Here is a 115,424-nt window from a genome sequence, read left to right on the forward strand (position 1 = left end):
AGAAATAAAAAACCTAAAATAAGCCTTTCTACCCTTCAAAAAAACAAAGACGAGGGTGGTTTAGAAGCCCCTAATTTCATGCATTATTACTTAGCAAACCAAATACTATATTTAACAGAATGGCTAAATCCAAAAGAATACTACAACACCTGGCTAGAAATAGAACAGTTAGACTGCAAACACATTAAACTCTCTGATCTCCCTTTTATCACTGCGACCCTCAAACATCACAACTGCTTTAAAAACCCACTAATTGCCTCCACACTGACTGCATGGTGGAAAGCCCTGGACATCACAAATGGCCAATTAAAAACTAGTATACTCTCTCCAATCTGGCACAACCCCGACTTTAAAAATAAAAAAACACCACTCTATCTGAAGACATGGGAAGAGAGTGGAATCACTCATCTCCAAGACCTTTTTGAAAATGACAAGATCAGGTCATATAACAATCTAACCCAAGCATTCGATATAAATAAAAGTAACTTTCTACAGTACTTACAAGTAACAGAGACAATAAAGAAAACCACTCCACTAGACTTAACTACGTTACAACCTCCAGAACTGGCTATATATATGAAAAAAATCTCAACAAAATCAAAAAAACTCTCAAAAATATACAGAGCGCTTTCGAACACTAACTGTAATTACTTACCAATCGCGAAGTGGGAGGCCGAACTCTCAATCACCCCGAGCACTGATTTCTGGGCAGAAATTTGTTGTAATACTTTTAAGATGACAAAAAACACAAACCTTCAGCTAATTCAATACAAGGTCCTCCACAGATCCCACATTACCCAACAGAAAATGCATAAAATGGGCTTCTCAGCAACAGACATCTGCTCTCAGTGCACCCAGAATACAGCGGATTCCTATTTACATGCCTTATGGCTTTGCTCCCCAGTTCAACACTTTTGGATTCTAATCACTGAAAAACTGTCCTCCATTTTGGACTACATAATTCCTTTATCTCCAAATCTTTGTTTGATTGGAGACCTGACAATGCTTCAACCTCCAGCAAACCAATCACAATCAATCCTTGCGGCACTAGCCATAGCAAAAAAAACAATATTACTAAATTGGAAAGACAAAAAATCCTTAAACATAAACCAATGGCAAAATCTCCTCACAGAATTTATTTCCATGGAAAAGATGTCTGCTCTCAGAAAACAAAAAAAAATAACGTGCTTTGAGGAGCGTTGGACTCCTTTTTTAATTGCATTAAATCTAAATTTTTAAAAGCCTGATGATCTAGCCTGCAAGCGACTGCCAGCACCACTCTTTACTAACGCACTAGCCCAACTGTAGGCCGGGGCCGCCTTGGGCCTCTGGGGTGGTCTTGGTCAGGATGGCTGGGGTGGGTTGCCGGGGTGCCTTGTTGCCTCAGCACGGGTGTGCATTCCTTCTGGGTGTTCACGGGGTCCCGGGGCTGTTTGATTTGGCGCCGTTGCCCCTTGCATGCGCATCTGGTTGGTCTCTGGGGCTGGGGCCCTGCGTGCTCCCCTGCCGCTCCTTCCCCTTGCTCCCTGTCCCCCCGTCTCGTCCTCCCCCCCTCCTCCTCCTTTGCTCTTGCGCCCGCCATCCTGTGGGGTTGGGTTTGGGGGGCTCCCGTTGGCCTGGGGCGCTGGTGGGGGGGCTGTGGCTCCCGCCTGGGGGGCGGGCGGTGCCGTGCCGGGTGGGTTGGCTGGGGGGTGGTCTCGTTGGGGGGCCTGGGGTGGTGGGGTCCTTGGCTCCGGTCCGGGGGGATCCGGGGTGGGGGTAGCTTTGGGGGTGGCTGCTGCCCGGGGTCGGCGATTGCCTCCTGGGTTGCTGGGTGGCGGGGTGTGGCTGTGGGTTGCTCCGTCGGCCCTTGCGGGTCCTTGGCTTGGCTCCCTGGGGCGCACCTTTTCTAGGGATGTCGCTTGCGCGACGGGCTAGGCGGGGCCCCCTCGGGGGCTTTTTGTACGACCGCAATGGCCGGGGTGTGGACGTTATGGCTAGGGGGTGGGGTGAGGGGTGCTATGGGGCCTCCCCGGGGGTCGTATTGGGCGGGTGTGCGGGGGCGCGGCGCGTGGTTCCTGGCCCGGTGGATCCGCGTTGGGATTGGCTGGTCTGCTGGCTGGGTGCACCGGGCGCCGTGGGCGCGATTCCGGGGCGGGGGTGCCCCGGGGGCGGATCCTTGGGCTACGTGTCCGGGGAGGTGCTCTCCGGCCATCTGCCCGGGGACCGGCCGCGGCTCGTGGCGGCGCTGCGCGGCCTTGGGCGGGGCGGGGCTGGTGGCCTTGGGCCCGCTGTTGTTTGGGGTGTGCTGGCGTCGGGGGGGTGTCTCGTGCCGGTGCGTGGGTCGTCGGGGATTGCCTCCGTGGGGGGGGGGGGCTCTATTGGCGCCGTTGGTGTGGGGGGGCGGTTCCGGGCTGGGGGTGCTTCGGTACTCTGGCTTGCCGGTCCGTGGCTGGCGGGGTGGCCCTGCTTGGCGGTGGATGGCGTCCTCTCTCGTCGGGGGGGCCGGGGCCGCCTCCCGGTGGAGAGTGTTGTATCGTGGCGCCGGGTGGGCCTGTGCTGGCCCTGGTGCGGGCATGGGCCTCCCCCCCGCTCGGCCGCTCCCCTTGGTGGCGGGGTGGCGTTGCTCCGGGCCGGCGGGCGGCGGGGGTCGCCCCCTGGGGCGCCGGGGGATGTTGTTGGTGCCTGGCTGTGCCCGGGGGTGGGGGGTGTCGCCGTGCTCCGCGGGGCCGGCGCGGTCTGGGGGGTGCCGTGGGGGGGGGTCTCCGGCTGTGCTGTTCCGGGGCCCGCAGTGCCACTTGCCCGTCTGCGCCATCTACCCTCTCGCGTGGCCCGCCACGCGGACGGGCCCGGCTCACACTGGACAGGCCTCCTACATGTTCACTTCACCCCACTCCCAGCTGGTCTGGCTCACTCACAAAATGCACCACACACCAATACCCAACCCTTGGGGGGCTGGATGGTGGGGCTGGGGGTGGAGGGGGCCGCCACCTGTGTTACTATGTAGTGGCGTGGGGGCGGCCCTCCCACCTCTAGTTGCCCTACTAATCCCTCCAATTTTAATCGCATCTCAACATGTCACCCCCCGGAGGGTGTATCATCTTTTACACCCTCCGGCCTATTACACCACATACACATAAATCCACAGAGGCTCGAGGGGGAGCACCGCTCCCCTCCATCCCCCTTCTTTTAATTACACCCCATACATTCACCAAACACACACATTCACACAGGGGATCGGGAAGTGCCTCTCCATTGGGGAATGGAGAGGCCCCATAACAGGGTGGTGGGTTGGTACACATATTTGGGCCTCTCCGGTGGGGGCCTGGCCCCTCTGTTGGTGGCTGGGCCACTGCATAGAGCAAAAGCACATCAAGATGGTGCGGTCGGGCGTGGCGGTGGGTCTCGGGGGGGCTTTGCCGGGGTCTCTCCTTGCGGGGTCTTTCCGGGCTGTGTCGGCCGGGTGGGGCGCGGGGGTGCCTCTCCCCCTTGGGTGTGGCTTGGTGCTTGCTTTGTCTCCTGGTGGCCTTGGGGGCGGGCCCCGCGGTGTGCGGGCCCGGGGCGGCCTGCCTCGCCGGTTTGGGGGGTGGGTGTGCTGGGGGGGTGCTGGTGTCCTCGCCGGGGTTGGGGCGGGGTTGCTTGGCGCCTCGGGGTGATGCTGTTTACTGGGGGGCGGCGCTAGCTGTTCCGGTGGTGGAGGTTGCTGTCGGCCGCCTGGTGGGTCTATCCTGCCGTTTGCGGACTGGTGGGTGGGTCCGGGGCATCTTTGGCTGGGGGCTGCTGTCCCGCACTTGATGTGTGCCGTTGGGGTGCCTCCGTCCCCGCGGTGGGGATCGCCGGTTGCTCGCGGGCCGGCGGGGGGCGCTGCTCCGTGGCTGGCGCTGTCCGGGGGGCGGCGGGCCCTGGGCTGCTGGCCGTGGGCTGTCCGGGGCTGTGCGGTCCTGCTGGGCCGTGGCCGGGTCCCGGGCGGGGGTGGGGGATGCGTCCCGGGGGGCTTGGCCCGGGGGCTTGCCCTTGGGGGGTCCTGGTCCCGGGGGGTGCTCCTGGGGCCCGGGGTGCTTGGCCTGCTGGCCGGGCCGGTCCTGGCGGGGGTCTTTCGGGGCGGGTGGCGCGTGCCGCGCCCTTGCGTACCTACTGGTGCGGCCCCTGCTTGGGCAGTGCCCCGTGAGGTAGGGTGTCGGGGGCCGGAATAGGGGGCCACATCCCGGCGGGGCGGTCTGGCTTGGCCCTTGGAGGGGGCCCTGGCTTTAAAAAAAAAAAAAGAATTGAAGCTCGTGGCGCGGGCGGCATCAGTGAAGGGTGATCTGGGGCGCCGTGGGGGGCTAGGTTGGGGTGCCTGGGGGCCGGCGGGGAGACTCCCAGCGGCCCCCTGGTGCCTTATGCGGCTTGGGGTGTGGTCGTCCTCCCTGGGCGGGCTGCTCCTGGTGCTGCATCCGTTCCGGGTCCTTCTGGCCTGGGGTCGGGCCCCTGCTGGCTCTGGGCTCGCCGGCGGGTGCCCACTGGCTGCCTGTTCGGCGCGGTTCTGGTCGTCTGCTGGGTGTGGGCTTCGGCTCCTCCGCTGGGGCCTCGGGCAGGGAGTTCTCTGGGCCCTCCCCTCGGGGGGTTAGGCGCGGGGGTGGGGTGGGGGGGTGGGGGGGTCGATGGGGTGGGGGGTCTGGGGGTTGGGGGTGGGATCGGTGGCGTGGTGCGCTGGGTCCTTGGCTCCTTGGGGCTTTCTCGGGTGTGTATGGGGGGGCGATGGCTGCCTCTCGGCTTGGGATCTTGGGGGCGTTCGGGGGACTGCTTGGCCGTGGGGTGGTCGCCGGGGGCCCTTAGGCTGCCTGCTCTTGCTGCTGGCCTGACTGCTTCTTCGGGCCCGGGGCGGCTCTTGGGTTTTGCAGTGGCGGTACTTGGAAATACATTTGTCATGGATGCACTGGCCTTGGGCTGTGGGATAACACTCATACTGGGCTCAACCTTAGACACGTTGTTCCCAAATACCTGTTTTATGGAATTTCCACTCACCTCTTCCTCTGTTCACAGCCACCACCATTATTCCTAAACCACACACTGGTCACCAAACTGGCTTGACAACACAACAATAAACACAATATACACAACCACAATTTCACATCGCATCACTTAAAACTATTCCTCACCCATTCCATATCCTATCTTGTATCCCTCTTCCCTGCTAACTTCCCCACCCCCCTCCAACCCCTCACCTTGGTGTAACACTGCCCTCTCTTTTTTACATCCTCCCTTTAATAAAGTATTTCTTACCCTTCCCTAGGGAGGGCTGGTGACGGTCACAATTATGCAATGAAATAAATAAATTTATTTAATTGCAATAATAAAATATGCATTGCTGTCAAAAGATTGCACTTCTTGTAGTGTTAACCTTCGAAAGCATGTGCAGACAAGGTAAAAAAAAAAAAAAAGTAAAAAAAAAAAAAAAAAAAAAAAAAAAAAAAAAAAAAAAAAAAAAAAAAAAAAAAAAAAAAAAAAAAAAACATTTACCTTAACAGTGGAGGAAAAAAAAAGTGGCACCTCCTTGAAGCAGGTTTATGTGAATAAAAAACATCATTAAGTGACCAACTTGACCTCTAAACCACGATCACAATATGTGTATGAGTTTATCTGTGAGTGTCTTGTGTGTAGACCCTTATCGTGACACGTCTCAGACTTCCTTCAGAGGTTGATAGAGCAGAGATTGAACTCAATACATGGATGAAAACAAAAGTTAGGAGAAAAAAAAGATAACCTCTCTACTTATTACTAATTACTACTGAAAGCTCATTTCAATAAATAAAAAAAATAAGAAAAAAAATGTCAATGCATACAAAAAATCCTTATAAACAATCAGTTTTTGGACTGCGCTGAGGCAGTGGCTGCCAGAGTTGGTGTCAATTATAATTGTAATTGTGTAATTGATAATTCATTACAATTATGACATAATTATAATTGTATCTCGTCAATCTTCATCTGTTGTAATAATTAAATTGTAATTGAGTGAGGATAATTTACTTTGTAATTGTAATTACCATGGAAATGCAATAAAAACTTTCAATTACCAATATTAGTTAGTAGTTAACCAATATTAAAATATGTTTCATATTAAATTTTCCCACTACCTGTCAATTAATTTTCACACTCATACTGTCACGGCTGGTATTCAGAGGCTCAAGTGCAGGACAACAAGACACGACAACCAATGATCCTTTGCAGTATTTAATTCAACTCAGATATGAACTCACAAACAGAACTGAGGAATAAAGCTGGCGGTTTGGGTGATGGAGAGATGGTGACAGAGGATCGGGAAACAGGCTGACTGAGGTAGTGGAGGATGATGGCTGAGCAGAGCCGTGTGAGGAAATCCAGTCCAGAGGAGAAGCAGAGGCAGATGGTGGAGTTGATCCTGGGAGATTTGAAGCAGTGGTTACTCTGGCAGAAGATCTTGCAGTTTCCAGGCAAGTGGGTGGAGAAACAAAACTGGAGACACAGAGAATGAGGTGAGAGGCTGGCAGCAGAAAGCGGCATGGCAGAACAGCAATCGTACTGACTCTATAGTTGTTAACAGTCTGACACCAGAAAACACACTGCCTGCAGCTTTTATGTGAGGACCAATGACTCCTGCTGCAGCTCACTCCCAGGTGTGTCTCATCCACTGATTAAGGATCTGCAGCAGCCAAGGTAAACGCCCACCTAAGGAGAAGGGAGGGGAAGGAAAAAAAAAGGAAGAGGGGGAAAAGTACTGCCACTACTTGGTGCTCCCTGTAGTGGCTGTGACAGTACCCCCCCTCCTAGATGCACCACCTGGTGCACAAGGCATCCGGTCCGGCCGACGGCGGTGGAAGTCTCTAACAAGAGTGTCATCTAGAATGGACCGTCGCGGTACCCAGCTGCGTTCTTCCGGACCATACCCCTCCCAGTCGACCAGATATTGGAGGCCACGTCCCCGCCGACGAACATCAATCAGACGTCGGACAGTGTACACCGGGGCCTCATCCACCATCCTTGGAGGAGGAGGGGGACGGACTGGGGGGGCCAAGGGACTCTCCCTCGTAGGCTTTATCTGTGACACGTGAAAAGTAGGGTGGATCCTCATAGAGGAGGGAAGATTAAGACGGACGGCACTGGGACCAACTAAACGTTCAATAGAAAAGGGTCCAACAAAACGGGGAGCCAACTTCCTAGATTCAACCTTTAACGGCAGGTCCTTAGCCCGAAGCCAAACTCTCTGACCTGGTACGTAGACTGGGGCAGGAGAGCGATGGCGATTGGCCTGTTGTGCCATTCTACCACCAGCCTTTAATAAAGAGGTTCTCGCTCTCTTCCAGGTCCTCTCACAGCGTCTCAGGAAGGATTGCAAAGAAGGGATGGCAATCTCCCCTTCCTGAGATGGGAACAAGGGTGGTTGGTAGCCCAGGGAACACTGAAAAGGAGAGAGGCCGGAAGAAGAATTAGTCAGGGAGTTATGCGCATATTCGACCCAGGGCAAGACGTTACTCCATGCAGTGGGGTTGTCAGAGGTCATGCATCGTAGATAGGTCTCAAGGGACTGATTAGCTCTCTCTGTCTGGCCATTAGACTGGGGATGGAATCCAGAGGAGAGACTGACCTTAACTCCCAACGCAGAACAGAATGACCGCCAAACCTCCGAAGTAAACTGGGGCCCACGATCCGAAACAATATCCACTGGAATGCCATGGAGTCTGAAGACATGCAGGATGAGGAGATCCGCTGTCTCCCTAGCAGAGGGAAGCTTGGGGATGGCAACAAAATGAGCAGCCTTTGAAAATCGATCAACAATTGTAAGAATGGTCGTGTTACCTTGGGACGGTGGTAGACCAGTAACAAAGTCAATGGCGATATGGGACCAGGGCCGATGAGGCACAGGCAGGGGCTGGAGCAACCCCGCCGTAGGTTTATTAGAGGTTTTATTAGCAGAACAAACAGAACAGGCGGCAACAAACTCACGGGTGTCTTTGTCCAAGGACGGCCACCAGAACTTCTTTTTCAACACCTCCAGAGTGCGTGCGGTACCAGGGTGACAAGTAAGCCGAGAGGAATGGGCCCAGACGAGAACCTGAGAACGAACAGAGTCAGGTACGTACAGTAGATTTGGTGGTCCGTTACCTGGATCAGGGTGAAGCTCCAGCACCTCTTGCACCCTTGACTCAATCTCCCATGTCCAGGATGCCACCACACAATACTTGGGGAGAATCGGCTCGGGTTCACCAGCAGATTCCCCTGCCGCAAACTGTCGGGACAGGGCATCCGGCTTGATATTTCTGGATCCAGGACGGTATGACAGAGTAAACTTAAACCTTCCAAAGAAGAGAGTCCAGCGGGCTTGACGGGCGTTGAGTCTCTTAGCGGAGCGAATGTACTCTAAATTTCTGTGGTCAGTCCAAACAATGAATGGTTGTTCTGCTCCTTCCAACCAGTGCCGCCATTCTTCAAGAGCCAGTTTCACTGCCAGCAATTCACGGTTAGCCACGTCATAATTTCTTTCCGCAGAGGAGAGGCGACGGGAGAAAAATGCACAGGGGTGTAGCTTTTGGTCCGCAGGGGACCGCTGGGACAGAACTGCTCCAACTCCCGTATCAGATGCATCCACCTCTACCACAAACTGCAAACTGGGGTCAGGTTGGGTCAGAATGGGGGCAGAGACAAAACGTTGCTTTAGATCCTGAAAAGCACGATCCGCCTCAGGGGTCCACGAGAATGGCCTATTGACAGATGTGAGAGAGGTTAATGGAACAGCAATCTTGCTATAATTTCTAATGAACCTGCGATAGAAATTAGCAAAACCTAAGAACCGCTGCAACTGCTTCCTATCCTCGGGTGTGGGCCAGTATTCGACAGCAGAAACCTTCTTCGGGTCCATCTTTACCTCCCCCGGGGCAATGATAAAACCGAGGAAAGAAACTGTGGAAGCGTGGAACTCACATTTTTCGGCTTTGACGAACAGACGATTCTTCAGGAGGCGTTCCAAAACCTGACGAACATGGTGAGTATGTTCCACCTCATTCCTGGAATAGATTAGAATGTCGTCAATATAAACAAAGACGAACCGATTAATCATATCTCGAAGAACATCGTTGATGAGATGTTGGAAAACGGCTGGGGCGTTGGTAAGGCCAAAGGGCATGACAAGATACTCAAAATGTCCTAAGGGGGTATTAAAAGCCGTCTTCCACTCATCTCCCTGACGGATGCGGATGAGGTGATAGGCATTCCGAAGATCCAACTTGGTGAAGATGGTGGCATCATGAAGTGCAGTAAAAGCAGAGTTGATCAGTGGCAGAGGGTGAGAGTTCTTAATGGTGATATCATTCATTCTGCGGAAGTCAATGCATGGACGGAGAGTCTTGTCCTTCTTGTCCACAAAGAAAAAACCAGCTGCAACGGGTGAAGATGATGGTCTGATGATCCCTGCGGCCAAGGAGTCTCGAATGTAGGACTCCATAGCCACTTGTTCTGGTCTGGTGAGATTATAAAGGCGACTGGAAGGAAGAGTGGCACCGGGAATGAGATCAATTGCGCAGTCGTATGGACGATGTGGGGGCAGGGACAAAGCATCTTCCTTACTGAATACAGGTGCCAGGTCATGATATTCTCGTGGAACTAACCTAAGGTCGATGAATGGGGCCGGGCTGGTTGGAGAGGGACTTGAAGGAGTCAAGGCGGAATGCAGACAGGTTTCATGACAGACAGGATCCCAGGAGAGAATCTCCTTCTTCTTCCAATCCAACCGGGGGTTATGACGCTGGAGCCAGGAGAAACCAAGGACCAAAGGAGGATTCGAGTGGTTCATGATGTAGAAGGAGGTGGTCTCACGGTGATTACCAGCTAGAATCAATGTTACAGGAACAGTCCTATGACAGACTTGAGAAAACAGTAACCCATTAAGGGCACATACCTTAAGAGGGGTCTTCAGTGGAACCAATGGAATCTTTAACTGCTGGGCTAACCGGCTGTCCAGAAAATTTTCCTCAGCTCCTGAATCAATGAGGGTCTGGATGGAGACTGAGCTAGATTGCCAGCAAAGAGAAGCAGAGACTTGCAGACGAGGAGGACTTCCTAAAGATGTGGCTTGGCTCACCTGTACCTCCCCTACTACTGGTGAGCCTGGTCCCTTCCCTGACTTCATTGGGCAGGCTGCAATGAAGTGTCCTGGTTTACCACAATACATGCACTTGTTGGTGTCCCGTCGATGTTGTCTCTCCTGAAGGGAAAGCAGGGTGCGGCCAAGCTGCATGGGTTCTGGTTCAGATAAAAGACGGGGCAGAGCTGGGGGGTCCTGACGTCCCCCAAGAACGGATCGGACCGATTCGGGTCGAGAACCCTTCTCTCTGCGGCGTTCTCTCATTCTGTTGTCTATCCGGATGGCAAGAGCGATGGTCTCATCCAGACTGCGGGTTTCGTCGCGTGTGGCTAACTCATCCTTAATGGAGTCCTGGAGCGCTGTATAGAATGCTCCCTGAAGGGCCTCACCATTCCAACCACTAGCTGCCGCCAAGGTGCGGAACTCCACAGAGAACTCTGACACGCTTTGGTTACCCTGGCGGATAGACAATAGACGGTGACCTGCATCCCTTCCCTGAACTGGGTGGTCAAAAACCTTCTTCATCTCCTCAACAAATGCCGAGTATGCGTTGCAGACAGGCTCCCGTCGGCTCCACACAGCCGTTCCCCATTCTCGTGCTGGACCAGAAAGCAGACTAATTAGGAATGCTACCCTAGCCCTTTCTGAGGAGTACGAGAGTGGTTGAAGGTCAAAAATGAGAGATACTTGCGTTAGAAAGGCCTGACATGAGCTACCATCGCCATTATAACGTTCCGGTAATGGAACGTGAGGTTCGCGTACTGGCTGGGGCAAGGCAGGGTCAAGGTTGGCCAAAGTACTTGCACCAGGACTAGAAACAGCTGCTGCTGCGGCAGGCGAGGCAATTGAAGTGGCTATTTGATTAGCTTTGCTGGTTAAAGAGGAAACTTGCCTCAGTAAGGCATTATTACTCTCCACTAGACTTTGTAGCAACGCGGCGTGTTGTTCCAGAGTAGAACCTTGATTAACAACGGCTTGTTGCAAAGAAATTTCACCTGGCGCTGCATTAATGCCGGTCTCATTGCCTGCTGAGCTCATGTTGGTCAGACTGTACTGTCACGGCTGGTATTCAGAGGCTCAAGTGCAGGACAACAAGACACGACAACCAATGATCCTTTGCAGTATTTAATTCAACTCAGATATGAACTCACAAACAGAACTGAGGAATAAAGCTGGCGGTTTGGGTGATGGAGAGATGGTGACAGAGGATCGGGAAACAGGCTGACTGAGGTAGTGGAGGATGATGGCTGAGCAGAGCCGTGTGAGGAAATCCAGTCCAGAGGAGAAGCAGAGGCAGATGGTGGAGTTGATCCTGGGAGATTTGAAGCAGTGGTTACTCTGGCAGAAGATCTTGCAGTTTCCAGGCAAGTGGGTGGAGAAACAAAACTGGAGACACAGAGAATGAGGTGAGAGGCTGGCAGCAGAAAGCGGCATGGCAGAACAGCAATCGTACTGACTCTATAGTTGTTAACAGTCTGACACCAGAAAACACACTGCCTGCAGCTTTTATGTGAGGACCAATGACTCCTGCTGCAGCTCACTCCCAGGTGTGTCTCATCCACTGATTAAGGATCTGCAGCAGCCAAGGTAAACGCCCACCTAAGGAGAAGGGAGGGGAAGGAAAAAAAAAGGAAGAGGGGGAAAAGTACTGCCACTACTTGGTGCTCCCTGTAGTGGCTGTGACACATACAGGTGGTAAGGGTTAGAAGAGTTAGGGGTTAAAGTTAGGATATACATTTTTTTTTTTTTTGTTGTTGAATAGGGACGATACAATTTTACAGAGTAATAATACTGTGAATGTAAATGATGTTTAGTACAAAGAGTTTATAGTTATCACCAAATTCCGACTCTTGACCCTAGTTGGGCTTTTACATAAGATATAATGAATGCACTAAAATTTAAATGTAAATATGCTAAAACGACTTAGTACGCTAAAAAAAACTGCATACAATCATCACAACGCTATATGGATAACAGTTGGTAAAATTGTAATTGGAAACATAATTGTAATTGACTTAAAGGGGAAAACATGTAATTGTAATTTATTTGTGATTGGAAAGAATATAGTAATCAAATTGAATTGTAATTGAACATAAATATTTGAATTGTAATTACTTCCGCGAAGCGCAGAGCGGAAGGTTATGTTTTACCCTGCGTTCATCTGTCTGTCTGTTTGTCTGTTAGTAAGATCATTTAAAATGTTTGAATGAAATTTTCAGGAAGTGTTGATAATGAGACAAGGAACAGATGATTACATTTTGGTGATGTTCTGGATTAATAGGAGCTCTGCCTGAACCTGAACCTTTAAGCGCGGTGGCTTATGGGTAATGTAGTAGTGGGAGGGAAGTGCATTGTGTGTATGTAACGCCGGGTACTCGTGCTGTACTTGGCGGAGGTCTGCGCTCTCCGAGTGCTCTAGTTGAAAAATGTAGTTGACCCCAACCCTGGTGGCTACTGAGGAAAACTATATTACAACCTAAACCCAAGCCATCTTTAAAAAAAAACATGACATGTCATGTAGATTCATCTTTTTTATCCTAATTGAGTTGCAAAACTACACGTCCTCTTTTCAAACCACCAGTATCCAAACCTTCATCCTTCCATGGTTGGACAGGGAGTGGACAGATAAGTGTGTGATAATAGTAAGCGCCTCCACTCCCATCTTTCTTATCAGCTGAAAGATGGAAAACTTCATCTAGTTGGATTAAAGACTGTCTCTGGGTTTATTCATCTGATTATTAATGTTCATCTGCTCCATGCTCTTGCTGCTGCTGCTTTACAGTAAACAGTAGCATCACAAGCATGACAAAGGACCTAAATGTGTGGGCTATAACAGGTTCTGATCACAGGACAGAAAGAGTTGTAGTTGTAATGGTATTTTATTGGCAGTGGCTATCCGTACTGTTGCCGAATCTATATACCGACATTCTATTCATACGCAGCACCCCTATTTGGCCAGTTTAGGTCACATGATAAGTCAGTTATTGGCCAGTTTAGGTTGCGTGACTAAGACTAAACCTAACCCTAACCCTAACCCTAAAAGTTGTAAAGATATTGGGTTATAACCAGCGACGTGCAGTCAGGGTAGGCAAGGCAGGCAGTGCCTACCCAAGGGTGAATTGATATTTTGATTATTTGTTTTAATTATAATATAATTATAAATTATTTATTTTTTCAATTTCCGATAGCCTACAGTACCTATAAGTTTGAAAGTGTCAGTATTTTGTGTTTTTCATAGCCAAAATGAATAAACATCGCTATTTGCTGGTACGGCAGAGACGCTGCACAGTCTCACTACGCTGTAAGGCAGGAGGAGGCCACGCCCCCTTCCAAAAGCACACTGCTGCTCTGCCTCTGTTCCCCATAGCGTGTTTTTATGTGTTTGCGCATGCGCAGTCAGTACCCCAACATTTGCATAGCACGGTTACGTCCAAAGGCAGCTTTCTACGCTGCCTTTGGACGTAATCGTGTTGTGCTAAATGCTATACGTACTTTCAGAGTGCTGTAGTGAGTTGATACAGCGTGCCCACTGCTACGTTCTCTAGCTAGTGGGCGGGATAACACTACAGTCAGGATGACAGCACTAGAGACGATAAAGAAACTTTATTTTGAGGAAAAACGACAGCTTTTAAAAGATGGGAAACCAACACCTGAGCTACCAGAGCTTCAGCAAAGGTAAGGTCAGAAAATTGTTCATATTTTCCACAGTGAATGGAAGGATTGGTTTTGTGGATGCGCCTCACTGAGGCTGTTCCGAGTTGTTGTTGTTGTTGTTGTTGTCATTTTCTCCGTGTTTCTGTGCTTCCAACACAAACAACAGATGCGCTGTCGTGTCATGAGATATATGTTGTTGGGAGAGTATGGAAGCTATATAAAATAATTGTTTATGTTTCTTTAATGGTGTTTATGATGTTGATTTTGTTCGATAGCTAAATGCTTGTTCATGTGTATCTTGTTGGGTTTTTTTTTCTTATTATGAATTTTATATTTTGATAAGCGCATTGAGATGACTTTGTTGTAAATTGTGCTATACAAATAAAGTTGAATTGTATTGAATAAACACTTGGCAGCAGAAACATATGAAATTGTCATTGGTGGTCTCGATTTGCAACGCCCTGCCTACCCAACCCTAGTGGTCACGGCAACCCTAAACCTAACCTTAAACCTAACCCTAAATCTAACCTTAACCCTAACCCTAAGACACTACGTACTTGTACTTCAGTAACCACACCAATAGACACTTTCTATTTTCTTAGTAATTCATTGGTTCAGCTTGTCTGTTGGATGCTTTTCTGTCTGTTCTGAAAGCAGTTGAATTAGAAAAAGAATTACATAGATCACGGCATTTACAGAATTGATTTTTCATACAACTCTTATGACCCCCAAGCTGCTGTCACTTTGCATAAAGAAAATCGCACCTTTGAATAAAAAACCTCAAAAATTTGAGCCATAATTTTGATCATTTTCTCTGGCGCCAATTACCGCCCACTGCTTTATCCTCCTGGAAAATATTATTACCCCATGTGTTTACATAGCTGCACTGTCTAATTGAAGAAATAATAGCAATAGCTCATCCTGACATCTTCAGCCTGAACACTAAAACCCATCCATCGGCCATGAAGGGGAAGAACTTGGACGTAAGAAAAAGGGAAAAGTTGGTTATGAAAATATCTATATTTTTGGTTTGTGTGCACCTACAGTAAGTGTAATGGACTTTTCAATGTTTGGGTCTGGAGCATACTGTTTTAAAAGGCTTACTGAGTAAAACACTGATTTGCGTGACAATAAAAAAATTGTGGATTGGTGGTTTTCAACTTAATAGTGGGTCATTGTGACAAGAAGATGACAGCATGAGTCTATGTACAGAACTATAAATCTGTTTTTTATTTATTCCATCATCGTGCCCGTGATCCCTGCTGGTCAAAATCTTATTGAAATTACACAGTGTCTCAGAAATCACACAAATTACAGGGTACTCAGTAATGCATCTAAAAACCAAAATAGTTTGGTTATGCGTTGACAAAAAAAAAAAGAGCAACATGAGAATGAAAGATTTCTGTTGAGTTGATCAGTTTTTCATCGCCTGTTTCTAGTCTTATATGTTGGCAATGTTTTACTATTTCATCATTTGGCTAAAGGAACTTTATATTTATGCAGTTATAGCTTACATCACTTGATCCAAGTGTTTTGAGTGAAATATCTGTGGTTTAAAATCAAACAGATCAGTTGTGGTATGTGTTAAGGTAGTGGGCTAAAAATAAAGTACAAGTACAAATTTTTCAGCAAAACCAAAAAGGAATATTCAGTAACAAAAATAAAAAAAAAAACAGAAAAGGAGTCAGCCAGAGACGAAAGTCCGGCAATTCAGAGGACTCAAAATACTCAAGATGAACCTGTTTAACATATGAAGAAACAAATCAATTGATGGTTGCTTGAATGATCTTAACACAACTGAATTTCACATTACCAAGGATTAAACCGAAGACTTAGAGTTAAAGATCCAGCTTCATACGCAGGCTAAATAGCAAGTAATCATTTCTTAATGCGGTTTTTGAAAGATTTATGTGTTTGTTTTTGAAGAGAATGTTGCTGTCTTGTGACCACGCCCACCTCCTACCTCTCCTCTCTGCCTTTGTATATTGATTACAAAAATCAAAGTCCAACCTCTTTTGATGTCAAGTAGAGTTATAAAATGTAATTATTCAAGAAGTCCCATTGAGACAACAATGTCTCATTTTAATAGAATAAAATAGAATAGAATATATTAGAATAGAATATAGTTTATTGCATTATGTACAAGTTAAAAATAACAGCTACAAAGGAATTTTTGTGCATGTCCCTAAGTCAGATTGAAAAAATTAACAACAAATCAGCCAAGACATTTTCAAGAGAGACCTGTTTTTGAAAAATACATGTATGTTATCAATGAGACATAATGTAAGTGTTGAGTTACTTTACTAATCTTTCATTTTGCTCTGTCAAGCACTGCCACGTCTTTGTCTGTAAGCCGACTCCTGCCTGTGGCCTCAATCATCTGCTCAAAGCTCTGCATTAATTATCTTCGCTAGCAAACGTCATGGTTGGTTACTTTAGTCCTAAAACGTGTCAAACGGAGCAGAATTAGTGCTGCTTCCATTTGTCTTGTTATGTATTTACTTGCTCTCAGTCTTTTAAATCTTTTTAAGTATTTTTTTGGAGCAAATGCAATGTATTTTTGGTCCTGTTTAATGAACATTTTATAAAATATCCATGTCTAAGGTCAGGTTGCATCCCTCATGCCATTAGAGTGGAAGATTGACTATAACACAGCAAGAAATAAAAGTTCCTATCCATTTTAATGTGTTTATAACAACCTAGTTTTGTGATCCTCAAACTAAATTATTGAGCACATCTTGTTCAGAGTTCACCGCCAATAGTGTTATCTCTAAAATCTCTTAAGATACAAACAACACAAAACAGGAGTGCAGAGAAAGTTACTCCAAGTCTGGCGTCACGTTGCTGATGTGTACCTCACATTGGTAGGAATGCATTAATACCATAGGGAAAAACCACAGCAACAATGATAATGTCAGATATTTACACTGTTGGGGACAACAACACAGTGGTGCTGTGAGAACAACCCGATACGACTTTGTGTTTAAGTGTTGCATTCTTGTTTATTAACTTGTGGTTCCTTCCCTGCTTCCTGGTTTTTTTCTGTTTAGGTTGTGGTGTCTGATAGGGTTACTCCACCAAACAGCAGCGCTCTGTTTTTCTCTTTTTCAATCATTCTTTGTATGTTCTGGTGGTGTCCCTTTTTGTGACCAACCCGAGAACTGGGAGTGGAGACGCTGACTTGGACTGATTTAACCCAAATATGTTAACAAACTGATGCCTACATTTCATGCACAAAAATGTTTATATCCTATGGAAGTCAACTCCTCCCACTCGGCCATCTCTACATATGTCATGTGTTTAAAACTTCTGGGCAATGGCTGCAATTAAAATATCAAAGACACCCAGACTGATTTTTGGTTAAAGAGATTACTCTTATGGTCTGCCCCAAATATGTCAGGGTTCGAAATCCAACTCTTCTCAAACCAGTAGGTGTTTCCTAACACAGATGAGGCTGACCGTAAATGGACATGGGCACGGTTACACGGTTATGATGTTTTTTTAGTTCGGAATTAAAGTGTTCTGAATTGTTTTCACTTTCATTTTGATTGTAGTTGATTGCGACAAATCGAGCATGCGCAGAACGACTGGAATGAAGTGTTTACAAGATAGAGGAATTATTTAATTCGGAATTAAAATTGAAATGAACCAGCCACCTAATTCAGGTTTATGTTTAATTCAGAATGACATTTGCATTCGGAATTAAGTGTTTACAACCTCAGTTTAAAGAGGAGTTGACTTGTATTCTGTATTAAAGGGGAATTAAGGCTCCCATGTAAACGTGGCCACATGAACTAAAAATCAGGGGGGAAAAGACAAAATAACAGTATTGAGTTCATTAGTGTGGCACAGCGTTAGAGGTGAGCGATATGATCCCGATACACTCTTGGTTGACCACAGCTGAGAGGCACAACTCTGAGGGAGGAAGTGGTTTTCAGGCCTACACACTGAGGTTAATGCCTTTAAGTCTCTACATATGTCTGTAATTGTGGTTGAACAGGGTGACAGCACAGTTGGCTCTGACTCTGAGCAAGCACTCAACAATGCTGCCTTGCTTTTACGCTCTTATTTGATATGACACTGGGAACTTTAACACACACGGGACAGGGAACTCAGGCTATAAAGTCATGACTGAGTTTAACATGTATATAACAACAACACCGTGTGCTATTATTTCCATGTTTAAAAAAAAAAAAAAAAAAAATCTGAAAAGGGGAGGATGAGGCTATTGTCTCTCTCCACCATAAATCTGTTAAAAATCAGATATCAACTGGGATAACCTTTTCAAGAGGATGTCAGTAAACATTGTGTTGGTGCCTCATGTACCATTGGAAACTATTGTTTGCTCGGAATTCTGCAGGTTTCTGTGTCATTGTGTGAATTTTAGGGGCTTTTCATCAGAAAATAGATTCTATTTTATTTAAAAATGTCGAACCCTGTCTTATACAAATTAATGAATTAATGAATCTGATTATTCTACCGGTGATGCACCCAGGACAAGGTTCCAAACACTCACACTCATTCCTATGGGCAATTCACAGACTATACAATAAATGGACACATGCTTTTGGATGGTGGGAGGAAACCAGAGTAACCAGAGAAAAACCCACACAAGCACAGGGAGAACATGCAATCTCCTCAATGTCTATCCAAGGGTTTGAAACCAAGACCTTTTTAGCAGTGAGGCAGACGTGCTAACCACTACAACCACCGTGCTTCTACAGTTTAGCATAAGATATATACATCGACAATAAGAGCTTGGGAACTCAGTAAGTGTAACTATTTGAGAAATCGTTCTTTTAATAGTTTTAAGATTTATTTTAAATGTCACAAAAAGGCTTAGTGTGAGCCATGGGATTTACAAAGAGTACAATATGTACTCAAAGGGAATAGGACCAGCAATAAAGCAAAACACTGTTACTGAGAAGGAAAAAGTCAAACACATGGCAGTCCTAATCACACAACCAAAAATATGTGTGTTTGTCTGTGTGTGTTTCACATTTTTGAAGCAGGGTGCCTAAAAAGCAAATAGGCTTGTTGGCGGCCCTTGGAAGAGATCTGTCGCTTTGAATTTCCTGGTCCGGCTGTCGAGGCTGTAGAGTTGGTTACCCAGCAGAAAGCCAAGGTGTCCATGCACCCAATGGAATGAGCCACCACTGCTGGTCTGGATAGTTCTGAAGAGCAGATGGGATCAATAAACAACATCCAACTGCAAATGGTTAAAGTACCTGACAAAATTTGGTTGTCTGGAATTCTCTTTTCAAGTACCGGTAAACAATATCTGACCCTTTTTTTAGGTATGCAAAAGTGGTGACTATGAAACGGGCTTGGGGAGTAACGGATTATAAGTAACAGCATTATGTAATCTGGATACTATTTTTTTTAACTGTAATCTGTTATAGTATAAAAAAAAATACTTGTTGGTGAGTGTAAACTTATTTTCACTCAAATAACTTTATTGTTACTGTTTTAAAAAAACTAGTGCAGTGCCCTTAGGCAAGGCAAGGCAAATTTATTTGTATTGCGCATTTCATACACAAGGCAACTCAATGTGCTTAACATGATAAAACATTCAATTGTTTAAAATCAATAAGAACATTTAAAATCATCAGTAAAATCATTTAAAATCCTCAACAAACATTACATCATCAACATGACCAAAAATCTCCCTCTCAATCATACGCAGTAGAGAAAAAAAGTGCCTTTAACTTTGATTTAAAAATGTTCACGTGATGCTGACTTCAGCTCTGCTGACAGTTTGTTCCACTTCTATGCAGCATAACAACTAAAAGCAGCATCACCATGTTTACTGTGAGCTCTGGGCTCCACTATCTGACCTGTGTCCATAGATTTGAGAGACCTGCTGGGTTCATACCGGACTACCATCTCACTGATGGATTCTGGACCAAACCCATTCACAGATTTATACACCAGCAGCAGAACTTTAAAGTCTATTCTGAGGCTGACTGGGAGCCAGTGTAAAGACTTTAAAACTGGAGTAATGTGTTCTGACCTCTTTGTTCTGATTAAGACCCGAGCTGCAGCGTTCTGAACCAGCTGTACCTGTTTGATGCTCTTTAGGGGGATTCCTGTTAGAAGACCATTACAATAGCTGGAGACTGGTCTATTAGGAAGTATGTCTTGAGATGGTAAAGTGGAAGGTTAAGTAGCTTTTTCATGGATGGTTTATATGGGAGCTTTAATCCTCTTTAACTCAGAATAAAAGTTAAATTCTCTTTAAACTGATCATGTAAACACTTTATTTCGTATGCAAATTTAAAATTAAAGTTTCTGCCAATCAATGCTGGCTGCTAATCAAAGCCAGCAAAGGCTCAATCCACGGTGATGATGTCAGCAGTTCTAAAATTTGATAAAAAGTCCGCTCCCCGGTGGACAATTTTATAAAATAATTATTCAACAGTATCATTGCAGTCCAAACAAATCCAACGTCGCACACCTTTGAACCAAGCAGCTGCCATGTTGAAAGTCTCAGCTCGGTTTGTCCCTGAATCGCAGAGATATTTGAGCCACACACACACACAGACAGACAGAGATTGTTTGCTTTATAGATAGATGTGATTGTACATTTTATGTTATTTGTATGAGTTTTGAAGAAGTAGAAGAAGAAGAAGAAGAAGAAGATATATACAGTACATATTCATCAGCCAATAATATATGATATATAGAATAGAGAAAGCATAGTAGCCCTGGTCACAAATCCACCCTTGGTTCAAAGGCAGGTGTTGGTGTTGGCTTGCAGTTTCCAAGCTAATCGTCATTTCACAGATTCTATTTTCTCGCATTCATATATTAATGCGAGAAAATCCAATCTTTTTAAAGGTGGCACAAGCCCTATCTCCACCTCTCTGTATTCAGTGAAACATAGAGAACACAGGAAAGAGCTGTTTTCTGATGAGAGTTTGTCTGCTGAGATGAAAAGATACAGTGATGTCACTGTGGAGTAGGCAGGGACCGTCTACAAAGTGCAACACCGGAAGGTCATTTCATTAATAAAACAGATAACTTCACTGTCCTATATTATGTTGCTGTGGAACTTTATGTGAAATGTTTAACAGGCGACGCTGATCTTACAATCACGACTATTCTAGGAATAAATGCTTTTGGGGAAACTTATCTAACTTTTTTTTAAAGATATTTCTTTTAAATGTAGTAGTAAAAAAAAGTATTAATTGCTACTGTAATTCATTAGCAATTACTCTAGTACCTTTAAAACAACCGACTGTCTTTCTCCATAAGTCCCCCACAAGCTGCTACAGCAGAGATATGAAGGAAAACAGCTTGTTGATCTTAATTATTAGGGTGCACATCCTCAGGCCAACATTTAGAGACACTGTTGGTATTGTTGATGCGTTCAAAGCACTTAGGCTTTGGCACGTTGTTGAATTAATGTCACATTTTTTCACGCATGATTTAGGAAGTTGGAGAAGGGAGGATATGGGTGTAAGCAGCAGCCTGGATCAACACCTGTTTGTAATTTTACAAGAGAGGGGAAAAAACATATTTAATCATATTAAATCTGTGCTTGGATGGCTGGTTGGCACTGGAGCAAGGCATTGTTTTGTTTTTTTCCTTTTTTGTTTTAGATGAATCTGATATTAAGCCTACATAAACACGTCTCTCCAGAACAGGCCCAAAAGTGGTGAGAGTTTTGACACCTACGTAGTCAGAGGACATAGTAAAGGCATAGCACCCTTTAGGTGTGGAATGTGGGAGTACTTAAGATTTTTCACAACTTCTGCGCTATCAAGGTTTTAACGTGCTATAATTTTGCGTGCAAGGATCTCGTAAAACACATGACGAGCGTTGGCTGTCCGTGCCACTGTTCTGTCGTTAAAGAGGATTACAAATTGGACGAAGGAGGGAGAATCACAAGTCCTAAAATAAAGGCTGTCTGTGTGAATCCCATAAAAATGTTCTTTATTGACACACACACACTAAAACTAACTGTCCTTTTTGATCCCACCGCTAAACCAGGATTTAATTGACAAAATTTAGCTTTAAGCTTGACCGGTTTAAAGATGTCGTGTAATTACATGACACTGCAGGGCTTTCTTTACTCATTTTGTGTAGAGACTGTTCCTTGTAAGGCCAGAGAACACATTGTTTTCTGGAAATCATGAAACATGGAGTTTGAACACTTGAAAATGTCATTGAAATTGATGAAAAAGTGCCATCCTCCAAATGAACACAACACAGTGCAATATCATATCTTACCTTTCCGGGCCGCTGCACTTATTCTAGGGTTAGAAGCGGAGGATATGCGCCTATAAGTGGATGGAAGAATACACGTAAGGCCAGATAATTTAACTGGGAACGCCCACATTTCAAGGCTGCTCCACCCGGAACACGTATCTGGGGTGAAGGCAATTCGTGATAGACTTAGTGGAGGGGGAGAAAAACACATAGAGCTGAGCGCCTTTTCCGACTTGCGTGCATGGGAGAATCGTTTCCTGCCTGCATGTATTTATCCCAATAATTTGCAGATTTAAAGATTCAAAATAACCAAACCAGACAAGAACTGGGATGTCGTCTCAAGAGATCATGTGCGCTAACTTTTCGACAAGTGAAAAGTGAAGAATTCAAAGCACAATATTGTTTTGTGTGTGCATGCTCGATAATAGACTTTTTTTTTTTACATTTCCTCAGCTGTTTCATGTTTAGATATTAGAGAGGGTGGAATAATGTTTCCTCCAAAAGAAACAAAAGACACAATATGAAAGACAACCTAATTCACTTTACATCTACGTTTTATTTTAAAGCTGATATAAAGATGATATAAGAGGGGGTCATTCATATACGTTAATGTATATAAGTCCCGCCTTCATCCATAGACCCCTATACAAATGCAAGAAGATAGCCAACGTATAAAGCTTCTACTAAAAAACAAAAGAAAAGTCTGGGTACAAAGCTTGTGGATAAACGTCTTCATGAACGCAACAGAATTTATCTCGGAGCTGCTTTTCAAAGGGGGAGGGACTTGCTGCTTTTAATAGCATTCCGAACGGACCAGGATTTGGCGACATTTCTCATGGACAGGTAATAAACACGTTTTAATCAAAAGTTATGGCATTCTAACTATAAATGTGTAGTTTTTGTAGTTGTGCGACTTTTTTATGTTTCACAATGCACTTGCACAAACGTAGAGGCGTAGCTTCTGGTAGATTGGCAGAGGCAGGGGAGGAAGTTGAGCTGTTGAGGGTGGGACAGATGTTCACTCAGAAACTCCAGATAGCAGCTTTAACCTAAAACATTAGAAAAAACATCTATCCATCCATCCATCCATCAATTTTTGGACTCACATGCTCATTTTTTCAGGGTTGCGAGGATCTGCTGGTGCCTATCTCCAGCTCTCAATGGGCTTTGGGCAGGGGTACACACTGGACAGGGTGCCAATCCATCACATGGCAACACTCACACTTTTAATTGCCCAATGAACAATTCAAAGACTCCAATCAACCATGTTTATCAGTCATGTTTTTGGATTGTGGGAGGAAGCTGGGTACCCGGAAGGGCCCACGCAGCACAGGGAGAGCATACAGGCTCCGCACAGTGGGGAGCCAGGTGTCCACCCCAGGGCTTGAACCCAGAATCTTCTTGCTGTGAGGTGGACGTGCTAACCAGTACGCCACCGTGTGCCCCTAGAAAACTATCAATGAGATTAAAATGACTGATTGGTGAGTAATGTTTACAGCGTATCATTTGTGTCCAAAAGTCTTGTGTTACAAACAACACTTGCCACTTTATCAGCCAACAGCAAACGCTCACACAAAGATCTCATCTCTACCTGGAAGCTGCTCCTCCACGTCCACGTGGTGAACGATGTGCAAAGCTTTCACGGTGGCTTCACTTTGTGTACATTTCTCTGGAGCTGGACCACAACCACAGGGCTTCTACCTGCTGCAGCTCAACTGATAAGGAAAACTGTGCAGAACAATGCCTACAATTGTGAGAGCGCTGAACGGGACGACCCAGGAGCTCAGCAGACATATACACATTTATTCCCGGAAAACTATTAAAAAAGATCCTATAAAATACTGCACTTGTTGTTTTTTTCTCTTTTTTAACATTAGGTGTATTAAAGTACAGCTTATTTGGAAAAAAAATAATTCCCCCTGCTCTGTTAGGCTAAATATTTTTGTCAAATATCACAGTATAGAGTAAGGGTGCAACGATTAGTCAATTAATCGTTTCAATAATCGATGACTAGTCGACTATTAAAATAGTCGTTAGTTGCAGCCCTAGTATAGAGCAGATATTCCCCTCTTTGAACAAGCCCTACCAGTGCCTATTGTCCTCCAAATAATTCTGACAATAATACATTTTTTATTGAACTAACAGGAAACAAGTGACATCATATTTCATAATAAATCAAAAAGTAAAGTAAACTATCACCTGCATAAAAAACAAATGAAAAAGTGCAGTAGTTAAAAATATGGGAAATAACAAAACATGGTTTGCAATCTGTGCCAAAAAGCTTAAGAAAACAAAAAAAAAGTCAGCTATTGAAAGTCTCTTTATTGAAGTATAAAGTGCATGCCATAAATCATTATTGTTGCACTTTATTTCAATGTTACTTTTTGTTCCCGGTCGCATCTCTAATGCAGTCTAATAATTGAATGCTCGAGTAAAGTCTTCTAATTATTACTTTATTTGTGTGTAGGTGTTTTGCTTAGTTTTAATGAATATTTGTAGTGAAAATAAAGCTGATATGAAGTGTGCCAGAGAAAAAAATAGCACTTTATTTATTAGGGGTGTTGAAATTAATTGTTTTTACAATGCACCGTGATGCTGCGTTTAGACTCTTTCAGTGTCAAACTAACAATGAAAGAAATGATAGTTTGATTTGAGGATAGAATAAATTGACATTAAAGGTGCAATCCCTCCCCGCTGCTCTCTGGCCCTGCCTCCAAACTTTCCAAAGTCCCTCCCTCAGAGGAGCTAACAAGCTAACGTTAATCCGACAACAACATCACAGTAATATAACATGCACTGTTAAAAGCATATTGCTGCAGCACTTCTCTCACTATATGTGCACACACCTCAGCAGCAGCAGCAGCAGCAATAACACAGTGTCACTTACAGCAGCCCACATGGAGGCTGCTGCGCGCACATGAACAACACATGCACCACAAAGTTCTAGTGTAACAATTACAAATCAAACATAATGTAAGTCAAGCAGCAGTAATTACCTTTCAAGCAGAAAAGTCACTAATTCCATCTTCTACTCCTCCAGACAATACACTGTTAAAAAGACGGCGCTACAGCCCCGGGAAAGGGGCGGGGCCTGTGAGCAACTGCTGTCAGACAGTCCATCAAACACAATCCTGGCTCTGATTGGTTCTTTTTGCTCGGTCGCAGTGCATTCTGGCAATCTGCCAAAGGCAGCAGGAGCAGCAGGGGGCGGGACTCAATGAGCCTGTTTTTTCACACAAACTACTAGTTTGATATATAGCTGTCTTAACATAACGACAGCTTTAGCAAATATGACAAAAAGTCACTTTTATAAGAGTTGCAGACTGCACCTTTAACACAGGGAGGCTCGACCTCTAAAGTATACTTATTTTGATTGACAATATAAAGTAAGGACATTTTTATGAGGATCAATAGTTGTTTGGAAATTAGTCATTGTTTTATTTGGTGTGTTTGGATTATATTTGATGATGCCAAATTTCAGATGTCAATCTAATGATAACCAGTGTGAGAAACCTACAGCAGGTTTCTGTGGTTAGGGTTTGAGGTACGAGTTCGATCTGTTTCAACACATCCTCGTGTCCAACAAGCCGTCTCTTCTGTCAAACCCTCCATTGTTCTCAGGGACCTCAAAGACTCTGATTCTCTGACTCAGGTCGTCTCATCGTGAGGAAGCTACGTACGTATGATGGAAGGAAGGAAAAAGATGAAAGGGTGACACATCACTCCAGAGAGCTCGTCTTTGCTCTGCCACGCACTCTGCTCCTGAATGATGGCCTACGACTTCAAACAGACCTTTACCAACCAGGGAGACGCACAGAAAAACAAAAGCAAACTGAAAAGAATGTTTGATCCTGACAAGAATCCAAATTTAAGCCAACAATAATTAGAAAAGATTTATCAAATTTGGGGGGTGGGGTCAGAGTATAGGTAAAAAGATTGTATTATCCCTGTGAAAAGTTGGCTGCCAATTCCCATATGAGAGTTTCATATGTGAGAATGTAAAGAAGAATGCTAACTGCTTTAGTTATAGCAATTTCCTGAAAAGATTTATGTAATTTACACGCCATTTCTTTTTAACATCTTCCACGTCCTTTTGTCATCACCTGTTGCTAAATGGTTGGAGAGAAAGAAATACGACGTGCCATGAGAAAACCAGGAACAAGTTGGCAAGAGAGAAAAGGTAAAAAAAAAGACAACAAATGTAATTTCCTGCAGGTTTTCTCATCGTGCTTCACATTTTTAAGATGCTGCGTTCTGAGTAATCTTAGTTAAACTGGTTCTGAGAAATAAATATATTTCCGCAACATTTTCTCTGCAGGTAAGTCTCTTTTCTCTGGAGGAAAACGGTTTCCAGTACAATTTAGTCCAAATCCAACATAAATAAAAGGATATGTTTAGTTTTGTTTGTCCTGATTCGGTTTTTCCCTTTTTTGAGAAAATGACTGCTTTGAATCATAGCAGAAAACTAATTTAAACAGGATTACCATCTTTGAGACAACCCTCCCTGCATCTACATCTACACAGCTTTTAGTTGCACCTAAACACTATTTCTTGTTATTTTGTCATGTTTGATGGGGTGAGAATCAACCCATCAGCTAGCAGGGAGGATCGCTTCTGATGAGGTCCTGCTTCCTAAGACTGGAGCGGACGAAAGAATCCCAAACACATGGTGGCTGACAGCTTCACAGCCCATGACGCTCATACCTGTTAACAGTGACCTAAAGTAACTTTGTCTGTCTTAGACCTAAACTTCACACCTTTATGGCATTTCTGTTAAACACACTTTACCAATAACATAAGCTACATATATTCTACTCTCAGTAGTGTTTTATAACTTATGTATTTTTAGATATTAGATTTATTGATGAACCTTGATATGTCCAAGGACTTGGTCCTGCAAAAACTATTCAGATCCCTCAATTTCCAGCAAACATTAAAAGGTAAAGTCAACAAAAATATATCAATAGAAAATACTTAATGAACAGGCACCGCGAGATGCATCCAGTGCAGGAGGTAAATATCAGGGTACTAAGAAATTGGATGAAGATGAATAACTTTCTTTTATGTTATCTGCCTTACTTGTAATTTCAAATATTTAGTATTTAATGTATGTTATTCTACTGCTGTAGCTTGTACAGTAACCTTGGCTATCACACTAAAAAATCTATTATTATTATTATTATTATTATTATTATTATTATTATTATTATTAAGCAAAATGTAATAGTTTACCATGGGAAATCCATGTGCAGACTAGTAATGCTAAATCAAAGCTCTCTGAACCACCAAAAAAAGAAGAAACAGTGATGAAATCGTTCAGGATTTCAAAGTGTTGAATGCAAATAAATATACTATATAATAAGCCTAATGACATTAGTAAAGCACAACAATAAGCAAGGTGATATGAACAGTATAGTAATTTTAGTGTGTTTTACAATTACGTTTTTATGTGCTGCTTAAAGTGTAGGCAGGTTTTTCATTTTAATCACACAATGACCATGAAACTGTTCAATTTTGATGGATTGGTGAATCATACTGTAAGTACAGTAATGAAGATTCTAGTGTTTATTAATTCTGCAGATCATGAGTCTTTGGCAGTACTAATAAACACAACATATAATGATTTTGTTATGTTTGTTGATTTTAACACCACAGTATTTGCTATTTATCACTTTGTCAACACACCTCGTGTGTATCATAAAGCTTCTGTCGGTCGGCCCATCACGAGAGCTTTGAATGAATAATACAGCTTCCTTTGCACAAGGCACAATAGAGAATTATTTAACAACGTGACACCATACACAACATATTTTTACTCCTTAATAATCTTTTTTGTGAAGAAAGACGAGATCTTACTTCATCACATCCAACGACTCTTTGTCCAATGACAATGTCTTCCATTAACCTCAATACATTTCTCTAATAATCCTTTGAACATTAATGCATGAACAAAAGTTTCAAAAAGTTCAAAAGAAAAGAAAAAAGGTGATTATTTAAAAAAAAAAGTTTTATTGGATTTACTGTATAATGCCTCGTTCATTGATTTTCTGTAGCTTTCCCAAGACCAATGATTTGTTTGAAATGTATTTGAATCCCATGAATTATCTTAAACCCAGGAGAAACTAGTTTATTGATCCCAATACAGAGAATGTCAAGCACATTTGCAACTCAAACTGAAATGTCCTAAATCCCTCTTAAACTCAGCAAGGGGGCCATACTACTGATTCCACGCATGCCTTCTCTCCAGGATACCTCCTTTTTATATCTCATGCCTCTCTCCTTCTTTCTGTTTTAGCTAATTTAATGATGTGTTGTTTTTTGCTTGCTTTCTCTAAGAGCATGTTTAAATGGCTGACATTGATGAATGCATGTAAAGGATATGCTGCAGGTAGGATATGGTTACCAGCTAAGCTGGGGAGGGAGAAAGGGATAAGAGGGAGGAATACAAGGAGGGATAGTTTATAGATGGGCCTGGGGGAGTGGTGGGGCTGTGCAGAGGGGCAGGATGTTTGTCTTCCAATGAGCCGTGACTCTGAGAGAAAGAAGAGCGGAGAGTAGGATGAGAGCGAACAGAAGGGTGAGAAGAGATGAGGGAGGGGGATTAACAGTGAGAGCCTCGGCATCATTGACAAGGCACGGGGAGGTCAAACGGTGGAAGTTTAATCACTGTTCATACACCTTACTGCTTAATCCATAATAATGCAAAAGCAAAACATATTGTATCAAATACTTAAAAATATATATCAAAAGACTGAAACGAATGTGAAGATAAATACATGTTCATCTTGAAGTTGCTGCTTCGTTGCTGTGTTCATGCACACAAAATAATATGGTTTTTATAACTCAATTAAGATTTAGGTCTGCTCTGCAGTTAGAATTATAATCATGTATTGCTTACATTGGGTCTCAGTTGGTGATGGTAAAAAACATTGGCCACATCTAACGCAGACCCAGCCCTGGTTCATAGCAGGTCAATCAATTCAATGGTCGTTTAATAGAAGGAACACTTTGGTATAAAACTAGTACCTTACTTTATAGCTAATCTTAGACACCACAGTAAAAGTGAGCTGGAATTACCACAGTGATTGACAAGAGAAACCATTTGACATGTTTCAGATTTGTTCAAACCATTCTGAAATTAATAGGACTTAAATCCAATTGTTTATGAATTAACACTATTTTTTACAGTGATTTATGATAAGGGCAGGGGCGTCTTCAGGTCTTTTGATGCCCGAGGCAAGAGTTGTGGCCATTTTGCATTCGTGTTGTGACCTTTTTGCATTTGTGTTCATTTCTTTAAATGCATTCACCTGACACTTCCCGGCCACCGGGTTTCCGCAACGGAAGTGTTTCCGACGGACCGGTATTACAGACGGACACGTTTCTGGCGGATGTTTTTAACCCACCAGAACAGTTAAGAACAAGAAGAAGACATCGAAACGCGTATGAAAGTAAGTGAAAGTTGATTGGGATACTCTTATATTTTTCATATTAGGCTATCATATCATAATACCCGTCCGTCTGTAATACCGGTCCGTCGGAAACACTTCCGTTGTGGCCGGTTTGCATTCGTGTTGTGACCTGTTTGCATTCGTGTTGTGACCTGTTTGCATTCGTGTTCGTTTCTGTAAATGCATTCACCTGACACTTCCCAGCCACCGTATATAGGGCCCCGAGCTGAAGGGGGCCCCGAGGGATGGCTGACATTAGTTAATTTCAATGACAAACTAATGTAACTGCTTTGAGACGCTGCAACAACAGCGCAGTAAAAATCTCCCGCACGGGGCCCTTTCCGAGTAGTCACTGGCTAGTTGCTAGTGGGGGCCCCGACAGACGGCAGATATCATCGACACAACTTGAAACCCCACGAACACATTACAATGACACATCGGGAACCTCCCCAATGGGGCCCCACTTCTACCCTGCATCAATGTGCTGTCCTTGTTGTCAAACACAAGGAAAAAATTAAGCGGACATGCGCCTCAGGGCGCATGAAAAGAAAAAAGAAAAACAACAAGAGGATGAAAAGAAAAAACATTATAGTGGTAAATGAGAATGTGTAAACTGTGTACTTATATAATAAAAAAGTTTGTCCCTGTTCGTCCCAGGCACTTCGTCCCAAACAAACTCCCAGTCATCCATCCAGCACCAGAAAAAAACAACTGCACATTTAAGTCAGCCATTTTCTTCAAAACACATTTATAAAGTGTGTATAAATGTATGTATTAATAATTCATATTTGACAGTGTGGTTAACAACACACTTCTGTGGTATGACAAACTTAGAGTACATATTTATTCTTACTTTATACCAATTTTAACAGCTTTATTTTAAGAAGTAGTCCAGCTTTGCTTACACAGCATGTCATAAGTCTTGTTGCCAATGGCTGTGAACATACTGTACATTCATAGCCACACAACAAGTTAGTCCTTTGCTGTCAATGATTTGCCAATTTAAAAATGTAAGAATTGAAAGATAATGTATCCATACATTTTCTGCTATAGTCTAAACAATGTTACATTGAATAAAATGCTAACATGAAGCATAAAAGTTGTTACTGCAAATGAATGTTCAATAATTATTATAGATATAACACCAAGATGTCACAGTTCTTACTTTCCACTTCAATTCCTTGTTTTTTTGTTGCTTTTTTGCTTGGTTGCATTTTTATCATTCTTAAAATTTTGCACAGTTCAGTTGTGTTTGTTTTTCTGGCATATATATATTGTGCGTAAAGTTTATATTCAGTTTAGATAGTTATGTTATTTATTATGTATTTTGAATGTTCATTATTTAATAAAGTATTTATTTACTGATTCGTCATAGTACATCTTGCCTAGGGCCCCCAGGGGGTCTAGAAACACCCCTGCTCTTGAGAGCAGTCAATACATACTGTATTCAGGAAAAAGGAACAAAATTAGTCAGACCTCTGCAGTTGGAATCCCGTAAAAGCTCTGACCAATCCCTGCCATCCAGTGTGAATGGGAAGAACCAATCAGAAGCCTTCATGTCTCTTCCTGCCCACGGGCCCCTCTGTCCTTCCTTTCTCCTGCATGCAAACTCATCGCGTGACACCGTTCCCGGAAACATCAAACACAAACGAGGCATCTGAAGGGCCTGAAAAGTGACCCAGAGGTTGCTGTCTTTCATTTGGACACCTCATTAAACATCAGATGCTGTAGAACAAAGGCTTGGGAAAAACGTGCAGCTTTATTTTTAAAAACTTTACGTCATGACTCACCTCAACACCTCAAATATACAGGCAAGGAACACTTTGTAAAAGTGGCATTTCTCATAGATGTGAGGTGCTTCTGCTACCCTCAGTCATTCTCCTGACTCAGCATCAACAAACCTCATCACTCTTCGCACCATGCTGGCCACCTTCCCACAAAGACGCTTGCTTGATATTGACCTCTACCAAGTGGAGAAGATGCTATCATTGCACCTGCTCAATATGGTACTATTAAAAATATCCAAAATCCAAAGTGCGCCCCCATCATTCATCTGCAGAGCTTATGTTTCACATTCCAGGAAACTGTTTGCTTTAGTGGAGACCGCAATCTGTGGGTCTGTTTGTGTTTGTTTGATATGTATTAAGGTAGTTTGTATGATCAGATGAACCAACAGGTGTGTGCAGATTTTATGAGAACCTGTCATAATGAAATGATGAAACCTGATGGATAATACTGAAGCTATTGTGCGAAGCATTGTGGGAATGGGAGACAATAGGAAAAGGTTTTCTGATGAAGTGCAGAATTTTCTGGAGCTGATTTCCTGATAAAAGAGACCCTGGAGACCCATAACAGACCGATAGGGGGATTTGATTCATGTTTTTATCACATTACATTTGCAAAGAGGGGCCGAGCTGAGATTATTTAGAGATAGATAGATAGATAGATAGATAGATAGATAGATAGATAGATAGATAGATAGATAGATAGATAGATAGATAGATAGATAGATAGATAGATTTATTGATACTAAGACTGGCACCTTTTTTCTTCTTCTTCTGTTTCTCTTGCTGATATAACAGCTAAAAATGTTGCGTAATATGACTTTAGATCTTACAGTGCGTAGTTTTTCAAGAGCACGCATGTCTGACTGCGTGCGTTCTGACGTACACATACAAACGCAGACATCTGCAATACTTAAAACTGTTTAGTATCAAATTTATGAGCTAATAATCCTGTTCAGGAGCATTTCCATCCAGCTGTAAATGAGGGGGTGAAAGACAAATAGATCAGTAATTTCATACACAGAGAGAAGGGAGTCGTTCAGCAGGGAGAAGCTGAAGCTTGACTCAAACTTATCATTCTCATCCTCACTGCTATTTTCAGGTCACTGTTTTTTTCTGTTCTCATGCACCTCTTTTCCCCTCACTCGTAAATCTCTGCAACCAAACCACCAGCACTGAAATCTCACTGACTGAAGAAATGAAGGACTACAACCAATAAACTCTGGCTGATCCCATTATTACCTTAAGGTTGGTTTCTCAATAAATTGCCAGATTAAATAATGAAATGTAATTATTTCTTCCGTGACTTCCTCATTGTTATCACTTTGGAATACAATGACTCTGTAGGCGTTTGATTTATTTAAAGTTATATGCTGTTTCATCTTCCTTTCCGCCCTCTTCTTTCCTTCCATGCATTCCTCCTCTCTTCCTCGCCCTCTCTTTCCCTTCCCTGTCATGTGTTTGATTAAACATTGTTAACATGTGGCCTAATTCAGCATAATTCACAGAGTGAAGTCATGTAAACAGCACAAGTGTTTTAATCGTCAAACTTATTTTATGACATATTAATGTTCTCCATGGTTATGTGTTTAAAATTTAAGCACTTGAATGGACTGGTATTTCCGAACTAAAATAAAAGACTACCCAGGGACGTTGCAGTATTTTACTTTACTTTTTTTTTTTTTTTTCAAAAGGAGCCAAATGATGCTGATTTGCCATTCATGTCCAAAAAAGACTCTTCACGGTATAAATATTTTCCCAGGCGTTGCAGCAAAGCGGTGAAGCAGCAGTGAGTGAAAATGACCATCAAGGCACAGATGGAGAAAATGTTTTCATCTCGAAGAACATAATCTACACAACAACAAAAACTGCAGGCATGAACCCAGCTTAAGCTGATTGACTTGATTCCAGCATAATGAATTAAATAGAAAAGACTTCAGGAGACACGTGAAGTTACACTAGGAGACAGCTGCGTGCAGATATTTGTTCAGCAGGTCATTCATGTTGATTGATAGATTGCAATGCCACAGAAAATTCTTGAGTGTAAGTCTGTTTAAATAAGTGTGGACAGAGGAGAGCATTTCAAAGGAGAGAAGCTGTAAAGGAAGAAACCAGTGAGTCATTTGACAGAGAATGCAAGAAGTTGTGTTTGGTTCAAACCCAATAGCTATAAATCGACTCATACTGGGAAAGCTGATTGTAACCCATAACTATGCTGTGAATGTAATTTCATTTATCACTGCATTGTTAATTTTCTGCCATAGGTTTTGTCATAAGTGTATCCGTCTGCTCTTTAAAACCACAAAAGCAGATTAAGACACTATGGGACAGATTCACTAATATCTGAAATAAAAGGTGGTAAACCAGTTGCTTCCCTAAATCCTTTGGTGATGCAGTTTCCTCACCTGCTGCGAGGAATTCACTAAGATTGCAGCAATGATTAGTGCACGTGCAGAAGTGGTGGAGACCGCCCTATTTAAATGTGCATTTTGTACGTGTTACGTGGAACATGGAGCGTGAAGGAGAGCTGAGTGTGCGGAAGCAAAATAATAAATTTGAAGCAGCAGAATAAGAAGTGTTAGTAGAGGAAGCATTCATCCCAAATATATTAACTCAAATTTAGACGGAAAAACAGTCAGCTTTGATAAATTACATTGCTTCCCCTGCATTAATTTATTTGCATTTCCCCCTCCCATTTTGTTGCTCCCCTTGTGAGCTCTGCCTACTATACATATTCAGTAGAGGGAAACCCGCTAAACGGATTGAGGGCGCATTGCGACGCGCAGCAGCCATGCACTCCTGATTCCCTGGGGTTTGTATGGCCTATTAGCGCATGAGACGTTTGCACACGTTTTAATACCCCTAAACCTTTAGTGAATCCACCCCTATAACTGTACTCAATAAAATACTGTAACATCACAGGCCCTGCATTGACAACATAAACAAAGCGCAGAGGGAAAGCAAGTCTGACACATGTGAATGTTTGAGTTTGCAATCAGACTTTCGACTCAAAAATAATCCAAAATTGTAAGTTACAACTTGTGGTGCTTTTCCACTGGCAAAAAAGCAGCCCTTGTCTGAAAATGTGACATAGGCACAAAGCAGACACTGATTGGGTCTGGGACTCATCACAACGTAGTCATCAACTCACGCACAGAGAGGAAGCATTTGGCCACCATAGACTTTTGTTGGCGATCTTGTGAGGATGGCAGCAAAAAAAGTGCACTCCGTGGAGTCTGGCAGTTTCGCGTATCATGTTGGTACTTAATGGAAAGGCTCAGAAAAAACAGTATCGGGCCCCGAGTGAGGGGCCGTGTAGAGCCAATACCGCCAATGGAAATGCGCCATTAATGTTTGTGGGAGATTGTTTGTAAGAGACTGGACAAGATTTCACTGCAGTGAAAGTATAAATGTGAACATACTGTATATAGTATACAGTAGGACCATCTCATTATAAAGAAACCTGTAGCAGTGCTATAGCATGATGTTGATGAAAGTCTGAATGATTGAGGTCACAGTTGTTCTCCCAACATTTGCCTGGACCCTTTGACCAGCTTTAGTCATTGTAAGCCCATCATTGAGAAGGTGGTTTACTTTAGTGGCTCTCATCTCATCAGGAACGATCATATGTCCTCTGTTTCTTCTGCCTTCTCCTCTGTTTTCCACCACACAGCCTCACTCCTCTCCCTCTTCTTCTCTCTGCCTAATATATTATTTTTTTGGTTAAGGAAGTGAGCTTGTAATCAGAGGGTCACCAGTTCGAATCTCACCTGGTCCATCACTGAGGGATGTTGAGCAAGTCCCTTAACCCTAACTGCTCCTCAGGGATGGGTTAAATGTAGAGATTGGAATTGCCCCCCAGGGACAAATACATTTTCTATTAAGTATTAATTTATTATAACCGTCCAATAAACTGTCCCTCTATTGTCAGACATTATAACATTGAAGTTTCCTTGTACACAGTTTTTTTGTTCCTTTTGTTTTTTGTTTGTTTTCATTTTCCTTTTCTGGGGATCACCGATCACAAATTTTTAAAAAGCCTGACCTGCCGATTCCGATTTTGGCTGATACCGATTTTTTTTATTAACTGACCGCATGCACCTCGAATGTTCCAATTGTATTTTGTTGTAAAACATTGAACAATATCCATGAAACAGTGCAAAGTTGTTGTTTTAACTGCACATGAGGTAGTTATCTCAAATATAAATGAAAAGGTTAGAACATTGCTGTCCAAAATACTTTCATTTTTCACATTTTAAAAACAAACTAAACTTGTGCAACAGGTTAAACTGTGGACCTGTTTGGAGCTCTTTGCCAAAGCAGTATTTTGGTTTTACAAACAAAGAAAACTAAAAGGTTTGAAGTAGATTAAAAAAAATAATCTACAGGACAAATTAACAAAGCATCTTAAGCACCAATAAAGTGTCCTGAGTGTTAGGTTTCCTTGTAGTGTAAAACAAAGAAGAAGAAAAAAAATACTAATTCAGCAGCTTTGTGGATGTTTACATTTAAAAATATCAATCTAAAAAATAACTTACAACAGCTTACAGGATAAAAGCTCCTAAAAGTCAAATGCAGCATGTGTCACATTTTCAAAAGTCAAGTAATGACAGAATTAACATGGCACAGGTTAGTTGTTCTCAGACTTATTGAAGTCACTTTTAGATTAGTAGATTAGCTTGATTGCTAGCTTCAAGCAACCCCATCAAGACTTGTTTTACAAGAATTACCAACTGCCGTCCTTTGCTCTCTTTTTGTGTGTATTACTGCTGAACTGCGGACATGCTAAGCTAACCGTGCTGCGGGTGTTGTTGTTGTTCAGCTGTGTAGCAGATACATGCGCAGGTCCGTGCGTGCGAACACGAACTAGTGGGCGGGGTCTATCAGTCTATCAGAAAAGATCGGTTTCACATGCAAGGATCGGCCGATCGACCCAAAATCAGGGAGATCGGCACCGCCGGCCGATTGATCGGTGCATCCTTAATGGAAATGTATAGAAAGATGCTAGACATATTATGTCAACATGTTCAACCATGTTGCACATAAAGACTGCGATGGACTAATTCCTATGGGAGTGGTGGCCTAGTGGTTAAGGACGCTGGGCTTGTAATCGGAGGGTTGCGGGTTCAAGCTGGGCCATCCCTTAACCCCGAAATGACTGCCCACTGCTCCCCATGGATGGGTTAAATGCAGAGGACAAATTAATGTAATAACATCACATGGCCAATTAAAGGCGAAAGCCCAGATTTTTAAATGTTGTGGGGGGGTGATGCGCACAAGTGACCCGATGATCAAACCTGACAGCTGTTCCCTGACCCACATTTCCACACTGATTCTCTCTCCGTGCTAACCAACACACCACACTATTGTTGTCTCTAGCACAAAAGTTTTACAAGATGGTTTAAAGTTATGTCATAGGCATAAGGCTGAGAAAGATAGATAGATAGATAGATAGATAGATAGATAGATAGATAGATAGATAGATAGATAGATAGATAGATAGATAGATAGATAGATAGCAGAGGTGAAAGTAACGTATTACTGCAATTGAGTTGCTTTTATGGGTACTTCTACTTTTTGAGTATATTTCTAAATCAGCGTTTTTACTTGTACTTAGAGCCACACCATGGACTTTTTGATCTAAAGAGTTGACCCATATGAGTTATTTGAAATGATTCCTCAGGCCAAAATACAGCGATTGACAGTATCAATGTTTCGAACAGGGCTTCCCTCTTGAAATACCGACTACGTAAGTATTTCTATTGATGGAAAATTCTGAAAATTCACTGTGATTCACATTGTGTAAAAAAAAATCACTGCACTGCTTTTTGCAGTGTCACCCACTGGTATAATTAGCCTACTGTTGCTTTTATGGGCCATTATCACTGACTGTAAACAGCCACTGTAGTCGGTTACCCCTCTCTGTTGGTCCTATGAAGGAGCAGACATGTTTTACAGGCCTCATGTGTTTCACATACGTCAAACATGTGCATTGTTGTGCCCACACATGTTTCTTCATGGTAAATACTTTGTGTGAATGCACTGTGTAACTAAACTATCCTACTGAGAAAGTGTGTTTTTCATTAACTTAGCCTCATGTCCTAATGATAGCTAGCCAAAAGAAAAAAAGTAACAAACATTTATCAAATATGCTTTTTTAATTATTCATGGAATTCCAAAGCTATGCTCAGCACTACTCTTTACAAAATGATTTATGCCTGAGTTGATCCACAGTCCCAGACCGTAGCTAAAAAGCACCGGCTTCAGAAATAGTGAATTTTTAAAAGTAACACTTGCCCTTGCTCAATGTGTTTAAAGGGTTTGTGGTCACATTATATCACTGGCTTGGAAACCACTTGGTTGCTCATGTGCCAAAAACTAAAATGGGAAGAAAAAAAAACGCTCATTTTTAAAATCCTTTGCGTCTCATTTAAGATCTGTTTTCTTTTTGCTGATTAATGGTCGTGCTTTGGTTTTCTTATTTATTTATTTCCATGCATGTATGAAAATTTTATCCATATTTACCCAGTTTAGTTGGTTTAAAAAGTTAATTTAAACAAATAAATAGAGATCTCATTAAAGTACATTTTAGATCGATAAATGTAAAACATTGCTCAACTCTGTTATAACTGTTCTTGAAATCTAAGCAAACGGAGGGCGGTACCAGCAAAAATATGGTTATTCTATTACATATTTTGCTGTGAGACTAGGTTCTTATTCCTCATCAGCCTCTTGGGGGAGGGGTGAAACAAGTAAAAATTCAAACAAATCCATCCATTAAGACATTGCAGTGTTTATGTAATTGAAAATATGATGTAAACCAGTGAAAAAGTACCACTTTTTCATATTTCTGAATCCAGGTACCCCTACTGTCCGACTATAGCATTTTTCTTAGAATACTTTGAAAAAACAACTATAGAGCATAATGATGGAATGAACGAGTGATAACACACATTTTAAAGAATGTTGTCTTGTAAAGAAGTTGAATGAAACAGTATTTAGTGGCCCCTGAATACATTTGTTTCTATAGTTTTTATTGTTTTTGGTCATCTCCTGCCTGGTTTAGGACCGAGACTGACCCTTGCATTTACAGTACATGTTCTAGTCAAGATAATATTATGTTGTTCATTTGTAACTAAAAATAAACATTATAAAACCAAATATTTTTAATGCTTTTATTTGTTATTTTTTCACTCTCTCTCTCTCAAGTATCCCCTGTAGTGCCATCACGTACCCCGAGGGGTACACATACCCCCATTTGAGAAAAAGTGATATAAATGATCAAAGATGCTCCAAAATAACCTCTACTATTTAATGCCAAAAGTTGTCTAATAACATATAATAAAGACAATGTATCTTTTTAACTTGTTTGTTTTTGAACAGGAGATTTGAACCGAAACGAAAAGATGAATTCGACGCACTTGGCTTTTGGCTTGCAGCTTATTACCAGCCAACATAACAAATAACACTGGGGATAAGTTAAATAACTGCCACAAATTCCACACAGAAAAACAAAAAGTGCTCAATGCCCAAGGCAACACCTCCTGTAATGATGTCTGCAACACATTGGTGAGACGGATCAAATAGAGTCACAAATTTTGTGGCTTGTTTTTTATTGGGTGATGGTGGTGGATGGTGAGTGCATGGTATCTGCAAGGGTCGACCGCTTAGTTGTTGATTGAAGGTTTTATTTATTCTCAGGTTTGTACTATGAACGTGTTCAATTCAGTACAAAGCAGGCGTGTTTGTTGGGCTGTAAACTAGACTTTTTAACAGTTGGCACATGTCAAAGTGAAGTTGAAAATGGGGCAAATCGGGGACATGATTCCACAGTAAACAGAGCACATATCAGAAACAACCTCATGTTTGGAACATCTGAAGCTTTTCTGTTGACTGTTAAAACCACAATGTCTCAACAGTTCCTGAAAGCAGAAACAGTAAGAAGCCAATGGTAATTCTGACCGAACAAATGCAGCCAACACTAAGCTTTCCTTTGGGAACCGACCCGCCATAATTTGATTTCCCACAATGATGAAAAGGTTGAAAATATTATGCATCATAAACAGACAAATACTATTTGCTCCACAGTTCACATGGGTTGTTCCACTTGAATGAGAAACTGAGGGGTAAATTATAGTTTCACACATGTTTTAATTCACGCTCTTTCCATTAGAGGCCCTTAGATTGAGAGGAAATTGTTCACTAGAAAAATAAAGTACAAGCCATCTGCCTTCTTTCAAGTTTCTATTGCAAGCAGTTTTGAAGTTTTACTGCGGGCGTTTCTTGACCATGTGTTTTGTAAAAACGCCAAATTGATTTGCAGAATCTGCATGTTGAACTGTATTTTCCATGATAATTAAAGTTTTCTGTCATTTTCTCACAAACTTGCTTTCCTCACGAACCAAAACCACCAGACGACAGAAGAAAAACTGGGTTTCATGGGCAAGAAGAAAGACTCCCCATGCACATTAATCAAATAACCCCAAGCTAGTCCTATACACACCATATACACACGTTCCACACACCCTAATATGCACACAGGCACCTCACAAGAAATAACCTAAACATCTTTCTTTCATTCACACACACACACACGCACTCAGAGAGAATACCTGTTCCCAGCCCCACCTGTTGCCGGGCAACAGCTGATGAGAAAAATGTGTGATGTTTTCTGATGATTAACCTTTCCTGGATAGCAGCAGCAGTGTTTGACCCCCCCCCCAGCATGCTTTTGTTGCCACTGCTTTATACAAAAAAATATAAACCTCGGGGCAACAGGAAAGAGAAGATCATTTGTTTCTTTGTATGTCATTGGATGATTCTCACCAAAATTCTTATAGTATTTAGTACGTTATGATTAAAGGATAATTGTGATATTTAATGATATATAAAATTAGACATTTAGCCAGCCCACATTATTTTAAAGTCCTTGTAGAGCAGCAGGAATAGAAAAACCCGGTCGAACGGCAGACACATGGCAGCCATTTTGCCAGAGGTGACAAGTAACAAAGTACAAATACTTTGTTACTGTACTTAAGTCGTTTTTTGGAATCTGTATTGTACTTGATTATTTTTTTATTTTTTTTTGGCGATGTTTTACTCCATAATTTTTTTCAACAAATATCTGTACTTTCTACCCATTTTGAAAACAGAGCTTGATACTTTTAAGACCTTCGAAGATGACGCCATGACATAAAAAGGCATGGTACATACAGCCTTGACGAAGAGACACAACAGTCAGATAATCTGAAACAATTTAAGGACAAAACGAGGAGTACATTTTTACACACATACAGATCTCAAGTCAACTCTTCATTGAACGAACTTTACGTTTGGAGAGTTGGAGGAACGTAAACAACGACTGGAAAAGAAAGAACGAGGAAATACGGAAGAAAAAGACTGTGAGGAGGAGTAACAACAGGAACAATGACTGCAGACGAGAACACATCACAAAAAAAAAAAAAAGGGGACAAAAAAAAAAAAAAAAAAAAAAGGGGAAAAAAGAGGAGGGATGTAAAATTATCTGTGTTCAAATTAGGGGACGGATCTGGATAAGCATAATGCTTTTTTCCGTCGCCCTTTCCGGCATGAAAAAGGATGTGATTTTGCTCTGAATGTCAAATGAATTTCTGTGAATACGACCATGTCGGAAATGAACTGAATAAATAAATAAAAAAAAAAAAAATAAAATAAAAATGGTCCCTTAGTTTAATGGTTAACATTTTCAACATTCTGTTGAAGGTTAACACTACAAGAAGTGCTATCTTTTAACAGCAATGCATATTTTGTTATTGCAATTAAATAAATTTATTTATTTCATTGCATAATTGTGACCATCACCAGCCCTCCCTAGGGAAGGGTAAGAAATACTTTATTAAAGGGAGGGTGTAAAAAAGAGAGGGCAGTGTTACACCAAGGTGAGGGGTTGGAGAGGGGTGGGGAAGTTAACAGGGAAGAGGGATACAAGATAGGAAATGGAATGGGTGGGGAGTAGTCGTTAGGTTTCAAGTGATGCGATGTGAAATTGTGGTTGTGTATATTGTGCTTATTGTTGAGTTATCAAGCCAGTTTGGTGACCAGTGTGCGGCTTAGGAATAATGGTGGTGGCTGTGAACAGAGGAAGAAGTGAGTGGAAATTCCATAAAACAGGTATTTGGGAACAACGTGTCTAAGGTTGAGCCCAGTATGAGTGTTATCCCACAGCCCAAGGCCAGTGCATCCATGACAAATGTATTTCCAAGAACCGCCACTGCAAAACCCACGAGCCGCCCCCGGGCCCGAAGAAGCAGCCAGGCCAGCAGCAAGAGCGGGCAATCTGGGGGCCCCCGGCGACCACCCCACGGCCAAGCAGCCCCCCGAACGCCCCCAAGATCCCAAGCCGAGAGGCAGCCATCGCCCCCCCCCATACACACCCGAGAAAGCCCCAAGGAGCCAAGGACCCAGCGCACCACGCCACCGATCCAACCCCCAACCCCCAGACCCCCCACCCCATCCCCCCCCCACACCCCCCCACACCCCCGCGCCCAACCCCCCGAGGGGAGGGCCCAGAGAGCTCCCCGCCCGAGACCCCAGCGGAGGAGCCGAAGCCCACGCCCAGCAGACGACCAGAGCCACGCCGAACGGGCAGCCGGCGGGCACCCGCCGCCGAGCCCAGAGCCAGCAGGGACCCGACCCCAGGCCAGAGGGACCCGGAATGGACGCAGCACCAGGAGCAGCCCGCCCAGGGAGGACGACCACACCCCAAGCCGCATAAGGCACCAGGGGGCCGCCGGGAGTCTCCCCGCCGGCCCCCAGGCACCCCAACCTAGCCCCCCATGGCGCCCCAAATCACCTATTGTTGATGCCGCCTGCGCCACGGGTTTCAGTTTTTTTTTTTTTTTTAAAGCCAGGGCCCCCTCCAAGGGCCAAGCCAGACCGCCTTGCCGGGATGTGACCCCCTATGCATCCCTAAAAAAACATTTTAACTCATGGTTTTTAATTGAGTATTTGCATTTTCTTTTTTTCTTTTTTTTTTTCTATGAAAAAAATATTTACAAATTGTATTTGTAATGAGTGCTAAATTCTCCAAGTGTTCATAAAGGGTAACAGATTCAATTTATTTCTATGTACCAGTTTTCTACAAGTTCTTAAAAATGTTAAACTCAAAGCTGCTCTGGGTTTTATTGATCAATAGAACTTTTTTTTCTTGACCCCATTTTATTTACACACTTTATTTATTACGAGTGATGCATTCTCCAGGTGTTCAAATGAAACTGAGTTCACTTGTTTCCATGTACCATTCTTAGTGCAGCAGATTAATTGCATATTTCGAGATGTGACAAAGTGGGGTATATATTATTATGCTGGGATTACTAGCACAACCTGGAGACTACTACCAAACACACATCTAATCCCCAATTATAAAGGTCACACAAATCCACCACACACCGTGGGCCTGCAAAGACCAGAGATTGTTAAAGGTTTTATTTATCCAAAAATGGATAAAATGCAGTGCTCTTTATAAATACTACTGACACAGGTACCAAGCTGGGGGGGGCAGAAAACAAAAAAATAAGATAACCAAAAAGAATGTTAGACATGACTCACGACACAACACCTCTCACGGTGAAGGAAACCACCACCTTGATACAAGGCTGCCACCAGTGGATTCCCTCAGCTGTGGTATAAATAAACATAAATATCAAAATAACAGGAAAAATGAGCAAGTTAACAAGTTTAAGTAAATGAAAAGAACAAAATTCCAAAGTAACACAACAATCCTCAAAGTATGTTAGTCAAACCAAGCAGGGTTAACTGTACACCAAACACACACACACTAATAACTTAGTTCGACAAATGGATGAAGCAGAAAACTTAAATACAAAATGTCATTAAAGCAGGCTTTAACTGAAACCATGCAGGGTTGAATAAACACTAACATGCAGGTACACACACACACAGACCCACACAAACAAAACACAGGTAAGGTTACGGTAAAGGCCGACTGCCAAAAGGTATAAAACGACGTTGGGTCAAGCCGATACAACTCCCTGGCTAGGGCACGATGTACACAACAAGGAGTGAAACAAAACAGCAGCACCAGTTTAGGAAACCGAGCTCGGCCGCGTTCCGTGACGTGCGTCGCTCGGTTGAGCTGTGGTTTGTGGAGGCGGACGCAGGATTGCTGCAATCTGGCCCATGACCACGTCAATGGAGAAGCTGGCGAGTTACCAAAGGAGCCCCAGATGCTCGTGAATCCTGAAGACAAACATGATATCTTGCTAGTACCCTCACAACATGATCAAGAGAGATTAGCTCCAATAAAATCTAGCCTAACCTTTACGGGGAGACAAGCTGCAAAGACGCTGCGCAGGACTGCAACAGAACTAATAAATGGCAGTAAGCAGACTGCACACCGCATTAAGCAGTGCTATCTGCCAACACTCACGCTTTCCTGTCTTCAAGGAGAACACAAATCGGTCCAACTGGAGCTCACACACACACAGATGTCTGGTCCTCCTGAGTCTGAATATATGCATCCCTCCCGGGCAGAGTTAGAACTGCGTCCACTCGAGGCAAAACACTCAATCGCGGTGCAAAAAATTGCGTATTTTGTAAAAAAAAAGGTGGCACCAGCGGACATGTTTTATTCCCCCCAGTCTGAATATGTGGTTTGATTTTGGCTGGAGGCCGAATACCGCCCGCAGGAGGCCGTAGAAGTTTGGTGTTTTCCTGCACTAGGGGTAACCTTGGTCGATGGGAGAAGGTACTATCAAAGTCGCTCCCTTTTTCTCATACTCTTCTAACCATTGAATAGCAAAGGCGGCCATCTTGAAAATGGTGACCATATTACATTTTTGAGTGGTCAACACCTTTTTCTAAAATAGTGGCCCTTAGAGAGTGTCTGTGCCAAATTTCATGCTTTTATACCAAAGTGAACCTTTTTTTTTTACTAATATGCTGCACTATCTACAAGTTCTTAAAATTAAAAGATATGGAATTTTTTTTACTTCTAAGTACATTTAGTAACATGTATTTTTTACTTTAATTGAAGTAAGGGAGTAACTTCAATACTTTGACTTTAACCAGACTCATTATTCAAGTATCTAAACTTTTACTTGAGTATTGAAGACTAGAACTTTTGGACTGTTGCAGTTAGCGCTGCCCGTGGCTTTTTCTCATCTAAATCGTCTCAGCGCGTTCTCCATCACATCCCATATGTAAAAACTGCAGCTGACTGCCAGCTGTGGCTGCTCCGATGCACAGCTTACAATAAAGTACCCTCTATAATGTTACGTGTTTCAGAACATAAAGTTTTATATGTTGGTATATGGATCACATTTAAAATGTAAACATAAAAAAAGAAACTTAATTGCATAAATATAAATAACCATTTAGAAATAAATAGCAGCACTACTTAGAAAGTAATGTTCTGTTATTTTGAGGTAATGTTTAAAGAAAAACATGTTTGTTATTGATTTATTTTGTGGTTGGACGCACCCTTAACGCATATTGTTGCTAAAAGATAGAAGCGTTAACATTACTGCAGCTAAAAAACATCACGTTTATTTGTTGTGTCCTACCTTTTGATTTAAATATAAAATTCTATTATTATTTCATTGAACTTTGGAAGAAAAATCGGTTTGTTTTACCTCAATTTGAATCTAAATGCACTGTTTAATTAAACCTGCGGTTGTGTTTATTTAAGCATTATCACTCATTAGGCCTTTATTGAATAATACCTACATAAAAGGTAAAGTGAAATTATTTAGTCATATTAAAGAAATACAAATAAAACTTCAAAACATGTGGCTTCTTTTATGTAATTAACTGTATATTCATTTTATAAAAATTGAAAGATCAGTCGATTAGAAAAGGAATTGTTTACTGCAGCCCTTCTCGGCCTATGCAAGCCACCCTTTTCTTTTGACCTTCTATATACAACACTTTGACCTGCTTTCACTCTGTGTGTACAGCTGACATCCCCAACTTAGTGTGATTATCCATCCTACCTCCACAATCCCTCTCTATGACATGATCCCTTTCAATCACCGCAGGACCAGCACACACACACACACACACACACACACACATATATTTAAGATATGGTTGCTCCACCTTCTGCAACACAACACACGCGTCTGACTTATCCTTGTTTATTTTCATCTAATCCTTGTTCCCTGTGTGTATAATAGAGTTTCAAGAATCAAAATTAATTTATTAGAACTTCCCGATCCTGTATTTATGCATGTGAGCGTTTACTCGTGCATGTCTATTTTCATAACATTGTACTCCCCTCTGATGCCCCGTGTCACAGTCTGACTCTCTGCATGCTTCATGCTGAGAGAATGCGTTGGATAGCTGCTGGGATATTCACAGCTTTCATAGATGCAATGGCACAAAAAGCACCTTATAATGCCACAGGGCGAGCCTTTTGTTTTCACAGACTTCAGAGAGCCAATGTCTTTCGATTGTTGTCCATGCTGAGCTTGGCTTGGTTTATAAGCTGACAGCAGCACTATGGATCAGCATTGTTCCTGTCATCTAGTAGTAGTTTTATGACTCATTGGCTCAAGGTTGAGATTTGGAATCAGATGTGTGGGCTTTGGAGAGGCCAATACTCTGTTTACTGTATTGATACATGGATTAATTGCATAATATTCATGCCAAGGTCAAGTTCAGTTTATTTGCACAATGCCCTATGGTTATTACCAAAAGGGACTGCATACCCGCTAACACACCTAAATTTAAATCTCTGTGTCTGTGTACCCATGTGTTCCTCTCAAAAAGATCCATTTCAAATCATGATTTTCTGTAATCATGAAAGGAACATCATTCAGCTTTAAAAATGTAAGAATAAAACAGTGGACTGTGTGTTCCTAAGCGTTCTAAGCACGAGTTAGTTTGGTTACAATCTAAAAGCAGTGAAACTGTGAGAAAGTTCAAAGCTGCAACCAATCATTTTTTTATCTGATAAAATCATAATGTATATATATATATATATATATATATAATTTTTTTTTGACCAGGCAAAGATGGACAATTTAATTCAATTCAAATTTATTTATATAGCACGGACTACTACAAAGTCATCTCAGTGCGCTTAAGAAAATATAAAATCCATAGTAACAGAAAGAACCCGACAAGATCCACATGAACAAGCATTTAGCGACAGTGAAGAAAAAACTTTTTTTTTTAAGGAATAAATCTCCAGCAGAACCAGGTTCAAAGGTGGCAGCCATCCGTTTCGACTGGTTGGGTTTATGAACAGAAGGGCAAACAGAACAGGATAGAAGGATAGTCCATCCAAGTGTCCCAGACTAGTTGAGCCGTGAACCATAGATCAGGAACTGCCATCTCCAACATCAAGACACCTGAAATAGAAAAGAGAGAGAAAGGCGAGGAGAAGGCACAGACTGCAGTAAAAACATGATACACTATTAGCAGGTCTGCCCGCATGGTTTCGGGCTTTGTTTTTAGTGGTTAGGTTAACGTCAAACGTCTTGCGGCGTCTGCCATGGTCTGAAATGATACCACTACAGATGAGACTTCATCTTGTACTGGGCGCAAGTAATGATCTCAGCGACCATTACAGATGAGACCTTGTCCACTTTAAGTTAACGCTATTATACGGTACATGCTTTAGCAAATAGGTAGGTTTTGAGTTTAGCGGTCACACATAATGGTCTGAGGTGTTGACCATTATATGTAATGGTCAGTGATTGTGACCATTACAAATGCGACCATGTTTCAGGTTATTGCTATTATATGACATACGCTTTAGCAAATAAGTAGGTTTTGAGTTTAGCTTTAAAGATGGAGAGAGTAGCAGCTTCCCGTACTAAGACTGGGAGCTGGTTCCAAAGGCGAGGAGCCTGGTAGCTGAAAGCTCTTCCTCCTGTTCTACTTCTAGACACTTTAGGAACTAGAAGCAAACTGAGAGAGAAGTGTTCTGCCTGGACGATAGGGCACTAACAGGTCTGTAAGATACACAGGAGCTTGATCATGTAGAGCTTTGTAGGCTAACAGGAGAATTTTAAGCTATATTCTAGATTTTACAGGAAGCCAATGACGGGAAGCCAATAAATATGTTCTCTCCTCTTAGTACCTGTTAATAATCTGGCTGCAGCATTCTGAATTAACTGGAGACAGTTTAATGAGTTTTTGAGACATCCTGAGAGTAGAGAGTTGCAAAAATCTAGTCTAGATGCAACACATGCATGGATGAGTTTTTCAGCATCACTCTGGACAAAGATATTCCTGATTTTAGAGAGATTTCAGAGGTGGAAGAATGCTGTCTTAAGTTTGTTTTACTGTGGTGCTGGGTGACAGAGTAATGCCACCCAGAGACACTATTTGCTCTGATAATTTATCTCTGAGGTGATTTGGACCAAATAAAATCACTTTGGTTTCATCCTGGTTAAGAAGGAGAACGTTACGGCTCATACAGGATGTGATGTCTTTAAGACAGGCCTGGAGTTTTAATAACTGATGAGTTTCATCTGATTTCATTGACAAATAAAGCTGTGTATCATCCGCATAGCAATGGAAATGTATATAATGTTCTATAATAATGATACCTAGTGGAAGCATATATAATGTAAAGAGTATTGGTCCCAAAACTGAACCTTGTGGAACTCCATGATTAACTCTGGCGTGCGCTGAGGAGAGATTATTATAATGAACAAAGTGGGTTCTGTCTGATAAGTAGGATTTAAACCAACCCAGAGCTTTTTCTCTGATCCGAAAAACGCTTTCCAGTCTCTGCAGCAACAAATGATGATCCACTATATCGAAGGCTGCACTGAGTAAGAGCACCAGAACTGAGACCAACCCTCTGTCTGAGGCTAAGAGGAGATCATTGGTTACTTTTACTAAGGCAGTCTCTGTGCTGTGATGGCCTCTAAAGCCAGACTGAAAGCTCTTATATAAATTGTTCCTATGTAGGTGATCACATAGTTGACCTGCAATGACTTTTTCAAGAATTTTGGAAACAAAAGGGAGATTGAATATTGGCCTATAATTGGACAAGTCACTTAGATCAAGGGCTGGTTTTTTAAGGAGAGGTTTGATTACAGCGGTTTTAAAGGCCTGTGGTACATAACCTGTTACTAGAGATGTGTTAATCCATTTCATCACATTATTGCTAATTAGTGGAAGAACACCTTTAAATAGTGGATTTGGGATTGGATCTAAAAGACAGGTTGTTGGTTTGGAAGCACTAACTATTGAGGTCATTTCAGATAAACCAATTGGAGTGAAACTATGTAAATAAACATGTTATTGTTATTCTAGTTTGTTCCTGATATTCTCCGTGATAGTTATGAGCTGCGGTTGTGTTCAAAGACCAACACAGTCATCCCCAAGTTTAGCGCTTAACTGCTATTCTCATTCATGCTTTGCCACGTGTTGTCTTCAGCAGCAGTAACTTGCATTTAAGCAAGTATTTTCCTGAAAGTAGCATTTTTGCTTTGACTCTTAATTATTCTTTTCAGAGTGATGCCACAACTCATTTTCATCCAGGATGAATAAAAATGTCGTTTGGTATACGGAAATCAACCATGAAAAAGTTAACTTAAATCTAAATAATATACATTTTTACATGTTTTTATGAAATGCCAATTAAATTAGAGCCAGTGCACAATGCAAAAATATTAGAGTTCATAAATACAATTGAGAAAGAGTGCATTTGTCAAGATATACATTTCAAGCTGCCCATTACTGGAATGCATTACCTGTAAATATTAGGGACACTCCAACATATAATTTATTTAAAACTCAGCTAAGAAAAGGGCTTTTGAGTGATCAGATCAACAATCATCATCCCTGTCATAAGTTCTCTTGCATTTTATTTTGCAATTTATTTTACATTTTTATTTCAAATATGTATTGAACTATTTATTGAAACTGAATCATACATTTTTTTTAGTAAGGTGAAAAATAAAGTTTTATGAATGTTTTTATGCTGTTTAAGAATGTGACATTTTTTGTTGTACTAATGTGAATAGATTTGTTTTTAGGCTGACTTTTAACCGCTGTCCAGCGAAAGCAGATGAAAAATAGCCATTAGGCTAACTGGTACATTTACTGTAATGTTTATGAATGTACATTGTCCCTGTCAAATAATCAAAAAAAAATAAAAAATAAAAGACATAATATCACAATATTGTCCCAATTCTAACCCCTTCTCTATTATGCAAGCAATAAAGTAGAAATAGGTCAAGTCAATTGGGAAGCAAAAAAAAAAAAGCAATAAAGAAAATAAATGCCATAAATGCCTTTGCATCTAGTTTTGCTGGGATCAAATAGACCAAACTCATATTTAAAAAAAAAAAAAAAGAAAGTCAGAGGAAAAAAACTGAGGTGTTTGGAGGGTTCATGCACCTGCCCCAGTTCATTTACAGGTGTCGACTGATTCTCTCAGTGAACGGCCACAGAGACTGACCAAGTGACCTTAACCTTCTGCATCTCCATGCCACATACACACCAACATGCACACACTGAACACTCCCGTGGTCCCAACCCTGTGGGGATGGTGGGGCTGGTTTAGTCTGGGACACAAAGACAAGCATTATTCTTCCCAACCACTTACAACTACGTGCTGACACTATAAGGAGAGGGAGAGCTTCTCTAAATCTAATGCATTTGATCATACAAGTCAACAGTGTTTAGCATCTTTTGTAAAACCACTGAAGCTGACTCAAAATATTCTTTATAAGAGGCGTTACATAGCATATTTTATATGTAAAAGCATTGCATACATGAAGTGAAGGCGTAATTAAATATTTCTGTCAAAGTTAGAATTCAGGAGGTTCCCTCAGAAGAGGTGAAAGAGTTTAACACCATGTATCAATCTGTGCTATGTCTCACTGTCCTGGTCATGAGTTAGTACAGGGCAAACAGGGAAGTATAAAGAAAAAGCTCACACTCTGTTTGCATTGCTTTCCTCAGCAGTGACTGATGGAAGACCAGAAGCCACAGGGAGGGAAAGCACTGGACTCAGCCACACAGTTCCCCTTTAAACATCAACACACACAAGTTAGACAGATGAGGCTTCAAAACTGCTGCTCAGCTCTGGTCTGCAGAGGCTGCATTTCACTAAGCTGGGAAATTAAATCAATTAACAGAACCCATCATCGGACTCTTGAAACTATTGTTTTCCATCAACAAAAGTGGGAAAAACTGGTTAAATGGATGACTTAAGTATCATTTTAGAAAGAAAAATCCTTCAACACTAAATTCAGAGACACTTGGTTTTACAGGAATCATTTAGTAACTAGTAAATCATATTTAATCTCAATTGAGAATTGAGTTTAGTGCATGAGCTCAAAATTGGGATAAAGCAGTGGAGCCCAAACTTGGCTGAATTGAGTGAAACCCTGTAAAAAAAAAATTGTCATATGAGCCCATTTCATATTTTTTTAAAAGTTGTTTATCTGCCATTTTAAATGCACATAAAACCTCACCTGTGAGCAATAATAACTTTGGCATTTCCCAACTATTTGTATCCAGTAAGCAAAAAAATATGACGTATTGAACAGGTCTATAAAATAATTGGTCAATTAACTGTAATTTCTTGAATTAAAAAGATAAATTGTAAAAAAATAAAAATAACACATGACCGGCATTTTGTTCACAAAAACAACCCCTTGGGATGACTGGGATTGAGGATACCTTTGATTGCTTGTTCAAGATGCTTTAGATGTTTCACAAATCCAAAAGTGGAACGAACTCCCTCTAGAGGTCAATATGTGAGATGCTGCTTATACCTGCTTCTGTCTGCTACATTAAATGATCCCTTCACATTAAGAAAAAGGAAAAATACCGAATCATAATGGACTATTTTTATAATGTGTTGAATTTAGTCTTGATTCGTGCATAAAATAGTTAATTTTTGACACATGGTACGTTTATCATTGTCGGAAATTGTCATATAATCCACTGTGAGAGGCATAAAATATTGGCCATGTGTTAAAAATCTACTTCTAAATTAATTAAATAAAAAAAAAAAAAATAAAAAAAAAAAAAACATTAAAATACTGTACTTTTTTCTTTCTTTCTTTCTTTAATAAAAAGGTAAGGGGGCATTTTAGTGTAACAATGAAATGAAGTTTAAATCCCTCAAAACAGATCAATAAATGTTCTATTTGTTGGAACTTTCTAAACATATATCTGCATTAAAGCCTCTCTGTGTGTCTCTGACGGAGGGCATGGCCTCTAAATAAACTTTGGAGGTCATGGGGAGAGAGAGGGAGAGTGAGAGGGAGAGGCTGGATCCATCGGGCCGGCCCAGGGGAGTGAATGCTCTTGCACGCAAAGCAGAAAAACGCTGCAGCTGCTGAGACTTGGATTGGCTTTAGTGTAGGTGCCGCGGGTGGATGTGTCTGTTTGGCTGTGTGAGACTTGCACAACATCCAACTGAGGAACTGGTTTTTTTGGTGATTATTATCGCTTTCACTCTCTGTGTGCTGATGCTGAGGTGGAGCAGGGAGTCTGAGCGCATCCACGCACCGGGACGCACGGCGCATCTCCGCAAACGCAAATCATTTTGGATAATCATTTTTGGAGTATGCCAATGGATTTAACTTCTCAAAACTCTCAAAATTCTGCTTAAAATTATTTTCTTCTTCTTTTATTTTTTTGTCATAAGATATTTTTTTCTTCTATTTCTTATGCGTAAAGGATAAGAGCCACGTTTTAAACTGTGCCATTTGGAGGTGATGCTCTTAATTACAGGAAGGATAACGACTCCCTGAGTCGGTCTGGCTTTCTTGGGACACATGTGGACCCTATCCAGGATGTTACAGTCTAAACGGCCCAGGCATCATTGGGCCAAACATATCATCACCCCATATCACCACACTGCTGGGTGTCCTGCTGCGTTTAGGAGTAACCATCAGTCCAGCCTCTGCCTCCGTTAGGTAGAAGAAAACGAAATCTTATCTATAAAAATACAAATAAAAAAGGGGGTAAAGTGTTTTGGTGACCACTGACATTTGGCTTTAGGAGTCAACACTCTGGGCTACTATGCAATTACAACTGATCTCCTTTGTTTTAATCATCTTGAACTGCATGGATTACACTGGTTGTCAGCAGCACAGCAGCTCCAGGCATCGGCAGCACAAACGTGAGTAACGGACCCGCACGGTGAAAGTGCGTAAACCATGTCACGATGTTTAGGTCATTTGAAACAGTTCTGTTGTTGTTTTTTATTTGTTTGATATTTTTTGTTTGTTTGTTTTTGTGGCATTGACATATAAGGAATGGCTTTACAAAAACAGTAATCCAATTAATTTACCAATGATGAATAAGGTAAATTAATTAGTATTTATTTTTATGAGAACTTAATTTGGAATTAAAACTGGTCACTTTTAATGATTTTTTGTTACATGATCTATTGAGTAAAAACAGCTTTACTTAAAAGGCAAATGAATGAAGAACGTGGAAAATATAATGGAATATTAAAAACTTTTTCCACGTTTACATTTTTACGCATGCCCTATTCATACTGTGCAGCATATTAAAGGCAATAACAGGGGCATGTCACATAACAATGACTTTCTCTTACTAGCATTTATGATTGTTGTGTTATTGCTGCTCCTTGAAAATCAACTGGACAGGTTGGTCGGTCCCACTTGATGCGTAAACGCGGCCACAGGCGCAGCACCGTGCGCTCGGTCTATTGGTTCCCGTCGCTCTCTAGCGGCCAGCAGCAGAGTTCAAAATATACTATATATATATTTATATATTTTTTATCTTCTGTTGACCAACATCCCATTTGTTTAGGTTTTGAATCTCAGATTAAACATTTGAAGATAGGGCTAAACCTAAAACCTTCACTAAATAACTAATGCATTTGTAGTCTGGTTTTATTTCATCACAGCTGATATCACCTTCAGCTCCAAGTTTATCTCTCATCTAATGGCCTGTGGCCAGTTTTTTTCCATGACACAATGAAATAAGTCTCAATAAAGTACTCTTTTCCTGTTCTTCCTACGCACACTTTATCACTGAGAGTCTCCAGATGTTCTCTGTGACTATAGTTTTGGTATAAAGGAGTTGAAATAGCTGGAATATTCCATGTATTATGTGCCAGTGTGGCTAAAAAAAAAAAGGTATGTGATCTACAATAATGCACCCCTAGACTGAGTTATACCGTTGTCTGCTTCTGTTTGTAGAGCTTTGACTGCTCTGCTCCTAACAGGGAAGACTTAAGGGATTTATTTCTGCCACATGAAATAAAATATATATATATATATTTCATTTAGATATGTCTGTGCACTGTAAAAAATAAAGACAATTTTGTGGTGTCTGGCTAAAAACCAATGATTTCCTGCAAGACACAGATTCTCCCTTTTAGTGTTCGTTTTCGTGTAAACAACATTAAAGAGACTCTCAACAAAGTGCGTGACAAATGAAAGCAGAAACTTGTGCTGCATTCTCACATTGACTCACGAAAGATCAAAAAGAGGGATATTTTCTGTTTGTTTGTAGGAAAACCAAAAGAAAATTATTTCAAAGGCAAATTTGACTTAGCTGTACTTCTTTGTAGTAGGAGAATAATGTATTTTATTCAGTCTTCACATTTCATAATTATATGTCGTGACTCATGCCATCTAATTGGAAGGGTTTTCATACAGAGTGTGGAGTTATCTTATACCTCCAGACTTGTAGCTATTAATTGGGGTCGTCCAATAAGCTAAACTTCCTCTGATGAAGCAGATATTCGAGACTTCCAAAGATTGCGTGGATGAAGGATTACGTTGGTCTGAAGGGGTGAATGAGTACAGACCGTAGAGGGGAAATGAAGAAAAAGTGTTGTGAAGTCAATGACCATTCGGTTAATGGGTCAAGTTTACCATGCAATGACAAAACCATTGCTTTTAGCTTCCTGCTTGTCATCATTGAATACGCCATTAGAGCTTACTGAACCAATACAAATGAATATATTGTAATGTTTGAACTTTCAGCTTCACAAGCAATGAAGACAGGTGGATTTTTACTCATGGAAGGAAAATCAAGTTAGTTGTTGATTGCAAGCCACAGAGGCATTTTTGATGTCTTTTTTTACATTTCACTTTTTTCGTTTCATTATCTTTTTCACCTTGCTTCAATCTTGTATTGTGTGAACATATGTTTTGTATACAAGAGCTTGTTTGGATGTGAAAAAAGATTCCACTGTCCAGCTGAGGATTTTGTGGTGGTTGCAACTGGAAGGGCAAAGCCAAATTCCTGCATCTTAAGGCTTCTGTGAATCACTGCAGCTTGGCAGGAACACATGTGCATTAAATGAACAGCAGTTGTAAAGATAGTTATGTTATTTCAAACAGTAAGTTTATGATCTATGACAAACTGGCACGCACCACCTCCTGAACTGAAAAAGATTAACCAATGAAAGTCAGCATCACAGAAAATCAGTCCAGTGGGTTTTCCCTGGGGCTGTTGTAAATTTACTCAAGGCTTCAGATTCAGCTTATTGCCATTTGCTTGTAACTATTTCAACCTTTTCAAAGAAACACTAATAAAGGAGCAGTGAAGTTGGTGTTTACTATCTTCTGACCTCTCTGATCACAACCTCGTACACCTGACTACATGGACAAGCTTGGCAATTATTATTTTTATTTTTTTTCGTTTGTACTCGCATTTTTCATTTTTTTTTTTTTTTTTTTCTAATAGATACAGAACTCGTCACAGAAAACTTCTTTACATTAACCAAAAACAAATTTCAAACCCTTTCCAAAATAAATAACAGCATTACTGGCACATTATTATAGTAAATCTGTAAATTAGGACATCACAATTTGGGAAGTGCACCACTTGATAAAAAGGCTTCATTTAATCATTCATCAATGGTTTCAGCTAGACATGATCAGCAAGAGCATACTGGAAAAGAAAAAAATCTAACTGTGGGATTTCTAATTGATAGATGAATGATGGATGGATGGATGGATGGATGGATGGATTGACAGACGGATGGATGGATGAATGAATGGATGGGTGGGTTGATGGATGGATGGCTGGATGTACAGACACGGATGGACAAACAGATGGATAGATGAATGGACGGGTGGATGGATGGATGAATAGATGGATGGATGGATGGATGGATGGATGAATGATTTGGTGACAAGACCAGTAACTCAACATTCAGTAACTTGGTCTTAAAATATTTACCACATTGTACTCATAACTTCTTCATGATGTAATTGTGTTTGATTGTATTTAATCATTAACACAAGTTACCTGTAATACAAAAATAATAATTTGCTGTGACCGTTGAGAGATGAAAAAAATGGACACCAAACCTAAAACATAGGTACAACGACACTGATATAAACAGTGATTATATCCTACCATCTAAATGGTCAAATCAAATGCAAGTTGCCTATTGTTTTTTGATTCTGTTGAAAAATAAGACACAATAGGATATTGCTTTAGAACATTATATTATCCAGCTTATGAGCATTATAACTAAAGCCAAAAAAACTCATACCAGATGTTACACATACAAAAACAACAAGTTGAGTCCTTTGTTAACACTTTTATTTGGCCTAAAAACCAGTGTATTTGAAGGCCTACATATATAGCAAGTGTTATAGATGAAGCACTGGGATCTGGGAAGCAAGACAATAAAATAAATTATTAAGGATTTTGATTAATAGGCATTAAAAATATGCTTGTCCAAAGTTTCCAACTTACCCAAAGTAAATAGACAACATTATTACAGCTAAAGCTTTGATATGGTTGGAGCAGGTTTCTTTTCTATCTTATTTGAAATCCATCATACTGCCTCTGTCAACAGAGATCTCTGGTGTGAGCTCAGGATGCCAGCAGGGTGGCTGTCTGACCTGCTCTGACTACAATGGATGTCTGTCCTGCAAACCCCGTTTCTTCATGCATTTGGAAAGGATTGGGATGAAGCAGATCGGGGTGTGCATGACTTCCTGCCCCCCTGGGTTTTACGGCACACGCTCCCCAGAAAGAAACACATGCACAAGTAAGTACTAATAAAGTAGATTCACATATATTAAAGCCCCACTGTATATTTTACGCACTGCAGGAAACACAATAACTGGATGAAACTGGGTCTGTTTCTCTCTGTCAGAGTGCAGGTCAGAATGTGACTCCTGCTTCAACAAGAACTTCTGCACACGCTGCCGGCCTGGATTTTACCTTCATCTGGGCAAGTGCCAGGAGACCTGCCCAGAGGGGCTGGTCCGCAGTGACACGCAGAGAGAGTGTGTTCCCAGTGAGTGCTCTGAGTTCAGGGGACAGAATAATAATGTCCACCAGTATAGTGCATGAACGCCCACTTATCTGACATTGAACAACTGGTGCATTCATTATTAACGTAATTGTTTTGTGTGTTAATAGAGTGCCCAGCGGATTGTGAGTCTTGCGTGAACAGTGAGACATGTACGCGGTGCTGGCCAGGCCTTTACCAGCTGAGTGGGAGGTGTTACCATGTATGTCCAGAGGACTACGAACCATGTGACAAACTGATGCAGTGCACTCTACAAGGTCAGTCCAGTTCGTGTGTGTGTGTGTGTGTGTGTGTGTGTGTGTGTGTGTGTGTGTGTGTGTGTGTCAGTCATAAAAGTAATAAGAATCCATTCAACTGGCAAAATGACAGAAAACAGGAGGGAAATCCCATCTTAAGCTTTCGGAAAAATTTTGTTTTTGAATGTTCGTTCTTTGTTTTGTTTTTTAGTACACTGTGAAGTGGGAGAGTGGAGCGAGTGGAGCCCCTGCTCTCGGTCCGGAAGGACATGTGGGTTTAAGCGAGGCCAGGAGACGCGAACAAGGCAGGTCCTGCAGTACCCATCGCCTTTTGGCAAACCCTGCCCTGAGATCTCTGAGGTCAAACAGTGTCTGGTCAAGAGAAGGAGATGTCCAGGTAAGGAAAGAATCTACGCTATACTAAGCAGCAAGAGTTTCAATGCAGCTCAATGTGAACCCTGTGTGCTGTATCCAAGTCATATTCAAGATCAATTGTCAGTACATCACAGAGTAAATATACATAGATGACTCAAATAAACCCAACAAGCCCACGTTTGTATACGGTAGATGAAAACAGAAGTGCACGGAGAAACCTATCGAATTTTCAGAAAGTACAAACATTGGTTGGCATCACTAGTCTCAGCTAAACTGAGCGACCTCAGTGGGAAACCCAAACGTTTAAAGCAAAGCAATTAAATGTGTTCATGCTATACATTGTTGAGTTGTAACCGGTGCCAGCCTGTCATGCGTTCAGCCAGCACTGTATTTGTGGCACATGGCTTGTTTTCAGCTCACTATGAATTCCAGACCGTGCTGCTTAAGCTTGTACAACCAGAGTTAGCCGTTCTTCCGCTGAGGACTATGACTGTTTACTCAGAGCACTCTTGTTGCGGTTAGAGTGAGGACAGTGAGCGGAACACACGTGCGATTTTGCAATGGGTAGGTCGTGTGTTTTCTCATGAGACCTCTTTGGACATAAAACCAACTTTCTTGCTGCCAGTAAACAAGCATTATACTGTCATTTGTAATGAAGTGAGAGTAAAATGCTTTCGGACCAACTTGTGTCTGTATAAAGTCTTTTGTAGAGCTACATTTACAAATGCCTTGGGGTGTGTTTGCACTGCATGGAGGTGGACGGTGGCTATGGTTGTTTTTTTTTCTGTACCTCAACTCTGTAGTGTTAAATGACAGTCAGCAGACAGCCTAAAAGGTAGAGATTCAGCCCCATGGGGCCTCACACTTCTAGAACAAACACTGTGTATCTGTGTTTGTGTGTGTAGCAGAAACAGCTAGCTTAAAACAACACACGGCAACCAGGATATCAATGCTAGTTTATCCCTACAGCTGCTTCTTTCTCTCTCTCTCTCACACACACATATACATATACACACACACGCAAAACAACATACATCCCCAAAATACCAGCTAGAGAAATACCATCTCCATTCAATGTTCATTTTGTAGACTAAAGATTTACGTCATAGTTTTTGTTGGCTAATTTTTTTTCAAGTGACAATTAATAATGAGAATGTATGAGCAATTAAAAAAAATACAAATACAATATTTATTGATATTTTCTTCTAACTATAAAAAACAAAACCATAATTTCGTCACATAGGACGAAATCCTATCAGAACTCAGTCATCATGTGGTCTTACACATTGATCACATCAAATCTGTCTGTGACTATTTATAAATATTAATATCATCCCATATCAGGTTGATTAATAGTTCATTAATCTTTTAAAAATGCTTAAGCTCTTGGCAATGGGCCTGTTTTTGTAAATTTTTGTGGGCTATACCTGTAACAGATTTAGTCGACTAAAATCTTAATGTCATTTAGTTAACTAAAACTAAACTATAGAGTATTTTCACGGCACGTCGTCAACGCGGAAGTCGCCATTTTGTCGATATGCAGCAGCAAAACAAACCGCACGCACACAAGCAAATTCCAAATTCGAGGGGAAATGGTGAATTATTGCGATGGATAAACCACAGAAAAGCTCCTCAAAATGCCTTACAGATGCAAAGGCAAACAGGGAAGGACTTAGTCCACAGGAAAGGGCATTTATTTGGAAAAGTTACGTTTTATCGCAGTAATTCACCGTTTCCTCTCAAATTCTTGGGATTTGCTTGTGTGTGCGGTATGTTTTAAATGGCGACTTCCAGGTTGATTACGTGGTTGATGACGCGATGACTGAAATAGTCCTGATGACTACATTTTGGGGCGCACAGTGGCTTAGTGGTGAGCACATCCGCCTCACAGCAAGAAGGCCCTGGGTTCAAGACACTGTTGTAGGTTGATTGGAGTCTTGAAATTGCCCTGCAATGGACTGGCGCCCTATCCAGGGTGTACGCCCCCCTAACGCCCATTGAGAGCTGGGGATAGACACCTGCAGACCCCCACGACTCTGAAAACAGGAACAAACGGGCCAGAAAATGGATCGATGGACTACATTTTGACTAAAACTAAGTTACATTTTAGCCAAAAGACAAACACGATTACACAAAGATTTGTTTTGGTGATAACTTTTGAAAATAGCCCAGGGTTTATGTGATGTGTTGCACTAACTGAGAAACATACCCTGGCCCACCCTGCTGTCATCCATTCCTTCATTCACGTTTCATCCGTATCTTTTAACTGATCCTGTGCTCCATACATGTACACATACTCCCTACTGTGCTAAAGAAAACATGGACTCCCATACAAGCTCCTTTTTTACACTTGCTAGCCAAGACTTGGAGTTAAATCATCAGCTCTGTTGATCTTACCAAGGCGAACCAACAAGGAAGGAATTACTGAAGCACAAACTCAGAGATGATTCCTGGTTCAGAGGACCTAGTTATCTGTTTTGGCGCATCCCCGACTTGTTGTTTATGTTCTGCACACGCTAGAGAGGCCAGTGGTCTGACCTCAAAGACCCCTGAGTAATTCTCCAAGAGCCCTACGACATTACTACAGTACATTCCTCCTCTGTTTTTTCTTCTCTTTTGGTCTTTTATCTTTGCCCTTCACTCCAATATGTTGTCTTTCCTGCCGAGTTTTCTCAATCTCCAGTGTCCACTTCACTTTCATCTCCAGGTACAGTTAGATCGTCAAATCCAAGCACCATACCTTTGTGGACAGGGCCTTGAACTTTCTTCCCCCATCCATACATCCTTTAAAACACAAATGATAAATACTTCCCTCTTTACACAGACATTCAACCTCCACTAACATTTCACCTACATTTTTGTCTGCTTTAAGTGTCTCATTTATTGGGTTTTTTTCACACTGTCTCCCTCCCATATAAAGCGTCTATGAGTTTTTTTAAAATAACTATATAAATTTGATGTATTACAAATATTACTATTAAAAAACTAATAAATAAATAAATAAAATATAAAAACATTAAAGTTGAATAAAAAACAGAATAGCATAGGGGGGAAAAAATGTATTGTATTGTGATTAATTTACAAATATACCTAAATACACATTAAAGCTGACATTATAATTATTACAATCTTTCTATTTCATTGATCAGTTTTATACTGTAGAAAAGAAAAGATAAATAGATATATGAGTCCCTTTCCGTGTTAACATTATAAAAACTAAGACATCTTTACATATTAAAAAAAAAATTACATTTAATCAAGTTTATAGTATAGAGTCTCATAGGAAGGTGATGAGTTGTCACACGCAAACCCGCAACCCCTCCCTCGATACACCCTGGCAGCCGTGCGGCAGGCATTCCACTTGTGGGACAAACCATAGCCTTTAATCCCAGCATGGCTCCCGCCAAAAGCTCCCCCGGACGACAAAACGCCTGCCACAGAGGATGTGCCACCATAGTACACACAGTGAACACAATACACACACACGCCCCTCTACTCTCATTGTTATTAAGTATATTTAATGTCTCCATCATCCACTGCTGCTGTTTCCCACATGCACGCTCTCGAACTCTACAGCCTTTATTGTGTCAATAAGTAAAGCCTTTTGTGAGACTCATGTTTGAAATATCAATAATTTAGATTTTTATCTAGAATAGTAATCACTTTGTTTTCCACTGATCTGCCAGAAAGTTGAAGATAGAATTAAATAAATAAATGGAAGATTTTTTTTGTTTAAATTGGTAATCGGACATTGATGAGCAAAAACTGGAACATACGACAAATGTTTGCCACTAATTATATTCTGCACAATACTGCAAAGCAAAAACTCTATACAAATGTTTTTTGGGGGTTTTTTTTATCACTATATTTCACAGCAAATGTTTGTTTTTTTTAGCACATCTACCCATCTACTTTCTATAATTATCAAATACCTGCCTATCCTATACACACGTTGGCTAAGGGCCCAAGACTGGGAACACCATTGCACATGTCACCAGTTTAAAGTCTAGAATCCACACACAGATGTAATCACAGGCAAATACACATTCACTTACAACCAATTACTCCTACCCCAGCTCATTAAATATTATTTGGAGCTTTGAGTTTACTTCAATAGATATGTTTGTTTTTACGTCTTTTATCCATCAGAAATCATCTTGTGGCGCCAGTGGCTTAGTCTCTAGGGACATGGGTTGGGAACCGGAGGGTCGCCGGTTCAAGTCCCAGTATGGTCCAAAAGAACAGAAGTTGTTCTGGTAGCTGGAGAGGTGCCAGGGCACTGCCGAGGTGCCCTTGAGCAAGGCACCGTCCCCATATACTGCGCCCTTCATTGTAAAGCAACTTTGAGTACCCAGAAAAGCGCGATATAAAATTGACATATAAAAATCTTTTGTCATTTGTCCGCAGATGGCTGTCTTTCAGGGTTCATAGGTCAATCTTTATTATTTACCCACTCAGGTAATATATGGTGGAATCATATCCAGTGTACCGCAATAATACCATCATAGATCACCAGAAAGACCTGTGAAGTTGAACAATACCGTACATAGTGAAAAGGAGCCAAATGTATGTCGCAGAGTTGTTTTTTTTTTAACTTTTTTTTGGCAAAAACCATTTTGTTTTACCTGGTTTCCTATTTGGCACGTTGCTAGAGTTGCTGCCTCCCAGTGCAGATGTGATGGGTTCAACTCCTGCTATTGACCTGCCAAATTCTCTGTGTTTATGTAGCCACTGAGTGTCTGATGTCATGTTGGACAGTCTCCAGCAGACCTATGCAACATGTACAGGATTAAGTGGGTTTAGGGGACAAGATTTTTCACCTGACAAAAACGTAAAACTAATGTTAAGTGCTAACACGGGCAGGGTGACTAAAGTATGACTATGTTTCTTGACATTTTGATCAGAAATTACAAAAAAAAAAAAAACCAACATAAACAAAACGTTCAATGAGTTGCCTTTTGCAGTAAGAGTAGGTAAAAAAAAACAGTCAGAAATCATCACTGGGTAGGAAGTTAGACTTGGGATGGTGATAAAATATGGCTGATAATAGTAATATTATTGAGCTCATTCATAAAATGATCTTGGTTGACCAAAGCATCTACAGATTTAGTCAAAAATGAATTCATTGTCAATTTAGTTTACTTAAAGTGGTCTTAAACTTAAAATAATTCTGATAACCTGAAACTTTTTTCAGAAGACAATAAGTAAATTTAAATCAAATTTTGTATTTAAAACTAAACTATTAAAGATTACAGATTAGTGGCATGTATCATGAAGAAAAAGCTGAGGTAAAACATTCATCAACAGAACCATCCCATGACTTTGACTCTATCAGGCCAGGAAGGAATGCAGTTTATTTTATTTTTTTTCCTCAGATTATAGTGTTATTTTCTATAAATGACAAAAAAAAAATCTGTAGAATCTGTTTAATTAACTCCAGTAATCATCTCAACACTGGCATGGATTAGGTTTCTCCTTTGGATTGACAAAGGCTCCGGAGCTACAGTATGACTAATCCTCTGAACTTGTAAATAGTTATGGTGTCAGGGCAGAGAAAACAATGAGAGCGAAGGGGACTTCCTGTGTTTATATAGGATGGGGGGCATACCTCGAACGAGTCAGTGCAACAGATTACTCCATTCATCCATCCATCCATCCATCCATGAAACTACTAGTGGAAAACTGTCTTTGGATTTCCTTTTTTCACTATCTACTCACTATTTATCTGTTAATCCACAGAAACACGGTGAGGTCAATTTAGCCGATATGCTGTTATTTGTTGATTTTTATGGTTTCTGGAGAAAGATAAAGCCTTTCAGTAATAGAAGAGCATGTGTTGGTCAGACATGAAGGTTCTGCCAGAAACTGGCCCTGATTAATGGACATATCGGGAGATGTTGAGCTCGGAGGGCAGGAGGTGAACATTAAGCATACAAGAGAGACAGAGATCTCGTTCTCCCGTGTGGTTTATCTCTCTTTCTCCCTGTCTCTGGAACTACTGCCGACTTCAGCAGTTTCACAATCCCTGACCAGACAGCCCACACCAAGCAGGCAGAGCTGCTCCGTTCCACTCACACATGAACAGCAAAAAGTACAACAACAGAAAAGGGCCTCCTCTGTGGGTCCTGTCTCCAACCTCTCTGAGGGTGGATCTTGTTTTTATCATCAATAACTGGGGGCTAAAGTGTAGATAAGTCTCTCCCGCATTCCAAAAACTCTACATTTTGTTCATGAGATTGCTTTGCAAGACCAGATAATTCTGCGGTTTATTTAAAGGCTTTCTATTTTAGACAAAGATTTGCTCACCCTGGGGGGGGCAACAGCTGATGGACTAACACAGAGGTGCTGTTTATGGGTAAAGCCTGACACCTATTGGTTCATATCACACACTGCAGTCAAAAGGGGGAAAAGAAAATCACCAAATATGGTCCACGTTGGACAGTTTCATACCAGGGTTGGGGTCAATTACAATTTTCAGTTACAGCTATGTTTTCATTTACCCATGTTCAATTACAATTACGTTTTCAATTACCCATGTTCAATTACAATTCAATCACGATTACAGTGACCAAAGTTTTTTTCCCAATTACAATTTTCTTTACAATTATTTTTTTAAATCCTCAGAAAGTCAATTACAAATATGTTCTCACTTACTAAAGTACAATTACAGTTTTTCACAGTTACTGAGCCTGAAATAAATAACCTAAAAAAAAGTTAACCTTCCTCTTGTGTTAGCTTTCTGTTAGCATCTCTTTGATAACAGGCCCCAAATCAGCTGTAAAATACACTTAAGCTTCCTAATCAGTGAAATATATGTTTTAATAATTTTGCTGTTGGTTCCTTAGCATTTTTTGTGTCCGTATACAACTCGATTTGAAAAAAATTATATATATATTATTGTAATCACTCTAAAGTTGTGTCTAAGCATTTTATTTTTAGATTTGGGGCAGCTATGACCTATTTGGCAACAGGGATCGCAGTTATCTGACAAACATGAGACATATTTATATTCCTACATAACATAACTAAACATTAGATTTTTTTTTTTCTCTAGTTTTTTGCAATATGTAAAAAATGTATCACTGTCAGCAGGTGTTAAAAGGATGGTTAGCTTATTAATCAAGAGTTACATAATGCTATTGAAAGGAATAAATGATTTCTTGAATAAGTATTGCTACAGAGAGGCATTAATACTGTATGTTCTACTGAGTTGTTGCTTCACTGTCACATTGTTGGCTATGCCTCAAAGCAGGCCTTACTGGTGCTTGTACCCATTAGCTAACCCTCTTCAAAGCTGTCCACAACATCAAATCTGTACCCCCACAGCAACAAATCACTGGAAAAAAGACACTTGAAATCCTGCAAACCACCACGACCTTCCATCTTGTTTTACTATCTGCTAACTTGTTTTCTTGTTAGCAGCTGTGCATAAAAAAGAGAGAAAAACATGACATTTAGCTCTGCAGCTTAGCCGAGCAAGGAACTTTAAGCCTTTTAGCCTATAATCATTCTTCTTACCACTTTAACCATACTTTATGCTATTTTGTGACTTATAAATGCTGTTTTCCAAGCCTAATGACCAATATTCCAAAGTTTTACATGTAAACATTCAGAGATACTAAAGCACAAGTTGATTAATTTAATGAAAATAATAAATCTTTATTATACAACCTGTGATATGTTAAGGATATAAACAGATGTACAAGCATCTATTGTACTTTTTCAAATGTTACCACAGCACATCACTTTAACATGCACCACAGCCCACTAGTGCAAGTTAAAACATCCCATATCTCCTGGACCAGTGTTTTTCAAAACCCTTTCTCTAACGTTTGAATCCAAGTACCCTTTGTCCGACAACCACATTTTGCTCAGAATTCTGTTAAAAAAGCAACTATAGAGCATAATGATGGAATAAATGAGTGTTAACACACTTTAAAGAATCTCATTTTGTAAATTAGTGAAATAAAACAGTATTTTGTGCCTCCTGAATAGATTTATTTCTATAGTTTTTATCATTTCCAGTCATTTCCCTCCTGATGTGGAGCTTATACTGACTCCTGTATTTTCAGTTTATCTTCTAATCAAGATCATTTCTATCATTGTGTGTTTTTTGTATCATTTTGTAGTTTGTTTTTTTTATTATTCAGTATATTTTTCTTTTATTTTGTGTGTTTTTGTTGTCATTTTTATGTGTTGTTGGTATTATTTAAATTATTCTCTCTCAGCGTGTGTGTTTTTTGGTGTCGTTTGGTTGTTTCTCTGTTATTTTTGTGTATTTTTGTAGTGATCTTGTGTATTTTTCTGTCATTTAATGCTGGTAATATTAAGCATTTTTCTCTCTTGGTGTCATTTTGTGTATTTAGTTGTTGTTTGTCTGTTTTTTTTTTTTTTATTATTCAGTATATTTTTTCTCTTATTTTGTGTGTTTTTGTTGTCAATTTGTGAGTTGCTGGTAACAGTGTGATTATCATGGACCACACCGAGCCACTATTCAATAAATCTTCATTACTAACATTAGCAGAAACTGCTGCTTTTCAAACAAGTAAAATAGCATTTAAGGCACAGCAAAAACTTCTCCCTAAAAATGTTCTGAAATTGTTTATTGAAAAAGCTGAGACTTAATTAACTTTCGGTCACTACATGCACGGAAAACAAAAAACGGCTTTTGTTGAAATAAAAAAAAAATGTCAGAATTTAAAGCAATTTAAACATAAATACGTAAAGTTTATGTTCTCGGGGCACAAGTGTTAAAAATATAAAATTGTAAATAGATGTGTATTCATTGTGTATGTGTAGACAAATTAATGTATAATGGATCACATTAATTGTATAATTAAATAGATATATCAATGAATTATATATGTGTGTATATATATATATGTATATTTATAGTGTAAATAAGTGTATATTATAAGATTATATGTATAGTACTAGATATTACAAGGGGGTATCATATATAAATATATATTTCCTCCTACTCGTTTTCAAACATGTATAGGCTTCATAAGCAGGATTTCAGTACCATATGTTCTCTCGTTGCCTTGTTTGATTTATTTCCCTTTTTTTTATTACTATTATTATTTTATTTTTTTCCTCATTGTGAGATACTCTGCTGTTGTGTAAATCAAATCAAAATCATTTTTAACTAAAAATAAACATGATAAAACCCCATATTTTTAAGGCTTTCATTTGTTAATCTTCCACTCTCTCTCAAGTACCCCCTGGCCTGTAGATGCATTGCGTACCCCCATTTGAGAAACACTGTCCTTGACTAGACAAGTTTTGCAAGTGGCGCTCTCTTGTTTCAACCATGTCTCACACATTGATTTCCTCATTTAATTGTGTCCACCGAGAGATAAAAGTAATAAGGCTTCGCTAAAGTTGCTTGTATAGCATCATCGAGACGTTTTTGTTTCTCACCACACCCAGGACATGCATCACTATAAATATATTTATTAATAAATTATAGATGAATAACAAATCCAACCTCTGTTAATTATACTGAATTGTAGAAGTTTGTCTAAGTTTTTTCGTTTTCTTTTCAGGTGGGCGACGACAGAATGGGCGAAGGAATCGCAACAACCGTAAAGATAAAGAGAACCAGGAGGCGAGAAGGGAGAGAAAGAGGGATCGAGAGCGAGAAAGGGACGCAGGTGAACGTGAGGAATCTGATAACAGGAACAAAACAGAGCACAGACATCGCAGAGGCCATGACAGTGAGCCACTATCTCATGAAGACAGCCTTGTGGTGCAGTAGGCTCTCATTGGACGGTTCCCCTTCTTCAACTTCCCATCCTTCCTCATAAAACTCCACCTGTTGCCCCCTACAACCCCGGCAGGGGTGCTGCTGCTACCTGTATGATTGGAAAATCCTGTTTATGCACAAGCGGGACGGGCACCTTTAGCGACAAGGCTGACGAATTACTGAGTTTTTCTCCCCCATCGTCTCAGTTTGTCGACACCCGCCACTGATAAAGGCTGATGGAAAAAAAGCTTGTGGACACTGCTCACAACAGGCTGCTGTTGGGACTGAAGAACTGTGAGAACAGAAAGAACTGCCTGTGTGGAGGACAGTTAAACAAAACGCCGAAAGATAAAGGTGTCATGTACTTGTTAATATGGTTATTTAATAGGGCTCTGGTACAACATTGTGCATCTTGGTTTTGAAAGTAGATTTTGCAGCCTTATTTAGAACAGTTGTTTATTATTGTGGATCCTGTTCTGTAGATCTTTTGTTGGTGCAGATTTGGAAAAGTTAGAGACTAAAGCCAAATAATGAGATGTCCATCTTTTGATAGATTCATGATTTTTTTTTTTTTAACCATACAGATGTAATAATCCTGCATCTTGAGCTTAAGGTCAAAAACCCATCTGATGTTCTTTTTGTCTTGGACAATACAGTCCTTATCTTGTCTACATATGTTAAAAGAATCTAACCCAACCCAGGTTTTGTTTCCTTGTACATTTTCTATCAATAAAGCTACCAAACAAAAACAAAAAAAACAAAAAGCACCTGTATTTCAAATAAAGATATTATTGGTTTGTACTTGTGTCTGTATTTGAACTTTGGGTCACCCACATGTAACTGTCCTCATTGTGTTATGTTCAAAGCTGCTTTATATGTATACAAACTTTTTTTTGGTACCAAATATGATGTTATACAGGATCTAGACAACCAGTTGTAGCTAATTGTTAAAGGTTTTCAAAATGTATTAGGAGTTTGGTAAATAAATGCATATGAGACAGTGCTAAGTTTAATTTATTCTGGTTTTAATATCTAAGGTTTCATTTATTCAGACAACTTTTTTTTTTTTTTTCAGGAAATTAGATCACCTCACATGTTTCGACTGCCAACAGCCAGTCTTCCTCAGAGGCATCTAGTGATTGCGTTGATGTATTCCTACATTTTCTCTCATAAGGAAACATCAAAGCAATCACTAGATGCTTCTGAGGAAGACTGGCAGTCAAAACATGTCAGGAGATCTAATTTCCTGAGAAAAAGAAGAAAAAAAATTTATATAACTGGAATTATTCTGGTTTTACTGATAAATAATTATGATAAAAGTCAAGCTTGAGCAAGCGTCAGTTAATAGAGCAAGATCATTTTCTGTTTAACATTTCTATAAAGAGGGTACTTTGAAAATTGATACCTTACTTGAACTTTACAAGATAGGAATTTGTTTCTAAAAATGGACTCATCGTCGCATCCAAGCTTTCAAATACAGATTAACTATTTGTTTCAGATTATGTTGTTTTTTTTGTCCAACTGGTAGATTTAAGATCATCCTAATCACACGAAACACCTTCTCAGACAGAGATGAATAACTTTAAAGCTCAACTGTTTATTGGTGGAGAGAACTTTGTGTTGCTCATTCATCAGTAACATCTACTGCATTCACATCAACAGGTATAATAACAGTATTTCCTCCCAAATGATTTAGCAGTGAAATCCTCAATAATTCAGACTGTACATTAAAATATATCATTTGCTAAATTGTGTACAGTATGTACACAAATCAATGTGTGTGATAAAGCCATGTTTGTCAAGATAAAGGAGAATTTTTTAAAGAAGGATTTCTGACAAAAAACAAAACTGAAAGAGGAAACGTTGACAGGTCTTAAAATGTCCCCGGATGCTTTCTGATATCAGACGGATCACATTATTGACGGTTTGCTTTTGACTAACTGAAAGTCCCCGGCTCACTTCATATTAGCCACAAAATCCTCGCCCTTCTTGATGGAACCCTTCAGCTCGCCAATAGCATCAGCCACCAGCTTCTCCTCAAAGGCAGACAACTTGCCCAGCCCGAGGTTCTTCTCAATGCCGTTCTTGCCCAGGAGGAGGGGTGTAGAGAAGTACTTGCACTCCGTCTCCTCAGACCTGACAAAGGCGCACTCCACTACCCCCTCCTTTCCATTCATGGCATCCAAAACAGAGAAGGTGAAGCGAGCACCTGCATACGCCATGGAGAGAGTGGCAGATCCAGCTCCAGCCTTGGCCTTCACCACCTCAGTGCCAGCTTCCTGGATCCTGCCAGTCAAGGCAGACAACTGGTCAGCAGGGAACTCCACTTTGGGTGTGCACTGGGAAATGAGAGGGATGATGGTCTTCCCAGCGTGACCTCCAATCACAGGGACATTGACACGGGCTGGGTCTAAGCCCTTGAGCTCTGCCACAAACGTGTTTGCTCTGACAATGTCCAAGGTCGTGACACCAAACACTTTGTTGGGATTGTAGACTCCATGCTTCTTCATGACCTCTGATGTGATGGGAATAGTGGAGTTGACAGGGTTGGCGATAATACAGATCAAGGCTTCGGGGCAGTTGCGTGCGCAGGCATCGGCCAGTGTGGCGACAATAGTGGCGTTGGTGTTAAACAGGTCGTCACGGGTCATACCTGGTTTCCTGGGAACACCGGCGGGGATCACGACCACCTCGCAGCCCTGCAGGGCAGCGTCCAGCTGATCGGGGCCCATATAGCCAGTTACATGGGCCCTGGTTTCGATGTGGCTGAGGTCGGCGGCCACCCCGGGGGTGTGTGCGATGTCGTACAGGGACAGTTGGCTCACCAGGGGGCTGTTCTTCAGGAGCAGAGACAGCGGCTGGCCTATGCCGCCCGACGCTCCGAGCACCGCCACCCTGGCGTTGTTCTGCGTAGAGGTGGACAGGCTGCGGGCGAGGTTGACGGTGGGTCTCACGGCACGGGAAAACATCTTCCTGGCTTTGTTTCTTTGTCGTTGACTCAGTAGAAATGTGTTAAAAAAGCACCTCAGGCCGCGTCTACACCGTGACACCAACGTCCTCTAGCCACCAGCGAACAGGAAGACTCAGCCACGAGCATGCGCATAAAGACAGAGGACGTAGAGTTTTACGTACACTGACGTCAGCACGCACAGTTTACGTCGTGGTCTTTCGCAGCTTCTTATATCTGAGGAAAACAAAGCCAGTTTGAGCCTGAAGTTCAGCTCCGCGACACGGCCTGTAAATGAAAACTGTGTCCCGCAGAGAGGCTTTCTGTGATATCTGTCGGTAAGTGGGAGCTTCGTGTGTCTGTTTGTATCACTCGTGTGAAAATAAGCGAGCGCCATTAAATGAACTCCGTCTATTTGCTGGAGTCAGAGCTATCAAGCGTTAGCAGCTCACAACAGGTTTCATTGTTTGTGTCGCTTCTGCTAAACCATAAATGCCACTGTCAACGCTCTATTCCGGTTAGCATTGGAGTTTTTTTTTTTAATCTATACGACTACCTTACATCTGACATTTGTGTATTCATCGCCAGGTTAGTCATTGTTGTTTTTAGACTTCGTGAGGTTAGCTGTTGATTTTACTTAGTGTTAGCTGCGTTTGTTAGCATTGTCATGGAGACATTTGGCTTCAGTCAACACAAACATGTTACAGACGGTTTACTGACAAAGCCCTGTGATGTTAAGAGACTTTTAACACAGAAAGCCATTGTTTTAGTCATTTTACTCAAAATCACTGTCTTTACTCTCATATCACTCACCATGACATATTTTAAAAATGTAATCATACACCAGTTTGATGCCCTAACAGCTTCAAATCTAATGAAAGAGGTTATTATTTATTACTACAGTATGAGATCAAAATGTCTAAGCATACTTGAATCTAAACAAATGTAAAATCAGTAGTATGATATTGAATTTGAAAATGAATGCCTGGTTTGATTCCTCCATATCAAACTCCTCTATATCTATATTGGTTTGTTACCTGGGGCACAAATTAAGGAGCAGAAATACTTTATCTCCAAACTGTTCCTTTAATGCACGTGTGTCAAACTCGAGGCCAGAGGGCCAAATCTTGCCCTTTAGAGCATCTAATTTGGCCCGAGAAACCGTGCATCATTGTGTGATTTACAAAATTCATTTCATTTATTTGTTGTTGTTTTTTCGAGCAGGGACGAAAAAACAAAACAAAACCAAAAAAAACAACTTTGTGTTCAAGGAAACTCCAACAGAGAACAACAATCGCAGATGTTCAAAATAATAAGATCCATTTACACTTATAATTGCAATAATATGTTTGCTCAAAAGGGAGTGGGAAGAAGAGAGACCTATTTAATCCCACCCCCATTTCTTAATCATACAGTTTTCATCATATTGCTTCTGTCTGTTTGAACTTGTAGAAATACACAAAGTGCTGAACAGAATAGAAAAAAAAAAACTGACTAATAATCAGTAACTTAAGATATACAAGAATACAATGCAAAATACTAACAATGGTAATAAATTTCATTCATTTCTATTCGCATTAAAAGGCAACACTAGACATAGATATAAGCAGCCTATTAGTTGCTTTAAGCCCCGCCCCATCCTCACTGTACTGTGACCAGATCATACGTTTATCAAATGACTTGATCCTCTGAATGCTTTGGCATTGCTTTTGTTGTGAATCCAGGATAATCTATATTTTCACCCCACATACAGACACAGACACTTTTCCTGGTGCTTCCAGTTGTAGATATCTGAACCTCCAAATACACATGGATACACATTTTCTAAAAAAAAAAAAAAAAATATTACAGGGGCGGGGGGATTTTGGCCCCCGTAGTCTAAAGAATGGGGGTATTTTAAAAATGATTGAGGGCCATCATGGCAATTTATTTAAATTTTTTTTAATATTAGCTCATTCACCCAGGATTACCACTGAATATGTTACTAAATTGACAATATTACAAAACAAGCAGTATTTACTGACTTGCTTCAGGAATATCACTGAATTACTCATTCAAGTTTACAATATAAAGCCAAGAGTGGACTGGTCATCTGGCACGCTTGGCACCATCGGTGGGGTAGGGGGGCAAGTTATATCACATGATGGCAGTCATTTGTTAACCTCAAACTGTTTAAAAAAACAGAATTTTTTTTAAAAAAAAATCCTGCAAATGTCCTCTTAACGTTCTGAAAAATGTCCCTAAATTGAATACAAATTTGTCACAAAATCAAGAATGTATTAGTGAGGTCACTTAATGCTTGGATATTGTCGTTCTCTCATAGACTTTATATGTAATTTATACCTGGAAGTGCAAACTAGGGCACAATAATGTTGAAATTGCTCTTTTTTTCCCCTGCCTAAAGTCTGTGGTCTGTGTTTGGCCCCTGAACTAAAACAAGTTTGACACCCTTGCTTTAATGTGAGGTACATTAAAAATCTTGCTAACCGACTATTTTCCTTGTTAATTTCCCTCTTGACTAGTTTAGAGTTCACAAGGTTTTTCTAAAACAATTTAACAAAAGCACAAAATATTCAATAACGGCAAAAACGTTGTCTTTAGATATATTGTGTGCATTTAATAACTATCTGAAAACATCCTTTACATATCAAGTTTTTAGTTTAAATAGACATTTTACTGGGAGATGTTCACACTGTGAGACAAATGAGCTGATCACCTCCATGAGCACGAGAGTCAACATGTGACATTTCAAATCAATAATTCAGCGGTATTAGTGCTAAGCTCTCAATAACAACATTTTCAGGCCTGATGTTTAGCACCAACAGAGAGATGTAGGATGAAATAGAAGTTATTATCTACCATCTACAACATATATACACTCACAGTAGATTTAAAAACACATCCAATGCATTCAACATTAATGTCTCTCCCTCTGTCACACCTTTTCACATCTGCACACATGCACCTCGCAGCGACAAGAGCATTTTTAGAATTGATTTGTTTTTAACTTGGAAAATGTATCAATTTCTATTGATTTTAGAAGTGAAAATCTGTTTTTGTGTCGTATGAAAAAGTCCTCGTCAGATCTAAGTTACCTTCTGTCACCAGCTGGAAACACATTTTATTTACACACTTAGCCAAAATGTAAGGAAAACATTAATACATGGGTTATATTAGCTGATTTTGTTAATTAGAAGTTCATTTCATGATTTTTTTTTTTTTTTTTTTTTTACGTGAAGTCCATGTGGACACCTAAATCTTTTATTAAGTCCATTTTACAAATATTTAGCTAAAATGACAGGAAGGCACTAATAAATGGATTAAACACTTGTTTGTGGCAGACACTGATGAATTGAATAAATATTGATATTCTTTAATAGTTTGTGAACTTTCCCACTTGTTTCCACCTTTAATCCTCCCTGGAGGACAAGTTACATTGATTTGAGTTTAATACAGTTGTTTAGTACTGATGAAATGTTACAAAAATACTAACAGCATTTGTTTTATTTATTTTCTCAACACAGGGTGCTCGTTAATGGGATTTGACTTTATTTTGAAATATTTTGTAAAGTAGCCAAATGGTATTCGGTGCTAATTAAATAAAATCATGTTCATTAATCCGAGAGCTGAAAAAAACCACTTCTTGAGATGTTTTTTTTAATTTTTTTTATTTCCCTCTTTGTAGTTGAAGGACTGAAGGTCCAACAGCTCTCCTGATGATACAACAGCATTAAAACAACATCAAGTAAGTAGCCTTCGTTACCTGGAAAGAAACACGTCATTACATAAATTCTATTTAATCTTTAAAGTGTAACTAAACCCTGTTGATTGATCCTAGTCCAACTTTTAACATTTTCATAAAATTATTTAAACTTAGTTGTTTTAGTTGTAAAATGTCAGTGACTGCTCTCTATGGGTTGTAACCCAGCTATTACAATAGATTGTTGCTATTGGCTGAGAACAAGATCATGTGACATTTTGGGGACCATCTTGCATCACAAACAAGCACTGTTAGCTCCACCCCTTTTATAAGAACTAGCACCTGTGGGCTCTACAATCAGTGGTCAGTAAGTTGGATTGAGAGACGAGCGAATAGAGAGGTATATTGAGTAATGAGTAGCTAGTTAACACAGCAGATTGTTCATTGGAGATTTTATAGTATAGACTGGGCGTGTCTTAACTGCCTCAGGAGCCCCGCCCATTATCAAGGCATTTTTTGAATTTCCCTCCTTTGTGGCAGGTCTTGAGAAAGCAAGGGTTTAGTAAAGCTACCCTTTAAACTTCTAGTTAGTTAGGAACATTCATTTCTGAGTTGAAGTCAAAATGACTGACGTGTAGAATGTGAAATACCAAGTCTTTACAGTTGTTCTTGTTCCTCTGCAGGACTCTTCAAGGATGGCTAGTTGCGGAGAGGTCGACCACTCTCTTAACTCCATTCCATCCAGTAAGAAAGGTGGCAGCAGTGGCGGTGGCAGTGAGAACAGCGCAGAGTCCCCGTGCTCAGGCTCCAGCAACACATCCCCTGCCCTCTCTGTGCCAGAGTGTGCCATCTGTCTGCAGAGCTGCGTGCACCCGGTCCAGTTACCGTGCCACCACGTCTTCTGCTTCCTGTGTGTGAAGGGCGCGTCATGGCAGAGCAAACGCTGCGCCTTGTGCCGACAGGAAGTGCCGGAGGACTTCCTGGAAAGGCCTACTCTTCTTTCCCCTGAGGAGCTGAAAGCATCAGCTGGCGGTCGGAGCGGAGCAGCCAATGACCACGCGTGGTACTACGAGGGGCGTAACGGGTGGTGGCAGTACGACGAGAGAACCAGCCGCGAGCTGGAGGACGCTTTTTCCAAGGGAAAAAAAACGGCCGAGATGCTGATCGCTGGCTTTCTGTACGTAGCGGATCTGGAGAACATGGTGCAGTATCGGCGTAACGAGCACGGTCGTAGACGAAAGATGAAAAGAGACGTTTTGAATATTCCCAAGAAGGGGGTGGCAGGACTGCGTTTGGACAGTGAAGTTGGTACTGGTGCCTTAGGGGCAACCAATCGAGAGAACTCTGCGGATGGGGCTGATTCTACAGTTGCAGGTGTTCAGCAGCAGGTTACAGCCATCTCTGCTCCTCAGACTACTGCTGCCTGGCCTCCCGCTTCCCTAGGACGTCAGTCTGGACTCAGCACCAGTCCCTCTTTGGAGGAGGATCTTTCCCAGTTACAGATCAGCCCCAGGCCCACGGCTTCTGACGAGCGTACCGAGGATGGAGAAGGAGAGGAAGATGAAGACGATGAGGCTTCACCTTCCAGGTCCTCTGATCCACACACCTCTGTGGACGAGTCCGGCTCTGGAGACTGGAGCGATGATGAGGAAGAGGAGGAAGAGGGTGACGGAGAGCTTCTTGAGCCCTGGGAGGAAAGATCCCTCAGACAGAGACTGAGCCCAGGGGACAGGACCCCCCCTCATGTAATGTCAGCTTCTCCTTCCACCTCCAGTAGCAGCGGAAGGTCCAGAATGCCCGATGGCCAGTGTGCAGTGACTGAAGTGTGACACATCATGAAAACATCAAAATGCTTTGTCACGATGGCTTTGTAATTTATTTCAAAAGAGAAGCTGTTCACCCGGTTCTACATGAGTGGATTTGGGATGAAATGAGGCAGCAAACACGACTGCTTTTCTCCACCTTTGATGCCTCATTGGTTCCCAATATTCTGGATGTGTATATATATATATATACTGTATATATATATATATATATATATCTACTCAGTTGGCAGAGGAAGAAGTAGCATAATGACAACTGTTTCAGTGCTTACATGGAGACAGTCTACTTCCAGCTGTCCCATAGATAGTTTTGTGAGCCAAAACATTTTCTTTTCAACACATCATGTGGGCAACATGTAACTGACATCATTATCAGCTATTATCACGCTGCTCACTATGGTTTTTCTGTATAAAGACAGAAAAGTGATAATAAGTTGTAAACTACCTTCTGTTGTTTGAATTTTTAATGGTAAACCTAAAGCGCCTCTGGTGCAGGATCAGATACACAGTGAAGAAACTGAGCCTTTACACTTCCTGTTCTACTTACATTGGATCCAGAGGCCGTTTCTTTATTAAGTAAAAACACATTTTCATCTCAAACTTGATTTCCTACTCATTTAACTGATTCAAACTTTTGTTTTCAAATGTAACTTTCTTCTTTCGAGTGTAGATGAAGGTAAAGTAACAGCTCTCACACTTTGAGGGTATTTGATGCTTTGCTAACTAACAGCTGGTGACTACAGCAGATTTGTGTTTCCTTAGCTTCTGCTGTTTAAAAAAATTAAATCAATAGAAATGTATGCGCCACTAAAAGTACAAATCAGAATCGTTTTAAATTTTTCCAATTTAAAATAAATGGCTTTCGAATGTGAATCTTTGTTGGGTTTTTTGAAATTATTATTTTAAATGTTGTCATGCGTCAATAGCCTTGTTATTGTTCCCAACTCAAGTATTCTCAATTGGTGTTTCTCCAAACTTTTGTGACTTGTGCGTTTTATGAAAAGACGGCCATTACAAACACTTCTGCATTAGGGGACAGCATCCAGGCGGTCGGAGGGGTTTTAAGATCATTCTGCGTTATTTTACTGAGAACAGTATGCGAGTCAGAGGACATGCAGTTACTACTGGCCATCCTACAGAAATTTCAACTTGTCTTTTTTTTTTTTTACTGTCCTTGTATGATTAGTTAAATATCAGATTATCATTCTAAAATATAAAATTTGTGTAACCATGTTTGCCTCGCAATGTTTTTTAAAAAATCTGGTTTATGTAATTTAAGAATAAACAGTCATTTTTTTTCATCCTTAAAGTTTGTGCATGTTTTTTGTTAGAATTCTGTCCTTTTAACTTGTGTGTGACAAAGTAAAAGTCACTGTTTGGATTTAAAATTTCAATTGGGTGATTTTAGGTAAGTGCATTCCATGCTTTAGATTAATGAACATCAAAGCCTTGATATTGTTAAGGTGTCATTTATTTAGACAAACGTTATCAACTTTGATCTCCTGACAACTGTCAGTCTTCGTCAGAGGCATTTGCTAATCGCTTTGATGTTTCCTTGACTTCCACATAATTTCAGTAAGATTATTTTTATCTTTTTAAATAATATGTTAAGGTTTCAATAATTTAGACAACCGTTCCTCAGGAAATCCACTTTGATCTCCTGACAACTGCCAGTCTTCATCAGAGGCGTTTGCTAATCACTTTGATGTTTGCTCGACTTCCGCGTAATAATTTTTTTATCTTTTTAAATAATATGTTAAGGTTTCATTTATTCAGATAACTCTTCAAAAAGAATCTTGCTGGAATTATTGCGCGGAAGTCAAGTTAACATCAAAGCGATCAACAGACGCCTCTGACAAAGACTGGCAGTTGACAGTCAAAACATGTCAGGAGATCAAAGTAGATTTCCTGTGGAACAGTTGTCTGAATAAATGAAACCTGAACATATTCAAAAAAGAATCTTGGTGGAATTATCAAAGCTTTATACAGGTTTCTAAAGCAAACGTATCCAAGAAATGATGCAAAGTTTAGTGTAAAAATGTTCATTGTAATTATTCTGTCTGACATGGCTCTAAGTTTTCATACAGAGTGGAGATCTATTGGGCAATTTTCTACATTTCAGGCACATGTATTTTAGTCACAGCACGACAAACCCCAGAGAGAAACTAATGCTTTGATATAATCTGTGACATAATAAGCCCTGAGGGATCAGCTCTACTAATCTAAAATACAAGAATAAGAAGCAAGACTCACTATTTGGTTTCATCTTCTAACACGTCTTTACTGTTAAGCTTCAATCGATGTGAAAAGTTTGTTATTGCACATGGAACACGTGCAAAATTAGTCTGTATAAAAGCTGAGATATTCACTGACATTAATGAATGTTTCCATGTGCCACCACCAACATGCTTACATACTTATAACCTGGTTTGGGAATCACAGCTGTAATCAGGATTGGGGTCAATTATAATAGTAATTAGTAATTACTTACAATTATGAGGTAATCATAATTGAAAAAATCTGTTCAGAGTTCAGATAATTGACTAATTGTAATTGTTAAGAACATTTAAAAAACACTGTCTTTTACAATGTAATCAAATGCAAAACTGGGGAACCATGTTACATTTCTATGGCTTACACATAGGCATACGTAGTTAACAATTATTAAAATATGTTTCATATTAAATTTACTTGTCAGTTCTCCTCAGGATCATTTTACCATTTAAAAAAAAAAATATAAATCTATGGCTATACTGACAGAAAAAAGGCTCAGACGCCCACACCAAAAATATTAATACCAATATTTCTCATTGATTAGGAAGGTAACCAAGAGATGAGAAATAAATGGGATGATCGATAATATTTTTTGGTGTATTTAATATTAACTTTAATATTCGAGAACATAATTGTAATTGACTTATAATTGTAATTGGAAAAAATGATGTTCAAAGTAATCATAATTGAATTGTAATTGAACGTGGATAATTAAAGACATAATTGTAATTGAAAAATGTAATTTACCCCAACCCTGACTGAAATTAATGAATGTTTCCACGTGCCACCACCAACATGCTTATATACTCATAACCCAGTCACAGATGTAATGTACTAATATGTTTTAATAAACTCAAAAGTCATTTACAGTATGAAACATTACTTGTGTTTGGACTTGTTGGCCAGAGCCTGTAGGTTAGCTGGGGCCCCCCAAACCCTTCCAAACACCTCCTTCTCAGTCCTCAGAGCTTCACAAAGCTGCAGTTCTCTCCCAGACAACACCACTCTCTTCACAGCCTGGATCACAGCTGCAGCTCCCTTAGTGTAGCGACTGAGCCACTCCTCAGCCTGCTGCAGGACACCGTCTGCACCTTCTGATTCCTCATTCCCCTTCAAGACTGTATCTGTAAGTCCAATGTGCAGCCCATGGTCAGGGTCCACATTCACGGCCCCCCCGAGCAGCTTTAGTGCCTCACTGCTTCCAACAATGCTGACGAGTCGAGCAGCACCGCCCCAGCCTGGGACCAGACCCATGTATTTATGGACAAATTGGATCCTGCTGCCTGGGGCCATTAACCTGGGAGACATATATGAAGGTGTCTGAGATTAAAAGTCTTTTTCTCTATTCTAAATATGGTACCAAAGGAAAATGAATGACCTGAAATCACAGGCAGTGGTGAGCTCGGCCCCTCCTCCCAATGCACTCCCCTCCACCAAAGCAACAGAGATAAGAGGCAGCCTGCACTGAGGAAGCTACTCCGTTAGCATCATTAGCCTATTGTGCAACACGTGTTCCCTTTGTCGTAATCAGCAGCATTTACCTGAGCAGCCTTGTGAGGGTGTTCTGCATGAACATGCACATTTGCATCCCATCCTACACAGCAGGTAGGGATACACACACACATGAAATATTGTAGATAAATAGACAGATAATAGGAAATGACTTCTAAAACATGTCTTAACTCTTTTACCTGTGGGTTGGATATCGCCCGGACTGCATTGAGGTCTGACCCAGAGCAGAATGTTCCAGCAGCCCCCCGAACAATCAGGCCTTTGCCTTCAGTCCAACTCTCAAGCTGGGTCACCCTCTCCTCCAGACTCACCATCATACTCCCTGTTAGAATTAACACAATACACTGAGCTACAAAGATTCTCTCACGTCTTTGGATCCAGTGTCAAACTCATTTTAGTTCAGGGACCAAATACAGACCAGTTTGATCTCAAGTGGGCCACAGATTTTAGAAAACAAGCCATTTCAACATTATTGTGCCCTGGTTTGCACTTGCATGTATGAACGATATGTAAAGCACCGGCAGTAACCAAGCAATAAATGACAGATATTAGTCCCTGAAAGATCTTTACTGTACATGTCCTTGATTTTGTGACTATTTTTTAATTTAATTTTATCGTCGTCCTGTCCACTAACCCCAACCAGTCAAAGCAGATGTTCTCCACCTCTGAACCTGGTTCTGCTGGAGATTTCTTCCTGTTAAAAGGGAGTTGTCTCTTCCCAGTGTCACTAAATGCTTATTCATGTGGATTTTGTTGGGTTTTTTCTTTCTTATTATGAATTTTATATTTTGATAAGTGCATTGAGATGACTTTGTTATCATTTGCGCTATACCAGAAGTCTGCAACCTGCGGCTCTGGAGCCTCATGTGGCTCTTTCACTCTTTTGCAATGGCTCCCTATCGCTTTGAAAAAAAACTATTGAAATAAAGGGTTTAACAGAAGCTATTAATGATTAATGACAAAATCAAGATTTACAATTTAACCTAAAATAAATCACATTGTGCAATCACTCAGCACCTTCCTACTTCACCTCCTGCAACATCTACAGACCATCAACTTTCCTGCACCTGTGGCTAACCTTAACTTTTAAATCCCTGGTAAAATAATTAAACCAATAAAAACACTATTCTGGAAGAAAATAGATATTTTATTTGTGTGGGGACAGATTCATTTAACCGCCAAATTTTTCAGCTCCGGGAGGACTTTAATCCAGGTGAGATGAGGTTAAATGGTTCCTTTGAGAATAAAGGTTGCAGACCCCTGCGCTTTACAAATAAAGCTGAATTTAAGTGAATTAAATTTCAGAATAAAGAGGCGTTTTATTTATTTAAATTCTTCCAACAATGTAAGATTAAAATGGACTTAAGTATGGTAAAACTATGAACCTCCGTCATTTTGTGGATTAATTTACATTACATTGAATTTGATACTTTAAAGCAGTGTTTCTCAAATGGGGGTACACATTGGCACTACAGGGGGTACTTGAGAGAAATAAATTGCAAAATTAACAAACAAAAGCATTCAAAATATGGGGTTTTATAATGTATATTTTTAGTTAAAATGATAATCATAATATTGATGAAGAAACTGATCTTTTGATTAGAAGATGAACTGAAAATACAGGGTCAGTCTTGACCTGTATTGATAAATGATAAAAACTATAGAAATGAATCTATTCAGGAGGCATGATCCTGTTTGTTATACTGCAGTACAAACACAAATTAGTGGACAGGATTAGTGCACAAAGTGACAAGATGCGCCAGCTTATACAACATTTTATTTGAACTAGATTTTTAGTTCAGAAAGTAAAAGTGTGAATTAGAATACAGTTGTTTAATATTTTGTGTGGTGTTTTAATTTGAAAAAGAATCATATTTAAAAAGATATATTTTTTATTGTTATTATTGATTACTGGACATTTCAGGCGGACCCATTTGATTTCTAGGCGGGCCCCACATGGGGTCACAACACCAAAGTTGAAAAACTTTGCACTAAACACTGTTCCTTTCTACTTATTTACAATGGGATTCTTTAAAATGTGTGTTATCACTCCTTCATTATGCTCTATAGTTGTTTTTTCATTGTATTCTGAGCAAAATGTTGCAGTCGGACAAATAAGGAAAAGAAATAAAAGAAAGGGCGTACGTGGGCCAAAATAAATGAGAAACCCTGTTCTGAAGGGCTGGATTTGGCCCCTGGGCCTTGAGTTTGACACATAATGTAGAGCATATATAGTGTAATCCGTCACCACTAAAAAAAAAATCAATTTAATCGATGATCAAATTTGTAAATAAAAACGATTTTCAAGTTTAATTGATTATTTTTTAATTATTATTATTTTTATTTTCTTTCTTACCACAGTTTTTTTGGACTTTTTCGCGTTCCATCCTTGGGAGTTACCATAGCATGATGCAGAGTTGGCGCCAGGCAGCATTAACTCGGGGGGCATTAAGAAAACTGCGGAGGGCACAAAAACACTCCGTTCCGAGAAGCATCTAAATTATTATTATTGTTATTTTGATTTGGTTATAAAACGGAGTAACCAAAAAACGAAGGGTACACGGATTCCTAATGCTATATAAACACAGCCACAAAAACAAAGTTAGCTCACTAACATACCTTTTTTTCAAAAAAAAAAAAAAAATAAATAAATAAATTTAAAAAATGAAGTGGTCGCTACAGCATCAGCAGACTCTGCTCCTCCCGACCACAGACGTAGGTTTAAAATCCACTTTTTACGGCGTTGTTCTGTGAGCTTTTTACATTTCTCACCCTTGTGAACCACAATCCTCGGTACTCTATAAAATCTCTTTTCCTTTTCTCGGTTAGAACGCTTGGAGCAGCCATAAACTACACAAAATATGGGCATTTTGATGATTTCAGATGGCAGATTCTCAAGTTTCCTGCTCTCCATCTGAATTTAGCGCTCGAGCTTTGTCGCGATGCAGCAATGTGAGTGACGTCACGTGACTCAACAGAGCAGGCCATAGACATATACACATTACAACAGCTCTAGGGTACGTTCAATAGCACAAACGTTAAACGATTACACCACAGTATATTATATCTATGGAGCAGACTCCCATCCGCTGTCAGTGAATGGACACATTCAGCTGATAGCCAATCAGATATCTTTGATTAATAAAAAGCTCACCTGTAGCGGCCGGGAAAAGTGTGTGTATGTGTGTGGGGTGGGGGGGGGGGACTGCCCGCGAAGAGACTCATTTACTTTTTTATTTTGGGATTGTTTTATGCATTTTAACTCTTGAGGACAATCACAGCAATAAAGTTGCACTTTTGACAATATATCTGATGTCTGCAGTCATTTTTAAGTGCATTTTGGCAAAATCGCCCAGCCCTACTCACCACTAAAAGCATTCATACGAGCAGGATTGTTGATGGTCAGAGTGGCGATGCCAGAGTCCTGTTTCTGCAGCTCGATGGATCCGCCGGGGAAGGCCTGCAGCTTCTCTCTGATCTCCTCCTCATTGAAGCCGTGGGTGTTGGAGTAGACCCAGCTACTGCTCCGTCTCTGTAGCAGCCTTAGAGGATCACCATTAACACAGGACAGCGGGACACAATACTGTGGTTCAAAGCTCAATGCACACAGTGGAAGATCACGTACAATAATAAACTGTATAAACCACTGCCATAGAAAGTTACATATCATTTCAATCCAACGTTTGACTGCTAAGTTACATATCACGCAGATCCTTGGACGCTGAGACGTTAATCCTAAGAAGACAAGGAACATTTAGTGTGGATGATTTTCATGTGGTTTGGTATTTTCTTACCGAAACAATGCCCCACACTGGCTGTTTCTCCTCCAGAGTTGTTCCATAAAGGCACAGCGGGCCATCCGGCTGCTGCATCCCCAAAATAAATAGATATTCAATTATTTATCATGCACAGGGTTGTTCATTCAAGGAGCACAGTGGTACATACAATTGATAAGAGAACAAATAAATACATAAAGTTTTCATGTTTTTTATACATTTTCAAGAAAACTCAGTAGTCAACTGATGTGGTTTACTATTACAAACATTAGAGATTATTTACTAGAAAAGCAAGTATATATTAGTATTAATAAACCCCCAGTCTTCTTTCCAAAACCACGCCCACTTTACATAAAAACTGTAGCTGATTTTAAAAAAAAACAAATGTATTTAATATCTTGTTCAAATTAATGGAGAACAGCTTTTCTCTATCTTTTAAATTACTGTACTATTATTTGTTTGTTTTTTTGGCATACATGTACATGAACTCTATTACTAACATTTCTGCTGGAAATGTGTTTTTTTTTTTTTTTTAGGAGAAAAGTTAGCTATTATACCGGGACACAACACGTGTCGTTTTATAAATTGAGCAATAACCAGGTGTCGTAATATGTTTCGTATCTTATAAACATTACAAAATACTGATTAAACAAAACCTCTAAGAACCAACCTTGGTCGGTGGTTGTCGTCTGGTGTCACATTAATATATGTCCCACAAGCAACAGCTGTTAGAAAACGGAAGTACGTCATTAGACCGTGTTTTATTCCTATCCACTAGGTGGCGGAAGAACACAGTTAAATTATAGCAGATTTTATTCTTCTATGAAATCAAACAATAGCAATTGGAAACGCATTGTGGTCGACGTTGTTTTAATATTTAGATTTTTTCTTGTTTCCAGATGACAGTTTATGTTCCAACTTCATTCACTGAGTGGCTGTACTTAGTTATTGGGTGTTTGAGACCCTGGAGGCCATAGATATCTATGATAATAAAGACTTTCATTATATGATATCTATGCTGGTGGATCCTCTGAGCGTCTTCATTTACTGGATTTCACAGAAATTAAACAGCTACACATTCAACAATTGTGTGAATCTCACACACAATGTTGCTCCGTTGTCACTCATGCAGTCACAACACTAAAGTCCAAGTAAAGTGTCAGAATACGAAGAAGAAGAAGAAGAATATTTACCGTAACAATAAAATAAATTACAATTAAACAATTTAGAAAGTGTCTATTCGTACAGTTGCCGTACGGACAACCCACGATGCTATTCGTACGTAGCGTCTTCGGGATAGGGTTAAGCTTAGGTTTAGGGTTAGAGTTAGGTTTAGGGTTAGGTTTACGGTAAGGTTTAGTCTTAGTCACGTGACCTAAACTGGCCAATGAGGGGTGCTGCGTGCAGATAGAATGTCAGCATATTGATACAGCAACCCTAAGGATAGCCACTGCCTATAATCTGTAGAGGGTTTTCACCGACGTCACGTTCTGGAAAGTAACCCGGATGCATGGCCATATTGGAGGCACTCGCAGGAAAACACTGCGATGGATAAATGTCCGAAACCATAGAAAAGCTCGTCATAATGTGTTATAGATGCAAAGACATACACGGAAGGACTAAGTTACGGTTTATTGGTGGTGCAGATCCATATGAGTTGGCTCCCTCTTCTTGGATCAATGGCGACCCAGAGAGTCTTCCGTGTATTGTGTATCCTGATATGGTCAACTACCTGGTTTTAACCCTAACCCAGTCTGGGTCATCCTTTAGATAAAGGTCAGACCTTTTACCTGGTATACAATGAGAAATACAGCACATTTTAGCTCTACATTTTATGAACTGTGTTGACAGCAGTGCAAACATTAAACAAGGATAAACCCCACGGACACTGTGGGAGACCAAAGCCCACCCCACACCACTCGGATCTATTTAAAGGTGAGGGAGGAATTCTAAAAAGTTGGTGACGTTTCTCGTCCTGACCCGGTATTCAAGTCTTGCAGTAGACTTTCGCTGTGTCAACTGTGTTCTCCCGAGTCCATGATCTTAGGATTTGTAACTAAGGCTGCATGATTTTAGCTCAAAACAAAATCCCAAATTTCCATTTTTTCCCCCCCCTTTAAAAAAATTACATGATTTAATTAATATAATTACAAAGTATCTTTATTTTAAGTGAAAACGTTAAAACAAATCTCAGTATTGGGAATAAAGTGCAACTGCAAAGCTTCAACAAAGAATGTTAAATCCTCTGTGGGGGTGATAAAATAACCTGCCCAACCAATTGTGATTACACATGATTAAATGGGAAAATCAATTTTCCCATTTTGACTTTTTTAAAAATCCCCCTGAATAAATAATCCAATATTGATTAATCATGCAGCTTTAGTTGTAACCTACATAGTGGATTATTCTGTTGAACGCCACATCTGGAAGAGGCTCCACAATAAACACGAAGCCTCAGAATGACTGCAGCTCATAGCAAGCATGTCTGGAACCTTCCTCTGCTTCTTTGAACAAATGGATACATATAGTAGAAATTGTTCTATACAAGAATGTTGCATTTGTTTATGTGTTCTGTGTGTTTTTCTATAGCAGTGGGTTTATGGACCCTATAAGTGATGAATGAGCTCATCGATCAATATGCAGCTGTCTGTGCCACCACAGGAAGTCAGATGATCCAGTCCAATCACCAGTATGGCTTAACACACACATGCGCTAATTTCCGGACTCCCAGTTAGTGTCTATTTCAGAGCAAAGAAAGTGGGTGGTTGGCAGGTGCCAGAGGTTTTAATGAAGCCAGGAGACACTTGAGATTAAATGAATGTTTTAGCAGAGGCAGCATAAAGGATGTGGTCAAGTTCTACTGAGGCCACGAAGAGACCCAACACAGCTCAAACATAAGGATGTGGATGAAGTCTGCTTTCCAAGAACTTAGCAGCGGATAATTAGACGTTAGATGCATTAAAGGTCCTCTATTAAAGGTGGTGCTGAAATGACATGTTTCCTGTTCATATAACACATTATCTAGATATAGTTTCAACAGCTTCTACTAAAAGCTTTTTTCTGAAGAGAAGCTGGCATTGGACACTGGGCGGGGGCACACCTTGGACAGGGTGCCAGTCCATACAAACAATACACTGTAAAACTTTTTACTGTAAAAATGACAGTATTATACTGGCAGCAGTGGTCCAGTATCATACTGTAATATTCTACAGTATCTTACTGCATTTATAATTACAGTATTATACTGGCAGTGGTGATCCGGTAAAATACTGTAATATTATACAGTAATTTGACGTACTTATAATTTGCTTCGATGCAGCCGCTCTCCTTATTTTTTCCTGCACTTTTTGGTCCAGCTGCAAGTTCCCATGATGCAACGCTGTTTACAGTAAACTGCTGTAAATTAAAGTTAAGTGTGGAGGTGCTGTAATTCATTGTTTTTGTTCCCAAGGTGCTATGTGTTTACAGTAATATATTGTATTACAAGAATACAATATATTACTGTTCAAATTTTAATACAATTTTACATACAGCAAAGGGTTACAGTGTAGGTGACACAGCAACTAAAGGAAGTGTGTTAACCAGCGTTGATTTTAACAGCAAATTTTGAATTAGTTTTAGCATTAGTCTTTTCACTAAATTGAGCCATCAGGACAATTTATGTTATGGTCTTGTTTTAACTAAAATACATTAAGATTGGGTGAAAAACCAAACATGTTTTTAAATTATATAATGAGTGCTGGTGAGTAGAGTACATGCCAGCTCTGGGAATCCACTTTGCCCAAAACCTTCTGTAGCCAACGCAGTCTAGCTGTTACCGGTAGCTATGGCATCAGGAGAGAATAACTATATTTATATTTATACTAGCATCAGGGTAAGATTTCTGGCTCCACAACATTATCACACCTGTTATTTCAGTCAGCCTATGGTGCCATGTTGCAGTGTGCAGGGTCAGGTGTCCATCCCTACGGTCTGTGAATGTCTCACATTGTAGACACATGCAAGTAGATGAGCTTATTAATGCATGTGAAGGTGCCACGTTCATCATCAGGTGACACTATAAAGCTGTAAACAGTTGGGATAATGAAACTGATACGTTAACTAACATTAGGGCTAGGGTTAACTAACACAAATTCTTCATTTTTTGTGTCACTTGCAACAAAAATATGCTTCAGATGGGAAAAAAAAACTCACACTAGGAATCAAACCCTTGACCATTAGACTAACTTGAGTTATATAAAATGATGTGCTACAGCTAATAATAACAGGTTGTAGACTAGGGCTGGGGGGAATGGTAAGGGTTCAGGGTTAGGGAGTTAGAGAAGATACCTATTTAAATACATCTGTTTAAAATTCAGTTCAAGCAGCACAAAAATAATTATTTCCCAGCAACACGAAAAATAGAAGGAAATCATATGAGACAAATTCTTTGAGTGTTCATGGCCAGGTTGTTGCTTGCTGATAAACTGCTCTCAGAGGATTCAAAATGCATAGAATCACTGGTTGCTGCGGCTGAACCACTTTAGGGGTCTCGTCTCAATCACATGCGTCAGGATGATGCACCTTTCCTGCTGTCATTTTCCATTCATTTCTCTGTAAATTGAGCCACCAATCCCTCTGCAGGTGAAGGTGCTTATTTTGGCATAACATTGTAAAATGCACACCTGTGTCGCAAAGTAGCTGTAAAATTCATTACTGACACAATATCATTTTTCCATAGAATTTATATAGTTATGGTAGTTGGTTGCTAACAGTTTTAGAAACACTTTAATTTAAAAATGTGATATTAGTTTTAAAAACATATTTTCCCAATAAACTCAGGGTCTCGTGAGGACCACTCTTTGAGAAAAGCAGTTCTGGAACAATAGAGTCCTTAAGACTTTGAGCCATTCCCAAACCTCCCTATCAAGTTCTGGGATTTTTATTTCATTATTTTATTTCCATCATGAAAATAGTGAATATGAACAGAAGAGGAACTTATCAGTTCAATCTATGACTTGCGCACAAAATACTAATTTGTGGCCACAAGATATTCACATAGGATAAAGCAACACGCGTAAATAAAGTCCACATACATTTACTGTATGTATTTTGTCTTCTGTAAAAAAAAACAAAAAAAAGAGAGAAGAGGATCAGCATCCTTACATGTTATCATATTTATTAAAGAAAAAACACCCAAAGCATCATCTCTCTTCATCCATTGTTCTGACATAAAAAATGAATGACTCGTTTGTGTAGTGTTCTGATTTTCAACCATTTCTAAGTAGTAAAAGTAGAAAACTGTAATTTCATGTATTGATTATGAGCGTCATAACATATCTACAAAAAAAGCAAAAATAATAATCACATTTCAGCAGGAGTTCGACAGGAGAATGAATGACACTACAAACAATGATTGCATCTAATTTTCAATACAGGATGATTCATACGAAACCAACCTTTGGTGAAAAGATATATTAAAAAACAACATTGCATTACTTTTGTTGAACTTAAGCATGAAGCAAATTAATTTTTGTTATTACAGGTCAGAGTGGAACTGATGTTTAAGGCAGAAACTGACTGAACCAATCAGGCGCCTCTGTGACTCGGTTCAATGTTATGCTGTACTTTGTAATAGTATAAAAATATGCAAAACAAAGTTAGAAACAGGATCACTCTGAATCACAGACTGATTAGAACTACAAATAAAAGGCGCAGTGACAGGTCAGCTGTTACTAAGTTGGCAGGCTAAGCATTAGTCAAAGCTAGAATCCAGACCTGAGTATAAGTTAGCCTTTCAGAGAGTTGGCATATGAATAAATGATGTCAATTTATTTGCTTTTGGAATAAGACACCTGTCCTCTGACACATGTTTGATGCTGGCCTGGCAGTTTATTTGAAGCGTTCTGCTGAATAACTGATGCTGCATCCCAACCTTTACATGCCTTCTTGGTCTGTTAGCTCCCACTTGATACAACATACATTCAAACAGCGAGTGAACAAACGCTGAGTAAAGCACTTTTGAGTCGCTAATGGTGGAGATTTGGAGAACCAGTCTTGATTTGGTGAATATATATAAAATAAAAATAAAAACAAACATAAAGACAGTAGCGGCTCACAGTTCTGAGGTTTTCTGAAGGCTTCGGTTGGTTTTAACACAGTAAGAGGGAAATCACATGATGACTGTTTCTATGTAGGTAAAGGAGGAAGTACGTTTCTGGTGGAGGAAGGACGGATGCACAACAGGGGTGCTCGAGGGGGAGGATGAGGCTGAAGAGGAGGAAGTGGGGGAGCGGCTGGCCCACCGAGACGGCAGACGCCGATTGGCTGGACAGGCCGGTCTGGAAAAGTTCTTCTGAACAGAGGAAGAAGAATTCTTCTCATTTTCCTGTCGAGAAACAATGGCATTAACATTTAGGACAATGACACCATTCTGTCTACAATCAGTTAAACACAAACAGGTACTTTACATTTTGTCACGTGTCCCATCTGTTGTCATCTTCATCCTAGGAAGAATAATAGGCATAATTCAACGCTAACCCCAAAACAGCACCTTCCTCTGGGAGCTCACACTACTAACATATCAGATTAATTATTTAAATCAACAACCTTGGAATTAACTGGAGTTATAAGACCACACATCTGGTAAACTACTGGTAAACTATTACAGAGCTTTTAATAAGCAATACAATTGTATTGTTTCAATGGATACATTCATTGTATAAGACAGTAAAGAAGAATTATCCTTATTTTGATACTAAAGTGACTGATAATGTTCTACCTTTACATGTAATTTAAAGCTGCAAGTGACATTCATTTTTCATCAGATAAAGACAGTCTAGACCACATAGATCATCAAAAGGTCAACATTGCCACTCAAAAGTTTGATCTCCAATGTAAACATTTAGATATTATTGGCATTCTCTGAAAGGTTTTGCACATGAGGGATGCAGAATGCCTCAGACCTTCAATTTGGGCCTGATTTGGATTTTTCCTTGTAAGCCTCAAAATTAACATTGACAATTGTTTTGCCACAACTTGTGAAAACTCCAGAAATGTGTTGGGAAATCACTTTAGCAGAGTTTTCGGGAGCAAACACAAGAAGTCACTGTAAGAGTCTAGTAAAAAAAAAAAAACACTTCCATCTACCGGAGTCCATATCCCACAATGCAACGTACAAAACTTTTCCAATAATGTCAACAGACGGAGTGTTTACAGTGGAGATCATGACAAACTTTTATGCAGCATTTTCCACCTTTTACGTCTTTTTCTACAACAAATGATCTTCGATTTATTGATCTATGAGGCCTAAATCTTTATCTGCTCCCTGATTATTTTTAAGAACATTCGAACATTAAATGGTTAAACAAAAGACAAGAGAAGAGTAGAAAAGTGCTGGTAATGTGGTGGGAATGAAACACCAGTGAACTGGCCTATTGTCAATACTGTAATTGATTATCATATTGTCAATACTGTACTTGATTATCAGCTAATGGAAAATACTCATACTCAATACATCTCTTAGGTACATGAAGGAACAGGCTGGTAAATATCAAACCAGGTGTTAATGACAGACATCCCATACTGCTACATCCCATAATAACTTCTTTTGTCACTGCCCTTACACAAGGGGATGGCCTAGATGCTTAGATTATCACTGAGGCTTTGGCCTGTTTCTGTCTCTTCGGCACATACCAGAAATAAACAACATTCCCACCAGCGCTGTCCTTAGTCAAGGGCAATTGCTTTGTGTATCAGAATAGAACCAAATATGCAAGTTCACTGTTGTCTAATGACTTGCCCAGCTTTCAATAAAGCACTTAGATTAAATGATTTTCACGTCAAACAGTTTAAAAGCTTTCATGATGCAAACACCTTAACTTTCAAATTAAAACCACACAGACGCAGGACGTTCATATGAATATATACGTTTAAATATGTGTCCGTGTCACTCACCTGCACTATAAGCTGTATCTCTTTTACTCCCAGGCCACTGCCACCACTGAGCTGTGCATGTGTGATGTGTGCCTCTGAGACACGTGAGGTCTGTGTGTGTCTCAGTGTTGGAGCTGAAGACAACGGGTCCATGTTCAGCCTGTTCATCTCTGTTACACTTTCCTCCAGTCTGAGGCTGACGTTAGGGCTTGAAGTCATCTCGTTAACTTGATTCTGGGTTTTTTGAGCGCGAGCAGCACTTTCGTAATTCTTTAAAATCTTTTCAACTGCTCCATAGTTAGACCTGGATCCCTCTGGCCGTGGATATGCAGCAAGCGTGAGCGGCTTCCAGGGATGGTCGTTCATCATTCGAGGCCCAGGTCTGGAAGAGTCAGGCTGGTGGTGCACAGGAATGTTCACATGCTTTGCTTGTGAAACTGCTCTTTGTTTGTTCTCTGCAGACACTTGCTGTAGTGACACTGTGGATCTGGCTAGCTGAGGCTTTTCTCTGTGGGAATTCTCTTTTGTGGAGATGGAATTATCCACAGGTAGACCTGGCTTGGGGATTATTGATAAGACAGAGTCAGAAAAAAGACTCTCTGGGGCTGCGCTCAGTTGGTTTTTCTTCGGACTAATTTCTGTTTGAACTAGGTGCTTGATCTCGCACTGCTGTGTAAGAATTTGAGAAGATTCACAGAAGTCCGTCTGTGGCTGTTCATAAAACATGGCAGATGGGGCTTCTTGTTTTCTTTTGATCTCTTGAACCTCAATAGCACAACTCGTTTCTCTTGGCTGGACTTCAGGACTCTGTACAGTAGAATCTAACAGGGAAAGAAGTAGCGCCACCTCGGGATTGACGTTAGTGATGGCATCAGTGCAATGCGTCTGAAATTTCATCTCCTTTGGATGTAAATGTTCCTGTGAAGCTGAATGAACTGATTGGCATAGAACAGAAAAAGTATCTGTGGGAGTAACATGGTCCTGTTCTCCTAACCCCCGGCCCATCTCAGCCTGAAACAAAGTCCTGTTGAACTCTGCTGTTTTTCGTTCCAGCGTCAGGTTTCTCCTGGAGCCCTGGAGGTCAGAGATGACAGGAGCTGTTTCTAGTGAGGACAAGAGTAGGTCTACAGGCAACTCTCTGACAAATGAAGGCATTTGTAGCTCGGGGCTTTTTGAAGCTGAATGCAGATCTTTTCCAGCACTCCTAATATTGACCTCTGAGAAGCTTTTCTGAACAGTCCCATAGGACGCTAGCTTGCTGCCCGTGAGCTTACTTGCATCACAGGACCAGCGGTTGTGGCAGCAGCCTGTGCTACAGTTGGAGTTTGCAGGAACAGAGCATGAGGCTAGCTCACCATCAATTAAAACTTTCCCTTCATTTTCTTGGAGCATAGCTTCAAACTTCTTGACAATTGATGGGCTGTTACACTTTTTGTCCACTAGAACACAAGGGTTGTGGCATTTCCTCGTTGTCGACACTGGAGTATCTGGGATGTAAAGTTCAGTTTCCAATTGAAGAGGAGCGCTCAGATTCCAGGAGGAAGAGCGGGGAGGAAGAGGCGGGGCTGCAGTATCCATTTCAGGTGGTACTCCAGGGCTCATCTGCATGCTTCTGTAGCTACTTGGATCAGCAGAGTCTGTTACCCAGGACTCTCCTGCTCCGCTCTTTGACTGCAACGTGTTATTTAGAGACAAAGTGATCCAGTTTTCCTTCTCCAAAGCACGAAAGTCATTGTAGATCTGGTTGAGATCGCACTGAGCTGCAGCCACATCCTCACTGGTTTTATCATGTCCAAAGCCAATTTCATTTGTCTCTAGTAAATACAAGGACTCAGGTCTAACCCTGAAAGGAGGGAAAGGTAAACACACTGTAATATCATAAAACTAATATACAAACATTTTGGGCTGGTTTTTGAACTGCATGACAACAAAGTGTGTTTGTAACTCTTAGCTTGTACAGATTGATTTACCTCTTGTCTCCACTCTTCTTTCGAATCTCATCCTGGTAGCTGCAAAGCTCCTCACTTACACGTGCTATCTCCCTCAGGGCCTGGGACACAAAAAATGCCAGACGGAGAGGGATTTGTAAATAGATTTAAAAATCACACAAGCTTTAAAATGATGATGATGAGGAAGAGAAGAAATCCAAACAAAATCACTGCTGATTAAAGAGAATGAAAAACGCCACTCACAGCATTGAGAGCAGTGGTGTGTTTCTTCTTATCACTGTTGTAACTCAACCCGGCACAAACAGAACTTTCTTGAGAATTAAGTTGGATATTTTCTACACTTTTTCTAGGAGCAAGTTTCTGTGGTAAACTACATCCAAACGTTTCCTGCTGAAAAGCATCGAGCTCTGATGTATCCACCACGTCCTTACAGACAGCGAACGAGTCTTTTTGCCGAGGGAGCTGTGCTTGGAATTGTTCACGCTGGGCTAATCCAGCACCAAACGTAATGTCACAGACATCGTCAGCCTGGACGCAGGTGGAGAGGTGGTTACCTCTGTCACTACACCCACCATCAGCGCTGATCTGACGTAAAGGTAGGTGTGTGTTTGCTTCTGATAGACTGCTGCAGCTGAGTGGCTCAGACTGGGACAGGTCACTGATCAAACTGGAGCCTGTACTGGTGGAGCGTATGCTGAGCCTGTGATCAACGTCTTCCTCCTCCTGCCTCTCGCTGTCCAATCTGTGTTTTCCATGCTTCTTTTTCACTTCACAGTACAGCTAAACATGGGAAAGATGGGATCGACTTCAGAAAGGTTGAACACACATACACAGAGAAATAAATCCAGCTTTTCCTCAGGAGTGATACATTTAGCCTATCCTATTCCTACTCATTTTGGATCGACTCTTCATTTGTCCCGTTTACAAACTAATGTCATAGAAAGTTGTTAATATTTTAGGATTATTAACTTTTAAATTATTCATTCATATAAAATTGGATGAACTCTGGCTAAAAGCTATAGAAACCTCTATACCAGTGGTTCTCAAACTTTTTTGGCTTACGTACTAGGGATGTGTATTGCCTGGCATCTGGTGATCCTATTCGTATCCTGATACATACCGGTATTAAAGTATAAGTCGATTATTGCGATTTTTTTTTTAATGTATGACTTAAGAAACAACTAATCTGTAATGTTGTACACCTTCATGAGAACATTATGTATGAAACATATTTTATTGGCATATTTTACACTCAAAACATTGCCATGTGCCAACAACTTAAAATAAAGTAACATGCAATCTGTCTGTGGCTTTTAAACCAACTTTGACTTAACTTAACTGAGATATATGCCTAGAACAACAAATAAATGCAGAAAGTTAGTACTTTCTTTTAAATAAATAAATAAAGGTAAAAATAAATAAATAATAAAAATTAAAAAATCGATATGGATGCATGTTGAATCGATCCGAGAATCGCGCGACGTATTATAACAATATATTGCCGAATCGATTTTTTTTCAACACCCCTATAGTAAATACCCCCTTTCACTTATTTCTGAATCCAAGTATCCCATTTGTCCGACTACTATATTTTGCTAACACACATTTTAAAGAATCTAAATTTGGTAAATAAGTGGAACAAAAGAGTATTTAGTACCTCCTGAATAGACATATTCCTATAGTTTTTATCATTTCCAGTCATCTCCCGCCTGGTGTGAGACCATGACTGACCCTTGTATTTTCAGTTTATGTTCTAATCAAGATCATTTTTATCATCATTATTATGATTATCATTTTAAACTAGAAATAGACATTATAAAACCAAAGAGTTTCAATGCTTTTCTTTGCTAATTTTTCACTTTCTCTGTCTTTCAAGTATCCCCTGTTGTGGCATCGCGTACCCCCATTTGAGAAGCACTGCTCTATACAGTTACAACTTCATGTTAACTGAACTACTTTCCCAACAATCCCCAACTGAATGACTGCAAGATGTTTTCCTCGACCATTTTCTCATCTTATACGATCCATTTAAAGGCCATAGGTTTACTGCACCTAATACACATGTGCAGCTTTCCCCAAAAAAAACAATCATTCTAGATGTACGAGTTGTTAACGTTTTAGTGCCTAATTGCTGCTTGGTTAGGTGTTCCTTCACCCACATCTGGATTACTCATTTTATGTTAAATGCACCACACTTTTACAAAAACAATACATTCAACTTGGAGCAGCAACTGATTTTGCATAAGGTTAATAAATTATTTAATCAATGAATGACTAGATCGTTTATTTGTGATAGAAGTTAGATCTGTAGAGTAGATCTGTTCATCACAAATGTAACGTGTTGTTCAATAGGAGACTACTTCTACTGGTTTCTGTTTAAAAGGGTTGTATAATGCATAGCAGTTTTTCAGTAAAATCCAATAGGTCAGAGATGATCCCAATTTACAGGCTCTGATTCTGGGTAGAAACTAAGCTCTTGCATTTCTCCTTTGGCTCTATCCTTTCCTTCTACTCTGCAGTTAAACTCAACAGGAATGTTGTTTGACAGTTTTGATGTTGCACAGAATGTGTGGGAGGGAATCGTTTCAATCTGTTAGCTGTTCAATGAATTCAGTGTTATGTATTTGTCAGGAAGTTGCTAATAGTTCCCCTGTCTGGTGTTTTTCTCTCTGAAATGGTCACATGCTCCTTCTCTCCATTTACAGTCTCTCTTACTCCTGCTTTCATTCTGCTCCTAACTGTGACACACCAAACCTTAAAATCTGCAAAAACGATCAAAATACAGAACTAAGATGATTTTTCCATCAAATGTAAATCATGTGTTGAAAATGAACATGTGCTATAAGCAATACATTTAATATTGATAATGCATCCACAAAATAAATTATGTTATCATTTGCCTCTCAGTTATGAGGAATGTCTAATTAAAGCTCTGTGTGCCTATTACCTTCCAAGACAAAACTGCCTGAGAAGAATGGAAAAAAATAAAATGGAAAAGCATGACTCATATTCATTGGCACAGACATATAACTACTCACCTCTTCTATTTTGCATTGCATATCTCTAAGCTGGCCCTCCCACTCTCTTCTCTCCACATCAAACCTCTCCAGAAGTTCAGCCTTCTCCCGTAACCAGTCCCTCTCATTGAGCTCCAGGCGACAGCGCAGGTCCATGGCTGCAGACTGAGTTTCTACCAGGATTCTCCTCTGTTCTTCTCTCTCCCTGCGCAGCGATGAGGCCTCCTGGCGCTGTTCTCGAGGACTTTGGGATGCTATGGATCCAGGGCCTGTTGCTGCTTGGACGCCTCTGCTCACCTGGCTGGTAGTGTCTCTAGCCTCCAACTACGAGAACCAAACAAGGAGTGCAGAGCATGCATTAAAACAGACAATGTCAGTCAGAACGTGGAGGAAAAAGTAATTGTCAAATATAGAACACAGAAAAAGAAAGAGTATCTAGATATGCATGGCAGGATGTCAGATGTGGAATTAGGAGAAGTAAAGGAGTGGCAGGAAGATAGCAAGAAAATAATGCACCTTTGGGGATAAGTGTGAGTGGGTTCATCAGAGGGAGGAGAAAGAACGGACAAAAGATGGAAGCACTGAAGATATCCTGTATGAACAGTCTGGCTTTATAAGTTCAGGGTTCAGGTTTCTTTTCAATGGTACCTCATTAACACAGGATACAGAGCAGGATATGCTAGATTCAGGCACAGCATGTCAGCAGATGTAGAGTCAAATGATACTCTAGTGATCTACTTTTCAATCACAGATCTGTAGAAAAATTAAACTTTCACCACAAAAACCTCACAAATACTGCTGCATATTTCAGCTTTGATCCCGAAACATTCTAAAGACTTAAAGAGATTGCCTTTTTCCTGTTACAATTATTAAACATTTTAATATAGAAGGAATTGAGCTGTGCTTTACTCGTGTTTAACAACTTTTAACACTTGACTACATGTAAAAATGCCAGACACAAATTACAGCAATAATGGTACTTGGAAATTCCCAATTTTCCAATGTTGCCTTGCACATCTAGGAGTTCCAAGAATAGAGACATGTTTTTCTCACACATCTGCACATTCTGCGGCAAATGTGCAATTTGTATCTGCCAGTAAAGACCAAAAATGTTGGGGTTAGTTCTGGAAACAAATCATGACCCCGCCTATGTGTGCGTAATCTAGTATTTGTTGCTGTCCTGCAAGCTAACCCATTTGCTGCATGTAAATAAACATTCTGATGTAAACAAAAACTTAAAATGCTTTATCAAGACGCTTCGAGACAAAATAAAAATCCAACTAACATTTCATATTGATAGAAAACTGAAAACTAAAGTGTATTCTATGGATAATGAAGAAACTAAGCATTTGCAACAACTTTCTTACAAAGCATCAAGTTACGCTTGTTGACATACTGACACAAAATACAAATACAGACCCCGAGTACAATTTAATCCTCTAACTGCTCTTGACCACCGTCTGTGTGTATATATAAAGGGTATATAAAGGTAACTGTGTCACCAGGGTGACCCACTATAAATAGTGGACACACAGCCTTGCACAATGTCACATTCCGAAGGAGCTGGGGAGCCGAGTTAAAGGGAAAAGGGGGAGGTGGCTGCTATGGCCGAGTGAGATGTCTCCTAGCTGCCAGCAACATTCATAAATCAATGCCTGGAAATATATACGACCAAAGACTCCTGAGTTCTGGCATGGACTTAAGATGCTGTCTTGGTGTTGACCATTAAAATACCTGCCAAACAAACCTGCAACCTATAAACAGTCTACGGACATGCATTACTTTCTGTTGGTAAGTGTGTTATACAAATTGCTAGAACAGCCCTCTTCATTAGTTGCCTCCGAATCCAACATACAACAAACAGAACCAGCTTAATATGTTTTTCAACTTTGAAATCTACTCCAATTGACAAGAAGCAATAATTGAATTGAAAAGAGCCGCTTTGTGGTTAGTCCTGGTTAGCATTGCTGACCCCCACTGCACAGATTGTTAGTTTTAGTCCTGCTAGTGGGCCCACAACATGTTTACCACTGTTAGTGGCCGAGTGATTTTTTCGGGACAATTTTGTGACACACGACAATGCTGGGACATTACACAAAATACGGTGTAAAATTTCAGCCTAGAATTACATATTTAATTAACTTACTTGACATTTATTTGGTTTTGTGCTCTTAGTGGTCAGTAAAACAGCTCGCACGCAGCTTAGCTATTGACTGAAAGGCCTTTAAACATTAATTCCCTGGTGCACTGGCTACTGTTACAATATTCTACTATTTATGCATTAATGCATGATTTAAGCCATTCTTAATATGATCAGCAGTGACATTAATCTGCCTGCACATCTCAAAAAAATTTCCAAACTGGTTTTTACACTGTTCATGAAAAAATGGCTTTCAAATTGAAAATGTTCAGATTTACTTTTGAAATGAAAGGAAGGTATTCTTAGTTTACTCGGCTGACAGCCATCCATCTTCAACAGCTGTCTATCCTGTTCAGGGTTGCCGAGCACAGAACCTTTCCCTGCTGAGTTAGGCTTGAAGGCAGCGTTCCCTGAATAAAAAACTCCAGTTCATCTCAGGATCACCCAATGGAGGAAAACGTGCAAATAAACACATTACCTTCTTTTCGAAGAGAACTGCCAACTATTTATACAACCAAATTTTCTATCCTGAATTTGCATACATTTTTTATCCTGAATTTGCATAAATGTTTTACCATCTAGTCGAAATGCAAGTCTAAGATACCTTGAAGGCGTTATCTTGCTGGTTACATGAGATAATTTCAACGTCTAATTTTTTTAAGAATTCAAATTTTTTAATAAGCATTATTTTTTTAACTAGAATGTAATAATCATGAAACCTTGGGAAGTTTGGCAGCAGTGTCTTAACATATAGGCTAAAATTACATTAGTAAACATTATTTGTGTTAAATAGTGACAAATATGTTGCCCTACAATGGACTGGCACCCTGTCCAGGGTGTACCCCCACTTAACGCCCAATAAGAGCTAGCACTTTTGCACTGGGGATTGCATATGTTGTTTACTTATCCAAAGAGTTCTGACCTGCATGCGGGACAGAAAATGGATGGATGGATAGTGACAAGTAGGTTTAACATTGTGCTTGGTGTAAGTCTAACTGTGAACGGATATGGCATCGAGACAAGGTAATTTTCGCAATAGAGCAAACTCTGCGCAGCATGGCTTCACTCCAAACTACATTTCCCCTGATCAGTCTGTACAATCTGTGCAGAAAACTGTAAATCTGCCTTTGTGCGTTTGTGTCCTGCACTTTGTGAGTATTCACACAGATAAACTTTGAACATGCTGCAAGCACCAAAAAAACCACAGATGACCCAAATATTAATGTCAAAAAAGAACCATCAGATGTTTGTGTGATGGTCTGACATCCTGCATGTTATCAATTTCCTGTTTGTTTTAAGAACAGAGCAGAACAGTAAATAATTAAAGACTCCTATTGTGTGAAGAGAATCTATAATCCCAACGATGCTGTGTGTGTATGTGTGCGCGCGCGCATGTATGTGTGTGTTTTTGTAGGTTTCTGAGCCTGCCAAAACCATGCTGCTGTTTTAAATTTTTCTCGCCTTACATATGTCAGTTGTGGTTTTGCCCAGTGCAGATTGTTATGGCCCCACTTTGTTGATTTTCCACCACCACCCAATGGAGATTGTGAACTTTGTCTCTGGAACAAATGGAGAACTGTGTGCGAGAACTTGGTTTTACCTTTGTGATCTGATTCACACGAGGCTCAATGGGAAGGATAAAGAGACACTGATATCACAGAGAACCTAAGGGACCAAGCCTTGCACAGCATGAATATAAATCCATAACAGAACATTTTCCTCTTCATCTACAAAGACTGAGCCAATTCTAACTGATTCAGACTTGAACTGTGAAAGCTCCAAAATAAATCTGATATGAGCAGAAAAGAAATGCTAAATCCCTAAATTCACACTGCTTTGAAGAATGACTGTGTGTGATTGTTCTTGGTGATCACATTGCCTGACACAGCATGGCGCTGGTATGCAAACTTTTTTTGGTACATATTTTCTTACAATTTTACCCACTCGTGGGTAGCTTTTTTAGAAACAAGCCAATATTATGTTTGTCTTTAGGTAGACAGTAAAAGTCAAGCTGGGTTTCCAGGGTCAAGCTGAGAACAGGGTTTGTTTCATTAGAACAAATATTTTGTCTGAGCTGAGGCTTGACCTGGATAGATGCCCTGGACTACACTAAAAATATCACACATGCACAGACAGGAAGGATAAACATAATATACAAGAAACGCAAAAACACAAACATTTGCCAACCTTTGAATAGAAGATCACTGGCTGGGCCTAAGGCTTTTCTGTTTTGCACACCTTGGGACTGACTCAAACCGATGCATGACAAATGCACATATAGACAGACATACGATCCCTCACCTACCTGTGCAATCCTGCATTTGAGCTCAGCTTTCTCCAGCTCCCAGGCACATCTGTCTCTTGTATTCTGCAGCTGGAGCTCACTCCTCTTCTCCTCCTCTCTCTTCACCTCAGCCTGCACCTCCTCCAAAACTATTTTCAAGTCAAGCAGAATCCTCCTGTTTTCCCCTCCCTGCACAGAAACATTTAGAGCAGCGTTAAACTCCTTGATGTTTTCTTTTTCATCAATGCGCCAAAAGAAGTTGGTGTTTCAAATTCTAACATGGAAGTCAACGGTTTAGCCTCAACCTGTACAAAACGGTGTGAACTTTGTTCATTAAAACTTCTATTTGTGTTTTTTGTCAACTAATTTTTTTCAAGTGACTAACAAGATTATGAGTAAAATGTGAACAAAAACCTGTTTTGGAAGGTATTCAATACATTTTTTATTTTGTGTGGAAGGCGGGACAAGCCGGTAAGTGATCCAATAGGAAGCTGATTGTGTCAAATCTGTCTGTGTATTAACAAGCATTAATACCATCAAATATCTGGTTGATAAATCGGAATCGAACATTTACAAAATGCAAAAACATGTGCTTTATATTTTAGTCAACTATATCTATAATAGATTTAGTCAACTAAAATCTTAAAAAGAAACTGAACTCCTGGATTTTTAACGATGTGCCACTGATTATGGGTGGGGCTCCTGGAGGGGTTAAGACACGCCCAGTCTAAACTGTAAAATCTCCAAAAAAAACCATCTATGCTTTGCTCACTACCAACTCAATACTCACTACACCTCTCTGTTTCCAATTCTCTCAATCCAACCTACTAGTCACAGATTGCAGAGTCGACAGGTGCTGGTTTTTATAGGAGGGGCAGAGCCAACAGTGACGTAAGAAGCCACCAAAACGTCACAAACCACCATTCTCGACCAATAGCCAAAATTCCTTTCTAAAGCCGGTTTCGGCCAATAAAGAGCTGTCGCTCTTACATTTTTACAACAAAATATGCCAAATTTAAATACTTCAACTAAAATGTCAAGAGTTGAACAAGACGCAAACAACACTACTTCATATACAAATATATTTGTTTTCAGCAGGGGGGAAAAAGTGTTTTTGCTGTTTAGTAACTCTTTTATGCCATTTAGTTAACTCAAAATAGACTATAACTGTCTGAAATAGTCGTGATGACTACATTTTGACTAAAACTAAGTTGCAATTAGTCAAAAAAAAAAAAAAAAAAGACTGACAAACACTAAATAAAAATTTGCTGTTAAAATTAACAGTAGCACTTTGCCAATGAAACAAACAATGTGTATTATTAATAATATAGTTCCCATTTACTTGTATGTCTGCCACTTCTCTCAGCAGAGACTCCTTTTCCCGCAGCCAGTCCTCTTTGTCCTGCACGTGTCGCTTTTTTAAATCCTCAAACTTCTTCTTCAGCCTCGTGTGTTGCGTTTGTTGCTCAGGACCCGCTCCCATGTGTCCCCGCAGGACCTCCAGACTAGGGACCCCCGCGCCACCTTCTCCACCTCCAGCGGCGTGTGAAGGACTGAACTGGGGCTCGTATGTGTGGCTGAAGACGGTGGGTGGAGAGGAGATCCTCCTGAGAGGACTGCGGCTCTTGCCCCTGCCTCTGTCCGCCCTCTCCATCCTGTGGCACGGCACAAACTCCCATCCCTGGGACTGGACGTATCCTCCACCGGCACCGCCCCCACCGTTCACCAGCGCGCTCCACATTACTGTCAGTGTCACTAAAGTCAAAACACCTACTCTAAATCTAAAAGAAACCAATGCAAACTGTTAAAATACTCCATTCCCTGGCAGCCTGGTTGACGTTTGGCATGGGGGAAAGTTACCCAAATCCGACCAAATCTCCTGTCGGCCCCACAGCAGCGCTTGGATCCTGAATCCAGACGTTTCCTTTGACCTCCCTCATGTTTACCATTGTGGTTCCAGAGTCCCCATCGGTTCCTGCCCTGCTGTCCTCGTCCTCCTCTTGGTTTTTCAAAGGTCCCCTCGTTGTTTTTGTCCTCTCCTTCTGCTCCACAGGACAATCCACCGCGGGCAAAGTCAGAGAGCCAGTAAATCAGAGGTTCCTAAAATATCGTGCACTTCACTCGGGTGTATTTTTACCTCCTGTAACCATGAGTTTTACTTCCCTGAAGCCGGAGAACCGAACGGAGCCGCAAAGGAAACAAACACAGGTTCACGTAATCACCTCCTCGCGCCACACCTTTCCCCGTTACCATGACAACAAATTAGTGGCGTCAAGTCAACTTTTTTTTAAAAGTATATTTCTAAATCAGTAATTTTACTTGTACTATCTGTTTCAAGTAATTTGTTACATTTCCACACACAACCATTACTGAGTAAATCATTATTTTATGTTTTAAAATGTCTAACGAACATTGTGAAACAAGAAAAAAAATTATTTACCTGACAACAATCAAATGCGTCACATCATAGCCGACCAATCAGATTAAACGTAATGCACGGCGCCAAAACAGCATTAAATGGAGTTTATTTTCACATTTTTAGAGTTAATAAATGTTGCTTTAATTAGACTCAGACCCTGAAATGTTTTTTTTTATTTTGGAATTGAATTAATTGGTGTTATTTTATGCAAAAAAAAAAAAAAATTGTTCATTTTGACAAACTTTTTCTTTTATGCTTAATAAATTAAGTTCCAATTGTGCAACATTTCATCTCTTCTTTTTAAATTTATACTGAGATGTTTTTTGGACTAGAGTATTCTATGTACGAATAAATTTCAATGAAGTAACAGTACTTCTACTTGAGTAGAATATACCAGTACTCTTTACATCTTTCTTTAGACCATTATACACATACCTATAATGTCACATTTTTGTAGTTTCACAATGTTCACTGATCATTTAAAAATAAAAATAAAAACTCAGTTACGGTTGGGTGTAGAAATTTAATTAATTTCTTAACTTCTTTTAAAACATATTAAGTACAAGTAAAATTACACATTTAGAAATATACTCAAAAAAAGTACAAATACCAATAACATTACAGTAATGTGAGTACATGTAATCACTTTCACCTCTGCTAAAATGTCTTTTTAATAAACATTTGAATCAAAGAAATCACTGCAAGGCGCCTCACCACCCACAGCCAAACTTACCAATGTCACTCTTTCATTCTTCCTCTGAATTCTCAGCATGACTGAGTATAACAGTCACAAGGAAACTGATTTCAGTCATTACAGCTATAAAGAGGCAGCCAACTACTGGTGCTCCACAAAGACCTCTTTGTAATAATGTGAGCTGAATGTAATGCTTTTACTGCCTCACTTTCAGATAAAGAAAAAAAATAACTGTGGGGCCATGTGACTATTTATGTGATTTTCAGTTTTTCATTATTATGTTTTTGCAGAGACAAAAAAAAATTGGGTTTTCCCTGACTGAAATAACCCCATTCAAACTGTGGGAAAAAAACATTAAGCTGATGGTAGTTGACTGATTTCCCATTGTTTTGTGACCAATATTTGGCTTTATAAACTTATTATTACTGTTGCCACTACTTCCTGAAAATGGGTGCAAATTCCTGTGTGACAAATAGCCACAAATACTGCAGAAAAACAGGCTCCGTTAGGGGGAAATTAAGTTTAAACTCTTTTAATTGCTGCTGTGTAATCTTTCATAGTTGCAGCCCCAGATATTATACACTGTAACTGATGAGTGGCTTTGTTTCCTTGAAAAACCAAACATAGAAAATTGCATTTATTTTGGAAAGAACTATGTTATCATTATTGTTATAATTGTATTTATTATTTCACTTCCGTTTCACACAAAAAAGGCCTGAGTTGAACTCTCAGGCTTCATGGAACCACTCTGAAGTTTGCAAGTTCTCCATGCACTTGGATGGATTTTCTCCTGGTACTCTGTCTTTCCCCCACAAACCAAAAGATGTATTTTTGGTTTACTACATTTGCTGAAATTGGGATTTTTATTATTATTATTATTATTATTATTGTATTTGGCATTTGAAAATTGCCAAATACATTGTTATCGTAAGAGTTCTCATCATTTGTCTTCCGCAAATCCTTTGTCCTGGAACTCCGCCTGAGCTATTAATGCAACACTAATGACACATGTCATCTCATAGAGGCAATGTCCAGGATTTGCAGTCAACCGTTTTTGGAGCCAAAGTGTCAAGGTCAGCGTCAAGGTCGCGTCAAGTGTCAAAAACCAACTTTTTCCATATCTCTGCGACTATTTATCGTACAAATTCGATGCTTACATTTACGAAAAGCTCATCTCAAGTGGAGTATTTTCTTTTGTTGAACCGAAGCTGTACGACCTACCAGTAAAAAGATTGGTAGGGGTCAAAGTTCATGACGTCAAAAGAAAAACAACAAAAATATTTTCTTCCCTATAACTTGGCCACAAATCGAGATGCAGTGCTCAGACTGGTACCATTGAACAACATTTCCTTTCAATGTGTGACCTTGACCTTCACTCAAGGTCAGTCTTCTGTTTTTTATTACTTTCAATTCAAATAGTAAAAAGAACAACTTGTCAACAAATCCCGATACAGGTTGTCATTTTTGCCAATTTTTTCAATCGTGAAATACATATTCGCCTTACAAATACAGGTCTTGCCTAGTTATTGTTATTATTATTGTTATTGTTATTATTGTTATATTGTTATTATTATTATATTGTTATTATTATTATATTTTTATTATTATTATATTGCAGTTTTTGTTGTTAATTGATTAGAAGGCATGTAGATAGTGTCTACAACACATACACAATCTATATTATTAAAAGTATTGTGATCTTGCTATTAAAGGAGGAGCCAACTATGCATTAAGCACTAAGGGTACAAAATAAGAGCTCATTAAAGTGAATGCGCACATTGAAACAATCTACTCATTACTTTTGGCAACATGTACGTAACCCCTGTCATCAACCTCACCGCACATCACAAACTGTTATTGTGATCCAAGATGATGCAATACATGTCCTCAAAAACCTGCCTGGAAAAAAGCTGATATGATACCCAGACTGGAATGCCGTGGCTTAGTTTGGAGGGAAAAAAAGAAAAGAAAAGAAAGAGTGACAGCCTACAGCTGCAAAGACAGAAAGCTGAACAGGAATAATAGCCCCATTTTCTAAGGTCTCTAGACATCTCCCTCCACAGCTGGCCCTAATACGTAGCAAAAAAAAATAACCCAGTGATTGAATAAAAATGACAATAAGTAAACACCTTCCACCTTTCTCACAGTGATTATGTCTATTTAATGAACCCATCTACCATTTGCACAGTTTAGGATTTTGAAACTCAGCTAAGGACATTTTTACAAAGAATATGAAATGCCAAGGTCTCATTTTCCATGGGCCATCTGGAGGATTTGTTACATATTATGCAGAGGAACAAGAATGTCTCAGAAAAGTCACCAAAAAACTTGTGGATGAACTGTTTTCTCACATGCCAAAGCATTATCCCTGTTGTGAGTGTGCGAATGTGTTGGATGCGAGTAAAAAGACTGTTTAAACTGATTACCGGTAGTAAAAGTTGTATATATGATGGAGACTATACTGCTAATCACTGACTTTGCACTTATTCTGGAGCTTTTCCCAGCATACTTAGCGGGGGTACACGCAAGAAAGGATGCCAGACGAACACTGGGCTAACACAAAGAGACGGACAACCACAGATGCACACAAGCACTGCAGGGAAAATGGAATGTGGTGAAAACCCGACACAATCTCAGGACAAACGGCTACAAAACAAAGCAAGATAAGACCAGGTAACGCCCAATGATCCTGCAGTTGCAGCAATGTTATCCATCATACCCCTAAGCCACGGATATCTGATCAGCACAAAGAAAAGGCAATAACTTCTACTAAATAAACAGAATGAAAGTATACACCTAGAAGTCAATAAAATAAAAAATAAACTGTAAATAATTGCTAAATTATTAGAATGGCCCGTTAATTAAAATGTGGACTTACCTAGCCGACCTCTGCTGCTCCAAAGCGTTTGACCTCCAGTAAGCGTTGAAAGCAGCAGATCAGATGAGTTCCTTGAGTTAAACCTTGTAAATGATAATGCCTTGCATCTCGAGAAACCTTACGTAATATGTTCAGCATAACAGAATGAAGAAAAAAAAGGACAAAAAAAAAGAATGAATTTGTTATAAAGAAACAATAATATCGTACATGAATTTGTGGCGAATGTATGCTTTACAGAACAAAAAAGAGGGTGAAAAGAAATACCAATTTAAAAATGGTGGCATAGGACAATGAGGAAAACAGAACAAGAATGAGAATCAGCAAAATAATGGGCTGAAACATCTTGATTGGAGGACACGAAAGACAGAGGAAAAAGACAAGAGGAAGATTAACAGGAGTCCCTGTGAGACAGAATAACTGTGTTTGTTGTCTCTTCTTACAGACAACGGCTCCTCCGCCTGTTTGTCCTCCTGCTTGGGGACATCCAGACGATCTATGAAGCTCTGCAGCTCTTTCCTGAAGGCTTTCATCTGCGCGTTGATGCGATAGAGCAGCTCATGCTCTCTGATCCTGTGGAGCAGAAGCACACATGAAGCTAACGTCTTAGGACAGGGATAGGCAACTCTATCACAGCGGGGGCCACAAAAATGTGTTTGTATCTGATCTGAGGGCCACGTTATCAACATTCATGTCAGCATTAGGAATAATGATAGCATGAGGGAAAAAGGGGTTTTGTCTTTTTTGGTTGTGTCCTAGGGCAAGACAGCTACATTGCCTAGTATGAATGTAGTATATGAGTGAGTGTCGGTGGTGGTCGGAGGGGCCGATGGCACACTATGGCAGCCTCGCCTCCATCAGTCTGCCCCAGGGCAGCTGTGGCTACAACAGTAGCTTACCACCAGTGTGGAGTGAAAGAATAATCCCTTGATTCTGTAAAGCGACATTGAGTGTCCAAAAAGCACTATATAAAAGTGATGTATTATTATTATTATTATTATTATTATGAGTTTTTGTAATTTTTTGTGTTCTTGTTGTAATTTTGTGTATTTTTCTGTCATTTTCTGCATTTTAGCTGTCAATTTGTGCGTTTTTGCGGTCGCTTTCTGAATTTTTGTTGTTGTTTCCTGTATTTTCCAATCATTTTGTGTAATTTTGTTCACAGTTTGTGTGTCTTTGGAGCTATTCTGTAATTTGTTGATGTTTTTGTAGTCATTTTGTTTTGTTTAAGTGGTTGCTGTGTCTGTCTTTGTTGTCCTTTTCTGTTTTATGAGTCATTTTGTGTTTTTGTCCACTTTGTGCATTTTGCTGTTGATTCGTGTGTTTTCAGAGTTATTTTGTGTATTATATTGGGCTTTATATTCCTTCCAACTTCTTGAATTACATGTTTTGTGGATTTGCTTTGGGAGCTGCAAAAAATTAGACTGAGGGCCACATGTTGCACCCGGGGTCGCCATTTTGCCCATGTCTATCTTAGACACTGAGATAAAAGCCAACACTAAAGTGATCACACATTCCTGTTCCAGATTTAATGCCTTCATTACCTGCCACCTTCCTCATCGTCATCCAACCTTGCAAATAACTCCCCGTTGGTGACATACACCCGGGCCTCTGCGATGATAGTGCTGGTGTCAGCGATAAGCCTGTCGATGGTCCGGCCCAGCCTTTCCGCCTCTATGCGGATGTCTATCATGTGTTGCCGGTCCTTCAGGCTTCTGGATAAAAAACGGCTGTCTACTGGTGAGTAAAGGGTGCGCGTCGGGGTGAGGCAGCGGATGTTCCTTACTTCATCAGGGTCACTCTCTCCTCCAACTGGACCCTCACGCTTGCGATGCGGAGGGAGAAGGCGAGGTGAGGAAGCAGAGGCTGAGGGCATGTCATCATCCCGCCCTGCATCACTCTCAGCATCACTGTCTCTGGGGCTGCCTCTGATGCCCAGATGAGAAGCCAAGTCGTAGCGCTGCATGTTGGAGAGCAACACGCGGTTCTCATACTGGAGCTGCATTACTTTGCCGCTCAGTTCATTGATCTGTAGACGTGCTGCTTTCAGCTCCTCCTGTATGGCCTCCAGCTTCGCAGGGTCAGATCCTCCTTAGGTCGCAGGAAAACACAAGAGGTGGAAAATAATTTACAAATAAGATTTTAACACCTCCTTATTTCATTTTTTTCAGAATCTAACATGCTGACTCTCTCTACCCTCCATTGTTGTTTTTCTACTTCTGGTAGACTAGATACAGCAGACTAGTTGATACCCAATCTGATCAGCAAAGGGAGTGTGTGTGGACCATAAACCGTACTGTGTAAGGCAAACTTTGTATCCCTATATATATATGGAAAGTCTTATTTATTTTATTGTGTATTCTTACATGTTTGAGATAACATGTTAAAAAAATAAATATGGCACTTTTTCCATAACTGAAGTTGAATTATTTTTTTATTTTTCCAAGATTATGTTGTATTTGGAATACTTCCAGGAAATTAAAGTATTATTTAATATCAGAAAACGAAATTAAAGTGTTGGACAATGTTGGTATATATAAAATATTGGCAAAAAGCTAATATTCAACATTCGTAATATATATAAGCCAAAGTATTTAAAAAAAAAAAAAAAAAGAAGCTAAGAACTCACTGACAATCTTCATTTTGACTACAACATGTTTCCTGGAAGTATAAGACTAGTATCATTTTACAGAAAATGGCTTATGGCATTACCTTTTCTATTCCTCAACTTTAATTTGGGTTTTACATCACTTGGTAAAAAGAGAGTAGAATTAAGCAAATTTCGCCCATGCAAAGCTCATGTATGAAGAAGTTAAGGATGGGATATTTTTGTCTGGGTTAGTTGTTATTCAGCCAAAGTCAAGAGCCTTAAGTCAAGTTGAGTATTTTTTTTTCTTCTTAGAAATAGTTGAATTTTAATCAAGTCATGACACACCATTCTATCACATCTGTTTGAATCTAATACGTTCTCTGCTTAGCAAACGTCTTAAATCACAATGATCTCTTCATGATGGACTAAAAATAATTAAAGCACAAACAAACCTCCATGTCTTGATCCCGGTTCATGGGAGCCAGCTTTGTATTTCAGTTTATTGAGCTCACTTGTGACCTAAAATAAAACAGTGTTATTCCTTTTCATGTATAGTATTAAACTTTAATATATATAAACTATAACACTTACACAGTACTGTCAGTGTATAAAAGGAAAGATGTTATATTTTACCACAGAAGTTTGCATCATGCTTGTGTAGCAGGATAATCAATCTGAATCCGATTATATCTGCAGTTATGGATTTTTATCAAAAAATCTTTTTTTTACATTCCTTTTCTGATCAAACTGCCTGCATCAGCACCGCCACCTACCTTTTTATTTTCTTCTTCTACGTCAGCTAGATTCCTGCGGAGAAGTTCTGCCTCATCCTCCACCAGCTGAAGCTGCTGCCTGAGCTCAGACAGAGCCTCTCCCTGCTCTCTGCTCACATGGCCTCCACTAGAACCATCCGCGCCTGCTGCTGTCAGACTACACAAAAACAGAAGGAAATGAATCAAATATGAACAAGTTTCTAAAATCTCACGCTTGATTGTTTTATCCCTCAACAAAAAAAACACGTATTTGGTACCTGTCCTCCCTCATGTCATCCATCTCAGCCTTCAGTCCCCTGTTCTCCACTTCCAGCTCCACAATCTTCCTCCCAAGGATGTTAGCCTCCTCCTCCACGAGGCGTAGTCGGAGCTTCAGCTCAGATTCACGGGTGGTAGGAGGACCGCCAGCCTCACCTTTAGGCAATGGACTGTCTACGTCACCGTAGAAGGATCGGTATTTCTGCAGCTCGTGGTCAAGTCGATCCTTCTCTTTATCTATTTTTGCCATCTTCTTCCTCATCAAGATGGCTTCCTCTTTGATAAAGGCCAGTTGGCACTTTAAATCTTCATTTTGTTCCTAAGAAGATGAATAATAAGATTGAGCCTTGATTTTATTGTATCCTTTAGTGTGAAATTAGAAGGCTCAGCTTTTTTTTGTATTGGTAAATACTGCAATAGTACAGTGTTGGTGTTTTTCCATCTTATGGTGCTTCACTGATTGGTATATTATATTTTTATGAATATAAAAGGGATTCGTCAATAATCATATTACCTAAAGTCATACCATAATGTTTTAATAATAGCCTCCATGAATTGCTGACTCACCTCGATTGGCGTCTGTGGAGTCCTTCGTTCTGCCTTTTGGATGTCCTTGCTTCCTTTTCTCTTCAGTGAGAGCTGCAGGAAAACAATGATAACATCGTCATCAGCTACCCTTCAGTTAGTGAAATCTTCCAGAGCTCAGTCCCTTAGCCAAAAAACTGTTTATCGGTAATCAAAATCAGATTAAGCTGCTTTTTGTCTAGACTAGACCACAGCAGACGTTACACTCCTTTGAGATGAGTCCCTCCAGCTTTACGTTTGGTTTAAAAGGCTATTAAATTATGTTTGGTTTGGTCTTTATATCAATATTTATTATGCTGTCCAAGCATAGTGCAGATTGGTTGTGATAGGTGTATAATATCACACTTTTCTCTGTATTGTGTGACTGACTGCATTACATAAACATCTGTTAGGCCTATACAGTATCTGTATCTTATGCTGCATCTTGGCAATGCAACTCTTAAAGGGCCCATGTTACGCATAGCATCATAAAGTGCTGTTTGGGCTTCATAAACATGCACAAAGTGTTTTTTCATTGATTCCCTCAATCGTTAGTTAGAGGGTGATTTGTTCCTTTCTTACTGCAGGATGAGCCCAAACACCTCACTCCAATTTGATGACGCGTTCCCACTTTGATGACAAATTTGACGCGGCACTGAGTTGGAGAAGCCACGCCTCCAGGAAGCTATCTGGTTGACATGTAAACAGACACGCCCACAAAGGTGAGCATTTCAGCGTCCTTCGCCCAGTGCTATGTACAGTATGTATTTTCTACAGTCTATGTATGTACCGGCGAACGCCCCGCCCCCACGCTCTGTCTCGTGTTTATAAATATAGACACGCCCGCTCATGAATATGCATAAGTGGGCCGCAAATCAGCTTTTTTGTGTAGAGTTGCTCGGAAAATAACTTTTCAGAGGCTAAAACTCTGGATATCAGGCGAGTTTGGCAACAAAAACCTCAAATACCATGTTTTTGGGGTTGTTAGAACAAATGGAGATGGGTGAAAAAAGCATTACATGGGTTCTAATTTCATAAATCCACACATTAATAGTATCAAATGTTTGTTTCCTTGCTACAAACTATATAAACCAAACCATATTTGTGTCCAAACAAACTATCAAGCTCAATTAATAAACACTCATCTGCTGTATATAGCTAAATCAAATCATATGTTTTTTGGAGGTAAGCTGCATCTACAGCTATGATGGCCTGGAACTCCACAACTCTTTAACTGGATAAGCAAAAAGATGAATCGGTTGATTAGCTTTCGTTAGTTGGGTTGCTTTTATCTGGTTTAGTTAAAAGTTAGAATTGGATAAAGTCCTTATTAGTGAATGGCAGAAATGAAATTCTCCTTTATTTTAGTATAGTATTGCACTGCTGCTCTGTCTGCTCATTTAGAATGAAAACTGTGTACAGTCTAGACAACAACCTGGATCATGTGTCTAGAAGCAGGAAGTGGGACACGTAAAAAAATGTCACCTCTTTGGCTTTCTCCAGCTCATTTTGCAGGGCCTGTTTGGTGACCTCCACCTCTATCAGTTGCTGCCTCAGCTTCTCATTCTCGTCCTCCGTCCTCGTCCTCTTCTCCTCCACATTTTCCAGCTCATGGTGCAAACGCACAGAAACGTCTTTTGCCACCTTGGAAAGAAACCATTTTGATTTGAGTTTAAGGTATTACTGATCAATTAATAGTTCAATAATCATAATAATCATTCCTCTCAAGACTCACCTTCAGGTCCTGCTCCAGACTTCTCAGCAGCTCTCCATCTACTTGGCCGCTGTCTGTGAACCTGAGCCTCTTTCTCTCAGCCTTCTTCAGTCGGTACTGCAGTATCCGGCAGTTTTTATTAGCCCTCTCCAGCTCTCTACGCATGTCCTGCAGCTGGCAGGCGTCTTCCTCATAGAAGGTGTCTCTCATTTCATCCATCTCCACCCGCATCTCCTCGATTTCATTCTAGCAAACGTGTAAGAATTGGTTTAGCACATATTTTTCCATCTTAATCGGAAAGCAACAGATCCAACAACCGAGCACTGGAATTGACACAATATAACATGTTAAATGTTAAAATCCTTCTGTTGTTTATTTTAAGTCACCTTTCTTCATCTCCAACCATCTTAATTCTTGTTAAACTGGGACTTTTTTCCCATTGTCTATGGCAGCTGCACCTATAATACCCTGTGTCTTTCATATATGCACTATAACTCCTTCAAACTATCCTAATCCGATCCCTTTGAAAGTGTCTGTATACAGCTTAACCTTAGGTTTTCCTCATAGGTACTCTTTTCTAAGCTATATGCCAAAGTTGGTTTCAAAGGATTGACTTTGGAATTCAAAGTCACATTACACAACACCATCTCACAGGGAAACGTGACCCTGATACGAAAATAATAGTTTCACTTCTTGTGCGTGACACCACAACTTTTGCATTCATTTTGTGCTGAGGACATGACTTTCCTCTGTTGTTATGTTTATTTTTTTTCTTGAGTGTATGTTTGTATACAGAAAAACAATAGGTGAAGTCAGAATGAAGAGGAAAAATGATCCGTTTCTTGAAATATGTTTCATCTTATCGGGGGAAAAAAATCAATAAAGTTTTTGTTAATAATGCTTGTCTGCGTGCGTCTACCCTAAAAAATATAAAGATATATATATATATATCACTTTACTTGAAGTTTTTTACATAAAGGCTGACATTACATTGTCATTATTATAACATGACACCTATTATATGGTGTCATGAAGGCTGTCATTAAGTGTTGTTCATTACCCTGACCTTAACCTTAACCCCTAACCCTATATTTAATATGACACATAAAATATATCTTTTTAAATGCAAGATGGATTCTTGTAAAATATAATTTACAAATGTTTTTACAAACGATCAGTTAAAAGTTGTTTGTTAGTCGCTATAGTAAAATAGGAAGATGATCATTTTCTATGGAATGTAATGAAAATGGAACACTTGCATAAATTAGGAGAAATAAAGTGTTGCATGTTGAAACTTAAACATTTCTTACCTTTTTAAGTTACTGCTAGCCTTCCTTATTGTCTAAACCTCGAATTACAAGTTATTTTCTAACTGGTAACCCTTCAGACTATATGCAGTACCTATGAAGTAGCTCACATACATACAATCTACATATGTCACTCCAATTGTTTATTTACCTTTAGATCTTCATTTTCATCCTCCAGCTTTTCCATTTCGTCCTGCAGTCTGAGGTCTGGCTGTGGAGCCGGGTGTGGACTGTCATGTTCAGGGGATAGCTCGGGTTCTGAGGCTGGGGGAGATGCTGATTTCTGCATCTTGGTGCCTTTCTTACCCAAGCTCTTATTCAGGTGAAACTGAATGAGCTCTGACTGCAAACATCCTTCCTTCCAGAATCCTGGTCCACATCCCACCGTGCCTTTGGAGCTTTTCTTCCCACTGCTTGTTGCAGCAGCAGAGTCTCCAGCTTTGGGGGTTTTGTTTCTCAGCTTTGGAGATTTGGACGCACACGGCTGGTCTGAGACCACCACACGGCTCGGATCTGCTCTGGAAGGAGAAGCATCGAGGCGGAGAGAGTCCTCTCCAGGGGGAGCCGCAGGCCTGCTGAGAGTCGGGCTTTCAGCACCAGCGGCCTGGACAGCAGCCGAGCCCCTGACGGTCACCGGCCGCTCCCTGCCGGCGGAAACCGGGGATTGTCCGCGGCTGCTCCTCCCTCCTCCTCCTCCTCCTCCTCCTCCTGGTGCCTGTTTGGCCGGCTTAGACCCGCTACCGCAGCCCTTTGAATAGGTTTTACATCCAGCGTCTTTCTGACCGGCTGGAGATGACGATCGCGGCTGTTGCTGCTGCTTCCGGGTGCCATTGTCTGCGTGCCGCGGTGAGTCGGCAGATGATGGGTTCATCATGGTGTGTTAGAGAGAAACACCCATCACACTCATCACCCTGATGCTGGAAGACACACCCGACAGTTCAAATCCAATTAAAACGTAGAAAGAACAACCTTTCACCTACAACCAAATCATATCTGTGAGGCAAAAAAAAAAAAAAAAAAAAATGACCACACAGTCATTAGCATCTCATGATCTGGCAAATATTAGCCTTAAAATGAGGCTGAGAAAAAAAAAAAAAGAAAAAAAAAAAAAACTCCATTTGCATCAAGCTTTGTGCCCAACAGAGGACAATAATCATCCAACCCAAAGGTCCAACCGATAGAAAGCTGAACCATTAACTAATCACCAAGACATCAAATACAACCCTTAGCCACCATAAAAGCAATAGTGTAAGAAAAGCTTCCTATCAGCTGCTGCCATGCACAATGATTGATCGCTATAACAAAAGACGAAGCACTGTCGAATCATGAAATGAAGAAAAGCATGTGCAAAGTCGTGTTTTGCTCTATTTAAGTCCTCTACAACACTATATATACTCCCACCGTGCAGGCCAAAGCCTAGAACGTGGACCACAGTCAGATGTTTGCCCTTCCGTGTCGTTATAGTTAGTTTCATTCTTCATATTAATGAAACCAAAACACGAGAAAGAAAAGAATAATCACGCACATAAATGTTATTCTTACGGTTTTCAGTCTTCGTCTCCGTCGGATGCTGAAGGGTGGTGGTTATGGTGAGGATGAGGAGATGCTGAGTCTCCACCACCTGTTTCATTATTCATGACATTACATCATTGCCTGGTATGGAGACTGCAGCGCTCACACAGGCTCCTCTCATTGGACGAGGACAAGAAACACTGTTCAGGAGCCTCTGGGCAGAGTTTTATTACAGTTTGAATAAAGACAGTTCTTGGGCTATATATGTTTTCCTTTTATAGGCTGGTAATGCATTTTGCACAGCACATATTCAGTTTAAGGGGAAATAAAGAAACAATGCTAAATATTAACAACCAAATACAATTTTATGTGCAATAAAGAACCACTAGTACCACCTAGTGAGCCAACTTTTGGATTACACTCTTCTATATAGCAGCACAAGAGAAGGGTATCCAAAGGCGTTCCTATAAATAAACCATGGCCATAGAGTGGGTGGGGGTTCCAATGATGCTCTATCCAAGTCATTATCGTTATTGTGTCCTTGGGCAAGGCACTTTACCCACATTGTCTTGTATGAATGAGTATGAATTGTGGTGGTGGTCAGA

General features: G+C 40.4%; 5 protein-coding genes across 16 annotated transcripts; 2 read left to right on the forward strand and 3 right to left on the reverse strand.

Annotated features, from left to right (window-relative positions):
• The first annotated feature begins 51,494 nt into the window (after positions 1 to 51,494).
• On the forward strand, positions 51,495 to 67,562 carry rspo3 (R-spondin 3). The gene is made up of 6 exons (XM_028470694.1): positions 51,495 to 52,281; positions 55,957 to 56,151; positions 56,260 to 56,403; positions 56,529 to 56,675; positions 56,866 to 57,051; positions 66,578 to 67,562. Exons 1-6 carry the CDS (start codon positions 52,182 to 52,184, stop codon positions 66,787 to 66,789), a joined length of 984 nt encoding a protein of 327 aa, XP_028326495.1. The 5' UTR covers positions 51,495 to 52,181; the 3' UTR covers positions 66,790 to 67,562.
• Positions 67,563 to 68,354: 792 nt separating this feature from the next.
• On the reverse strand, positions 68,355 to 69,877 carry mdh2 (malate dehydrogenase 2, NAD (mitochondrial)). The gene has a single exon (XM_028470741.1). It carries the CDS (start codon positions 69,744 to 69,746, stop codon positions 68,733 to 68,735), a length of 1,014 nt encoding a protein of 337 aa, XP_028326542.1. The 5' UTR covers positions 69,747 to 69,877; the 3' UTR covers positions 68,355 to 68,732.
• On the forward strand, positions 69,876 to 76,575 carry LOC114477993 (E3 ubiquitin-protein ligase rnf146-like). The gene is made up of 3 exons (XM_028470740.1): positions 69,876 to 70,062; positions 73,410 to 73,469; positions 74,108 to 76,575. Exon 3 carries the CDS (start codon positions 74,120 to 74,122, stop codon positions 75,251 to 75,253), a length of 1,134 nt encoding a protein of 377 aa, XP_028326541.1. The 5' UTR covers positions 69,876 to 70,062; positions 73,410 to 73,469; positions 74,108 to 74,119; the 3' UTR covers positions 75,254 to 76,575.
• A 1,771-nt stretch (positions 76,576 to 78,346) lies between these two features.
• On the reverse strand, positions 78,347 to 83,515 carry echdc1 (enoyl CoA hydratase domain containing 1). Of its 4 annotated transcripts, none has more exons than XM_028471022.1 (7): positions 83,480 to 83,509; positions 82,828 to 82,899; positions 82,400 to 82,575; positions 79,213 to 79,355; positions 79,063 to 79,115; positions 78,900 to 78,980; positions 78,347 to 78,818 (listed from the first exon to the last, which is right to left on the reverse strand). In XM_028471022.1, the coding sequence occupies exons 2-7, from the start codon at positions 82,890 to 82,892 to the stop codon at positions 78,401 to 78,403; spliced, it is 936 nt and encodes a 311-aa protein (XP_028326823.1). In that variant the 5' UTR covers positions 82,893 to 82,899; positions 83,480 to 83,509; the 3' UTR covers positions 78,347 to 78,400. The 4 variants fall into 4 exon arrangements, with proteins under 4 accessions (XP_028326823.1, XP_028326822.1, XP_028326820.1 ...); XM_028471021.1 differs by having other exon boundaries at positions 82,400 to 82,768; positions 83,480 to 83,496; XM_028471019.1 differs by having other exon boundaries at positions 82,400 to 82,899; positions 83,480 to 83,515.
• A 4,431-nt stretch (positions 83,516 to 87,946) lies between these two features.
• LOC114477917 (protein SOGA3-like) lies at positions 87,947 to 114,945 on the reverse strand. 9 transcript variants are annotated; one of them, XM_028470621.1, is made up of 13 exons: positions 114,850 to 114,945; positions 113,459 to 114,224; positions 112,022 to 112,246; positions 111,772 to 111,930; positions 110,290 to 110,361; positions 109,722 to 110,041; positions 109,465 to 109,621; positions 109,144 to 109,210; positions 107,646 to 108,192; positions 106,545 to 106,674; positions 106,105 to 106,221; positions 100,131 to 100,302; positions 95,883 to 96,013 (listed from the first exon to the last, which is right to left on the reverse strand). In XM_028470621.1, exons 2-11 carry the CDS (start codon positions 114,179 to 114,181, stop codon positions 106,105 to 106,107), a joined length of 2,517 nt encoding a protein of 838 aa, XP_028326422.1. In that variant the 5' UTR covers positions 114,182 to 114,224; positions 114,850 to 114,945; the 3' UTR covers positions 95,883 to 96,013; positions 100,131 to 100,302. The 9 variants fall into 9 exon arrangements, with proteins under 9 accessions (XP_028326418.1, XP_028326419.1, XP_028326421.1 ...); XM_028470622.1 differs by having other exon boundaries at positions 114,833 to 114,938; XM_028470623.1 differs by lacking the exon at positions 100,131 to 100,302 and having other exon boundaries at positions 95,891 to 96,013.
• Positions 114,946 to 115,424: the final 479 nt, after the last annotated feature.

This window comes from Gouania willdenowi, chromosome 16 (assembly GCF_900634775.1).
Source record: "Gouania willdenowi chromosome 16, fGouWil2.1, whole genome shotgun sequence".
NCBI classification, from domain to species: Eukaryota; Metazoa; Chordata; class Actinopteri; order Blenniiformes; family Gobiesocidae; genus Gouania; species Gouania willdenowi.

Coding starts and splice junctions, on each gene's coding strand:
- LOC114477993 (XM_028470740.1), top strand. CDS start 74,120: ATGGCTAGTTGCGGAGAGGTCGACCACTCTCTTAACTCCATTCCATCC.
- rspo3 (XM_028470694.1), top strand. CDS start 52,182: ATGCAATTACAACTGATCTCCTTTGTTTTAATCATCTTGAACTGCATG. Junction 56,152..56,259: donor AGAAAGAAACACATGCACAA/GTAAGTACTAAT, acceptor TCTCTCTGTCAG/AGTGCAGGTCAGAATGTGAC. Junction 57,052..66,577: donor CAAGAGAAGGAGATGTCCAG/GTAAGGAAAGAA, acceptor TTTTCTTTTCAG/GTGGGCGACGACAGAATGGG.
- echdc1 (XM_028471019.1), bottom strand. CDS start 82,787: ATGTTCCTTGTCTTCTTAGGATTAACGTCTCAGCGTCCAAGGATCTGC. Junction 79,116..79,212: donor GGGCGATATCCAACCCACAG/GTAAAAGAGTTA, acceptor CCTGCTGTGTAG/GATGGGATGCAAATGTGCAT. Junction 78,981..79,062: donor ACCCTCACAAGGCTGCTCAG/GTAAATGCTGCT, acceptor TCCTCAGTGCAG/GCTGCCTCTTATCTCTGTTG.
- LOC114477917 (XM_028470617.1), bottom strand. CDS start 101,854: ATGTGGAGCGCGCTGGTGAACGGTGGGGGCGGTGCCGGTGGAGGATAC. Junction 92,567..92,693: donor AAGAAGAGTGGAGACAAGAG/GTAAATCAATCT, acceptor CCCTCCTTTCAG/GGTTAGACCTGAGTCCTTGT. Junction 89,177..90,744: donor AGATACAGCTTATAGTGCAG/GTGAGTGACACG, acceptor GTTTCTCGACAG/GAAAATGAGAAGAATTCTTC.
- mdh2 (XM_028470741.1), bottom strand. CDS start 69,746: ATGTTTTCCCGTGCCGTGAGACCCACCGTCAACCTCGCCCGCAGCCTG.